The 144,179-nt window shown below is 43.6% G+C and overlaps 1 protein-coding gene and 2 long non-coding RNA genes across 4 annotated transcripts; 2 read left to right on the top strand and 1 right to left on the bottom strand.

Annotated features, from left to right (window-relative positions):
* Window positions 1-35,764: 35,764 nt before the first annotated feature.
* Window positions 35,765-113,195, top strand: LOC117186162 (DNA-directed RNA polymerase III subunit RPC1). 2 transcript variants are annotated; one of them, XM_033386385.1, is made up of 7 exons: window positions 35,765-35,911; window positions 35,963-37,821; window positions 37,893-38,038; window positions 67,431-67,848; window positions 67,911-68,346; window positions 111,717-112,752; window positions 112,819-113,195. In XM_033386385.1, exons 1-7 carry the CDS (start codon window positions 35,868-35,870, stop codon window positions 113,023-113,025), a joined length of 4,146 nt encoding a protein of 1,381 aa, XP_033242276.1. In that variant the 5' UTR covers window positions 35,765-35,867; the 3' UTR covers window positions 113,026-113,195. The 2 variants fall into 2 exon arrangements, with proteins under 2 accessions (XP_033242276.1, XP_033242277.1); XM_033386386.1 differs by having other exon boundaries at window positions 35,769-35,911; window positions 35,976-37,821.
* LOC117186163 lies at window positions 54,321-54,983 on the top strand. Its single transcript, XR_004471292.1, has 2 exons — window positions 54,321-54,740; window positions 54,824-54,983. It is a non-coding gene; the product is annotated as an uncharacterized LOC117186163 (long non-coding RNA).
* Window positions 91,230-92,275, bottom strand: LOC117186164. The gene is made up of 3 exons (XR_004471293.1): window positions 92,046-92,275; window positions 91,856-91,956; window positions 91,230-91,404 (listed from the first exon to the last, which is right to left on the bottom strand). It is a non-coding gene; the product is annotated as an uncharacterized LOC117186164 (long non-coding RNA).
* Window positions 113,196-144,179: the final 30,984 nt, after the last annotated feature.

The raw sequence follows: 144,179 nt of genomic DNA, 5'->3' as shown, positions 1-144,179 counted from the left end.
AGACCTTCTTGCGGACACCACGGAAACGGACGCTGCAGACGTACTTCGCTGCACGTTCTCCGAAGCGATGAATTCGGCTACCGAATCTGCATCGCCAGCAGCTGTCGTTGCCTTGGAGTGGCAAACGAGATTAACTGCTGCACATTTGGAGTGGTCGGAGTCATTTTTTTCGTCCGCGAACGGCTGAGTGACGTCTGGCACATGCAGATCCCGCGGAGTTACCCTTTTACGCCTCGGAGACTTATTCAGTAGTTGCAGACTGCCAAATTGAGACTCCATGGCTAGGAGCCGATCGTGCGCCCTTCCGAGTCTGGCTCATAAATATGACCATGTCAGTCTCAACCGCACGGCATGCCTCACAACGATAGTGCAAGCCATTTTGCGTGCACTACACTATCGCAGAGCCAGCAGGGAATACTCAGCTGATCATGATTTTTTGGCACACACCATATTAAAACATTTGAAAAAAATTAAAATCAAATAATATTTTAAAACAAATGGCTATCAAACCAGTGTGCCAGACTAACGCTAATAGGAGGAGAGGAGAACAGTTGCAGCAGCAGCTAATGAGAGAGAGAGAGAGCTAATGAGCAGAAAGTTACGAGAGCGAGATAGATAGAACAGTTATTGAAGTTGAGGTGATAGCAAGAGAGTGATAAAACAACAAAAGCTGCAAGACGAGAGACGAGAGCTGTAATGCAATGTAATGCGTACTCACGGCAACAACAAAAACACGACAAGCCAACGCCGAAAAAATTGAAGTTTAATAAATAATGTTTAAACACAAATCAAAGGGCATGCACTCGCGGAATAGAATAGATTTCCAGATTGTAGGCTGGTTCGGAAGTTAATTAAAGTCTATTTATGAAAACACCGGTTTTTTATGCAAAACAAAGGGAAAATATGCGGAGCGCAAAACAAAAACGCGTGTGATCTACGAAAGAGAACGAAGTTTTGAAATGATCTTAATTGTATGATCAACAAAGCTTCCTCATGGTCACATATCTTGCGGACATTAAGCTATTGTTTTCGCTTTGTACATCGACGCGCGTCATCGTTTTTATCGTCAAGGAAGCTTCAATATGCCCGCTTTAGGGTAATCAAACATGTCCAGATGGAGTTCTTCCAAGTGGAGTACAAACAGCTGACCACTGGACAAGCACTTTCTCAAAAATCCAAGTTTATTCGCTACACTTCATTTGTTGACGACCAAGGAATTCTGCGCGTAGGAGGACGCATTGGCAATTCGATGGCAACCTTTTATGTAAAACATCCCACACTTCTCCCAAAGGAATCACCAGGCGCTGTTTTACTAGCTAGACACCAGCACGTCACATCGCTACACGCTGCAGTCGAATTTATATTCCACACGTTGAGACAGAAGTATTGGATCCTTGGAGCCCGTAACATAGTCCGCAAAATTGTATTCAACTGCAAGCCAAGGTTCAAGGATTCTGGAAAACTTTGCTTCCTTGCAACCTCGCACGAACTGGCAGCAGAAGTCCAACAACATAACCGTGGACACTCTGTGGTACTAAAGGAGCCGAATCAACCGCCTAGCAAGTGGCGTCTTGGGCGAATCACCGAAGTTTATCCTGGCCAAGACGAGAGGGTTCGAGTGGTCACCGTAAAAACAGCCCAAGGAGTTCATTAGATACCTATTACCAAACTTGCTGTGCTTCCCATGTTCTGAACAGTCGTTCAGGGGGGCCGGTATGTTGAGAATTTAGCCGCGTAGTTTTAGTTCAATGTTCATGTATATTACATCTGCCCTATTCAAATGCTCTTGATTTTATTAAACCGCTTAAGTAACTATTTTTACGCGCATAGCTGTGTTGTTATTGCTTGTGTCCAAAACATAGCTGTAATTTTCTGACAAGTATAGCCAAAGCCCGCAGCTGCTCACGCATCGATGTGCACCGTTTTGCATTGGACCGTCGCATCGCATGATGCGGATCTCTTTTGGCTCGACTTCGTTTGTGGAGTGAAAGTTAGTAGAAATTTATAGATTTCTAGAATAACCAACCGCACGCATAGTTTGTACCGCCGCATCATCGACTCCCCCGCTATTCATATACATACATGTAAAATACCTTGTAATATAACCACCAATATTAAATAAATAAATAAGCTCAATATTTAAAAGATTAAACAGTCCACTAAGTCATAACCACGAAGCGACGCACCAAAGCGGATTAAACCGGAAAATATTCTGGAGATTGTTCGAAAAATGTTTAAAGTCCAGAATGAGCAGCAGAAATTACAGGACGAGCACCAGGAAACAAAGCGAGAGATACACCAGCAAACTGCGAGCAGCCAATGCCAGACTAACTTCCAAACCGAGCAATTTTTACGGGAGTCCAAAGTGTAATGTTTATATATTACATATATGTATAGCTTTATTCTAGTCAATAAAAAAGCCAATTTAAAAATTTTAAACTGTTGAAATTTCACAATTAAGACCATAATATTGTTATTTTATATTCATCAGCTGCTTTTGATGGATGATAGATGTTGGAAGGTTCCATTGATAATCGGGGTTTCACATCTGTCAAAAAATCCCACCGTTCTCCGGGATGTCTTAATATGCAGAGCCTAATACAAATGTATGTATTTGTATGCATATAGTCTTCGAATCCCACCGTTTGCTTTAGAACGACATATCGATGGACAAAAAAAACCGGGACATATCGTTCAATTAAATATTATCGAAGTGCCAACGATGGTTGTGCAGCCCTAAGTCTTATATTTAGTATGCTTGAATTCTAATTCACATTTATCAAATACATAGATACTTTCGGTGTTATCAATATGCCTAAGGAACAGTTTCGTGCATCGGCTCTGAACAAAAAAATGTAAGTGTCTCCATCTTAAATTTGAACTAGTTAAAATCACCGTTTCCCCAGTTCACATGTACAGTTTGGAATCGTGGCCGATGAGATTCAGCAGGAAGCGCTGGTAAGGATCACCTCAAAAAATCTCTATCAGGGACAACGACAACCGGTGCCTTCTGGCGTACTGGATCGTCGAATGGGCATCAGCACGAAAGATGCTGTATGTGAAACGTGCGGTCATGGTTTGATGAGTGCATCGGGCACTTTGGCTATTTAGACTTAGCGCTCCCAGTCTTCCACATAGGCCACTTCCGTGCCACAATTAATATTCTACAGATGATATGCAAGTCGTGTGCTCAGGTGATGCTAAAGTTTGAGGACCGTCTTTCATTTGAAAAAAGCTACATAATCCAAATTTCTCATATCTGGGAAAAAAGGCCTTGCATGCACAGATGTTGGCCAAAGCCAAGAAAGTCACAAAATGCCCACACTGCGGAACCGCCAACGGAGGCGTGAAGAAGGGTCCTGGGCTTCTGAAGATTCTGCATGATCCATACAAAGGGCGCAAGGTAGATGCTGTGTTTACAAGCAACATGGATGAAATGCTTCGCTCGACAGAGTTCAATCGCGACCTTAATCTTACACTCAGTAATTACAGCACGGCTGAGGAGCTCACTCCACTAATGGTGCTGGACCTTTTTGAACAGATCCCACAGAGTGATGTAGCCTTATTGGGAATGTGCTCTCGTGGTGCCCATCCAAAGCATCTAATTGTGACGCGTGTATTTGTGCCTCCTGCCTGCATTCGTCCATCGGTATTATCAGAAGTAAAGGCCGGCACAACAGAAGATGACTTGACTATGAAACAGAGCGAGATCTTACTAATTAATGATGTGATCCAGCGGCACATGGCTACCGGCGGAAAAATAGAACTTATATATGAAGACTGGGACTTTTTACAACTGCATGTGGCCCTTTACTTTCATCGCGCCATAGCTTGTGGTTTTGAATCTCCTAGATCCTTTTCTTTTTTAAATGGTATTTTAACCATACACCTACCATTCTCATCTCTTCTTGTTGTTTCCAAGAAATGCTTCTCGCAAACATCTTCTACATCATTCTTTTCACTTTCCAATTTCCAGAACCGCTCTGAGTTCCCAACTTCAATTGTTGTCGCCACAATAAATTTATCACCTTTTGATTTGGTGCAACCGGATATAATCCATCCGAATTCTGTATTTCGGCCAAGTAGTCCGTTTATTTTGACTACTCCGTCTTTTAAAATATGTGTACACATCTATCCCAATTATTACATCTACCCTACTTGGATTGTTAAAGTTAGGGTCTGCCAACACATAATCTTGCCACTTAGTTTTGTCAATATTGAATGGCTTTATAGGTAAAGCTTTCATCAGTCTCGGAAGAATAATTGCTTCAATATTTAGAGGACCTTTATCATAATCACGAGTTTTTACCGATAAAGTATGTTTGTACTTTGAAGTGCAAGAGTCTGTAGATGACACTCCACTTACCTCGGTGTTCGCTCTTTTTCGTACTAAGTTTAATGTTTGCGCAGCTTGCTCTGAAATTATGGTACATTGCGACCCACAATCAATTAGAGCTTTAAAGATTTGTATCCGAAGGCTGCTTCTGTGCTTGTACGAGACGCGTACGTGGATGATATTCCTACTGGTTGCGATAATGTCGACGATCTCATTGCACTCAAAGATGAATTAAATTTGCTATTGAGCCAAGCTCAGCTTAAACTTCGAAAATGGAGTTCAAACTGTTGGTCACTACTCAATTCGCTGCCAAAGGACATTTGTGAGTATCCGCTTGAAGCCCTAGAGAGAGATAGCCCCACTCAATATGTCAAGGTTCTTGGAATACGCTGGGACCCGGCTGTAGACGAGCTTTCCACAAGTGCTCTGACAAAACGGATTTTACTGTCTGAGCTTGCCAAGATCTACGATCCACTGGGCTTGCTTGCCCCCACAACTGTATTTCTAAAGGTTCTCTTTCAAGATAGTTGGCTGAGCTCGGTCGAATGGAACGAATCACTACCCGCGCAGCTATGCGCACGGTGGAAACAGATTGTAGCTGAAGTTCATTTACTGGAAAGCTGTCGCATACCTCGCTACCTATCCTCGCCACTTCAAGCAACGGAGCTGCATGGATTCGCCGATGCTTTGTCTCATGCATACGCCGCTGTCATCTACAGTCGCGTGAAATTCAATAATGACTATGTTGTAAGACTGATCGCCGCAAAAATCCCGTGTTGCACCCATCAAACCTATATCCAAATATCCAATATCCGAATTGAATGCAGCCCATCTTCTGTCGAAATTTATGTCTTTGGTTAAGCACTCTCTAATGATTCCTATTTCCAGTACTTCGTGTTAGTCAGACTACGAAAATTGTACACATTGGCTCTCATCACCACCACGAATTTGGAACAGTTATGTTTGTAATCGCACTGCTGAGATTCTGGAAGCTTGTTCACGTAGCTGCTGGTAGCACATTCGCATCGAGGACAATTCCGCGGACTATGCATCACGTGGACTTCTACCAAAGGATCTGGTAGAACATCAACTGTGGTGGAATGGATCACCCTTTCCAAATCAGGCCCCGAGCAGCTCTAACGCTCTCGGGCTATCTTACTTTCTCACTCGCGTCTAAGCTTGCTGCATAGGGCCCGGCAATTTGGCCCGTCAACCCTTGCATTTTTAGTCTTGAGCTTATCGTCGCAGCTATTAGATTAACATCCTCGCATCAATCGTTCGCCCAATTACCCCCAACCTCTTCACTTTCATTAAATTCAAAATTGCAACAGTTATTAAAACGCTTAATAGCTTAACATTTTGTGACCCCGACGTGATTGTGCAACAAATAATCCATCAGTGCAATCACAAACTATAATAGCATTCAAAGCTCTAAAACTAATTGCCATCTCAACCAGTGTCATCGACCTCATAAGTTATCCATACATATATACACGGCCTCCCCTGCATATTCTGTAGGCACGTAGCTGTTGGCTTGCGCATCTCTTTTCGGTCATCTTCCAGTAAGAAACGTTCTTACACCGGCCGCCTTTGTATATACGGTTGGTACATAGCTCGGCTATTGTCGTCTATTGCTCATGTTACTCTTTGCGATCATCTTCCCGCTAGAGACGTTGCTCTCCTGCTAACGCTGCCGCTACCATGGAAATTAATGCTGCTAACGAAATTCCAATGACCAGTGAGCAAAACAGGGTACCTTTTTGAAGCTAAAGTCAACGGAATTATGCGAGAAAATGAAAAGGTTAGTTACCGCCTGGCAGAATGAGTCGTCGGACTGTAACTACTACATGCTCGTGTAAAGCAAGAGAAAGTCGAGAAGTTGATCGGCAAATTTGAGATGTTTCACTGCGAGCTTGAGGAATTGGATCGAAGCGAAATTAACAGTGGATTGTGTGACATTTTGAGTCACTTGCCAGCTAGCTAAAGGCGGCGATTATGAGGAAATGGCTAAGAGTAGCGGCCGCATGCCGCTTCATTCTTACCTTGCACGTGCAGATCCTGCGATCTGCTCAGTGGTGCCCAAACCCTGGAGCGCGCGCATATGTGAATTGAACTTGTCTGAAAGCTCCCGAAGCATAACCACTGACCCAGGTTCCACAGCCTGGAGCGCCAAGATCGCATTGATGTGTGCCTGAAAGACCAATCGCCGATTATTGAATCTGTTTTCCAACAAATCTAATGCCACAGCATAATTGCCATCTGAGATTTCCAGCGACCGAACAGTCTCCAAAGCCCGAATCCCGCAGACAGGAACGCAATGCTGGAGCTTTCTATGTTTGTTAAGTCGGATGGCTGTCGATGACGGTGGCAAACATTGAATAAAAGTCCGTCCAGTTCGCATACCCGCCGCTAAACGTGGCGTGCAGAAACTTCTCCGAAAACTGGATCCAGCGAGCCAAGAGAAGTGGGTGGACGATTCAACGACCCCGCATTCGCAAACTTAATTCCGTCGTGGGAATCTATGGCCTCGTTCTTGGAGCAGCGATGCAGATCATTGGAACGATGACTTTTCTATGGCAAGCTATGCGTTGAGCAATCAGGTGGGCAGAAGTAGAAAGCATAATAATTCTAGGTCCACATTGGTTACAACGAACCAAACCGTAGCACGCTGCGCGCTATGCAACGATGGTGCTCACGAGGTCCAGCACTGTCAGAAGTTTAAAGCGCTGTCACCCACAAATCGCCATAAAGAAGCCAAGCGGCTTTCGTTGTGTATAAATTGCCTCAGAACAGGGCATCGATTACTTCAGTGCACCTCGAGCAACTGTCGTACCTGCGGGGGTAGACACCATACCCTCCTTCATTTTGGTAGCCCTGAAGATACCGCAGTCCAAGGGAAATCAGCGCCGTATACTCCATCTCAGTCTGCGCTGTCTGAGTCTACGCCGTCTGAGCATACCACTGAGCCCTCTACTTCAGCGTCTACCTCGTCTGCTCTTATTGCCCAAGATGATTTTGTTCTACTTGCCACGGCCACGGTCTTAGTCAAAAATCGTTTCGGAGTTTTAGTTCCTGCCGAGCGTTGCTGGATTCCGGCTCCCAGTTGCATCTAATAACTTCTCGTTTCGCGAATCAGCTTCAGCTTTCGAAAAATGAAATCATCGACTCCAGTTTCGGAATAGGCGACTCTAGCTTCGTCACGGATGGATTTTCGGTCAACGTTAGCCTGCACTCTCGCTCATCGGATTACTCAACTCTCATCACTGCCATTATAGCCTCTAGCATAACCGATCGACAGCCAAGCTTTGGAATTGACACTCAAAACTGAACATTCCATCTAACATACCACTAGCTGATCCGGAGCTTTATAAGCCGCAGCGCGTCGATCTGCTAATTGGCGCAAGTCTGTTTTTCGAACTCCTGTGTGTTGGTCAGGTCAAGCTACTGCCAGGATTGCCTTCAATTCAGAAAACGCGCTTGGGATGGGTCGTGTCTGGAGGTTGTTCGCGTTTAAAAGTTCCTCGTTGATGGTCTCTCGCGCTCGGGCCGTAGCTGCTGAGGATAATAATCCAGAGGATCGGCTTGAGGTGCTTCTTCGGAGGTTTTGGGAGGTAGAAAATTGCATCGAACCAATAATAAAGTCTACCAAAGAAGAGCTAGATTGTGAAGCACACTTTGTGCAGCATTTCCGTCGACTACATAAAGGCGATTATTGTGTTCGGCTGCCAGCAAAATATAATTTGGATCTCCTTGGAGAATCTTACAATCAAGCGCTTCGCAGATTCCTGACCCTTGAGAGAAAGTTAGATCGGCGCCCTGATGTTTAAATCTCAGTATGCAGCATTTATAAAGGAGTACCTTGATTTAGCCATATGTCTCAGGTTCCTTACCCAGTCAATCAGCAACTGCCGATATTTTTTGCCTCACGATTGCGTCATGAAGGAAGATAGTTCTACGATCAAGCTTCGCGTCGTTTTTGATGGATCCGCTTCAACCTCATCTGGATATTCCCTGAACGACGTTTTAATGGCTGGTCTGTAATCCAACCCAAACTGTTTCATATTCTTGCTCGATTTCGTTCATACGCCGTTGCGATTACGGAGATATCTGTAAGATGTATCGTTGTGTAAGAGTCTCGACCGAGGATAGCAACTTGCAGTGTATTCTGTGGAGAAACTCCAGGAAGAAGACTTGCGTGTGTATCAATTGGACCCCGATACTTATGGGACGAAGCCTGCCTTCTATTTATCTGTGCGAGCGATGCATCAGTTGGCAATGGACGAGCAGATGGCGTTTCCAGTTGGAGCTGAAATCCTTCGCCGTGACTTCTACGTGGATGACTTGATTTCTGGAGCCAGCTCTCAGGAAGAGGCTGTCCGAATTCGGGAGCAAACTGCTGGAATTTTGTCTAGAGTCAGTTCAGATTGAGGAAATGGTGTTCGAACTTGCCTGCTGTGCTGGATGGAGTTCCGGAAGAGGACAAGGAAACCTTTTTGAAGTTCGACGATGGCAGCCATGTAACTAAAACTTTAGGACTTGCTTGGATCCGGTTTCTGATCAACTGTTATTTTCGTTCTCGGCCCTACAATCTTCTTCGAATTCCTGCAGGCGCTCTGTTTTGTCTACGATCCTCTCGGACTATCTGTTCCCGTAATTACTTAATCCAAAATCTTTCTCCAGCGTTTGTGCCAAGAGAAGTTGTCCTGGATAAAAGCCTTCCTGTCGCACTGAACACGAGTGGCAGGAAATATACACCAGTTTTGGTCAGATTCGTCGACTTGAATTTCCTCGGCTTGTACTCTTTCCTGACTCTACGCTGGAAATTCACGGATTTTGCGATGCCAGCATCGAGGCTTATAATGCATGCATTTATGTCGTGTCAAAGGGTCAGCATTCTAGCAGTCACTTACTTTGTACATCTGTTGCTTTGTGTTACTGTTGGTGTGATTCTGCCGTTGCGCTCTCTTGGATTCGGGACGAGCCGTCAAGATTTAATATATTTGTTGCAAATAGAGTAGCAACAATTCAGGAAATGTCGGCGCTAAGAATGCACTGATGGAAATTAAAGCGCCTAGTCCTCAGCGATGACCATCAGAAGGCGCTGCTGGATTTTTGCTTGGTCGAGGCTATGGACTGGCATTTCATTCCTCCGCGCTCCCCTCATTTTGGTGGTCTATGGGAGGCTGCAGTGAAGACGGCAAGTACCACTTTTACCGTGCGATAGGCAACTCGGTTCTTTGATTGACGAGCTGCGGACGCTGTTGTGCCACATCACTGCAGTGATTAATTAAAGACCTTTAGTTTCAATTTCAGAGAGCCCTGCCGATCTAGATTTTCTAACTCCAGCACATTTCTTGAATGGTGGCCCTCCTGCTTCGTTCGCTGAGCCTGACGTCACGCAGCTAAACTTCGATCGCCTGGACGGCTGGCAGCGCGTTTCATACCTGCAGCAGCTCTTTTGTCCCGGTGGAAGGAGGAGTACATCACGTCACTGCAGCAGCGCTCAAAGTGGCGCACTGCGAAGCCCAGTTTAGCAGTCGCAGATTTGGTTCTTGTCAAGGATGAGAATCTTGCTCCCATGAAGTGGCCAATGGCGAGAGTGGTCGAGATTTTGCCTGACGAGGTGGCGTTTCCCGAGTTGCTGTGCTGAAGACGTCATCTGGAATCACAAGCGCGCCGTCAACAAGCTGTGCCTGCTGCCCCTTAAAGATGCTGTTGAAAGTCAGGCTTCCAACGGGGGGAGTATGTCGGGTCAAGCAGCTTAAATATTGTAAATTATTGCAAGTGGTGCGGCCCAAAGGAAATGCATTTTGTTGTTGTCATTTCCAATGCCGACACTGTAAAGATCCTTTGCTACCGCATATGCACATGCAGCGGAATTCTTTCGTCTCTTTATATCGCAATCTCTCGTACTCGGCTTAACAGCGGCCCGAGCAGCTCTAACGCTCTCGGCTATCCTACTCTCTCGCTCGCCTCCAAGCTTGCTGCATAGGGCCCGTCAATTTGGCCCGTCAACCCTTGCATTTCCAGTCTTGAGCTAATCGTCGCAGCTATTAGATTAACATCCTCGCATCATCCGTTCGCCCCAATCATCCCCATATGTACATACGCGATAAGTTGGTTTACATATGCAAATAAATTGTGAATTATAAACAGCCTCTCGACTTTCATTAACTTCAAATTGCAACAGTTGTTAAAAACGCTTAATAGCTTAACAATTATTATAGCCAGCATCAAGAAAACAATTTCATTTTTTCTCGCCCTGTCTCTCTCTAACACACACGTAGCATAGGTGCCTTTGCTTAGAGTAAAACATTAGCGCCTAGATCTCAGAGACTATAAAAGCTAGAGCAATCAAATTTGGTATCCACACTCCTAACATATCGGACCGAGACGAGTTTGTTTCAAAATTTCGCCACAACACTTCCGCCCCCGCAAAGGACGAAAATCTGGGGATATTCACAAATCTCAGAGACTATTAACGCTAGAGTAACCAAATTTGGTATCCGCACTCCTGTTAGATCTCACTATAAAACGTATATCTCAAAATTTCGCCCCACCTCTTCCGCCCCAACAAAGGACGAAAATCCGTAGCCAACAGGAACAGGATCATGAAGTAAACTACATTCATTTAACAAGGGACTGAAAATGCCGTTCGACCTCGTAAACCGTATGGGTACGGATGACCAGAGTAGCTTTCCTCAGAATAGGTGGTTTGGAAAATTTGGGCAAAAAGATCGGCAAATGCCTGATCACTATTTGCCGAAGTATTACATAATGATTGCGAGGATGGGTGTGCAGACATTCTACGATTACTGTTAACGAAGCAGTAAAACTGTTTAGGGTCCTGAAAAAAAACGTATCCTGCATCGAGATAGGTAGTTCTTATAGCATTGTGCATTAAGAACTGAAAAGTTTGACCGAGCTGTTACATAGCGAGAGTGAGAAGTAGGAAAACAAACAGTTCCTGGCAAGTTAAAATCCCCAAGAACTATCATATGATCTTTATCTGATAGCGAGGAAAAAACAGCGGTTCAAGCGGACAAGTGCTGCTCATAAAGATTTCCGAACAAGGAATATACGAGCAAGTAATGAATATAGTGAAAGCGGGAAAAATCAGTTTTACACACAGGTATTCCAGTGCGTGTTGAACCTGGACTGTGAAGTGTTCAGACGTGAAGTTAGAGTCCACTGCAATCAGAACTCCTCCTGCACGTCGAGACGAACGGTCCTTTCTAAAAGTTGTGTACCGACCTGCCAAAACCTCAGAACTAAGAATGTCCGGCTTTAACCAGGTTTCATTAAACACAATAACGTGGGAAGCAAATGCAACACTATCCCGGAAAAGAATGCTGAGCTTACTACGTAAGCCTCTAACATTCTGATAGGTTACTCAGAGAAGTTAGTTTTTTGGAAGGGTGGAAACAGGACGGGAAGATGAGGATGGCACATTGGGATGATTTGTAAGAGTTCTGGTGGGCCTTTTCTTCTTCTTAGCCTTCTTAGACTAAGTATCGGATATAAATTTAGTGTTGTGGTCGCAGCAGCAACTCACAACGTTTCCCCTCGTTTTTATAACATAACTTATAACGATTTCGGTCCCCGGTGTGAGATTACCATCTTAGCCTAATAGATTGCTTTCAATATACCTTTCACTCTTAGTAAATCGTAGAAAAAATGCTTGGTATGATGTTAATGCACAATTTGATCAAGGGTGACGTAGATAGCCCTGACTTGTTGAGTCGCATAAACTTTACGATTTCTATTAGATCTTTCTTGTAATTAGTATTTTGTTGTATTTTGAATGCATATTAGCTGTTTTTTTAGTTCAGGTATAATTTTCCTCGAATATTAGTCTAATATATATATTTCTTGCATGCACGCGACCGGTCCGGTAACGTAACGACATTTGGCGTCGAATTTTATTTAGTTTTTGTTATTATTATTGTTATTACTTTATCGAATCTTATGAAGTCTAGTGTAAGTCTAGGGCAAAGCGGGAGCGCAATAAAAGCTCGCTCTTGGCAAATTAGCCCCGCTTTCCCACCTAACGTAAGCTAGGATTAGAAGAAATTTTCAGAATACTTTGTTGGAAGTAAAAAAAAAAGAGATACGATTGAGAAATATATAAACAAATATATCAAAATCTAACATACATATGTGCAACATAAATTGCCAAATTGACCGCGTCGTGTGTACAAAAGAACACTGAAAACAGACTGCAAATCACCGCGTTGGTCGTGCAATACCCTGTCTGCAGCTACGTATACCGCCAAGGGAGAGCCAATTAGTGAGATCATCCAGCGACAGAAGAGGAGAGTTGAACACCTTGAATTCCAATTTAATAAGTTGTTTGTGTTATTTGTTATTTTTGAAAAAATTTAAAGACGCAAAGATTTAAAAAATCCCAATTATTGTCCTGTGCTAAAACAATTGCACCTCGCTTTCAATTCTTAGCACATACGTATGACATAGTAGAGCTAGACTTGCATGCTGTAGTTAGAGTTGAGCATATATATTAATACATGTATACATACACCTAACCATCTTGAACGCAACACATATTACTCATTTTTATACCCGATACTCAAAATGAGTATTGGGGTATATTAGATTTGTGGTAAAAGTGGATGTGTGTAACGTCCAGAAGGAATCGTTTCCGACCCCATAAAGTATATATATTCTTGATCAGCATCAATAGCCGAGTCGATTGAGCCCTGTCTGTCTGTCCGTCTGTCCGTCCGTCCGTCCGTCCCCTTCAGCGCCTAGTGCTCAAAGACTATAAGAGCTAGAGCAACGATGTTTTGTATCCAGACTTCTGTGATATGTCACTGCTACAAAAATATTTCAAAACTTCGCCCGCCCACTTCCGCCCCACAAAGGACGAAAATCTGTGGCATCCACATTTTTAAAGATACGATAAAGCCAAAAACGCAGAATCGTAGAGGATGACTATATGTTCTAGAGTGTAAAATCTCAACCAGATCGTATAATTATTATAGCCAGAATCAAGAAAACAATTTCATTCTTTCTCGCTCTGTCTCTCTCTAACACACAGGTTTCAGGGTCGGCTTTGCCAATTGCAAAATATGAGTTCAAGGATCTCAGAACCTATAAGAGCCAGAGCAACCAAATTTGGTATCCACACTCCTGTGATATCGGACCTTGACCGTTTCGTGTCCAAATTTCGCCACACCCCCTTCCGCCCCCGCAAAGGACGAAAATCTGGGGCATCCACAAATCTCAGAGACTATTAAGGCTAGAGTAACCAAATTTGGTATCCGCACTTCTGTTAGATCTCACTATAAAACGTATATCTCAGAATTTCGCCCCACCCCCTTCCGCCCCCACAAAGGACGAAAATGTGTTGCATCCACAATATTGCACATTCGAGAAAACTAAAAACGCAAAATCATAGATAATGACTATATCTATCAGATTGCTGAATCTGGATCAGATCGGATCATTTTTGTAGCCAAAAGCAAGAAATCAATTTGCAGTGGCCACGCAGCGCCCGACGTCACGCTTAGACTGATTTTCTGTCTCTCTCGCACGCACTCTTTGTCGTGTGGTTCAATATTAGCGGCGTCTGCCGCAGGAGAGCCATACTGACTTAGTATCGGGTATAACTGTAGAGTTGCGGTGTACGCAGCAACTCACAACGTTCCCCTCGTTTTAACTGCAATCGCTGTCACCCCTTCCCCTTTCTCGTTCTCGTTGTGTAAAATATATAGTTGGGTCAAAGTAAAGCACGCATACCAATACGCAGCTGCAGCGGTGAACTTTCGTTTCGCTCCTCACCGTTGCCAATCGCTGTTCTTTTCGTTTGGCGCGCTTGATCCAAGCCGAACACCAAGTGACGTGTTACCCTGTATTCGTCGGGTATATTCGTTCGGTGTCAGTAGGATCCAACTATTAATTGAGAAAAAAATCGTGTTTCGCCAATCAACACTAAATTTGGCCATCGATAGGTGCAAACCATTGCACGACCTCGTGCATTTTTTGACCTCGTTTGGGTACAACAACGAACCAGGTACGTAAGCGCTTGAGCTACTCGACGCGACACCCTACATTTGCCTGGTATATTGATTTTTGACCTCGTTTGGGTACAATTACCCATTATTTCATTGAGTGCCTCGGCATTGAATACGATTATTGGCAACGACCTTTCTCCTTCAGTTGCTTGTATTGAGAATCATTATGACCTCAAAAGCCCACAACAATATCGTCGTTTAAGAGCTAAACAAAATGCGCAGCTACCGTGTCAAAGGCATTCGTCTATTAGCGGACCGTTTAGAAGCTGGGGATATTCCGCTGGTATTGACAGAGCTCGAGTGCAGGCTTGAAACGCTAATGCGTAGCATTGAAACGGCACGCAAACCTCAGGAGGAAATCGAAGATATAGATACTGACGATGAATTTGGAGTCGAGTTGGATGAACTCTCAATTGTCACAAATGCAAAATTAATGTCTCTCATTTGCGCCTTGAAGACAGCTGATGAGACAAAAACCTGCAGTATCAGCTTATAGTGGCCCAACTGGTGCTAGACTTCCGAAGTTAGCACTGACGCAGTTCAGCGGAAACTTTTCGGACTTTAAAAACTTCATAGGTTTATTCGAGACTCTAGTTAACAGTGACGAAAGCATTCCAATTATCGAAAGTTCCACCATTTGCTTTCGTGTCTCTCCGGTGAAGCGTTGGGAAATGTTAGGGCGTTCCAAGTAACCGAGAGCAACTATGAGAAAGCCATGGCTAGCTTGAAACGGGTCTACGATAACGATTGTCTGATATTCAAAAATCACATTGATGCCCTACTTATTTAGTCTTCCCAAAATGACCCAGCAATAAGCATCGTCGTCAAGGAATAGATACCACTTCATCCATATTTGGTTCATTGTTGTCGATAGGCGATGATAAAAAGATCTCGAATGCAATGATTATTCATCTCGTCTTGAGCAAATGGGAAGAACAGCTCTATTATGAGAAGCTGCCACTTTGGGCTGACTGCGAAAATTTGCTTAATCGCAGACATCAGCATCTTTCGGCCAAAAATTCGTACAAACCAAAGAATGAGCAGTAAGCTGTGCCAAGCAAGACGCATAATTGGAGCTCATTCGCGTGTTCTACTGCGAATACCAAAAACCAACAATGCAGCTACTGTAATGCGAAAGACCTTTTGCTGACAGAGTGCAGTCCATTTGGTCGGCTGGCAGCAATACAAAGGTTCGAATTCGCAAAAACTGCATCCCTATGCATCAATTGTCTGCAACAAAGGCACTCTGTAGTGCGATGCAAAGCTAAGAAGTGTGTGGCTGCTCACACCATACCTTATTGAATAGGTACACAGTGGCGAATAAAAGTCTGGCGTTACCTTCACCCCCGAGAATTCTTCTCCTCCTCCCAATCAGAATCAACCTTCCACTTCGCATGCTCTCCTTGCGACAGCTATGGATAGAGTTATTCTGGCTAGTTCGATCGTAAGCGTCCGAACAAATAATGGTGAATATGTTTTGGCCAGAGCTCTGCTTGACTCGGGGTCGCAAACTAATTTTATAACTGAGGACTTTGCACAGCGCTTACAGATCCGTAGGGAGGAGTCGTGTATCAACTTGCTTGGTACTGGTGAATCTAATTCACAAGTCAAGAAAAAGATACACACGGTGGTGAAGTCGCGAATTACTGGTAGTGAGTTTTCGGTCGATTTCTGGATTTTAAAGTCCATTTCGGGGTATCACCCTGATCAAACACTTAACGTGAGAGAATGGAAAATCCCGAAGAACTTACCACTTGCAGACCCATATTTCTTCAAGCCACAGAAATATCTTTTATTTGTTGGGAAAATTAGAAAAGGTCCTTATTCTCCTCGACACTTAAAAAGGACACACTAAAAATGTACACTTAAGGAACTAATATTTACATCACAATCCAAAGAAAATGGTGAATTTGAGTTTTCACCAAATCTTCATTCAATTTTGCATAAATTTCAAAATGAAATAATAGCAATATTCTTTAAAGGAGATCAAGGAAAAAAATGTAATTGAAATAACTAAAATCAGGGACCGTAATCATTATAAGTTATATAATAAAAATTACTTGGACATATTTCAATTTTTTACGATTTTCTTCACAGATAATCATTATTTTTGAGTAATTTGATAAAACTTAGACCTAATCATATACATATAACATAACATATTAAAAATTAATATTTTAGACTAGTGCAATAGCACAGCCTTGCACAAGCAGCTCAAGCGCGACAACTTCGTTCGGTACATCGCAAAACTCAAACACCTGCTCGCTATTGAACGAGTTTTTGCAAACTATTAAGGTAGCTTCAGAAGACGAAACTGAGTATGGAGAGCGAGCAGACCTCATCAAGAAAGGATATGCCGAAATTGACGACTATACCCCAAAGCCAATTTGCTTGACTTCCAATATTATGGAGTATTGGGAGGAGCATCGATACCGTTTCCCTAACTTATACCAGCTGGCCAAAGTGGTGCACTCAGTTCCTGCGACTCAAGTTAGTGTTGAGAGATCATTTTCGGCACTCAAAATGATGCTCACTGATCAGAGATGCAACCTCGCGGACGAAACATTGTCGAAATTACTTTTTGTAAAATTAAATAATACTTATTAATTAAACGTATTTCCGACAACAAAACCAAAAATAAAAAAAAAATTTTAATGTATTTTCAAAAAGAAAATTTTAGCGCAGGGTGTAGCTTTGTTGGCCTTTGACAAGGATATGCAATAATATTGGCGAACGTTCTAACACACAAGCCGTAAATTCCGGTTGAGTTTTATTTTAAGCAAAAAAAAATAAAAATCATATATAAACATTATTCTTGATCAAACAAAATAAAACTCAACTATTGACTTTGTTGACGGCTTGCAGCCTAAAAACTTAAAATCAAGACTTTATAAAAAATTTAAAGAAGTTGGTTCTCCTACTTCTCACTCTCGCTATGTAACAGCTCGGTCAAACTTTTCAGTTCTTAATGCACAATGCTATAAGAACTACCTATCTCGATGCAGGATACGTTTTTCTCAGGACCCTAAACGTCCGCACACCCATCCTCGCTATCATTTTGTAATACGTCGGCAAATATTGATCAGGCAATTGCCGATCTTTTTGCCCAATTTTTCCAAACCACCTATTCTGAGGAAAGCTACTCTGGTCATCCGTACCCATACGGTTTACCGAGGTCGAACGGCATTTTCAGTCCCTTGTTAAATTAATGTTCTTTACTTCATGATTTTCGACTAGTTAAGCCGGTGTTTTCACCGGGTCCAGACGGGGTTCCAGGTTGTGTACTCAGGTACTGCGCCGAGGCTCTGTGTGGACCCTTGCTTAAACTATTCACCCTGTCCATCGATTCTTGTTGCTTCCCCCCGATCTGGAAGGAATCGTTTATAATTCCTCTCCATAAAAAAGGTAGCAAGTCTGACGAAAAAAAATCATAGAGGTATATCAAAGTAATCTGCTATTCCCAAAATGTTTGAGAAGGTTTTAACTCCGCACTTGCAACATCACTGCAAAATCATAGATAATGACTATATCTATCAGATTGCTGAATCTGGATCAGATCGGATCATTTTTGTAGCCAAAAGCAAGAAATCAATTTGCAGTGGCCACGCAGCGCCCGACGTCACGCTTAGACTGATTTTCTGTCTCTCTCGCACGCACTCTTTGTCGTGTGGTTCAATATTAGCGGCGTCTGCCGCAGGAGAGCCATACTGACTTAGTATCGGGTATAACTGTAGAGTTGCGGTGTACGCAGCAACTCACAACGTTCCCCTCGTTTTAACTGCAATCGCTGTCACCCCTTCCCCTTTCTCGTTCTCGTTGTGTAAAATATATAGTTGGGTCAAAGTAAAGCACGCATACCAATACGCAGCTGCAGCGGTGAACTTTCGTTTCGCTCCTCACCGTTGCCAATCGCTGTTCTTTTCGTTTGGCGCGCTTGATCCAAGCCGAACACCAAGTGACGTGTTACCCTGTATTCGTCGGGTATATTCGTTCGGTGTCAGTAGGATCCAACTATTAATTGAGAAAAAAATCGTGTTTCGCCAATCAACACTAAATTTGGCCATCGATAGGTGCAAACCATTGCACGACCTCGTGCATTTTTTGACCTCGTTTGGGTACAACAACGAACCAGGTACGTAAGCGCTTGAGCTACTCGACGCGACACCCTACATTTGCCTGGTATATTGATTTTTGACCTCGTTTGGGTACAATTACCCATTATTTCATTGAGTGCCTCGGCATTGAATACGATTATTGGCAACGACCTTTCTCCTTCAGTTGCTTGTATTGAGAATCATTATGACCTCAAAAGCCCACAACAATATCGTCGTTTAAGAGCTAAACAAAATGCGCAGCTACCGTGTCAAAGGCATTCGTCTATTAGCGGACCGTTTAGAAGCTGGGGATATTCCGCTGGTATTGACAGAGCTCGAGTGCAGGCTTGAAACGCTAATGCGTAGCATTGAAACGGCACGCAAACCTCAGGAGGAAATCGAAGATATAGATACTGACGATGAATTTGGAGTCGAGTTGGATGAACTCTCAATTGTCACAAATGCAAAATTAATGTCTCTCATTTGCGCCTTGAAGACAGCTGATGAGACAAAAACCTGCAGTATCAGCTTATGGTGGCCCAACTGGTGCTAGACTTCCGAAGTTAGCACTGACGCAGTTCAGCGGAAACTTTTCGGACTTTAAAAACTTCATAGGTTTATTCGAGACTCTAGTTAACAGTGACGAAAGCATTCCAATTATCGAAATTTCCAACATTTGCTTTCGTGTCTCTCCGGTGAAGCGTTGGGAAATGTTAGGGCGTTCCAAGTAACCGAGAGCAACTATGAGAAAGCCATGGCTAGCTTGAAACGGGTCTACGATAACGATTGTCTGATATTCAAAAATCACATTGATGCCCTACTTATTTAGTCTTCCCAAAATGACCCAGCAATAAGCATCGTCGTCAAGGAATAGATACCACTTCATCCATATTTGGTTCATTGTTGTCGATAGGCGATGATAAAAAGATCTCGAATGCAATGATTATTCATCTCGTCTTGAATAAATGGGAAGAACAGCTCTATTATGAGAAGCTGCCACTTTGGGCTGACTGCGAAAATTTGCTTAATCGCAGACATCAGCATCTTTCGGCCAAAAATTCGTACAAACCAAAGAATGAGCAGTAAGCTGTGCCAAGCAAGACGCATAATTGGAGCTCATTCGCGTGTTCTACTGCGAATACCAAAAACCAACAATGCAGCTACTGTAATGCGAAAGACCTTTTGCTGACAGAGTGCAGTCCATTTGGTCGGCTGGCAGCAATACAAAGGTTCGAATTCGCAAAAACTGCATCCCTATGCATCAATTGTCTGCAACAAGGGCACTCTGTAGTGCGATGCAAAGCTAAGAAGTGTGTGGCTGCTCACACCATACCTTATTGAATAGGTACACAGTGGCGAATAAAAGTCTGGCGTTACCTTCACCCCCCGAGAATTCTTCTCCTCCTCCCAATCAGAATCAACCTTCCACTTCGCATGCTCTCCTTGCGACAGCTATGGATAGAGTTATTCTGGCTAGTTCGATCGTAAGCGTCCGAACAAATAATGGTGAATATGTTTTGGCCAGAGCTCTGCTTGACTCGGGGTCGCAAACTAATTTTATAACTGAGGACTTTGCACAGCGCTTACAGATCCGTAGGGAGGAGTCGTGTATCAACTTGCTTGGTACTGGTGAATCTAATTCACAAGTCAAGAAAAAGATACACACGGTGGTGAAGTCGCGAATTACTGGTAGTGAGTTTTCGGTCGATTTCTGGATTTTAAAGTCCATTTCGGGGTATCACCCTGATCAAACACTTAACGTGAGAGAATGGAAAATCCCGAAGAACTTACCACTTGCAGACCCATATTTCTTCAAGCCACAGAAATATCTTTTATTTGTTGGGAAAATTAGAAAAGGTCCTTATTCTCCTCGACACTTAAAAAGGACACACTAAAAATGTACACTTAAGGAACTAATATTTACATCACAATCCAAAGAAAATGGTGAATTTGAGTTTTCACCAAATCTTCATTCAATTTTGCATAAATTTCAAAATTAAATAATAGCAATATTCTTTAAAGGAGATCAAGGAAAAAAATGTAATTGAAATAACTAAAATCAGGGACCGTAATCATTATAAGTTATATAATAAAAATTACTTGGACATATTTCAATTTTTTACGATTTTCTTCACAGATAATCATTATTTTTGAGTAATTTGATAAAACTTAGACCTAATCATATACATATAACATAACATATTAAAAATTAATATTTTAGACTAGTGCAATAGCACAGCCTTGCACAAGCAGCTCAAGCGCGACAACTTCGTTCGGTACATCGCAAAACTCAAACACCTGCTCGCTATTGAACGAGTTTTTGCAAACTATTAAGGTAGCTTCAGAAGACGAAACTGAGTATGGAGAGCGAGCAGACCTCATCAAGAAAGGATATGCCGAAATTGACGACTATACCCCAAAGCCAATTTGCTTGACTTCCAATATTATGGAGTATTGGGAGGAGCATCGATACCGTTTCCCTAACTTATACCAGCTGGCCAAAGTGGTGCACTCAGTTCCTGCGACTCAAGTTAGTGTTGAGAGATCATTTTCGGCACTCAAAATGATGCTCACTGATCAGAGATGCAACCTCGCGGACGAAACATTGTCGAAATTACTTTTTGTAAAATTAAATAATACTTATTAATTAAACGTATTTCCGACAACAAAACCAAAAATAAAAAAAAAATTTTAATGTATTTTCAAAAAGAAAATTTTAGCGCAGGGTGTAGCTTTGTTGGCCTTTGACAAGGATATGCAATAATATTGGCGAACGTTCTAACACACAAGCCGTAAATTCCGGTTGAGTTTTATTTTAAGCAAAAAAAATAAAAATCATATATAAACATTATTCTTGATCAAACAAAATAAAACTCAACTATTGACTTTGTTGACGGCTTGCAGCCTAAAAACTTAAAATCAAGACTTTATAAAAAATTTAAAGAAGTTGGTTCTCCTACTTCTCACTCTCGCTATGTAACAGCTCGGTCAAACTTTTCAGTTCTTAATGCACAATGCTATAAGAACTACCTATCTCGATGCAGGATACGTTTTTCTCAGGACCCTAAACGTCCGCACACCCATCCTCGCTATCATTTTGTAATACGTCGGCAAATATTGATCAGGCAATTGCCGATCTTTTTGCCCAATTTTTCCAAACCACCTATTCTGAGGAAAGCTACTCTGGTCATCCGTACCCATACGGTTTACCGAGGTCGAACGGCATTTTCAGTCCCTTGTTAAATTAATGTTCTTTACTTCATGATTTTCGACTAGTTAAGCCGGTGTTTTCACCGGGTCCAGACGGGGTTCCAGGTTGTGTACTCAGGTACTGCGCCGAGGCTCTGTGTGGACCCTTGCTTAAACTATTCACCCTGTCCATCGATTCTTGTTGCTTCCCCCCGATCTGGAAGGAATCGTTTATAATTCCTCTCCATAAAAAAGGTAGCAAGTCTGACGAAAAAAAATCATAGAGGTATATCAAAGTAATCTGCTATTCCCAAAATGTTTGAGAAGGTTTTAACTCCGCACTTCCAACATCTCTGCAAGTCACTTATATCTCCAGCTCAGCATGGATTTCTAAGGCGGCGATCAACCACCACGAACTTGTTAGAGTTTACCTCTTTCATTATTAAAGGCTTTCAAGGTAACTTACAGACGGATGTTATTTACACCGACTTTAGTAAAGCATTCGACTCTGTAAACCATTCCCTTTTAGCGCATAAACTTGACCTTATAGGGTTTCCGCCCAACCTCCTGAGATGGATTTCTAGCTATCTTTGCCTCTGGTCTCAAAGAGTCCTCTTTAAAAACTCCCTCTCTTCACCAGTAAAGGTTTCTTCGGGAGTACCACAGGGCAGCCATCTAGGCACCTTACTCTCCACACTCTTTATTAATGACTTGCCTTCGGTACTTCGGTACATACTCTCGAGTACTTATGTATGCGGATGATGTTAAACTGTGTGTCCAGTATAAGGACATTTCATTTCATTCTCGCTTGCAATCCGATCTCAATAACTTTCAGTCATGGTGTTGTGCAAACTTGTTACACCTTAATGCCTCGAAATGCCAAGTTATGACATTTCATCGTTCTAGCCCTTTGTTGGCTCCTTATACCCTATTTGGTGGTTCTCTTGAGAGAATTACCCTAGTGGATGATCTGGGTGTTATGTTAGACCGCAAGTTAAAGTTTTCCGAACATATTTCTACCATGGTAACTCTTTACTCTTTGCTCTGCAGGGCCTTAACTGGGATGTAGGTGTGAGACTCCCATCTTACTCTAGTAGACTGCTATTAGTAAGCCTCCCATCCTTCGTTAACCGTAGAAAAATGCTTGGTGTGATTTTTATGCACAACTTCATCAGGGGTGACATAGACAGCCCTGATCTGTTGAGCCGCGTAAACTTCACGATTCCTATTAGACTTACTAGAAATTTTATACCGCTGTTCCTTCCACGTTGTAGATCGAATTATTCCTTGCATGAACCGTTTAGGGTCTTATGCTCGGATTATAATTCCCTCTACCATATTATATCCACCACTAATTTCTTCCTCTTATTAAATTAATAATCCCTACACACCTTTCTAGTAATTAGTAATTTGTAGTGGTATTTGTATTTTGTATTTTGAATTCATGCCTAGTTCTCTTAGTAATTTTAGTGCTAATTTTCCTCCAATATTAGTCTAATAGCTATATTTCCTGCATGCTCGCGTAACAGCCTTCTACTGGTTTCAGACGGGCCACTTGACGGTGCAGTAATTGCATCGCCTCTTGCAAAATGCAGTCATTGCATGTCAACGTACAAATATAGCAGACTGGTAAATCTGAATCAGATCGGTTTATTATTTTAGTCAGAAGGAACAAATCAATTTGAAGCGTGTAAGCTTATCCACGTAGCGTGGTCACGCGCACATGTTCTATCTCTCTCTCACACACCTTTCGTGGTAGAATGTGTGCGCTCTCTGGCAAAATTCGGCCATTCTGACTAAGTAACTAAGTAACTACGGCCGCGACTCACAACGTTCCCCTTTGATTTTTTAGAGGTAGTGCCTCTCTTTTTCACATAACTTAAGTACTTGTGTCAATAAATAAATTCCTAATAAAATTACATACTACATTTTTTTATGTTATTTTCATATAATTAAAAAGAAATATTTTTGCAAATCGAAACACGATCTTTCCTTACCCCATTGCTAAGATTGGTAACACAAAATATAAATTAATTACTAATTTAAAAAAGTCTGAATTATATTGAATAAGTTGATTTGTTCCTTTTGTCTATAAATATGATCCGATCTGATCCAGATTCGGCAATCTGGTAGATATGGTTTATTTATGATTGTGCGTTTTTAGTTTTCTCGCATCTTCAATATTGTGAATGCCACAGATTTTCGTCCTTTGTGGGCGCGGAAGGGGGTGGGGCGAAATTCTGAAATATACGTGTAATAGTGAGATCTAACATCTAGAGATCTAGAGCGTGAATACCAAATTTGGTTGCTCTAGCCTTAATAGTCTCTGAGATCTGGGGATGTCACAGATTTTCTTCCTTTGCGGGGGCGGAAGAGGGTGTGGCGAAATGTTGAAATAAACTTGTCATGGTTCGATATCACAGGAGTGTGTATACCAAATTTGGTTGATCTAGCTTTTATAGTCTCTGAGATCTAGGAACTCACTTTTTGCAATAGGCAAAGCCGACCATGAAACCTGTGTGTCAGAGAGATGCAAAGAGAAAAAGAATGAAATTGTTTTCTTGATTCTGTCTATAATAATGATACGATCTGGTTCAGATTCTGCAGTCTACAAGATATAGTGACTCTCTACGATTCTGCGCTTTTGGTTTCTCGTATCTTTAAAATTGTGGATGCCACAGATTTTCGTCCTTTGTGGGGCGGAGTTTTGAAATATTCTTGTAACAGTGACATATCACAGAAGTCTGGATAAAAAATGTCGTTGCTCTAGATCTTATAGTCTCTGAGCACTAGGCGCTCATAGGGATATAATATCGTAATGGATCGAAGCTGGACGACAGCATCGGAGGAGGACCCAACCCAGCTAAAAATGTACAGCGACAGCCAGACTGCGATCTAATCACTAAATGCGATCTCTTCGAACTCGGCCACCGTGACAGACTGCTGCAAATCTCTTCACGAGATGGCTCAGCAATTTGCTGTTAGCCTGATATGGGTCCCGGCCCACCGGGAAATTGAGGGCAACTGTATAGCGGACGAGCTGGCCAGATCTGGTACTACAAAAGAGCAGTACAAGCAACTAACAGACGATATGTGGCAAAAAGTACCACGTTGTCGCATAACATGGCCGACCATAGATAAGAAGCGCACCTCTGAGCTCTGCAAACTAGACAGGAAAAGGTGCAGCGTAGTTATACGTTCCCTTACAGGACATTGGCTAATAGGCACCCACGCTAACAGGCTGGGCGAGGAAGACACAGTGGAACACCTTTTCTGCTCCTGCCCAGCTCTCAGCAAAAGAAGGCTACAACTCTTGGGCTCGGCCTTTCTAAACGACATTTCGGAGATGTCCAAACTATGTCCCAGGAAGATCGCGAACTTTGTGAGAGCATCTGGATGGGATAATTGCGGACAGGAAGTCTCACAACGCAGGAAGGGCTTTCCTAAGCGGTAACCTAAGCTCACAACGGGTCAAAACCGGCCTAAGTGTGACAGGCTCCGAGCGAGCCCGGCAGCCGCCTCAACCTAACCTAACCTAAGCTTGAGTCGTGCATCCATGTACTCTCTGACCCAAACGCTTAGTTTTCTTGAATTTCTTGCATTTCAATAATGTGGAATCAGTTTTTTTTTTTCCATAATTTTTGAGGATATTGTAGGCTTGGTGGGCTATATCGCTCACTTCGGCCATTCGCTAAAAAAGCATACCAGCTCGATTACCAGTCATCTTTTTTAATAGGTATACAATATTAAGAGTACATATAATGTTCCATTCCATAATACCGCCGGCCTTTCATTTTTAGTCAAATTTTGAGTTTCCTCCTCTGAACCGATGATTTGTTGAATCACTCGTTTAATTTGGAAGACAAGAAATATCTGCAGGAGAGTTTTGAAAGTGGTGAGGTGCGGCAATAGCTGTACTTCAATAAATATTCCGGCAGGGTCCGGTTTTTTACTTACTTTTGCGGATTACGTTTTCATCCAATACGTTTAGTTTTTTTTAACCGGCTCCCGGTTTAACATATTTTTGTCATCGTTTTTGACAAAAAAAAAAAACAGCTGACAGGCTGCTTTGCCTGCTTTTATTTTCTCAATTGCTTGTTTTGAACCAAAACGACGGCAGAAAGTGGGCGATTTCAGAAAATCAAAATATCTTAGATGCAACACCTGTATATTTAACATGTCTGACGAGCTGTGAGTAACAGCATGCATTTTGAAAATTTAACTTTTAATGGTCAAAAAAGCCGTCAGCCTTCGGGTGCTACAGGGGGATAAACGGATGGCGGGTTGGCTCGTTCAACTGTAAGCTCGGAATGAGGCGCAGCAACTCAGGTTAGGAATACCCGGTGCGGCTTGCGTCCCACACCCCTAGGATACACAGGGTTGCGAGCGAACCGTCACCCGCCGTAACTGTACACTTCGGTGAAAATGCGACTATACTCTCCCCGTGAGGGCGACTGGGAACAGGTCCTGGCACGGTCATGTCTCTGCCGGGATGCTGGCGAATGGTAGTCGGGCGGAGAGAAGAAAACTCTCAGTGAAATTACCCCAATCCAAGGTGACACTGGTATATGCCGAGGGATACATGGCCGAGGGGGTGCTCAGTCGATAATATGCGGACTCTGGATAGCTGCCGACATCCAGATTAAATCAGGCTTCCCGGGGCAAGCGGGATATGCCTCGGGTGACCAACCCCTTCCCGCCTACTCGTGGGAACAAAATGTCAACTACCAAAAATATCAAAGCAAAAAACACCGCAAAGGAGCTCGGTACTGCTTTTAAAGTACCGGAGGGACAAGACCATCCCTCTACATCAACGCCTAGGAAACCAGGTCCAACGAAGACGGGGAAAGAGACTCAGTCGGTCCACCGTCTTCAAGAAGCAGCCGCAGCGAGGGGGGGGGGGGGCCCGAAAAGCCAATCGGGTCCTTCCAAGTTGGGTGACTCCAAGGGCGAATTGGGTACCGGGGCGGCTGCTAAGCAGAGCGAAATCGCGACTGGTAAGCGCTCCGGGACCGAAGAACCCAAGGAAGCCCCGACAGGTAGCGTCTCTGCTCCACGGGGAGGAAAGCCGTCGTACCAGGACAGGAGACGAGAGGCTTTCATCCTGGCCAATTAGGACCCTAACTACATGACACATTTCCAGCCAGCCAAAGCCGGAAAGGGCGCAGCCAAGGCCCCCAACAAGCGGCAACGCTCAGCGGAGGATCCCGCTAGTCAGCCAGGCCAAGCTAAGCGGGTGAAGACCCACTTCACGAGCCGATCGTTTGCTGAGGTGGCGAGGGGCAACACCCTAATCGGTGTCCTGGACAAGTGGCACCTGGTGGAGAACGAGCTCCAGGACCGGTTCCTACAGGAACTGGAGGAGAACGGCGGACTACCGCCAAAGTTTAAGGACGTAGGGTGGCATCAAGGCAAGGTGAAAGCCATCGCCTGCCAAGACGCTCGCTCTGCGGCCCTGCTCTCAAAGAGGTCTATCCAGGGGCGAAACTGGAGGCCGTGAGATGGGAGGATGTCCCCAGCCGTCCGAGAGCCAGAGCATGGGTCTCGGCTAAACCTGCAGAACCTGAGAAAATCATCAGGTTACTACAGGTCTGCAACCCCACCCTTCCTACAGCCAATTGGAAGGTGGCCAAGGTAGAGGATATACAAGGACAGAGGCGCCAGATAATCCTCTTCCTTAATTAGGAGTCGCTAGAGCTCCTCGCAAAGACGGATGGTGTGGTTGACTATGGATACAAAAAGGTCACCATATCCACCTACAAGTCCGATCGCAAGGGCAGCGGAGGTCAAGCCAGACCTGGAGCTGCCGGAGATCCCGAAAGAGGGGATGTGTGAAGAGGACAACCAGGCGTCGGGTGCGGCGTCCATGATGCCGGACAACATCCTGGATGACTACGCGTTCGATGAGAGCGACCTAGCCCAGGGTCTCTAGAAACAACAATGGTGGAGGTGAGCCTCAGGAATGTCATTGACGCTCCTGCAGATAAACCTCCACCATTGTAAGGCAGCATGCGCTGCTCTACTGCTCCATCTGGCCAAGGGTGGAGCCGATATAGTCCTCATTCAAGAGCCCTGGATCCTCGGAAACAGGGTCTCTGGTCTGAGGACTTCAGACTACAAGCTATAAGTAGCTGAAACCGCAGGTAAAATTAGTACCTGCATTCTTGCAAAAAGAGAGTTGCACTTATTTTTGCTCCCGAATTTCAGCAATGAAGACCACACCGCAGTGAGCTTCGAAGACCAGGAGCTCTCACTGAGGATCTGCTCCGCATATATGGGGCATGATCAACCAGACCCCCCTCCACACGCGCCTCTCCGGGCTCTAATCGCAGACTGTTCGGCCAAGGACGCTGCCTAATGGTGGGGTGCGACGCCAACGCACATCACTGTCAGTGGGGAAGCACTGACACTAACGAAAGGGGTGAGTACCTTTTCAGTTACTTACTGACCATTCAGATGGTCTTATTAAACCGGGGTAGTGACCCCACCTTCATTATTAAAAACCGCAAGGAGGTCCGCGACCTCACGCTTGCCTCTCATGAGATACAGAGTAACACTGTATCCTGGAGTGTCCTGGAAAAACACTCCTTCTCGGACCACAGGTATGTGGAAACTCTTTTCTCTTTCTCTGTACCGAAGCCAGTTCAATTCCGGAACATCAGGCAGACAAACTGGACTCGGTACTCTGATTACCTCTGTCGTGTTCTCCCTGAGCCCCCACTTGAGGGGGAGTTTTCCAGGGAGGCCACGACTCGTCTTCTTAAGATCTTTACCGACGCCTCCAATAAGGCGCTCGATAAAGCCTGCCCCTCTGGCAAGAACAGAGGCCGGCCCTGCACTCGATCACATCGATCATCGAAGCGTCCCTTAACTTTAAGGAGTACACCTTGGTAGCCTTCCTTGAAATAGAAGAATAATATCCTTCCGACCGGCTTCACGGGCGGACTTACTGCCCCTAATTTGCAACAGTTTTCTCTCCGAGGTTTTGGGCATTGAGAAGAGCATACGCTCATGCGGCATCACAATGGACCTTCATACAGGTCGAAGGGAGCTTGTGGGGGTTTTATCGCTCCCCCAGGCTACTGCCTTAACCTAATCCAACCGTTACATCTTCGGGCTGCTCGAGATGAGGCGGACACTGAAAAGTTTTTACAATGTCGACTTTTGGCTGTTTTATAATCCACAAAGGAAGAAAGGATTTTCCCCAAAGGTACAAACAAATTTGAAATTAATGATGTGGTGTATCGCATTCAAACTCTTTATCGTATCAACCGAAGAGCAAAAACTAAAATCGATACATATCGAGAGACTAGCACCTTACTATGAAAAAGACTTGGAACTTGTTGGGGACGAACAAGATTAGGCGGAGGGCAGTGTAACGAATTGATATTAAGTAGGCTGACTATTTTTGTAAAGCCGGATACATTGGAATTAGTCTGTCTTGGCTAGAAGTTGTTTGGAACAACGCACAATCCTTTAGAAAATAATGTCTCCCTGTTTAAGTAGAAACTAACTTTCTGTGTCCGTTCTCAATCTGGAATACGAACTATCTTTTTTGGAAAAATATTTCCAAGGAAACAGTATTAAGGAAAACTGTCTTAATAATTATTGGAGTTGCCCGTATACTCCTTGTCCCGTCGTACTGCCGTGTACAGGCATAAACTTTTGTTACAAGTATGCGCCACAGATCCTTAATGGGATTTAAGTCCGGACTCATTGCCGGCCACTTCTTCAACGGTTTATTGTGGGTCTCATTGAATCCTGGGAAACATGAATTGGCGCATTATCCTGCTGCATGTTGACTATCTACCAGACCTCGAAAATAACGCGTGACAATTTCGGCGTGTCTGATAAAAACTTCTCATTTACGGACACATTGAGAAAGACCCGATCAAATCTGTTTTTGCTCAACTCGCTCTTCGCTCAAGCAAAGACCGATTTTTTCACTTCTCTTCTGTTCCTGTTTTTCACTGAGCATCTTGTCGCGATCGAACGAAAAAAGTGTCTTTTGCGTATGCATGCGTGCTTGTACGTGTGGTGCCTATGGCAACGATCACTTGACTTTGTGAACTGTATACGGTTGGACTATTGGAGCTTAAAATGAATCGTGAAAAGCAAAACAAAAATGTTCGTTTGTGTTATAAATTTAATTCTTGGACGTTGACATGCAATGACTGCATCTATCAAGAGGCGATGCAGTTACTGCACCGTCACCAGGCAAAACGCAGCCCTCCTCCCGCCCAACCGACCGAGCGGCGCTGCCGCATGACGAACGGTGCGTAGTCGAACCGAACGCGAACATGCAAGAAAGATAACTATTAGACTAACATTCGAGGAAAATTATCACTAAACTTACTAAGAAACTAAGCATGCAATCAAAATACAAATACCACTACAATTACTAATTACTAAAAAGGTGTGTAAGGATTAGTAATTTAATAAGAGGAAGAGAATTAGTGGTGGATATAATATGGTAGAGGGAATTATAATCCGAGCATAAGACCCTAAACGGTTCATGCAAGGAATAATTCGATCTACAAAGTGGAAGGAACAACGGTATAAAATTTCTAGTTTGTCTAATAGGAATCGTGAAGTTTATGCGGCCCAACAGATCAGGGCTGTCTATGTCACCCCTGATCAAGTTGTGCATAAATATCACACCAAGCATTTTTCTACGGTTAACTAAGGATGGGAGGTTTACTAATAGCAGTCTACTAGAGTAAGATGGGAGTCTTACACCCGCATCCCAGTTAAGGCCCCGCAGAGCAAAGAATAAAAAGTTTTTCTGTACTGATTCTATATGGTCCTGGTGTACTTTGTACTGAGGGCACCATACACAGGAGCCGTATTCTAAGATCTGACAAACAAGCGAGGTATAGAGAGTCTTTGTTATATAGGGGTCGTCAAATTCCTTTGACCACCTCTTTATAAACCCAAGCACGCCCATGGCCTTATTTACCATGGTAGAAATGTGTTCGGAAAACTTTAACTTGGGGTCTAACATAACCCCAAGATCATCCACTAGGGTAATTCTCTCAAGAGAACCACCAAATAGGGTATAAGGAGCCAACAAAGGGCTAGAACGATGAAATGTCATAACTTGGCATTTCGAGGCATTAAGGTGTAACAAGTTTGCACAACACCATGACTGAAAGTTATTGAGATCGGATTGCAAGCGAGAATGAAATGAAATGTCCTTATACTGGACACACAGTTTAACATCATCCGCATACATAAGTACTCGAGAGTATGTACCGAAGTACCGAAGGCAAGTCATTAATAAAGAGTGTGGAGAGTAAGGTGCCTAGATGGCTGCCCTGTGGTACTCCCGAAGAAACCTTGACTGGTGAAGAGAGGGAGTTTTTAAAGAGGACTCTTTGAGACCAGAGGCAAAGATAGCTAGAAATCCATCTCAGGAGGTTGGGCGGAAACCCTATAAGGTCAAGTTTATGCGCTAAAAGGGAATGGTTTACAGAGTCGAATGCTTTACTAAAGTCGGTGTAAATAACATCCGTCTGTAAGTTACCTTGAAAGCCTTTAATAATGAAAGAGGTAAACTCTAACAAGTTCGTGGTGGTTGATCGCCGCCTTATAAATCCATGCTGAGTTTGAGATATAAGTGACTTGCAAAGATGTTGCAAGTGCGGAGTTAATACCTTCTCAAACATTTTGGGAATAGCGGATAACTTTGTTAAACCTCACTAACTTTTTGCGTCAGACTTGTTACCTTTTTTATGGAGAGGAATTATAAAGGATTCCTTCCAGATCGGGGGGACGCAAGAAGAATCGATGGACAGGGTGAATAGTTTAAGCAAGGGTCCACACAGAGCCTCGGCGCAGTATCTGAGTACACAACCTGGAACCCCGTCTGGACCCGGTGAAAACACCGGCTTAACTAGTCGAAGATCATGATGTAGAGAACATTCATTTAACAAGGGACTGAAAATGCCGTTCGACCTCGGTAAACCGTATGGGTACGGATGACCAGAGTAGCTTTCCTCAGAATAGGTGGTTTGGAAAAATTGGGCAAAAAGATCGGCAATTGCCTGATCAATATTTGCCGACGTATTACAAAATGATAGCGAGGATGGGTGTGCGGACGTTTAGGGTCCTGAGAAAAACGTATCCTGCATCGAGATAGGTAGTTCTTATAGCATTGTGCGTTAAGAACTGAAAAGTTTGACCGAGCTGTTACATAGCGAGAGTGAGTGAACCAACTTCTAAAATTTTTTTATAAAGTCTTGATTTTAAGTTTTTTAGGCTAGATAACTCTTTGGTAAACCAAGGGGATTTTCCAGATCTAATCGGACAAGAATCAAAAAATGTGCCAAGAGCATTAAAAAAAATGTTTGTTCCTTTTATGACATCAGTGCACAAGTACAAAGCGGACCAATCAAAATCCCTAATGAGTTTATTAAGCTTCGTAAACTCGGCTTTACGAAAGCAACGGACACGTTCAGGTGGCCTACTCGACCGATCCAATACAGTTGGTCCTATATCTAGCGACACTTCGAAAGTAGGATGGTAGGCGTCTTCAGGTATAGTGAGCGGAAGGGCTTGGGTTAACAACACTAAGGTCGGATCCGATACAAAGCACAGATCAAGCAATCGACCCAAGGAATTTTTTTACATGGTTGACTTGAGACAGGGACAGGTCAAGCAAGCCGTCAACAAAGTCATGTCGTGACATGGGCACTAGGTTACCAGACTCGTTTACCGAAGACCAAACAGTTCCTGGCAAGTTGAAGTCACCAAGATCTATCATATGATCTTTATCTGCAATCAGAACCCCTCCTGCACGTTGAGACGAACGATCCTTTCTAAAAGTTGTGTACCGACCTGCCAAAACCTCGGAACTAAGAATGTCCGGCTTTAACCAGGTTTCATTAAACACAATAACGTGGGAAGCAAATGCAACACTATCCCGGAAAAGAATGCTGAGCTTACTACGCAAGCCTCTTACATTCTGATAGGTTACTAAAAGAGAAGTTAGTTTTTTGGAAAGGTGGAAGCAAGACGGGAAGTTGAGGAAGAGGAAGTTGAGGTTGAGGGTGGCACACTGGAAAGATTTGTAAGGGATATGGGGGGCCTATTCTTCATCTTAGCCTTAAACTCCTTCACCACCAAATGCTCCGGCCAAAATTTGGCGGAGCAAATGGTGTCAAATTGAGTTGGGGAGATGCTTATCTTAAACGAGGCTATCTCCCTGGCATAAGAGAAGTTAAATTTCTCTACCTTTAAACCCACGGCTTTTATTTTGCTTTGAATAAAAGTAATTACATCATTAGATGTGTGGTCAGGAGCCAGCCGTGAAACAAAAGCTTGTCGTTTTGGTTGGACTCCCACCAGTGGTTTAGGCACCACAGGCCTAGTACCTGTGGTGGCAATATCCGGATGTCCAGACCTTCTTGCGGACACCACGGAAACGGACGCTGCAGACGTACTTCGCTGCACGTTCTCCGAAGCGATGAATTCGGCTACCGAATCTGCATCGCCAGCAGCTGTCGTTGCCTTGGAGTGGCAAACGAGATTAACTGCTGCACATTTGGAGTGGTCGGAGTCATTTTTTTCGTCCGCGAACGGCTGAGTGACGTCTGGCACATGCAGATCCCGCGGAGTTACCCTTTTACGCCTCGGAGACTTATTCAGTAGTTGCAGACTGCCAAATTGAGACTCCATGGCTAGGAGCCGATCGTGCGCCCTTCCGAGTCTGGCTCATAAATATGACCATGTCAGTCTCAACCGCACGGCATGCCTCACAACGATAGTGCAAGCCATTTTGCGTGCACTACACTATCGCAGAGCCAGCAGGGAATACTCAGCTGATCATGATTTTTTGGCACACACCATATTAAAACATTTGAAAAAAATTAAAATCAAATAATATTTTAAAACAAATGGCTATCAAACCAGTGTGCCAGACTAACGCTAATAGGAGGAGAGGAGAACAGTTGCAGCAGCAGCTAATGAGAGAGAGAGAGAGCTAATGAGCAGAAAGTTACGAGAGCGAGATAGATAGAACAGTTATTGAAGTTGAGGTGATAGCAAGAGAGTGATAAAACAACAAAAGCTGCAAGACGAGAGACGAGAGCTGTAATGCAATGTAATGCGTACTCACGGCAACAACAAAAACACGACAAGCCAACGCCGAAAAAATTGAAGTTTAATAAATAATGTTTAAACACAAATCAAAGGGCATGCACTCGCGGAATAGAATAGATTTCCAGATTGTAGGCTGGTTCGGAAGTTAATTAAAGTCTATTTATGAAAACACCGGTTTTTTATGCAAAACAAAGGGAAAATATGCGGAGCGCAAAACAAAAACGCGTGTGATCTACGAAAGAGAACGAAGTTTTGAAATGATCTTAATTGTATGATCAACAAAGCTTCCTCATGGTCACATATCTTGCGGACATTAAGCTATTGTTTTCGCTTTGTACATCGACGCGCGTCATCGTTTTTATCGTCAAGGAAGCTTCAATATGCCCGCTTTAGGGTAATCAAACATGTCCAGATGGAGTTCTTCCAAGTGGAGTACAAACAGCTGACCACTGGACAAGCACTTTCTCAAAAATCCAAGTTTATTCGCTACACTTCATTTGTTGACGACCAAGGAATTCTGCGCGTAGGAGGACGCATTGGCAATTCGATGGCAACCTTTTATGTAAAACATCCCACACTTCTCCCAAAGGAATCACCAGGCGCTGTTTTACTAGCTAGACACCAGCACGTCACATCGCTACACGCTGCAGTCGAATTTATATTCCACACGTTGAGACAGAAGTATTGGATCCTTGGAGCCCGTAACATAGTCCGCAAAATTGTATTCAACTGCAAGCCAAGGTTCAAGGATTCTGGAAAACTTTGCTTCCTTGCAACCTCGCACGAACTGGCAGCAGAAGTCCAACAACATAACCGTGGACACTCTGTGGTACTAAAGGAGCCGAATCAACCGCCTAGCAAGTGGCGTCTTGGGCGAATCACCGAAGTTTATCCTGGCCAAGACGAGAGGGTTCGAGTGGTCACCGTAAAAACAGCCCAAGGAGTTCATTAGATACCTATTACCAAACTTGCTGTGCTTCCCATGTTCTGAACAGTCGTTCAGGGGGGCCGGTATGTTGAGAATTTAGCCGCGTAGTTTTAGTTCAATGTTCATGTATATTACATCTGCCCTATTCAAATGCTCTTGATTTTATTAAACCGCTTAAGTAACTATTTTTACGCGCATAGCTGTGTTGTTATTGCTTGTGTCCAAAACATAGCTGTAATTTTCTGACAAGTATAGCCAAAGCCCGCAGCTGCTCACGCATCGATGTGCACCGTTTTGCATTGGACCGTCGCATCGCATGATGCGGATCTCTTTTGGCTCGACTTCGTTTGTGGAGTGAAAGTTAGTAGAAATTTATAGATTTCTAGAATAACCAACCGCACGCATAGTTTGTACCGCCGCATCATCGACTCCCCCGCTATTCATATACATACATGTAAAATACCTTGTAATATAACCACCAATATTAAATAAATAAATAAGCTCAATATTTAAAAGATTAAACAGTCCACTAAGTCATAACCACGAAGCGACGCACCAAAGCGGATTAAACCGGAAAATATTCTGGAGATTGTTCGAAAAATGTTTAAAGTCCAGAATGAGCAGCAGAAATTACAGGACGAGCACCAGGAAACAAAGCGAGAGATACACCAGCAAACTGCGAGCAGCCAATGCCAGACTAACTTCCAAACCGAGCAATTTTTACGGGAGTCCAAAGTGTAATGTTTATATATTACATATATGTATAGCTTTATTCTAGTCAATAAAAAAGCCAATTTAAAAATTTTAAACTGTTGAAATTTCACAATTAAGACCATAATATTGTTATTTTATATTCATCAGCTGCTTTTGATGGATGATAGATGTTGGAAGGTTCCATTGATAATCGGGGTTTCACATCTGTCAAAAAATCCCACCGTTCTCCGGGATGTTCTTAATATGCAGAGCCTAATACAAATGTATGTATTTGTATGCTTATAGTCTTCGGAATCCCACCGTTTGCTTTAGAACGACATATCGATGGACAAAAAAAACCGGGACATATCGTTCAATTAAATATTATCGATAGTGCCAACGATGGTTGTGCAGCCCTAAGTCTTATATTTAGTATGCTTGAATTGTAATTCACATTTATCAAATACATAGATACTTTCGGTGTTATCAATATGCCTAAGGAACAGTTTCGTGCATCGGCTCTGAACAAAAAAATGTAAGTGTCTCCATCTTAAATTTGAACTAGTTAAAATCACCGTTTCCCCAGTTCACATGTACAGTTTGGAATCAGTGGGGCCGATGAGATTCAGCAGGAAGCGCTGGTAAGGATCACCTCAAAAAATCTCTATCAGGGACAACGACAACCGGTGCCTTCTGGCGTACTGGATCGTAGAATGGGCATCAGCACGAAAGATGCTGTATGTGAAACGTGCGGTCATGGTTTGAATGAGTGCATCGGGCACTTTGGCTATTTAGACTTAGCGCTCCCAGTCTTCCACATAGGCCACTTCCGTGCCACAATTAATATTCTACAGATGATATGCAAGTCGTGTGCTCAGGTGATGCTAAAGTTTGAGGACCGTCTTTCATTTGAAAAAAAGCTACATAATCCAAATTTCTCATATCTGGGAAAAAAGGCCTTGCATGCACAGATGTTGGCCAAGGCCAAGAAAGTCACAAAATGCCCACACTGCGGAACCGCCAACGGAGGCGTGAAGAAGGGTCCTGGGCTTCTGAAGATTCTGCATGATCCATACAAAGGGCGCAAGGTAGATGCTGTGTTTACAAGCAACATGGATGAAATGCTTCGCTCGACAGAGTTCAATCGCGACCTTAATCTTACACTCAGTAATTACAGCACGGCTGAGGAGCTCACTCCACTAATGGTGCTGGACCTTTTTGAACAGATCCCACAGAGTGATGTAGCCTTATTGGGAATGTGCTCTCGTGGTGCCCATCCAAAGCATCTAATTGTGACGCGTGTATTTGTGCCTCCTGCCTGCATTCGTCCATCGGTATTATCAGAAGTAAAGGCCGGCACAACAGAAGATGACTTGACTATGAAACAGAGCGAGATCTTACTAATTAATGATGTGATCCAACGGCACATGGCTACCGGCGGAAAAATAGAACTTATATATGAAGACTGGGACTTTTTACAACTGCATGTGGCCCTTTACTTTCATAGCGAGATCAGTGGAATTCCGATCAACATGGCACCGAAGAAAACTACACGAGGCATTGTTCAGCGTTTGAAGGGAAAACAGGGACGATTCCGATGCAACCTATCTGGAAAACGTGTAGACTTCAGCGGCCGTACCGTCATTTCGCCGGACCCCAACTTGATGATTAATCAGGTTGGGGTGCCAGTGCGTGTTGCTAAGATTCTTACCTACCCGGAACGAGTAAATCTCGCAAACATTCGTCATATGAAGCATCTTGTACGCAATGGACCTGGCACGCACCCAGGGGCCAACTACGTCCAACAGCGGGGTTCTAGTTTCAAAAAGTACCTCGCATATGGCAATCGTGAGAAGGTTGCACAGGAGCTTAAATGTGGGGATATTGTGGAGAGGCATCTTTGCGATAATGATATCGTTCTATTTAATCGCCAACCTTCGCTCCACAAGATGTCCATTATGTGTCATCGCGCCAAAGTACAACCCCAACGGACGTTTCGTTTTAATGAGTGCGCCTGTACACCATACAACGCCGACTTCGACGGTGATGAGATGAATCTTCACTTGCCACAGACTGAGGAGGCCAGAGCCGAGGCATTAATCCTTATGGGTAATCAGTCAAACTTGGTTACGCCAAAAAATGGCGAGATTTTGATTGCTGCCACGCAGGACTTTATAACTGGTGGATACCTGCTTACACAAAAAGAGGTTTTTCTTACCAAGGAAGAGGCGATGCAGTTAGCTGCCTGCTTTTTAGACAATGAAGACTCGACCATGAACATTCAGATACCAGCACCTGCTCTTCTTAAGCCGCGCCGACTCTGGACTGGAAAACAAATATTCAGCTTGCTAATGCGCCCAAACAGCGACTCCCATATTCGTCTCAATATGGTGAACAAGGGCCGAAACTATACAAAAAACATGGATCTATGTATCAACGACTCTTGTATGTGGCATTTTATTATACTTAACAAATGAATTTACAACTAAACTCGACTTTCTGTGCAATAATTGTAGGGATTCACATCCGGAATTCTGAGCTAATGTGTGGTGTAATGGATAAGGCCACAATGGGCTCGGGTACAAAGCAATGTATCTTTTATTTACTGCTGAGGGACTTTGGTGAAGCGCACGCTACCAAAGCAATGTGGCGATTGGCCAGGGTTTGTATTTTAACACAAAATGCCCACTAACTTTTTTTTAACTGTTACGCAGTATTGGTTTATATTCCTTAATATTTATGTTGTGTATGTATGGACATTTAAGATTAAGATTTTATACCCGATACTTAAAGAAAGTATAGGAGTATATTAGATTTGTGGGGAAAATGGATGTGTGTAATGCTCAGAAGGAAACGTTTCTGACTTCATAAAGTATATATATTCTTGATCAGCATCAATAGCCGAGTCAATAGAGCCATGTCTGTCTGTGCATCCGTCCGTCTTGTTTGACGCCTAGTTCTCAGAGACTATTAGAGCTAGATTACCGAAATTTTGTATCCAGACTCCTATGATATCACACTGAATGTATTTGTTTCAAAATTTTGGCACGACCTTTTCCGCCTCCACAAAGGACGAAAATCTGTGGCATCCACAATTTTGAAGATACAAGAAAACTAAATATGCTGAATCGTAGAGAATGAAATTATATCTAGCAGAATGCCAAATCTGGATCAGATCTGATTATTATTATAGCCAGAAGGAACAGATCTATTTGCAGAGGCTAGGCAACTCCATCCACGCGTTAGCTTATTCCCTGTCTCGTTCGCACACACTCTTGGTCGTGAATGTGTGCGTCTTCTGGCGCAGGGTACCGGGTATATCGGGTGACTGAGTATCGAGTATAAATGTAGAGTCGCGGCCGTAGCTACGACTCACAATGTTCCCACTGCTTTGATTTCTGTAAAGGATATACTTGCAGCTATCAATAAGCTTTGAAAGCATTGTAACTTTTTTTACGCCATTTTTATATATTTTTTAACGCACAGAACTAATCTCAATATAAGTATATACATATGTACATATGTATGTTCTTGATCACATTGTACTATATAGGTCGATATAGCCATGTCTGACTGTCTGCAACCTAGTCCCTCAGTTTTAAAGTATCGCAATAAACAAAACTGCGCAATAACTATTATCAGCAGAAATCTTTTGTCAACGTCGGGTTCTTGATCTGACCTTTTTAAAAAATCTGTTAAATAACGAACAATTTCTTTTTTATTCTATTTCAACGAAATTTTGTATATAAGTTTTCTTTGATGAATATGCAAATCATTTGTCAGAATCGGCCGGATTAGTCCACTAAATCATAAGTACTATAGCTGTCGAAAAACATATATGAAAACATTTTTTTATTAAGCTAATTTAACCAAATTTGATAAAAAATAAGAGCATTTTATCATTAGACTAAATCGAAACGTTCGGTCAAAAAAGCAGTCTGGAGAAGTTAAGCTGACCGAGACCGTGGCACAATGTGTGAAATAACCAAACTAGCAGGTTTATATATGAGGTATTTTATATAACATACATCGGTTTTTACTGAAACGCGGAAAGCGTCGCCTACTTTATACCCGGTAATCAGTCAGTATATGCAATATATGTCGAACCGTTTGGTAGATTATTATACCCGATACTCAAAAAGATTAAAGGGGCATATTAGATTTGTGGTGAAATTGAATGAGTGTATTTTGTGTCCAGACATCTGTTATCTGTCACTGTTACAAGTGCATTTCAAGACTTCGCCCCGCCCCCTTTCGCTCCCACAAAAATCGAATATCTGTGGCATCCATGATTTTAAAGATACGAGAAAACCAAATACGCAATATCGTAGAGAATGACTATCTTCTAGACTGCAGAATATTACAGCCAGAATGAAGAATGAAGAAAACAATCTTATTCTCTCTCGTTCTGTATCTCTCTAACACACACGTTTCATGGTCGGCTTTGCCTATCGCTTAAAATTAGCGCCTACATCTCAGAGACTATAAGAGCTAGAGCAACCAATTTTGGTATCCACACTTTTGTTAGATTTCACTGTTACAAATGCATTTCAAATTTTCGCCCCACTCCCTTTCGCCCCCACAAAGGGCGAAAATCTGTGGCATCCACAATTTTGAACAAACACACAGTCAGAGGGAATGACCATATCTACCAGATTGCCGAATTAGATTAGATCGGATCATTATTATAACCAAAAGGAAAAAATCAATTTGCAGTGACTACGCAGCGCCAGACGACACATTCTGACTGATTTTCTGTGTCTCTCACACGCACTTTTTGTCGTGTCGTTCAATGTTTGCGAAGTCAGGCGGAGAAGAGCCATTCTGACTAAGTATCGGGTATAAATGTAGAATTGCGGTCGCAGCAGCAACTCACATCGTTCCCCCTAGATATATATTAAATTTGATCTGTTTTCGTTTTTTTTTTAATTTTTTGTGTTTTTACATTTTTTACACAAAAAGAGAGATAGAGAAGGAACGGCTCATCGCTCAACGGTTCAAACGAGTTCCAAAATCTAAGAATTCGAAATACTGAACGGTTTAATTAATCATTAATTTTTAATTTGAAAGCTTAATACTTCCGAGACGGTAAGCTGAAGTTACAAATGTGTTTGGGTCAGATTTCGGATCAGAAAAAGTCGATTTGGTTTGAAGCGTAAATATGGTGTTGCATAGTGTTATAACTAATAATTATAGCAAGAAGGATTACATTAAATTGCAGTGGCTACGCTACTCCTTTCACGGGCCTACTCTTTCTATCCTTTGTCTGGCGGAGAGGAGCGAAATATAAAGGTTGATGTTGAAGTGAGTAGAGCGAGACACAGATATAGCGTAATACAAAATGGTGGCGGAAAAATAAAAACATAGAATATTTTATAATAATAATTTAATTATAAGGTCATTAGGTGAAAAGAGGATAAACAAACGGAGTGCAAAAATTAACATTACAACATAACTAGCACTCGTGGTTCCTTTCTTTTTCTCTATGACAAGTGCTAGCAAAATTGGGATAATCAAGAGATCCCTCCGCCTCACTGCATTAATTAACAAATCAGTTGGTCAACGATACCAAATGTAAGAGAGAGAGAGAATGTGGCTGTCATCCGCTTCGATACAAATTCCGGCGCTTACGTATATTTACATATAAAATATATTGTAGAGGTTACATAAATCATAATCACATGTGTATGTATATATGTATATCTATATGTATATGTATACCGGGTAAATTGGCAATATTTTCCCCAATTTCCTGCAATTGGCGGTTATATTGCTTAAACTCAAGGCTTTTCCCAGCATAAAACCAATGAAATAATACAGCAGTCAAATGGAGTCAGATCTGGAAGGGGTAGAGACCGATTCATCCAGCAAAAAAAGACATGCTTTTGAAAAACTTGAAAAAATTAGTTTTTCATATAGCGAATTCCCAAAACCAAAACTGAAGTATTTTTTATTATTCTTTAAACAAATTAAATTTAGTATTATACTAAACTTAATAATAGTTGATTTCTTTTTTTTTTTTTGTGAGTAGTTGTGAGGTTTTTTATTTCACAATTCGAGAAATCGCTATGATCCCAGCTTTGTAAAGCAGATTTTATCGAGAGACTATCGGAGCATATTACATATAGTATGGCGGCAGGCTGAGCACTTCAAATGCTACGGGCGTGAAAATGGAGTTATATAACTCCAGATCTTCCAGCGACAATAGTATTTACGGTGTCAACAACGGCGATAGTGGTGGCATCAGCTGTTTTTGATCCGTCTCTTTAGAGCCAGATTCCTGATCCGAGCTTGTCCTTTTCGCATAAACAGCGGGCTAGAAACTATGAACTGTAGTAGGTCTTGCTCTTGGCTGAGGTAAGTTAATGTTGATGTTTGGCTTCTTGCGGGGCCAGTATGAAAGTGATTTGATGGAGCGATGTGAATTAGACGATGGCAAGTCGAGCTATGTGCTGTAACTGGCGCAATACCTGAGGTTCGACAGACATTTGTATTTCCTGTTTTTTTTTTAAGATAGAAAAAAATTGTTTTTTTTTGGAATGAACTGCATGGTTGACTTCAATACGGTCCGAATACTGGTCAGTCCTGATTCTTCCAGAATGCAGGCCACGGCAGAGGTGGGAAATGCGCTAAGTGCGCAGCGAACCGCACCGTGAGATTGAATTTTGTTGATGTGGGATCTTACGCACCATCCGAAGATTGGAAGGCCATAATCGATTTGTGAGAGTATTAGGGCACGCGAAATATTTATAAGTGTGTTTATTTGGATGCTAGTGTATTTAGAAGATAGGAAATTGATCATGTTAAAGCGGCGTTAGAGCTGTTTTCTAAGGTTAATGAAATGTTGTTTAAAGAGAAGCTTTGAGTCGAAGGTTATACCTAAGATTTTTAATTAGTCTACTATTCTAATGAATTGATTCTTAAAGTCAATATCAGCGATGTTACATCGGTGTTTGCGGCAAATGTGTAGTTTAACTTTTTCTATAGCATATAGATTTGATACAAGGATATTCTTATGTCTAGTCAAAATGCTTTTAAGTTCTTCGAAAGCCGTGAGAAACTCCGTTGAAAAGATTGTAGGTGTTTGCAGCGATATTTTTACCCGAACTCTGATAGTGCGATTGATCATAAAAGGGTTTATACGGTTATACGAGTAAAGCCTAGGACCAACGCCCCAGCTCTCGAGGCAACAAAGCACCACATGTAACCCCTTACAATCGAAGGCTCTTTCGTGATTTTTTGACGAGAGAGCATTGGACACGAAGTGTCGGCGCGCCTTAATCAAAGACTATAAGAGCTAGAGCAACGACATTTTGTATCCAGACTCCTGTGATATCTCACTGTAACAACTGTATTTCAAAACTTGTCCCAGCCCCCCTCCGCCTTTACAAAAGACGAAAATCTGTGGCATCCAATTTTAAAGATACGAGAAAACAAAACAAACAAAATCGTAGAGATTGATCATATCTTCTAGACTGTCGTATCTGGATCAGATCGGACTATCATTATAGCAAGAAAAAACAAATCAATTGCAGTGGCTACGCTGAAAAATTGCTGTCCACAGAGTACGTTGACCAGACTTGTCCAAAATCCTCTGAAATACGGTGGGAAGAGGGCAAAAGTCCTGAAGCTCTTTTAATATATTTTAGAGGCGTAGGTGGAACACCCGTTAATCGTTTAATGTCAGTGAAAAACATTTTTTGTATGAGATAATGGAGAGATTCGGGAAGTGTTATCGAGACAATTTCGTTTCAAATTTTTTGCACTTGTTTTCGAAAAGTTCCCAGTTAAAATGATCGGTCTTATACTTTGGAACCGGTGGTGAGTTATCGGTGCTTAATTGAGTGGAGAGTTGGATAGAAATAGGGAAGTGGTGACTACCATGGGGTTCACCCAGCACCTAGACCAGCTACAGTTATTAGCAATTTTTATACCCGATACTCAAAATGAGTATTGGGGTATATTAGATTTGTGGTAAAAGTGGATGTGTGTAACGTCCAGAAGGAATCGTTTCCGACCCCATAAAGTATATATATTCTTGATCAGCATCAATAGCCGAGTCGATTGAGCCATGTCTGTCTGTCCGTCTGTCCGTCTGTCCGTCCGTCCGTCCGTCCGTCTGTCCGTCTGTCCGTCCCCTTCAGCGCCTAGTGCTCAAAGACTATAAGAGCTAGAGCAACGATGTTTTGTATCCAGGCTTCTGTGATATGTCACTGCTACAAAAATATTTCACAACTTCGCCCCGCCCACTTCCGCCCCCACAAAGGACGAAAATCTGTGGCATCCACATTTTTAAAGATACGATAAAGCCAAAAACGCAGAATCGTAGAGGATGACTATATGTTCTAGAGTGTAAAATCTCAACCAGATCGTATAATTATTATAGCCAGAATCAAGAAAACAATTTCATTCTTTCTCGCTCTGTCTCTCTCTAACACACAGGTTTTATGGTCGGCTTTGCCAATTGCAAAATATGAGTTCATGGATCTCAGAACCTATAAGAGCCATAGCAACCAAATTTGGTATCCAAACTCCTGTGATATCGGACCTTGACCGTTTCGTGTCCAAATTTCGCCACACCCCATTCCGCCCCCGCAAAGGACGAAAATCTGGGGCATCCACAAATCTCAGAGACTATTAAAGCTAGAGTAACCAAATTTGGTATCCGCACTTCTGTTAGATCTCACTATAAAACGTATATCTCAGAATTTCGCCCCACCCCCTTCCGCCCCCACAAAGGACGAAAATCTGTTGCATCCACAATATTGCAGATTCGAGAAAACTAAAAACGCAGAATCATAGATAATGACCATATCTATCAGACTGCTGAATCTGGATCAGATCGGATCATTTTTATACCCAAAAGGAACAAATCAATTTGCACTGGCTACGCAGCGCCCGACGTCACGCTCAGACTGATTTTCTGTCTCTCTCGCACGCACTCTTTGTTCTGTCGTTTAATATTAGCGGCGTCTGCCGGAGGAGAGCCATACTGACTAAGTATCGGGTATAACTGTAGAGTTGCGGTGTCCGCAGCAACTCACAACGTTCCCCCTCGTTAGTTATATCATTGAGATATCCACATGAGTAAAGGTGTTGTGTGTTGAGATATGAGAGTGGCAGAGCCGTCGTTAAGGACAACAAAGTATTTTCAGCTACTACACGGTCAAGACCAAGACGAATTAAAGTCACCTTGCAGTAGAGGCGGTCCATTAACTTGGTTTAAAATGTTGGTAGTTTATCTACTAGTAAAACTTTGTCTGGTCGAGTTATATGTATTTATGATGTTGATCAAACTATCGAGGTTATGCTGTGGTAAGGAATCATCAGTTTTTTTTTCTGTTGATTCATGAGAGTCTATTTTCGTTAAATGTATTTTTGTTCAAGAAGGAAGCGTTTCCGACCCCAAAAGTAAGTATATTCTTGATCAGCATCAAAAGCCGAGTCGATTGAGCCATGTCTGTCTGTCCGTCCCTATAAGCGACTAGTGCTTAGAGACTATAAGAGCTAGAGCAACGAAATTTTGTATCCAGGCTTCTGTGATATGTCACTATTACAAGTGTATTTCAAAACTCTGCCGAATCTGAATCAGATCGGATCATTATTATAACCAAAAGACACAAATCAATTTGCAGTGGCTACGCAGCGCGCGACGACACGTTCTAACTGATTTTCTGTCTCTCTCGCACGCACTCTTTGTCGTGTCCTTCAATGTTTGCGAAGTCAGGCGGAGGAGAGCCATACTGACTAGGTATCGGGTTTCAATTTAGAGTTGCGGTCGCAGCAGCAACTCACAACGTTCCCCACGCTTTGATTTTGTTGTTCAAAATCGAGTGCTTCTAACTTAAGAGCGCGAGTTTTTACGATGCGCTTTGAAATTGAGTTTTAGAAGCTTTCGTGGTTTGAGGCTTTGAAGTTTTTAAAGAGAGGTTGGCGGCAGACGGTGCTGTATGAGGCATCGGAGAATCAGCAATGACTGGCTCTCGGAGAGATTCTTGCTTATCGCAATTTGATGTTGAATTTTTTTTTTGTTAGCCGTAGAGGGCGGACTGTGCAGTTCAGATCAAAGTTGCGCTCTACGTAGAAAATAGATATATGTAAGTGCAATCATGTTTTGAGAGGCGTAGTGTTAGCATCTTTTCAGTAGAAGTGAATGAATATTAAAAAAATTGAATTTTTAGTTAAAAGTGCAGCGTGGTACAAAATTGTCTGAGGAAGAACAGGGAAGGATCAAAAGAATGAAATTAGCCGGCATGAAAACTGGTCGAATAGCTTCGCTAATGAATCGACATCAAAATATTATTTCAAAATTTTTAATAAATCCAGACGGCTACCGCATAAATCGTCGGCTTGGCCCAGTATCAGACATAAGAAAATAGACAGAACGGCAATTTGCAACTGAAGAATTAATGAGCTTCAACAAAATCAAGGCAAAACACGGATTACCAATCCCCAGGCAACTTGTGACCCGCTGGTCACTGACGAAACAGAAAAAGACCTTGCAGACACGGTCTCTCACTGAGCAGAACACTTTTTGTCTCTTCGCTTCTGTTATGTGTTTCGTGTTTTCGGTTGAGCCCGACACACGATCGTGTCTCAGAATAACAACTTAGAAAGACACTTTTGATCAAGCGTTCACAGAAAAAGTGTCTTTAGCAGAGCCTAAAAAGTGTCTGTGTAAAGTGTTTCTAGTTTTTTTTTCGTGTTTATGTTTATTTATTCATGTTTTTCGTATCATTTGTGTTATTGTATTGTAATATGTATACTTATTTGCAATTTTTCTTCATACTGAAGAGACATGGATATGGATGTACATATGTATATATATATTTTTTATTAATAAGAATTTAGCTTAATATTTTCCGAACTTTAAGAGCAACGTTTTTCATTCAAAATATAATGAAGCGCTGAAAAGGCTCTTTCGACCAATACCTGAGTGGCCGTTGTAGCCAGCACCACCTGTGCGAGCGAATTCAAGTGTGGTGATCTTAGCTTCTTGTCGGTAAAAACTGCAATATATCGGCATTTAATGGTAAACGGCCATTGCTCATAGCAAAGTTCTCCACATCAGTAAAAGTTTTGGAAAGTTGTTCAGGAACAGGCTCTTTTTATACCCGATACTCAAAATGAGTATAGGGGTATATTATTTTTGTTGTAAAAGTGGATGTGTGTAACGTCTAGAAGGAAGCGTTTCCGACCCCATAAAGTATATATTTTCTTAATCAGCATCAATAGCCGAGTCGATTGAGCCATGTCTGTGTCCGTCCGTCCGTCCTTATAAGCGCCTACTGCTCAAAGACTATAAGAGCTAGAGCAACGACGTTTTGTATCCAGACTTCTGAGATATGTCACTGTTACAATTGTGTTTCAAAACTTCGCCCCGCCCACTTCCGCCCCCACAAAGGACGTAAATCTGTGGCATCCACAATTTTAAAGATACGAGAAAACAGAAAACGCAGAATCGTTGAGAATGACCATATCTTCTAAACTGCAGAATCTGAATTGGTTCGTATCATTATTATAGCCAGAATGAAGAAAACAATTTCATTTTGTCTCGCCCTGTCTCTCTCTAACACACACGTATCATAGCCGGCTTTTCTTATCGCAAAACATTAGCGCCTAGATCTCAGAGACTATAAGAGCTAGAGCAACAACATTTTTTATCCACATTCCTATGATATCGAACCTGCACAAGTATATTTCAAAACTTCGCCCCGCCCCCTTCCTGACCTGACTGTAGAGCTCTCACTGTTACAAAACTATTTGTAATTTTTCACTGCAGAACTCACTGCTACAAGTGTATTTATTTTTGGTCACTGTAGAGAGCCCACTGCTACAAGTGTGTCTCAAAATTTCGCCCACCCCCTTCCGCCACCACAAAAGACGAAAATCTGTGGCAACCACAATTTTGAAGACAGGAGAAAAATAAAAACGCACAATTATAGAGAATGACCATATCTACCAGATTGCCGAATCTTTCCGAATCCGAATCAGCGCCCGTCGACACGTTCTGACTAATTTTCTGTCTCTCTCGCACGCACTCTTTGTCTTTTAATGTAGCCATACTGACTATGTATCGGCTATAAATGTAGAGAACTCACAACGTTCCCCCTCGTTGGGTTTGGAACCGTGTCTGAGCACCATCCAAATATTCGGAAAACAGCGACTTTTCCTCTGCAGCACTAGTATCACTGGTGGGTGATGATTCTTTTTCGAGATCATTGATATTCATCTCATTTTTTGTCATATTTTGATTTGTGGCGTAAACCTTAAATATTTAAAGGAAAATTAGTTTAAATATTTTTGACTTTAGTACATTTGTGAGTTTTTGACAAGGGCAATTTTATTTGTCAAAAACAATTACTCAAAGCTACTAACAATAACCATCAATGAACAGGACTAGCACTTCAACCACATTGCCTTACTTGCTTTAATTCAAAAATACGATATACTATTTTTTTTTTTAATTTTGTTTGGCCAACAATTTTTGTTGGTCAGTTAATATTATGTTTACTCTTGGATCCATGTAAATTGCAGCTAATAATGCTTCATTTTCGAGAAACTTACATTCTAGTTTTGTAATCTGTTCCAATATAATATATATAATTTCATATAATTTTCACTTTTTTCGCGCTTCAGTTTGAGCTCCATCAATATTATAAAGAACTCACTGTACACTAATTGCTTTGGCTGCAGTTTTAGGGTAGCTTTATATGTGTCTTTGAACGCATCAATATAAAGTTCAATCCAATCCCAGTCAATGTCGTAGCTCACAATAGACTCCACGGTAAGGAACTCCTTTAATTTAAATAATTTGTCCAACATTACGTGTGTGGAATTCCATCTAGTGATAACGTCTAGCGAGGAATGTTTTATTTTTTGGGCTCGCTTAAGATACTCCTGTGCAATATAAATAGTGCTTAGCTTGTATATGTTACATACTAAAAGAAAAAAGGTGATATCTTCACTTACCTATAGGTTCCTTTATGCAGCGCTTTGCACACTTTGCGGCAACTATTAATCTTATTGCTGATTTCGATCTGCTTGTTAACGTCAAACACGCATAATTGAAGCGTGTTTGCAGCACACCGAACGATGTGCATATTTTCCAGTTCTATGGTATCAAGTTTTTCCATAAAATCGTCCCCGTAAGGGGATTCTTCCGTAGCATCATCATTTAAAATGTCAATGGCTTTGATCATATTTCTACTATTATCCGATGTAATGCTGTACGTAAAATTATTTTTCTTGACGTTGAAGATAATTAAAATTTGATGTCTGTAATTTAATTCTTACCTGAAGACTTGATCAAGCTCTATACCGTAATCTTGTAGGACCCCCATAATTTTTTTTTTATTTACAGCCCGGTGTGTGAATGTAGTAGCTGTATCATCCGTAAAGTCTTTACGACGATCTCACTCCTACACAGCGTTGTAAATTTACACCAAGAATTGCTTTGTACATTCTAGTGGCAACATCTATTTTAAGTGATATTAGTTTTCCCTTTGTAATACTTTTTATGTTGTCTTTGATAGACTGCTCTCTATTTTTCATATAATTTATTACATTACGTGACGTTATAGGACTCATTGAGAGCGCATCATATATTGGGTTTATAATTTCGCGGAACCCTTCGCTATCCAAAAGCAAAAATGGCCTTCGGTCTGTGGTTACAATCTTTATAACTGAAGAAACTAATGCCTCTTCACTTGTTTCGTATGTTATTTTTAGATTTTTAGGTTTTGGTTACTCTTCAATGTTGTTGCTGTCCAAATCTTCATACGAATCTTCAGCATTTTTTGTCGTCAAATGCCGCCTTAAATTTGTTATGTGTCTGCCGGTCAGTTCCACACCACATAAGTTGCAAGTTGATTTGTTATTATTATTATTATTATTATTATTATTGCTATTATTATTATTCCAGGTCTAGAAGGATCAGGGGTGACATAGACAGCCCTGATCTGTTGGGCCGCATAAACTTCACGATTCCTATAGGTTAGGTTAGGTTGACCCGGACGGCCCTCAGAGGGGGCCCCACATAGGCCAGTATGGCCCTTAATTGTCCGGATAGGGGGGGGTATGAACCGTCGCGGCAGTGTTTAGTGGGTTTTGAAGTCCTCGAGGATCGAGGTATTTTTCGCATAGGCCAGTAGTTGCTGTGGCGTCCTCTTGGAGGCATCTTCCAGTGATGCCAGCACTGGGGCGCCCAGGTATCTCCTCCTTGCCCTTAAGAGAGCTGGACAGTTGCAGATGAGATGTTCTAGGGTTTCGGTTGCCCCAGGTTCGTCACATTTCCTACAACTGTCTCTGTTTGTGATTCCTAGCTTTGTCGCATGCGCCGCAGCCAGGCAGTGTCCCATTAATATTCCCACTAATAATCTGCAGTCCTTCCGTGGTAGGTGCAGCAGGTAGTGGCTGAGTTTGTCATTGCGTTCCTTGCACATGATTTTCGAGGTTCTGCAGGCGGTGGTACTCCTCCACCTACATTCGGTTTGTGATCCGGCCTGCTTTTCTAGATCGCTTTGCAGCGTTCTGAGGGAGACAGGCACGTTCTCGGTTCTCGTATTCGCCAGCCCGACGCCTTCCTTAGCTAGTACGTCCGCCGTCTCGTTCCCTTCGATGCCCTGGTGGCTGGGAATCCAGTAGATCCGCACTGACTTTGTCGTGCTTAGGGTATCTAGTGCCTCCCTGCTCGCCAAGACATTTCTGGAACTGACTGCGGACGACTGCATGGATCTTATCGCCGCTTGGCTGTCGACGAATAGGTTGACCGCATCGTGTGCTCTTTCAGTGAGAAGAGCGACTTCTGCTGCTTTCCTGATGGCAAAAACCTCTGCCTGGAATATGCTACAATGGTCCGGTAGCTTATATGACAGCCTTATCTCAGGGTCTGTACAGTATAGGCCCGCTCCTACTCCTCCGTCCATCTTGGAGCCGTCCGTATATATATTGAGGTGCTCCGTTTGGTCTCTTCCGATTTTCCAGTCTTCAGGTCCCAAGGATGCAGTTGTTTTTACGTCGAGGCATGTTTGGGGGGTCATGTAATCAGTTGATCTGTTCATTTCCCTTCCAATTGAACTATGCCCGTATTCTTGTGGCGACATATTTCCTGAAGCGATGAGGCGTTGTGCTGCCTTTCCTGCAGTCAGACGGGCGTGGATGTCTAGGGGTTCGATTCCAAGTAGGGTTTCGAGTGCTTTTGTTGGGGTTGACCTCAGCGCCCCTGTAATACAGAGCAAAGCCTGTCGCTGAGTCCTTTCCATAAGCTTATGATACGTTTTCTTTCCAGTAGCTTGCCACCACACTAAGACTCCATACAGCAGAGTTGGTCGCACCACCGAGATGTAAATCCAATGCATCAGATGCTGCTGAGCATCTTCTTGGATGCATAAAGCGCAATGGTGGCCTTCTTCACCCTTTCCAATACATTGGGTTTCCATGCCAGTTTACTATCCAGTACTGTGCCCAGGTATTTGACTTGTGTTTTTGGGGTTAGCCTAGTTTGATTGATCTTCGGGGGGTCCATATCGGTACCTTGTACCTCTTGGTAAAGAGGATGAGGTCCGTCTTGTCCGCGTTGATACTGAGTCCTACTTCTTCCGCCCACTCGCGTATCTCCCTGAGTGTTCGTTGCATTAGTGAGCTGAGGGTCGATGGGCAAACACCCGTAATAAGTATGCTTATGTCGTCCGCATAAGCTGTTATTATTGGGGCCTTCCTTTCGTATCTCTTGATGAGGTCGTCGACCACCAGATTCCACAGGAGGGGCGACAGGACTCCACCCTGGGGTGTGCCTCTGTGTGCCTCTTTCACCATGGAAGCGGTGCCCCACTCTGATTGCACCCGTCTGCAACCTAGGAGGTTCCTTATCCACAGGTTGATTGTTGGGTGTGTATTAGTTGCTACCAGGCAATTTGTTATTGCTTCCGTAGCCACGTTGTTGAATGCTCCGGAGATGTCTACGAATACTCCCAGTGCATACTTTTTATTGTGAAGGGCTTTCTCAATGGTAGCTACTACCGAATGTAGTGCGGTCTCCACCGATTTCCCTTTAGTATAGGCATGCTGGTTGGTTGACATCAGTCCCCCTACCTCATTCCTGATGTGTAAGTCCAGCAGCTTTTCTAGCGTTTTTAATATAAAGGAGGTAAGGCTTATCGGTCTATAGTCCTTGGGACTCGCATGGCTGCACTTTCCTGCCTTTGGGAGGAAGACAACTCTCGAGGTTCTCCATTGGATAGGGATATAGCCAGTACTTATACAAGCTGTGAATATTGCGGAGAGCCATGGGGTAATCGCCTCTTTGGTCACCTGCATCATGGCTGGGAATATCCCGTCAAGTCCTGGTGCTTTTGTGCCCGCAAAGGAGTCTATTGCCCAGTGGATTCGCTTGGTGGTTAACAAATCTGTTGGGGGGTGTTGTTCCTCGGTTGCTAGGTCCTGGTGCTCTTTGGCATCAGCGACCTCGGTGCAACCAGGGAAATGTTCCTCCATTAGTGCTGTTAGGGCTTCGTCACTGCCCTCTGTCCACTGTCCGTCATCTAGCTTTAATTGGCTTTGTATGGTAGGCTGCTTAGAGAGCAGCTTCCGTAGCCGTGCGGTTTCTGGTACTTTCTCGATGTTGGAGCAGAAGGTCCTCCACGAGTTCCGTTGTGCTTTACGTATTTCCTTCTTGTAGCTCCTGAGTAGGAGTCTGTATTCCTCATAGACGATCCCTTCGTTCGCTTGTTTGGCGATCTTAAAGAATTCCTTGAGGTTGTCCCTTTGAAGAGAGAGATCCTGGCTCCACCAGAGTTGCTTGGACCTCTTCTTCGTCCTCGAGGGTTTGCACGATGTGTGGTAGGCGTCCAGCAACGCGTTGGATAGGGTCTCTAGAGACTTCTCTATGTCCTCCGCGGATTTCACTGTGCCCGGACTCGCGAGCTTCGAAGTAACTGTCTTTTTAAACTTTTCCCAGTTTGTATTCCGGGGGTTTCTATAGACTATTACCTTCGAAGAATGTTTGAAGTCGCACTTAAACTGAATGTACTTGTGATCTGAGAAGGAGGGTCTATCAAGGACCCTCCAGCTAGATACCGTAGTACTGTTTCCCGTTGCTAGTGTTAGGTCTAGCACGTTGGATGAAGTCGGACCCACGAAGGTGTGCTCCTCCCCGACGTTTGCTATATATAGATTAGTATAAAGTCTAAGAGTGACTCACCTCTATCATTGATGTCGGTGCTTCCCCAGACATTGTGGTGGGCATTGGCATCCGTCCCGATGACGAGTTGATAGTTTTTGGTGCCGGCTTCTGTCACCAGGCTCCTGAGTTCGTCGGGTGGTGCGGGTCTGTCGTGAGCCATGTAGCAGGAAGCCACCAGAAGGCGCTTTTCCTCGCTTTCCAGCATCACAACCGTCAGGTCATCCGTGCTGTAATGAGACATAAGGTAAGCATGGATTCCCTTTCGTACGAGTACGACGGTTCTGTTCCTGCTTACCGATGTTGCGTAGAACAGGTTGTGATTTGAGGACTTTAGTCCGGCCACTGAATTGCCTGTCGCAATCCAGGGCTCCTGGACTAGAGCTATGTCGGCGAGCCCTTGCTCCATGGTGATGAGGAGCTCCGCCGACGCTACCTTGCTTTTATGCAAGTTTAGCTGCAGCACACTCAGCATGGGTGGCTGGCTCACTTGCATCCGACGGGTTGACTACTAACGTCAGGTCACCGTCTTCCTCGTCTTCGTCCTCAAGCGCAAGACCCTGGACGGCCTCCAGGCCCATGCTCTGGCTCTCGGACGGCTGGGGACATCCTCCTATCTCACGGCCTCCAGTTTCGCCCCTGGATAGACCTCTTTAAGAGCAGCCACCGCCTTCATGTAGAGGGCCGCAGAGCGAGCGTCTTGGCAGGCGATGGCTTTCACCTTGCCTTGATGCCACCCTACGTCCTTACACTTTGGCGGTAGTCCGCCGTTCTCCTCCAGTTCCTGTAGGAACCGGTCCTGGAGCTCGTTCTCCACCAGGTGCCACTTGTCCAGGACACCGATTAGGGTGTTGCCCCTCGCCACCTCAGCAAACGATCGGCTCGTGAGGTGGGTCTTCACCCGCTTAGCTTGGCCTGGCTAACTAGCGGGATCCTCCGCTGAGCGTTGCCGCTTGTTGGGGGCCTTGGCTGCGCCCTTTCCGGCTTTGGCTGGCTGGAAATGTGTCATGTAGTTAGGGTCCTAATTGGCCAGGATGAAAGCCGCTCGTCTCCTGTCCTGGTACGACGGCTTTCCTCCCCGTGGAGCAGAGACGCTACCTGTCGGGGCTTCCTTGGGTTCTTCGGTCCCGGAGCGCTTACCAGTCGCGATTTCGCTCTGCTTAGCAGCCGCCCCGGTACCCAATTCGCCCTTGGAGTCACCCAACTTGGAAGGACCCGATTGGCTTTTCGGGCCCCCCCCCCCCCCCCCCCTCGCTGCGGCTGCTACTTGAAGACGGTGGACCGACTGAGTCTCTTTCCCCGTCTTCGTTGTACCTGGTTTCCTAGGCGTTGATGTAGAGGGATGGTCTTGTCCCTCCGGTACTTTAAAAGCAGTACCGAGCTCCTTTGCGGTGTTTTTTGCTTTGATATTTTTGGTAGTTGACATTTTGTTCCCACGAGTAGGCGGGAAGGGGTTGGTCACCCGAGGCATATCCCGCTTGCCCCGGGAAGCCTGATTTAATCTGGAGGTCGGCAGCTATCCAGAGTCCGCATATTATCGACTGAGCACCCCCTCGGCCATGTATCCCTCGGCATATACCAGTGTCACCTTGGATTGGGGTAATTTCACTGAGAGTTTTCTTCTCTCCGCCTGACTACCATTCGCCAGCATCCCGGCAGAGACATGACCGTGCCAGGACCTGTTCCCAGTCGCCCTCACGGGGAGAGTATAGTCGCATTTTCACCGAAGTGTACAGTTACGGCGGGTGACGGTTCGCTCGCAACCCTGTGTATCCTAGGGGTGTGGGACGCAAGCCGCACCGGGTATTCCTAACCTGAGTTGCTGCGCCTCATTCCGAGCTTACAGTTGAACGAGCCAACCCGCCATCCGTTTATCCCCCTGTAGCACCCGAAGGCTGACGGCTTTTTTGACCATTAAAAGTTAAATTTTCAAAATGCATGCTGTTACTCACAGCTCGTCAGACATGTTAAATATACAGGTGTTGCATCTAAGATATTTTGATTTTCTGAAATCGCCCACTTTCTGCCGTCGTTTTGGTTCAAAACAAGCAATTGAGAAAATAAAAGCAGGCAAAGCAGCCTGTCAGCTGTTTTTTTTTTTGTCAAAAACGATGACAAAAATATGTTAAACCGGGAGCCGGTTAAAAAAAACTAAACGTATTGGATGAAAACGTAATCCGCAAAAGTAAGTAAAAAACGGAGCCTGCCGGAATATTTATTGAAGTACAGCTGTTGCCGCACCTCACCACTTTCAAAACTCTCCTGCAGATATTTCTTGTCTTCCAAATTAAACGAGTGATACAACAAATCATCGGTTCAGAGGAGGAAACTCAAAATTGGACTAAAAATGAAAGGCCGGCGGTATTATGGAATGGAACATTATATGTACTCTTAATATTGTATACCTATTAAAAAAGATGACTGGTAATCGAGCTGGTATGCTTTTTTAGCGAATGGCCGAAGTGAGCGATATAGCCCACCAAGCCTACAATATCCTCAAAAATTATGGAAAAAAAAAAAACTGATTCCACATTATTGAAATGCAAGAAATTCAAGAAAACTAAGCGTTTGGGTCAGAGAGTACATGGATGCACGACTCAAGCTTAAGTTCGGTTAGGTTGAGGCGGCTGCCGGGCTCGCTCGGAGCCTGTCACACTTAGGCCGGTTTTGACCCGTTGTGAGCTTAGGTTACCGCTTAGGAAAGCCCTTCCTGCGTTGTGAGACTTCCTGTCCGCAATTATCCCATCCAGATGCTCTCACAAAGCTCGCGATCTTCCTGGGACATAGTTTGGACATCTCCGAAATGTCGTTTAGAAAGGCCAAGCCCAAGAGTTGTAGCCTTCTTTTGCTGAGAGCTGGGCAGGAGCAGAAAAGGTGTTCCACTGTGTCTTCCTCGCCCAGCCTGTTAGCGTGGGTGCCTATAAGCCAATGTCCTGTAAGGGAACGTATAACTACGCTGATTAGATCGCAGTCTGGCTGTCGCTGTACATTTTTAGCTGGGTTGGGTCCTCCTCCGATGCTGTCGTCCAGCTTCGATCCATCCGTGAAGATGTTTACGGCCCCATCTGGGCATGGGAGTCCCTCGTCCATTCGTCTCTGTGAGGGATGATTGTGTTGAAGGGAGTAACTGTGTACTCTCTTGGAACTTGGTAGTCCGTTTTAGTGGGGACGATATTATATCCCTATGAGCGCCTAGTGCTCAGAGACTATAAGATCTAGAGCAACGACATTTTTTATCCAGACTTCTGTGATATGTCACTGTTACAAGAATATTTCAAAACTCCGCCCCACAAAGGACGAAAATCTGTGGCATCCACAATTTTAAAGATACGAGAAACCAAAAGCGCAGAATCGTAGAGAGTGACTATATCTTGTAGACTGCAGAATCTGAACCAGATCGTATCATTATTATAGACAGAATCAAGAAAACAATTTCATTCTTTTTCTCTTTGCCTCTCTCTGACACACAGGTTTCATGGTCGGCTTTGCCTATTGCAAAAAGTGATTTCCTAGATCTCAGAGACTATAAAAGCTAGATCAACCAAATTTGGTATACACACTCCTGTGATATCGAACCATGACAAGTTTATTTCAACATTTCGCCACACCCTCTTCCGCCCCCGCAAAGGAAGAAAATCTGTGACATCCCCAGATCTCAGAGACTATTAAGGCTAGAGCAACCAAATTTGGTATTCACGCTCTAGATCTCTAGATGTTAGATCTCACTATTACACGTATATTTCAGAATTTCGCCCCACCCCCTTCCGCGCCCACTAAGGACGAAAATCTGTGGCATTCACAATATTGAAGATGCGAGAAAACTAAAAACGCACAATCATAAATAAACCATTTCTACCAGATTGCCGAATCTGGATCAGATCGGATCATATTTATAGCCAAAAGGAACAAATCAATTTGCCATGGCTACGCAGCGCCCGACGACATGTTCAGACACGTTTTCTGTCTCTCCCGCTCAATGTAGCCATACTGACTACATATGTATCGGGTATAAATGTAGAGTTGCGGTCGCAGCAGCAACTCACAATGTTCCCCTTCGTTTTTATTTTTTGTTGTCGCTTAAGCAATCGAAAAAAAGTCAATACCAATTAGTTTTTAAAATTTTTTTTACATTTTCTTTTTAAATCACACCGTTGTAACGCTTTTCTGGTAATTTTAACCCAACAGAAGAACAAATTAAATTAAAATAGAAAAGCATCTTACAACCAAAACTAATTTTTTTTCCAATGATTCATTTTTTTCTTGTAACTAATAACTAATTCAATATAATTCAGACTTTTTTAAATTAGTAATTAATTTATATTTTGTGTTACCAATCTTAGCAATGGGGTAAGGAAAGATCGTGTTTCGATTTGCAAAAATATTTCTTTTTAATTATATGAAAATAACATAAAAAAATGTAGTATGTAATTTTATTAGGAATTTATTTATTGACACAAGTACTTAAGCTATGTAAAAAAGAGAGGCACTACCTCTATAAAATCAAAGGGGAACGTTGTGAGTCGCGGCCGTAGCTGCATATATACATTTATACCCGATACTTAGTCAGAATGGCCGCCTTTTGCCAGAGAGCGCACACATTCTACCACGAAAGGTGTGTGAGAGAGAGATAGAACATGTGCGCGTGGCCACGCTACGTGGATAAGCTTACACGCTTCAAATTGATTTGTTCCTTCTGACTAAAATAATAAACCGATCTAATTCAGATTTACCAGTCTGCTATATTTGTACGTTGACATGCAATGACTGCATTTTGCAAGAGGCGATGCAATTACTGCACCGTCAAGTGGCCCGTCTGAAACCAGTAGAAGGCTGTTACGCGAGCATGCAGGAAATATAGCTATTAGACTAATATTGGAGGAAAATTAGCACTAAAATTACTAAGAGAACTAGGCATGCATTCAAAATACAAAATACAAATACCACTACAAATTACTAATTACTAGAAAGGTGTGTAGGGATTATTAATTTAAAAAGAGGAAGAGAATTAGTGGTGGATATAATATGGTAGAGGGAATTATAATCCGAGCATAAGACCCTAAACGGTTCATGCAAGGAATAATTCGATCTACAACGTGGAAGGAACAGCGGTATAAAATTTCTAGTAAGTCTAATAGGAATCGTGAAGTTTACGCGGTTCAACAGATCAGGGCTGTCTATGTCACCCCTGATGAAGTTGTGCATAAAAATCACACAAAGCATTTTTCTACGGTTAACTAAGGATGGGAGGTTTACTAATAGCAGTCTACTAGAGTAAGATGGGAGTCTCACACCTACATCCCAGTTAAGGCCCTGCAGAGCAAAGAGTAAAGAGTTACCATGGTAGAAATATGTTCGGAAAACTTTAACTTGGGGTTTAACATAACACCCAGATCATCCACTAGGGTAATTCTCTCAAGAGAACCACCAAATAGGGTATAAGGAGCCAACAAAGGGCTAGAACGATGAAATGTCATAACTTGGCATTTCGAGGCATTAAGGTGTAACAAGTTTGCACAACACCATGACTGAAAGTTATTGAGATCGGATCGGAAGCGAGAATGAAATGAAATGTCCTTGTACTGGACACAGAGCTTAACATCATCCGCATACATATGTAAGTACTCGAGAGTATGTTAATACTGAAGGCAAGTCATTAATAAAGAGTGTGGAGAGTAAGGTGCCTAGATGGCTGCCCTGTGGTACTCCCGAAGAAACCTTTACTGGTGAAGAGAGGGAGTTTTTAAAGAGGACTCTTTGAGACCAGAGGCAAAGATAGCTAGAAATCCATCTCAGGAGGTTGGGCGGAAACCCTATAAGGTCAAGTTTATGCGCTAAAAGGGAATGGTTTACAGAGTCGAATGCTAAAGTCGGTGTGAATAACATCCGCCTGTAAATTACCTTGAAAGCCTTTAATAATGAAAGAGGTAAACTCTAACAAGTTCGTGGTGGTTGATCGCCGCCTTAGAAATCCATGCTGAGCTGGAGATATAAGTGACTTGCAGAGATGCTGCAAGTGCGGAGTTAAAACCTTCTCAAACATTTTGGGAATAGCAGATTACTTTGATATACCTCTATGATTTTTTTTCGTCAGACTTGCTACCTTTTTTATGGAGAGGAATTATAAACGATTCCTTCCAGATCGGGGGGAAGCAACAAGAATCGATGGACAGGGTGAATAGTTTAAGCAAGGGTCCACACAGAGCCTCGGCGCAGTACCTGAGTACACAACCTGGAACCCCGTCTGGACCCGGTGAAAACACCGGATCAACTAGGCGAAGATCATGAAGTAAAGAACATTCATTTAACAAGGGATTTAAAATGCAGTTCGACCTCGGTAAACCGTATGGCTACGGATGACCAGGATGTGTGTGCGGACGTTCTACGATTACTGTTTACGAAGCAGTAAAACTGTTTAGGGTCCTGAGAAAAACGTATCCTGCATCGAGATAGGTAGTTCTTATAGCATTGTGCATTAAGAACTGAAAAGTTTGACCGAGCTGTTACATAGCGAGAGTGAGAAGTAGGAGAACCAACTTCTTTAAATTTTTTATAAAGTCTTGATTTTAAGTTTTTAGGCTGCAAGCCGTCAACAAAGTTGAGTTTTATTTTGTTTGATCAAGAATAATGTTTATATATGATTTTTATTTTTTTTTGCTTAAAATAAAACTCAACCGGAATTTACGGCTTGTGTGTTAGAATGTTCGCCAATATTATTGCATATCCTTGTCAAAGGCCAACAAAGCTACACCCTGCGCTAAAATTTTCTTTTTGAAAATACATTAAAATTTTTTTTTTATTTTTGGTTTTGTTGTCGGAAATACGTTTAATTAATAAGTATTATTTAATTTTACAAAAAGTAATTTCGACAATGTTTCGTCCGCGAGGTTGCATCTCTGATCAGTGAGCATCATTTTGAGTGCCGAAAATGATCTCTCAACACTAACTTGAGTCGCAGGAACTGAGTGCACCACTTTGGCCAGCTGGTATAAGTTAGGGAAACGGTATCGATGCTCCTCCCAATACTCCATAATATTGGAAGTCAAGCAAATTGGCTTTGGGGTATAGTCGTCAATTTCGGCATATCCTTTCTTGATGAGGTCTGCTCGCTCTCCATACTCAGTTTCGTCTTCTGAAGCTACCTTAATAGTTTGCAAAAACTCGTTCAATAGCGAGCAGGTGTTTGAGTTTTGCGATGTACCGAACGAAGTTGTCGCGCTTGAGCTGCTTGTGCAAGGCTGTGCTATTGCACTAGTCTAAAATATTAATTTTTAATATGTTATGTTATATGTATATGATTAGGTCTAAGTTTTATCAAATTACTCAAAAATAATGATTATCTGTGAAGAAAATCGTAAAAAATTGAAATATGTCCAAGTAATTTTTATTATATAACTTATAATGATTACGGTCCCTGATTTTAGTTATTTCAATTACATTTTTTTCCTTGATCTCCTTTAAAGAATATTGCTATTATTTCATTTTGAAATTTATGCAAAATTGAATGAAGATTTGGTGAAAACTCAAATTCACCATTTTCTTTGGATTGTGATGTAAATATTAGTTCCTTAAGTGTACATTTTTAGTGTGTCCTTTTTAAGTGTCGAGGAGAATAAGGACCTTTTCTAATTTTCCCAACAAATAAAAGATATTTCTGTGGCTTGAAGAAATATGGGTCTGCAAGTGGTAAGTTCTTCGGGATTTTCCATTCTCTCACGTTAAGTGTTTGATCAGGGTGATACCCCGAAATGGACTTTAAAATCCAGAAATCGACCGAAAACTCACTACCAGTAACTCGCGACTTCACCACCGTGTGTATCTTTTTCTTGACTTGTGAATTAGATTCACCAGTACCAAGCAAGTTGATACACGACTCCTCCCTACGGATCTGTAAGCGCTGTGCAAAGTCCTCAGTTATAAAATTAGTTTGCGACCCCGAGTCAAGCAGAGCTCTGGCCAAAACATATTCATCATTATTTGTTCGGACGCTTACGATCGAACTAGCCAGAATAACTCTATCCATAGCTGTCGCAAGGAGAGCATGCGAAGTGGAAGGTTGATTCTGATTGGGAGGAGGAGAAGAATTCTCGGGGGGTGAAGGTAACGCCAGACTTTTATTCGCCACTGTGTACCTATTCAATAAGGTATGGTGTGAGCAGCCACACACTTCTTAGCTTTGCATCGCACTACAGAGTGCCTTTGTTGCAGACAATTGATGCATAGGGATGCAGTTTTTGCGAATTCGAACCTTTGTATTGCTGCCAGCCGACCAAATGGACTGCACTCTGTCAGCAAAAGGTCTTTCGCATTACAGTAGCTGCATTGTTGGTTTTTGGTATTCGCAGTAGAACACGCGAATGAGCTCCAATTATGCGTCTTGCTTGGCACAGCTTACTGCTCATTCTTTGGTTTGTACGAATTTTTGGCCGAAAGATGCTGATGTCTGCGATTAAGCAAATTTTCGCAGTCAGCCCAAAGTGGCAGCTTCTCATAATAGAGCTGTTCTTCCCATTTGCTCAAGACGAGATGAATAATCATTGCATTCGAGATCTTTTTATCATCGCCTATCGACAACAATGAACCAAATATGGATGAAGTGGTATCTATTCCTTGACGACGATGCTTATTGCTGGTTCATTTTGGGAAGACTAAATAAGTAGGGCATCAATGTGATTTTTGAATATCAGACAATCGTTATCGTAGACCCGTTTCAAGCTAGCCATGGCTTTCTCATAGTTGCTCTCGGTTACTTGGAACGCCCTAACATTTCCCAACGCTTCACCGGAGAGACACGAAAGCAAATGGTTGAACTTTTCGATAATTGGAATGCTTTCGTCACTGTTAACTAGAGTCTCAAATAAACCTATGAAGTTTTTAAAGTCCGAAAAGTTTCCGCTGAACTGCGTCAGTGCTAACTTCGGAAGTCTAGCACCAGTTGGGCCACCATAAGCTGATACTGCAGGTTTTTGTCTCATCAGCTGTCTTCAAGGCGCAAATGAGAGACATTAATTTTGCATTTGTGACAATTGAGAGTTCATCCAACTCGACTCCAAATTCATCGTCAGTATCTATATCTTCGATTTCCTCCTGAGGTTTGCGTGCCGTTTCAATGCTACGCATTAGCGTTTCAAGCCTGCACTCGAGCTCTGTTGTGGGCTTTTGAGGTCATAATGATTCTCAATACAAGCAACTGAAGGAGAAAGGTCGTTTCCAATAATCGTATTCAATGCCGAGGCACTCAATGAAATAATGGGTAATTGTACCCAAACGAGGTCAAAAATCAATATACCCGGCAAATGTAGGGTGTCGCGTCGCGTAGCTCAAGCACGTACCTGGTTCGTTGTTGTACCCAAACGAGGTCAAAAAATGCACGAGGTCGTGCAATGGTTTGCACCTATCGATGGCCAAATTTAGTGTTGATTGGCGAAACACGATTTTTTTCTCAATTAATAGTTGGATCCTACTGACACCGAACGAATATACCCGACGAATACAGGGTAACACGTCACTTGGTGTTCGGCTTGGATCAAGCGCGCCAAACGAAAAGAACAGCGATTGGCAACGGTGAGGAGCGAAACGAAAGTTCACCGCTGCAGCTGCGTATTAGTATGCGTGCTTTACTTTGACCCAACTATATATTTTACACAACGAGAACGAGAAAGGGGAAGGGGTGACAGCGATTGCAGTTAACAATGAGTAATATGTGTTGCGTTCAAGATGGTTAGGTGTATGTATACATGTATTAATATATATGCTCAACTCTAACTACAGCATGCAAGTCTAGCTCTACTATGTCATACGTATGTGCTAAGAATTGAAAGCGAGGTGCAATTGTTTCAGCACAGGACAATAATTGGGATTTTTTAAATCTTTGCGTCTTTAGATTTTTGCAAAAATAACAAATAACACAAACAACTTATTAGATTGGAATTCAAGGTGTTCTACTCTCCTCTTCTGTCGCTGGATGATCCCACTAATTGGCTCTCCCTTGGCGGTATACGTAGCTGCAGACAGGGTATTGCACGACCAACGCGGTGATTTGCAGTCTGTTTTCAGTGTTCTTTTGTACACACGACGCGGTCAATTTGGCAATTTATGTTGCACATATGTATGTTAGATTTTGATATATTTGTTTATATATTTCTCAATCGTATCTCTTTTTTTTTACTTCCAACAAAGTATTCTGAAAATTTCTTCTAATCCTAGCTTACGTACGGTGGGAAAGCGGGGCTAATTTGCCAAGAGCGAGCTTTTATTGCGCTCCCGCTTTGCCCTAGACTTACACTAGACTTCATAAGATTCGATAAAGTAATAACAATAATAATAACAAAAACTAAATAAAATTCGACGCCAAATGTCGTTACGTTACCGGACCGGTCGCGTGCATGCAAGAAATATATATATTAGACTAATATTCGAGGAAAATTATACCTGATCTAAAAAAACAGCTAATATGCATTCAAAATACAACAAAATACTAATTACAAGAAAGATCTAATAGAAATCGTAAAGTTTATGCGACTCAACAAGTCAGGGCTATCTACGTCACCCTTGATCAAATTGTGCATTAAAATCATACCAAGCATTTTTCTACGATTTACTAAGAGTGAAAGGTATATTGAAAGCAATCTATTAGGCTAAGATGGTAATCTCACACCGGGGACCGAAATCGTTATAAGTTATGTTATAAAAACGAGGGGAAACGTTGTGAGTTGCTGCTGCGACCACAACACTAAATTTATATCCGATACTTAGTCTAAGAAGGCTAAGAAGAAGAAAAGGCCCACCAGAACTCTTACAAATCATCCCAATGTGCCATCCTCAGCTTCCCGTCCTGTTTCCACCCTTCCAAAAAACTAACTTCTCTGAGTAACCTATCAGAATGTTAGAGGCTTACGTAGTAAGCTCAGCATTCTTTTCCGGGATAGTGTTGCATTTGCTTCCCACGTTATTGTGTTTACTGAAACCTGGTTAAAGCCGGACATTCTTAGTTCTGAGGTTTTGGCAGGTCGGTACACAACTTTTAGAAAGGACCGTTCGTCTCGACGTGCAGGAGGAGTTCTGATTGCAGTGGACTCTAACTTCACGTCTGAACACTTCACAGTCTAGGTTCAACACGCACTGGAATACCTGTGTGTAAAACTGATTTTTCCCGCTTTCACTATATTCATTACTTGCTCGTATATTCCTTGTTCGGAAATCTTTATGAGCAGCACTTGTCCGCTTGAACCGCTGTTTTTTCCTCGCTATCAGATAAAGATCATATGATAGTTCTTGGGGACTTCAACTTGCCAGGAACTGTTTGTTTTCCTACTTCTCACTCTCGCTATGTAACAGCTCGGTCAAACTTTTCAGTTCTTAATGCACAATGCTATAAGAACTACCTATCTCGATGCAGGATACGTTTTTTTCAGGACCCTAAACAGTTTTACTGCTTCGTTAACAGTAATCGTAGAATGTCTGCACACCCATCCTCGCAATCATTTTGTAATACTTCGGCAAATAGTGATCAGGCAATTGCCGATCTTTTTGCCCAAATTTTCCAAACCACCTATTCTGAGGAAAGCTACTCTGGTCATCCGTACCCATACGGTTTACCGAGGTCGAACGGCATTTTCAGTCCCTTGTTAAATGAATTTTCTTTACTTCATGATCTTCGACTAGATAAGCCGGTGTTTTCACCGGGTCCAGACGGGGTTCCAGGTTGTGTACTCAGGTATTGCGCCGAGGCACTGTGTGGACCCTTGCTTAAACACTTCTCACTCTCCATTGATTCTTCTTCTGCTCCCCATCGATCTGGAAGGAATCGTTTATAGTTCCTCTCCATAAAAAAGGTAGCAAGTCTGATGCAAAAAATTATAGGGGTATATAGAAATTACCTCTTTTATTGCCTCAGCCTCTGCTTGGAAAACACTACAATGATCCGAGAGCCTGAAGCAGTAACTGATGTTTAGCTCGTTACAGTAGACGCCAACGCCCACGCGGCCGTCTAGTTTGAACCATCAGTATAGATGTGGTCCTGACTCGCCCTGACTCTCAGCAGGATTCCCAAGTGCCCAACCGCACTCGCTTTCCACAGTTTGGCTTCTCTCATTCTGAGGGCGGAAAGTGTTGCCACCTTCTTTCCCATGAAATCTACGGGGAGGAGGTCCAGCACGATATCGAGGGCTTCACCTGGGGTAGTGCGTAGCGAGCGAGTTATGCATAGCTCTGCCAAGCGTTGAACTCTACTGAGTTTGTTGAGACAAGTTATTTTGTCTAAGGCTGGCCACCGTACTACCACTCCATAGGGCATGATTGCTCGTATGATGGCGGTGTATAGCCACCGAACTATATACGGGGTCCTTCCCCATTTTAATCCGATTGCTTTCGTGTATGCATAGAGGGCCACTGTGAACTTCTTTACTCCATCCTCTACACTCAGTTTCCAATCGAGTTTTCTGTCGAAGATAAGGCCAAGATACTTGGCATTGGTACAAAGGCTAGCGCTTCCCCACAGAGTTTTGGGGGAGTCAGTACCAAAATTTTGTACCTCTTAGTGAAAATCACAAGTTCCGTTTTAGAAGAGTTGACACCTAGCCCGCATTTGTCTGCACATTTTGACATCTTCATTAGAGTACTTGTCATGCACTCACACAACGTCTGCGGAAATTTACCGGAGAATGCTATGGCAACGTCGTCCGCATACACCACCACGCGGCAACCACACCCATCTATCTCTCGCAGCAGTACGTTTTCTACAATGTCAATAACAACGGAAATTTGACATTGTAGAAAACGTACGTAACGCTCGCAGTTTGTGCAGACTTATGTTCGCTACCAGCCATCATGCCTTCCCACGAGCATTTCGGGGTCTCCTTAGACAGCGCATTTCTATAGGAAATTCTCAGGAGTTCTACCGGGGACAATCAAGTTGTATATTCGCTGCTTTAAGCCTCGAGTGCAGAGTCGAAAGATGTGCAATTTGTCTCTGATATCACGACTTACTCCTTTTTATTGGCATTCAAAGGGTTCGTTGGTGGCCGAACATGTGTGCAATGCATGAAATGCGAAAACGCGACAAAATTCGTCGGAGCGAGTCGCCACTTCAACAAACTGAGGAGAAGGATGGAGGCAAAGGCGGACGCAACACGCGAATTCACGTCAAGATGTGGTGCTAAACACGCGCCCGCTAGAACCACTAACTCCAGACAAAGCGATGGAAACGCCTTGACTACCGGGCACCTGCTGACATGCCCTATGCTAATTTGCAGGGCGTATGATACGCCAACTATTCAAATGCATTTCAGTTAAATTCAATGGCATATGAAATACCTTAACATCTAGTGTAATATAGTTAAGGTCGAAGATGAAGCGCAATAAAGAATCTCTCTAGCTCATGGCGAATTCGTCGCGCTTCGTAGATACAAAATATAATTTAATCGTTAAATTGAATTAATCCCGTATTTTATATATTTGGAAAAACCCTTCCGAAATTTCAAACACAAAAAAGGTGAATTTTCGTGATCACACTGATATACACACATATTTGCACGGTGGCTGTTACAATTTTGAGTGCTCACGAAACAGAACAAATAGTTAAAAGTGTAATGATGGAATGTTGTAGTTCGGTTAAGTAAAATGATAGATTAATACAATTTTGCTCATGGTGAAAAGAGTTTTCGCTATCTGTATCTTTAAGATTAAGCTTGAAATGTGTAGCTTTGTTTCGTGGAATAGAACTATGTTACTAAACATTTTATTTGTATACTAGGTGACCCGGAACACGTTGCTTTGCTAGTCGAAGAAATAAATTTTATGTAAATGCTAAATGAAATTGTTGTCATCTGCTTTGTTTTCTTGGATTTGTTCACCTGAAATTCGTACTCTTATATCTCGCATGGTTCTAGACTTGATCGTTTGTCAACTCGAATTGGCCCCTCTGCGTCTTATTGGCATTGCTCAAATATATTAAATTCTCGGGTTGCAATGTTTGTTATTGAACTGCGGAAATTTTATGTGCTTTCGACTATAAGTTATTTTTAGATGTTTTCGCTTCCGAGATGAAACGAATAATGATTTCATACACAATATTCAAACCCAAGAACAAAATTTTTGTTTCGACCTACTAGGATTTCATATTTGTATGAAAAAGTTGTATTCAATTTAATAACATTTTCTTTGAATTTCGTGACGCCACATTTACATTAAATGCTATTGGCTCAGATTGTCGAAATTACCTTGGTAATCGTAGTAACAACTTTCTGGGTTTTACAGGTGCTGCAGTTCCAGATGGCGATGTGCGCTTTCCACGATGCTATGCCTTAAAACTAATCAATCTGAATCAAACTTTGTCAAAACATAGGGGCGTGTAAAAAAATTATTTATACCTAATCTTGACCCGATCAGACCACACCTTCGGGTACCTCAAAAAAAAAGGACATAGGTGTTTGGGAAGTACCCGAAAGAGTGGTCTGATCGGGATGAAAAATAGATGTAGGCCGATGCGCAGACTTAACCGATAAGCACACAAAATTTCACGATAATCGGTCGAGACATTTCGGAGGAGATCAGCAACAAAATTTGTGACACGAGAAATGTATATATTAGATTGACCCAACTCGAAAAAAAATCGAACATATTAATTCAATATATGAAATACCTAAGATAACAGAATGAATGTGAACCATATCGCCTTATTCAGAAGATGCAGAATCAAAATTAAAATGCAGAGTTAACAAAATAAGATATTCTACAGATGGCAAAAGCTACTTATAGAATAAACTCAACGAAATTCTTGTTTCATCCTTATTCATTCCTTCCTCCTGAAATTTGATTTAGAGATATCTTAGAACCTTCCATGTCGCATGTTTTAAATAAAACCTTAAATATTTTGCAGATCACCTCTTACTTTATACAGAACCTTGGGTTCTCCTTCGGCATAAGTGACGTGACGCCTAGCCAAAAACTTCTACACCACAAGGAGATATTGTTGGAGCGCGGCTACGCAAAGTGCAATGACTATATTGAACATCTCAAGTCGGGAACACTACAGTGCCAACCTGGATGTACACCCAAGGAGACCTTGGAATCGGTGATGTTGCGTGAGCTCTCAGGCATTCGCGAGCAAGCAGCTAAAACTTGTTTCGCCGAGCTGCACCCCACCAATAGCGCTCTTATAATGGCTCTGAGTGGCTCTAAAGGCTCAAACATCAACATATCTCAAATGATCGCCTGCGTAGGACAGCAAGCTATTAGTGGTAAACGAGTTCCCAACGGCTTCGAGAATCGTGCTTTGCCCCACTTTGACAGGCACTGTAAGTAGACACATGTAAAAACAAGCAATAAAATTAATTGAACAGACTTTTTCCGATTTCAGCTGCTATACCCGCGGCTAGGGGCTTTGTTCAGAACAGCTTCTATTCTGGCCTAACACCCACGGAATTTTTTTTTCATACCATGGCCGGACGCGAAGGTTTGGTTGACACGGCGGTGAAGACTGCGGAGACAGGATATCTGCAGAGACGTTTGGTCAAGTGCCTTGAGGATCTGGTTGTGCACTACGATGGCACTGTTCGCAACGCTGTAAGCGAGATGGTAGATACCATCTACGGTGGTGATGGACTTGACCCTGTTTCAATGGAAACTCGAAACAAGCCAGTCGATCTGATTCATCAATACAACAATCTACGGGCCCAAATACCACATCGCGTGCAAAACGCTCTTCCGGCCGCCGAGATTCCGGTCGTCTTAGAATCGCTTTTGCAAAATTCCGAGTTTACTGACGCTCGCGCCGATTTTAAGATGGATATCATGTAAGTAGTAAAGAAGGAAATGGTTTTTCCCCAAAAGTGTGTTCTTTTCCCAAGAACGAAAGACAAGGTTGAAGGTTCCGAGGTCATTTGTATGTCGATATAGACGTCTCTGACAGTGTTAATGAACATCTAAAAAGGGTCCACAGAAACCAAATAAGTAAGGTTTATATTGCCGATTTTTATGCCATCGACTTTTTTTGCTGTCCCGTTTTGTTCAATAACCTGTGGCCATTTTACTGATAGTTTCATATGCTCTGGTACTACAGCTGAACAGCTCAACCTAGTGATTTGTTCAGCACTATTTTGAACACCAAAAAAGCGTGGTCTTGCCGCCAGAGTTTCTAGCGACTCCTTTTCCAAGTATTATCTGGTAAAAAAAACTTTTTTGGCAAAGTGAATATGATCACTCACTACCTTCAATTGTTGGCAGTCGACAGCCGAGTTCAGTGTTTGTTCAATCAGCCAGGCTTCGTTTTTCACTTTTAGAAAAGTATTCCGATTTACTTTTGAAATCACATAAATTAGGGCTCTCGTTTTCACAATCAGCACAATTTCTTACTTTTCAAAAAATTTTCCTCGACGAAATGAAAACAAAACGACTTTTTATACCCGATACTCAAAATGAGTATTGGGGTATATTAGATTTGTGGTAAAAGTGGATGTGTGTAACGTCCAGAAGGAATCGTTTCCGACCCCATAAAGTATATATATTCTTGATCAGCATCAATAGCCGAGTCGATTGAGCCCTGTCTGTCTGTCCGTCCGTCCGTCTGTCCGTCTGTCCGTCCCCTTCAGCGCCTAGTGCTCAAAGACTATAAGAGCGAGAGCAACGATGTTTTGGATCCAGACTTCTGTGATATGTCACTGCTACAAAAATATTTCAAAACTTCGCCCCGCCCACTTCCGCCCCCACAAAGGACGAAAATCTGTGGCATCCACAATTTTAAAGATGAGAAAACCAAAAACGTAGAATTGTAGAGAATGACCATATCTTTAAGACTGCGGAATCTGAATTGGATCGTATTATTATTATAGCCAGCATCAAGAAAACAATTTCATTTTTTCTCGCCCTGTCTCTCTCTAACACACACGTAGCATAGGCGGCTTTGCTTAGAGTAAAACATTAGCGCCAAGATCTCAGAGACTACAAAAGCTAGAGCAACCAAATTTGGTATCCACACTCCTAATATATCGGACCGAGACGAGTTTGTTTCAAAATTTCGCCACACCCCCTTCCGCCCCCGCAAAGGACGAAAATCTGGGGATATTCAAAAATCTCAGAGACTATTAAGGCTAGAGTAACCAAATTTGGTATCCGCACTCCTGTTAGATCTTACTATAAAACGTGTATCTCAAAATTTCGCCCCACCCCCTTCCGCCCCCACAAAGGACGAAAATCTGTTGCATCCACAATATTGCACGTTCGAGAAAACTAAAAACGCAGAATCATAGATAATGACCATATCTATCTGATTGCTGAATCTGGATCAGATCAGATCATTTTTATAGCCAATAGGAACAAATCAATTTGCAGTGGCTACGCAGCCCCCGACGTCACGCTCAGACTGATTTTCTGTCTCTCTCGCACGCACTCTTTGTCGTGTCGTTTAATATTAGCGGCGTCTGCCGGAGGAGAGCCATACTGACTTAGTATCGGGTATAACCGTAGAGTTGCGGTGTCCGCAGCAACTCACAACCGTCCCCCTCGTTATTTTTGCTGCATTAAAAAATCTTGACACCCATATCAGGGTAATTTAACTTATGCATTCTTTATAATTAATTTTTACTTAACCCAACCTCAAATTTGGCTCGTTTTGGTGAGGCAGTCCGATTTGGTTATCGGAACGTTGGCAAGAAATAAATGTTTGCGCATAACAGCACAAATGTGCGGGTAACAGCAAAAACTGTGCTCGTACCATACGCGTATCAGAACAGCGGGGTAAGGACAATCACATTTAATGCAAAATTTTTTTCCAACAAACTAATTTGTTGACCATGGTTGGGATTAGGTTAATGCGGTAGCTGGGAGGGGGAGATAAAAACCCCCGCCCCCCTAGCTCACTTAGACCTATAAGAGGTCCATTGTGTCGCCGCATGGGCATCTGCCCCTTCTCTTTGCCTAAAACGTGAGAGTAGACTACTGCAGGTTAAGGGCAGTCCCATCCGGAGGCTTGGACAATGAATTTGGACAAGGTCCCTGGTTTGATTTCGGACAGGTCCGAAATGTCCGTGAGGAAAGCGGCCTCGAGAATACGAAGACGACGATTTCCAATGGCCGGGCAGTGGCAGAATAAGTGAGGACTGATTCCTCCTCTTCCTCGTCGCTCTGCGATCTCGTGCAGAGACCTGCGGCAGTCATTTACAGTCGCTGAGTTCGACGATATTGAGCCTAGAGCTTTAAGAGCTGTATGGCTGTCCGAGAAGACGCACACTAAGTGCGTATCTAGAAGTAGTTTTGAGACGATAGAAATGGCCTCCTTGATGGCTACAACCTCCGCTTGGAGGTTGGAGGGAGCCTGAAGCAATGACTGATGTTCAGCTCGCTGCCTCCCACGCTGCCGTCTAACTTTGAGCCATCACTGTAGAAGTGGACCGCATTTACAGGTCCTGGTTCGCCCATCTCCCAGTCCTCCCTAGGTGATACCTGAAAAGGCGTCGAGAGGTGATCACTAGGGATACACTAATCTGTCCTCTCTGGTAATTGCGGGAGTCTCATCAGGATTCCCGAGTGCCTAACCACGAATGCTGTTCACAGTTTGGCTTCTCTCATTCTAAGGGCAGAAGGTGTTGCCACCTTCTTACCCATGAGATCTACAGGGAGGAGTCTCAGCGCGGTATCCAGGGCTTCCCATGGATTAGTGCGTAGCCCGCCTGTTATGCATAGCTCTGCCATGCGTTGAACTCTACTGTGTCTGTTGAGACAATTTCTTTTGTCTAGGGCTGGCCACCATACTACCACTCCATAGAGCATAATTGGTCGTATGATGGCGGTGTATAGCCACCGAACTATGTACGGGGTCCTTCCCCATTTTAATCCGATTGCTTTCGTGTATGCATAGAGGGCCACTGTGGCCTTCTTTACTCTATCCTCTATGCTCAGTTTCAAATCGAGCTTTCTGTCGAGGATTAGGCCAAGATACTTGGCATTGTTGCTAAAAGCTAGTGCCTCCCCACAGAGTTTTGGGGGTGTCAGTGCCGGAACTTTGTACCTAGTGAAAAGCACAAGTTCCGTTTTAGACGGCTTAACTCCTAGCCCGCATTTGTGTGCCCATCTGCCCATTTCGTGAGAGTACTTGTCATGCACTGACACAACGTGAGTCTCATCTCAGATCGATCAGGCTCACCGTCCCCAGATCCGACAGTGCGCCCGTGATGGCGGTCGGAAGGATATAATTAAAGGCGCCTTCTATGTCGAGGAAGGCTATCAAGGTGTACTCCTTAAAGTTAAGGGACGCTTCGATGATCGATGTGATCGAGTGTACGGCCGTTTCGGTGGATCTGCACTTCCGATAGGCATGCTGGGAGTCTGAGATCAGACTAGGCGGAATATACGCCGTGAGATGCAGCCCCAGGAGCCGTTCCATCGCCTTCAGAAGGAAAAACGATAGACTAATGGGTCTGAAATATTGGCTGCGCCCTTTCCGGCTTTGGCTGGCTGGAAATGTGTCATGTAGTTAGGGTCCTAATTGGCCAGGATGAAAGCCGCTCGTCTCCTGTCCTGGTACGACGACTTTCCTCCCCGTGGAGCAGAGACGCCACCTGTCGGGGCTTCCTTGGGTTCTTCGGTCCCGGAGCGCTTACCAGTCGCGATTTCGCTCTGCTTAGCAGCCACCCCGGTACCCAATTCGCCCTTGGAGTCACCCAACTTGGAAGGACACGATTGGCTTTTCGGGCCCCCCCGCCCCCCCCTCGCTGCGGCTGCTGCTTCAAGACGGTGGACCGACTGAGTCTCTTTCCCCGTCTTCGTTGGACCTGGTTTCCTAGGCGTTGATGTAGAGGGATGGTCTTGTCCCTCCGGTACTTTAAAAGCAGTACCGAGCTTCTTTGCGGTGTTTTTTGCTTTGATATTTGTGGAGATAATGTTTTTTATCCCCAATCGGCCGACTAATTATTTCGAATTAAATAAAACTCGGCGCAGAAATAAAATTACGATATGTTCTTTAATGCGTGACATCCAAATTGCAAGTGTGGCTTGCCTGCCCTTTACATTGCCGCTCCGATCGCTAAGCGCAGCTTCGCTCGGCCGACGTCGGTAGGCAGACGCAAAGCGGAGATAGCGAAGAGCGAGCTGGCAGAGAGCGTTTAGCAGGGCAAGCAAGCGCAGAGCTTTAACAAACAAATGAGTGACATAGACATAAGTAACAAACAAAATAAGCGGCTGAGGGCCAAGAATTAGGTGCTATTTGGCAAGCAGCTAATCGGCTGGGTTCTGCTCCGAACATTCACCCCCCGTTGGAAGGCAAAGGCTTTCAACAGATCCATCCTGAAGGGGCAGAACCGCTATTTTTCCAACGGCCCTCTTGAAAAGGCCTTTTTGAGTGCGGATGACGGCTACTCTGATGGTTCCATCTTTTCCTGGGATGACGCTCTCAATGCGGCCAAGCGGCCACCTTAATGGTGGCAGCGTTTCCTCCTTGATCATGACGAGCGCTCCTAGCTTGATGTTTGGAGACGATGACCGCCACTTGCTCCGCTCCTGAAGAATCGAAAGATACGCCGTGCTCCATTTTCTCCAAAACGCCTGCTTCATTTGACACAGCCGCTGCCATCGACTAAGTAGGTTGACCCGGAGATGCGCCACATCTGGCTCGTCGAATGCAGCTTTCGGGGCTCCATTGAGAAAGTGGTTTGGCGTGAGCACATCTAGATCATCGGGACTTTCTGTAATTGCATAAAGCGGACGGGAATTTAACAAAGCAGAGATTTCACAAGCCAAGGTCTGAATTTCATCAAGAGTAAAAATGTAGGTCCCGACGATGCGATGAAAATGATATTTAGCTGCTTTAACAGCCGCCTCCCACAAACCCCCAAAATGAGGTGAGCGAGGGGGGATGAATTTCCAGTCGATTCCACTAGAAACGCAGAGATGTGACACAGCCGACGTATGAGGATCGCTGAGGAACATTTGCCGAAGCTCCAAAAGCTCATTTTTTGCTCCTACAAAATTTGTAGCGTTGTCTGACCAGATGATTCGAGGTTTGGGACGTAGACTTATAAAACGCCTTAATGCTGCCAGAAAGGATTCTGTAGATAGATCCCGAACGATTTCCAAATGAGTTGCTTTGGTGCTAAAGCATACGAAGACAGCGATGTAACATTTGATAGGAGGCCTGCTTCTGACTTCCGACTTGTGATAAAAGGGTCCGCAAAAATCAACGCCCGTTGTGTGGAATGCTGGATTAGTCCTTACGCGATCCGCAGGCAAGTTTCCCATGATATGTTCCCTCAGCACTGGCTTCAAACGAAAGCATCTAACACATTTGCGAATGATTCCCGCAACATATTTGCGTCCGCCAATAGGCCAGAATTTTTGCCGAAGCAGTCCGAGCAATCCTTGAGCTCCTGCGTGGAGAAACCTTTCGTGAAAGAAGATAATAATAGAGACAGTGACAGGATGTCCCTTAGGAAGCAGGATCGGGTGCTTCGCGTCGTAGTCCAATTCGGCATTTTGGAGGCGGCCTCCAACACGCAGCAATCCAAAGCTATCCAGAAATGGATTCAGTGAGGCCATCGTGCTTTTTGGGGGTAGGGCCTGTTTGCTGGCGAGGGCCCTTATCTCTTCCGAAAATTGTTGCTGCTGTATTGCCCTTATGAGCAAATGCGTACCATTTTTGATGTCGATTACGGTAAGTTGACCCTTCGACCGCGCTATGCCTTTGTCCTTGAGAATGTAGAATCGATATATGTAAGCAAAGACGCGCTGCATGGATCCGAATGAGTTTTGAAATTTGCAATCGTACGATACATCCCTTTCGTTTGAAACAACCAATGCTGCATGACGACGTTCTGGTACATCGGTCGGCAATTGCAAGCCTGCAGGCCACTCTGAGCTCTCAAGACGCAAGAATGGTGGTCCAGAGATCCAAAGGCTGCTATCCATTAGTTCAGCGGGCGTGGCTCCACGTGATATGATGTCGGCAGGATTCAACTTTGTGGGCACGTGATGCCAAGTCATTCCAGCGGTGAGCTCCTGAATCCGCTGAACTCGATTAGAAACAAATATATTAAAATTCAATGGTGATTCTCGAATCCAGGCAAGGGCTATGGACGAATCCGACCAGCAATGTATTTGGCATGGAGCTGATAATCCCTTAACTATGGTGGACACTAGTTCGGCTAATACGAGGGCAGCGGACAGCTCAAGCTTGGGGATAGTCATACTTTTCAAGGGCGCGACTCTGGATTTAGAGCATAAGAGATGACTTTGCACAATGCCAAGAGCTTCCGAACGCATGTATACACAGGCGCCATATGCTGCTTGGCTCGCATCACAAAACGCGTGCATTTCTAATCTGGCTTGCTGCCGAAGCACGTAACGTGGAAACTTAAAGTTTTTAACCATCGACAACTGCGAAGTCAGCTCAATCCAAGTCGTATGTAGATCCTGGGGCAGGCTTTCGTCCCAATTCAATTTTAGGCTTTCGTTCCATAGCGACTGCATAAATATTTTAGCTTTTGGGATGATGGGAGAGATGAGCCCTAGAGGATCGTAGAACCTAGCTAGTGTAGACAGGACCGAACGCTTCGATATTGGGCCTGCAGCGGTTCCGACGTGAGCGAAGCTAAACAGAAGATTGTCCGTGGTGGGATCCCAAACTAGACCAAGCGCCTTGGTTACTTCAGTCCCGTCATGAAAGGTAAGGAACTTTTCGCGATCCGCCTCCGATACGCCTTCCAAAGCAGCGGGTTCATTGGAACACCATTTACGTATGGGAAAACATCCTTTCGAAAGTAGCTCCTTTACCTGCTGACGAATTTTGATGACAGAATCAATGCTGTCCCCTCCAGATATGAGATCATCGACATAGAAATCTCTTCGAACAACATCAGCGCCAAGCGGAAAACGCAACTCTTCATCATTTGCCAATTGATGCATAGCACGAATTGCTAAGAAAGCGGCAGGTTTGGTTCCGTAAGTAACAGTCTCCAACTTGAACACCTGAATCTCCTCCTTCGGGTCATTGCGCCATAGGATGCACTGCACGTGCGTATCGGGATGGGAAACGCGTACACAGCGGTACATTTTGCAGATATCGCCACACAAGGCGACTTTAAAAAAGCGGAAACGAAGCAGAGTTATCAGAATTTTAGGTTGGATGGTGGGTCCAGCCATAAGCGCATCATTCAGTGATACTCCAGACGCTGTTTTGGCAGATCCATCGAACACTACGCGTAATTTGGTGGTTGTACTATCCTGCTTGTGGACGCAATGGTGAGGCAAGAAGTACTGCGGGAGGTCTGACTGCCGCGAAGCTGGCGACATGTGTCCTAAATCACGATACTCCTGAAGAAACTCCATATATTTTGCCTTAAGCTGTGCATTTTTTGCTAGCTTCCTCTCCAAATTGAGAAATCTACGTAGCGCCTGCTGATACGATTCTCCTAATTCCTCTAGACTGAATTTGGTTGGCAAACGCACGGAGTAAGCTCCGGACTCTAGGCGAATGCAGTTTGTGACGAAATGCTGTTCGCAATGAACATCTTCCTCCGAAATTGATGAGGGCGAATAATCTCCATCGACTTCCCAAAACCGCCTTACAATATCGCACAAATTAGTCTCGCAAGCGGAGATGACAGGGGGATCTTCAACGGCTGCTAGCGCCGCACGGGCTTTCTCAGAGTTTTTAATACTTCCTGACACTATCCAGCCAAGTTTCGTCTTCTGCAATGTTGGCAATTGGTCTGACAGTCGAATCTGTCCAACGCACATTAATTCGAAAAACAAACCAGCACCTATCAACAGATCGACACGCTGGGGCTTGGCGAAATTAGGATCAGCTAGTTTTAGGTTATTTGGCATTGGCCAATCCTTTGCGTCTAGGCCGAAGTTAGGCTGCATTCCTGTGATTGAGGCAGTGATAATTGCAGAGAGGAAACCGCGATAGCTTTCGTCTTGAGATTGCAGGACGATGTCCACAGCCTTGCTGGATGGTAGAATTGACTCTCCAATACCGGCGATTTTAGCGTGAGACGGGTGAGGATCTAACTGCAGCTGATTGGCGAGTCTCGATGTTATAAAGTTAACCTGAGAAGCGGAATCTAAAATGGCACGACATGGAATAAGCGATCCAAAACGGCCCCTGACATATACGATTGCAGTAGCTAGCAGCACGTTTTGGCTAGGCAGAGATTTTTGACTCGAGGGGGGAGGGCTAATATATTTGCTTGCTACTAGGGCACTTGCAGGATCATGCTGGGTCGATTCCGTGCTCGGCGACGGCAACTCAGCGTCAGCGCCCGACTGCATGTGGAGCAGTGTGTGATGCTTGGCTTGGCAATTTCTACATGCCCCTGACTTGCAGCGTTGCAATGAATGGCCTTTGTTGAGGCAGTTTAGACATAAATGGCGCTTCTTCACCTCCTTGTATCGAGAAAAAACAGGGAGATCTATAAATGCCTGGCATCGGGATATGTAGTGCTCGGAGGATTTGCAATACTTGCATGTTGAGCTATTATGATCGTTAATGGAGGTGATTAGGGTGCTAGGTTTACTTTCTCCCACCTGCTGGCTAGGAATTGTTACCATAGCCGATCCCAAATTTTCCAGCATCCGACATCTTGCTTCCAAGAATGAGGCCATGCTTGACCACCGAGGCAATCCTGACGTCGGCAAGTTCTCTTCCCATTTCTCCTTGGTCTTGTGGTCCAATTTCGTGCCTATGATGAAGATCAGCAACCCATCGGAAATCTCCTGCGGGGTCGCCAAGGTCTGAAGTGCACGCAAGTGCGAATTGATTTTATCGCTGAGCGCGCGCAAGCCGATAGCCGAGCCCTTCTCCACCCCTTGCAGCCCGAAAATAGCCTTGACGTGTGCCTGAAAATGTAACAGTTTATTATCGAATCGCAACATTAGTAAATTCAACGCCTTGTCGTAATTCTCCTCAGAAAGTTCCAAGGAACGAATCGTATCCAGCGCAGCACCATCTAGACATCCACGAAGATATTGGAATTTTTCGATGATTGGTATACGATGGTCTTTGTGCACCATTGTCGAGAACATCGAGTGGAATTCTGGCCAATCCATGTAGTTCCCACCGAATCGCGGAAGCTGCAACTCGGGCATTCGAGAACGGCCTATACTATTATAGGCGAACAACGACGAATTCCCCTCGAGAGTATGCCGAGCCGTTGAATTGGCAACATTTACCGTGCGAGCAGCCATCAACTCCCGCGACAGCCTGGACCTAACCTTGACATAAACATTCGAAAAGTCCAGCCGGGCATCATGGGCTAACTGCAGGAAATCCAGCCTTTCAAGGCTCGTTTGAGCGGCATCGAAATCCGCATTCATTCGCTCGATTTGCTCTAAGCGAGCTTGAAGTTCTGCCTCATCTAACTCGGCAAGCTCTTCCTTGGTAAGAAAGCGATCCATGGCCTTTAGTTGGCGCGCGATGGACTCGGCCTTGTGCTTGTAGAAATCTACATCACTCGGCATTGCTGCGTTCGCGACATTGGTAGGCTCAGGTGCTGCCATGTTGAGGTTTTAAAAGAGTCTCTCAGCACGACCGAAAAAGACACCCTGTATACGTATAAACGTGGGAACCGAAAGCAAAGGGATTACAGCTAATGCCTTTAGCTGTGCGGCTGTGCGAGCTGTCCGATTCCGCTTTGTACTCCGCTTGTGTGTATTAGTGAGTTCGCTGCACTGCCTACCGCACTGCACTGACCGAATTGTCGCGACAGAGAAATTAATAGCCAGCAATGCGTGTATGTAGGTGTATGTAAGTGTGTTTTAGCACCGAATTGTGCTTAACCGCCGAAGATTTGCTAGGGCTAACGAATGTCGATCGCGAATGATTATTAATTGACACTGCAACTCAGAGATCACGTCGGGGTCACCAAATTTTATGTGGAGATAATGTTTTTTATCCCCAATCGGCCGACTAATTATTTCGAATTAAATAAAACTCGGCGCAGAAATAAAATTACGATATGTTCTTTAATGCGTGACATCCAAATTGCAAGTGTGGCTTGCCTGCCCTTTACATTGCCGCTCCGATCGCTAAGCGCAGCTTCGCTCGGCCGACGTCGGTAGGCAGACGCAAAGCGGAGATAGCGAAGAGCGAGCTGGCAGAGAGCGTTTAGCAGGGCAAGCAAGCGCAGAGCTTTAACAAACAAATGAGTGACATAGACATAAGTAACAAACAAAATAAGCGGCTGAGGGCCAAGAATTAGGTGCTATTTGGCAAGCAGCTAATCGGCTGGGTTCTGCTCCGAACAATATTTTTGGTAGTTGACATTTTGTTATCACGAGTAGGCGGGAAGGGGTTGGTCACCCGAGGCATATCCCGCTTGCCCCGGGAAGCCTGATTTAATCTGGAGGTCGGCAGCTATCCAGAGTCCGCATATTATCGACTGAGCACCCCCTCGGCCATGTATCCCTCGGCATATACCAGTGTCACCTTGGATTGGGGTAATTTCACTGAGAGTTTTCTTCTCTCCGCCCGACTACCATTCGCCAGCATCCCGGCAGAGACATGACCGTGCCAGGACCTGTTCCCAGTCGCCCTCACGGGGAGAGTATAGTCGCATTTTCACCGAAGTGTACAGTTACGGCGGGTGACGGTTCGCTCGCAACCCTGTGTATCCTAGGGGTGTGGGACGCAAGCCGCACCGGGTATTCCTAACCTGAGTTGCTGCGCCTCATTCCGAGCTTACAGTTGAACGAGCCAACCCGCCATCCGTTTATCCCCCTGTAGCACCCGAAGGCTGACGGCTTTTTTGACCATTAAAAGTTAAATTTTCAAAATGCATGCTGTTACTCACAGCTCGTCAGACATGTTAAATATACAGGTGTTGCATCTAAGATATTTTGATTTTCTGAAATCGCCCACTTTCTGCCGTCGTTTTGGTTCAAAACAAGCAATTGAGAAAATAAAAGCAGGCAAAGCAGCCTGTCAGCTGTTTTTTTTTTTTGTCAAAAACGATGACAAAAATATGTTAAACCGGGAGCCGGTTAAAAAAAACTAAACGTATTGGATGAAAACGTAATCCGCAAAAGTAAGTAAAAAACCGGACCCTGCCGGAATATTTATTGAAGTACAGCTATTGCCGCACCTCACCACTTTCAAAACTCTCCTGCAGATATTTCTTGTCTTCCAAATTAAACGAGTGATTCAACAAATCATCGGTTCAGAGGAGGAAACTCAAAATTTGACTAAAAATGAAAGGCCGGCGGTATTATGGAATGGAACATTATATGTACTCTTAATATTGTATACCTATTAAAAAAGATGACTGGTAATCGAGCTGGTATGCTTTTTTAGCGAATGGCCGAAGTGAGCGATATAGCCCACCAAGCCTACAATATCCTCAAAAATTATGGAAAAAAAAAAACTGATTCCACATTATTGAAATGCAAGAAATTCAAGAAAACTAAGCGTTTGGGTCAGAGAGTACATGGATGCACGACTCAAGCTTAGGTTAGGTTAGGTTGAGGCGGCTGCCGGGCTCGCTCGGAGCCTGTCACACTTAGGCCGGTTTTGACCCGTTGTGAGCTTAGGTTACCGCTTAGGAAAGCCCTTCCTGCGTTGTGAGACTTCCTGTCCGCAATTATCCCATCCAGATGCTCTCACAAAGTTCGCGATCTTCCTGGGACATAGTTTGGACATCTCCGAAATGTCGTTTAGAAAGGCCAAGCCCAAGAGTTGTAGCCTTCTTTTGCTGAGAGCTGGGCAGGAGCAGAAAAGGTGTTCCACTGTGTCTTCCTCGCCCAGCCTGTTAGCGTGGGTGCCTATTAGCCAATGTCCTGTAAGGGAACGTATAACTACGCTGCACCTTTTCCTGTCTAGTTTGCAGAGCTCAGAGGTGCGCTTCTTATCTATGGTCGGCCATGTTATGCGACAACGTGGTACTTTTTGCCACATATCGTCTGTTAGTTGCTTGTACTGCTCTTTTGTAGTACCAGATCTGGCCAGCTCGTCCGCTATACAGTTGCCCTCAATTTCCCGGTGGGCCGGGACCCATATCAGGCTAACAGCAAATTGCTGAGCCATCTCGTGAAGAGATTTGCAGCAGTCTGTCACGGTGGCCGAGTTCGAAGAGATCGCATTTAGTGATTAGATCGCAGTCTGGCTGTCGCTGTACATTTTTAGCTGGGTTGGGTCCTCCTCCGATGCTGTCGTCCAGCTTCGATCCATCCGTGAAGATGTTTACGGCCCCATCTGGGCATGGGAGTCCCTCGTCCATTCGTCTCTGTGAGGGATGATTGTGTTGAAGGGAGTAACTGTGTACTCTCTTGGAACTTGGTAGTCCGTTTTAGTGGGGACGATATTATATCCCTATGAGCGCCTAGTGCTCAGAGACTATAAGATCTAGAGCAACGACATTTTTTATCCAGACTTCTGTGATATGTCACTGTTACAAGAATATTTCAAAACTCCGCCCCACAAAGGACGAAAATCTGTGGCATCCACAATTTTAAAGATACGAGAAACCAAAAGCGCAGAATCGTAGAGAGTGACTATATCTTGTAGACTGCAGAATCTGAACCAGATCGTATCATTATTATAGACAGAATCAAGAAAACAATTTCATTCTTTTTCTCTTTGCCTCTCTCTGACACACAGGTTTCATGGTCGGCTTTGCCTATTGCAAAAAGTGAGTTCCTAGATCTCAGAGACTATAAAAGCTAGATCAACCAAATTTGGTATACACACTCCTGTGATATCGAACCATGACAAGTTTATTTCAACATTTCGCCACACCCTCTTCCGCCCCCGAAAAGGAAGAAAATCTGTGACATCCCCAGATCTCAGAGACTATTAAGGCTAGAGCAACCAAATTTGGTATTCACGCTCTAGATCTCTAGATGTTAGATCTAACTATTACACGTATATTTCAGAATTTCGCCCCACCCCCTTCCGCGCCCACAAAGGACGAAAATCTGTGGCAACGACAACGTTGAAGATATGAGAAATTAAAGACGCACAATCATAAAGAATAACTATATATATCAGATTGCCGAATCTGAATCATATCGGATCATTTTTATAGCCAAAAGGAACAAATCAATTTGCAGTGGCTACGCCGCGCACGACGACACGATCAAACTGATTTTCTGTTTCTCTCGCACGTAATCTTTGTCGTTCAATATCAGCGCCGTCTGCCGGAGGAGAGCCATACTGACTAAGTATCGGGTATAAATGTAGAGCTGCGGTCGCATCAGCAACTTACAACGTTCCCCCTCTTTAAGTGATATTTCACTGATTTTACCCCAACTTCCCAAATACCTCCGAAGTGTGGTCCTGCCGGGGGAATGAAGTGCCACTCGATCTGTTCTCTTTCTAATATTGGCACCACTTTTTGTTGTTCTTAAAGGCTCTTTGGTATTCCTCGTCTAATTTGCGCGAAGCACCCACAAAGTTGGTTCCATTATCGAAAAATATTTTTGCACATTTTCCTCTTCTTGAGAGAATTCTTCATCTAGAAATGCATCTGAAGTAAGATTGCTGACTACTTCCAAATGAATAGCCTTTGTCGCCATGCACACGAATACGGCAATATATCCCTTATAGGATTTCTGACCCCGGTTTTTAGAGCATCGGATATGGTAAGGCCCGGCGAAGTCTACCCTTGTATTTGTAAATGGGTGCGACATTGTAGCTCTGTGTTTCGGCAGATTTCCCATAATTTGTTCTGCAATATTCTGTCAGTTAAGTTCTGTTAAGTTTTTTCTTTAATCAATTTCTTAGCCCAAATATCCAAAACTTTCGCTGGATATAGTTTCGCATCAGAGGAATTCCACCGTGCAATGTTTCTTTATGTGCATTCTTGATAATTAAAGACGTCAAGTGACACTTATTTAAAATCAAGGGATGTTTAACTTCAATTTCCGAGTTGGCGTTCTGCAATCTACCTCCAACTCGTAACAATCAATCTTTGTCTAAGAACGGATTTAAGCTCAATAGTTTATTTTTTGTTTCAATTTCCTTTTTATAAATTAGGCTAGCTATTTCGGAACTGAATTGGGTAGCTAGTTGTTGTTTCACTATTAATACTTTGGCCCTCTTAATCTCCTTCGCAGTCAAAAATTGAGGAGATTCTTTCTTTTTGGTTTTGATTTGAATAAACCTCAATACACATCCAATTACTCTTTCTAGTTTATGCATACACGAATATTTTTATAATAATTCATAAAAATTTTTATTTTTTTCTTCAATTTCTTATTTTGGCCAATGTTCCTTAGATTTCGCCAACCATTGAGGCCCTTCCCACCAAATCTTAAAATCTTTTAGCTTATCTGCACTAATGCCTCTTGATGCTACATCTGCCGGATTGTCTTCAGTTCTAGGATGTCCCCATTTAATTTCTTTAATTTTTCTCACTTTGTCAGTTCGACACCTGAGAAACTTGTCTTTATTGTCTCCATTCTTTATCAAGGCTAGAGTAATCATAGAATCACTCTACATTACTTCCAACCGCTATTTTCACCGGTTGAATTAATTTTGCCAGGAGATGTGCTGCAGAAAGTTCTAATTTTGGTATACTTTTCCGATTCTTCTTCGGGTTAACTTTGCTCTTGCTGGCTATTATAATTGTAGAACTATCTACCTTGGCATACACTACGGCAGCATAAGCCTTTTCGTAAGCATCGGCAAACCCATGAATTTGCATCGACTTATTGTGCTGAAAATTTAGCCATCTTGGTATCCGAATTCTCTCTAACTCTGTTAAACTATCTTTAAACGAATTCCATTCCCGAGTATCCTGCTCTGATAATTCTTCATCCCAATTTTTGTCTGCTAGCCAAATTTTTTGAATAAACAATTTTCCGACAAGTGAACCTAAACTCGTCTTTAACCGGTTCCCATTGTAGTCCTAATGTTTTGACGGATTCATTCTCCTCAATGGTTAATACTTTATTTTCTTGGTCATTTATAACGACTTCTATAATTTCTGGGATATTTGTTATCCACTTTCATAAGTTAAACCCAACCTTATTAAACTCCCGGGTAACTTCCTTTACATGCTTTTTAGCATCCAGTATCGAGTCGGCACCTGTCATCAGGTCGTCCATATAAAAATCGTTCTTTATGATTTCCTTAATTGCTTGATTTTTACAATTATCTGCTATTGCAAAAAGCACCCTGGTTGCTAAGTAGGGTGCTGAAACTGTACCGTACGTAACGGTTGGGAGTTTATACTCTTTTAACTTTTCGTTTGGATTATCTCTCCAAATTATATGCAAATATTGTTGATCTTCTTTATCAACATTAATTTGCCGGCTTTTCAATGTCCGCAGATATTACAAATGGCCATTTACGCCATTTCGCCATAATATCGAAAATATCTTTTTTGACTCTTGGTCCAACGCACATGATATCATTTAAACTTTTATTGGTTGTGGTTTTTGCTGAAGCATCGAAAACTACCCTCAGCTTTGTCGTTAGACTAGAATCTCTTATTACTTCTTGATGGGGCAATTAATATTTCCCATCATCTTTGGACTCTACCATATGTCCTAAATTTGTATATTCATGCACAAACTTTATGTAATTTTCTTTTAATTTTGTATTATTGCTGAGCTTTCTTTCTAAACTGTGAAATCGCACCATGGCTTGTGGTTTTGAATCTCGTAGATCCTTTTCTTTTTTAAATGGTATTTTAACCATATACCTACCAGTCTCATCTCTTCTTGTTGTTTCCAAGAAATGCTTCTCGAAAACATCTTTTTCTACGTAATTCTTTTCACTTTCCAGTTCCCAGAACCGCTCTAAGTCCCCAACTTCAATTGTGGTCGCCACAATAAATTGATCACCTTTTGATTTGGTGCAACCGGATATAATCCATCCGAATTCTGTGTTTTGACCAAGTATTCCGTCTATTTTTACTACTCCGTCTTTTAAAATATGGGTACTGAGGAACTCAATTTTCCCCTTTCTGATTCTACACTCTCCCAGTTTAGCCTGATCAAACCTCTTCATGGTTTGCTCTAAATACGGCTTCAGGTTCTCCACTATTATGTCGATTCCCTCAGATATTTTTTCCATGCTATTGTTAATTTTTGGGCTCTATGTTTTCCTTCAAAATTCCAGTCTCCACTGGTTGTAACATTTCTATTTCCACCTTCCCTTTCGTTAGGGTTTCATTATTTTTGGACTCTACATACTTTTTATATATGCCCTCTATATTTTTAATGATTTTTTGATTTTTTTTAATACTGCTGTCTCTTATAGTAGTCATGATCGACTACTCCATATGCAAACAGTGCAGAATTATTGCCTGTAACTTTGTGTTTAAGGTCTTCTAACCTTTGGACTACATCGCTGGTCAAATAACCAGCTTCAATCTTCTTTATTTATTTTGCTATCGCGGCTTGAGCCTCTAATAGCTTTATTATTTGCTCCGATAACATCTTGCTTTAATTTTTTACTTAAAAACTTTACTTTAAAAACAAACTAAGATATGAGACTTAGCTGATGAATTCTGCTTCTGCTGTTCTTGTTACTGCTGCCGCTGAAGTTGCTGTCGCTGCTGCTGGTGTTGCCTCTGTTTAAGTCGCTGCTGCTTTTGTCGATGCTGCTGATGTCGCTGCAGCTATTGTCACTGCTGCTGATGTCGATGCTACTGGTGTCGATGCTGCTGATGTCGTTGCAGCTATTGTCGCTGCTGCTGGGATCACTGCAGCTATTGTCGCTGGCAAGTGGGCACACACAAACCAATTTATTTATCTATTTTTTCGTGTGTCAGTTCTTTTGCCACTTGTATTTTTTTCAGTTGCTGGCCATTAAGAATTTTCGGATGTTTCGGATCATATATTTTTTTTCTTTTCGATGTTTCGTCCTCGAAAACGCCACCGTCGCGAAAAAAATTGTTCTTTTCACTTACAATATATATACATATGTCGTTATCTATTAAAAATACAGCCTGTCCAGCTCGTATTTTTCCAAATTATTAATTGAAACTTCCGTTTCATTCATTTTTTTTATTCTCTGTTCCTTCTTACTGGAGGGAATTCCGAATTTTTTATTTTGCTACCTTTAGCTGTCAGTGAACTAGTCACTTGTTCAGTCTCAATGGAGCTGGTTTAACTCCGTGCTCTTACCACAAGGGGGAAACAACGGAGAGTCTCAAAGGACCAAAATGTTAAGACCTCAAAAGAAAAGTCTAGACATTTGCGAGTTGAGTTGTAAATTCAAAATAAATTTTATTCTTAAAATCAGAGCCTTATATGTGATTTGACAATGAGTTAGGAGGTACAATTTTTATACCCGATACTCAAAATGAGTATTGGGGTATATTAGATTTGTGGTAAAAGTGGATGTGTGTAACGTCCAGAAGGAATCGTTTCCGACCCCATAAAGTATATATATTCTTGATCAGCATCAATAGCCGAGTCGATTGAGCCATGTCTGTCTGTCCGTCTGTCCGTCCGTCCGTCTGTCCGTCCCCTTCAGCGCCTAGTGCTCAAAGACTATAAGAGCGAGAGCAACGATGTTTTGGATTCAGACTTCTGTGATATGTCACTGCTACAAGAATATTTCAAAACTTTGCCCCGCCCACTTCCGCCCCCACAAAGGGCGAAAATCTGTGGCATCCACAATTTCGACGATACGAGAAAACTAAAAACGCAGAATCGTAGAAGATGACTATATCTTCTAGAGTGCATCTGAACCAGATCGTATAATTATTATAGCCAGAATCAAGAAAACAATTTCATTCTTTCTCGCCCTGTCTCTCTCTAACACACACGTAGCATAGGCGGCTTTGCTTAGAGTAAAACATTAGCGCCTAGATCTCAGAGACTACAAAAGCTAGAGCAACCAAATTTGGTATCCACACTCCTAATATATCGGACCGAGACGAGTTTGTTTCAAAATTTTGCCACACCCCCTTCCGCCCCCGCAAAGGATGAAAATCTGGGGATATTCACAAATCTCAGAGACTATTAAGGCTAGAGTAACCAAATTTGGTATCCGCACTCCTGTTAGATCTCACTATAAAACGTATATCTCAAAATTCGCCCCACCCCCTTCCGCCCCCACAAAGGACGAAAATCTGTTGCATCCACAATATTGAGGATACGGGAAAACTAAAAACGCAGAATCATAGATAATGATCATATATATCAGATTGCTGAATCTGGATCAGATCAGATCATTTTTATAGCCAAAAGGAACAAATCAATTTGCACTGGCTACGCAGCACCCGACGTCACGCTCAGACTGATTTTCTGTCTCTCTCGCACGCACTCCTTGTCGTGTCGTTTAATATTAGCGGCGTCTGCCGGAGGAGAGCCATACTGACTTAGTATCGGGTATAACTGTAGAGTTGCGGTCTCCGCAGCAACTCACAACGTTCCCCCTCGTTTTTTCTATAATTATCGTTAGACCTATGCAAAGGATACATTTTGATGCGGGTGTCTATTTGAGTACATGCTTACATTAGTGTTATTTTAGGACTGCATTGCTTGAGTGTGTTCTCCACTTGTACACTATCCATCTACCTCACGCTAACAGCGTTTTGTCTAATTATCTTCGAAGAAAGCGTTGTTATGGAAGGTTTGTCATCTAAGGACATATCGTTCTCTGCAGGTCCAGTTCAAGCACCAAGTTGTATTTTAAAACACTGTGCCCAGTCCCTTTGCCAACCCTTGACCTTTTTAACAACCTCTCTTTTGAACAGTCTTGTCTCCCAGTAATTTGGAATGAGTCATACATCGTTCTGCTTTAAAAGGTTCAAGATCAATCAATGAAAATTATCGTGGCATCGCAAAGCTTTCCACCATCCTGAAGCTTCTTGAGTTCCTGGTCACCCGGCAACTGCAACATCTCTGCTGCACCTTTTTTCAGACATCGATCAACATCGACTAACCCAGACATGCAAAAGTTAAACGAGTGCTTTAATAATAAAACTAGATAATATTCACCAAACAGCCCAAATACCTGCACCAAATTCTTAGATTTACTTATTCTGTCAGAAGAAATAATATTATCACCATTCGACATAAAACTTTCGATTCCGAAAGGCTTTACTTCGTCAATGTCATTCGCACTTCGATACAGCTTCCGCATTACATGAAAAAGATAAATAACCGTTCACAGTTCAAAACGCAATTAAAAGCCCACCTTATAGTAGATAATCACGTCAACCCAAGCAACTTCCTGGTCGCCACTTACGCTGACGATACTGCTATTCTTTCGTCATCCACCTGCTACAGAGCCGTTGCTGAACAACTTCAAATCTACCTCGAATCCGTGGAAAAATGGGCAAAAAAATGGAACATCACAATTAACGAAACAAAGTCAGTTAACGTAAATTTTACTCTAAGAAGCAAGCACCCACCAGACCTAACCTTTAACGGAAATATAATTCCGCGCAAGAGCAGTCACTGCTACCTCGGTGTCCACTTCGATAAAAGCCTAACTTGGGGACCGCATATCAGAGCTACAGTCATCAAATGTCAAAACAAACTCAAAAAGTTGCACTGGCTCATGAACTCAAAAAGTAAGCTTCCCCTACGCAATAAAGTCATATTGTACAAGGCAACTATAATCCCTATATGGACATATGCCATTCAAGTCTGGGGATGTGCAGCGAAGACGCATCTGAATAAAATCAGAGTCATGCAAGCGAAGGCTCTAAGGGCGATGACAGGTGCCCCGTGGTTAAACCCCGAGATCAAATAAACCATCATAGCAGTCGATACAACGATAGGCTCATTAACCATCCAAATGAAACAGCTAGAGGATTACTGCACCCCCAAATCCCACGCAGACTCAAACGTCTCCACCCATTGAACATAAAAAATAGAAAAATTTGCTGAATAACACATCATTAAAATGTATATATAAACCTAATCATTAAACTCTTATAATATGTAGTAAGCCAATGTAAATATTACTAATATTAGATCATAGTTTAAGTAAAGCTGATTTCTAATAAAATAAAATAAAAAAAAAAAAAAAATAGTAGATAATAGGTTAGGTTGACCCGGACGGCCCTCAGCGGGGCCCCACATAGGCCAGTATGGCCCTTAGTTGTCCGGATAGGGGGGTATGAACCGTCGCGGCAGTGTTTAGGGGATTTTGAAGTCCTCGAGAATCGAGGTATTTTTCGCATAGGCCAGTAGTTGCTGTGGCGTCCTCTTGGAGGCATCTTCCAGTGATGCCAGCACTGGCGCGCCCAGGTACTTCCTCCTTGCCCTTACGAGAGCAGGACAGTTGCAGATGAGATGTTCCATGGTTTCGGTTGCCCCAGGTTCGTCACATTTCCTACAACTGTCTCTGTTTGTGATGCCTAGCCTTGTTGCATGCGCCGCAGCCAGACAATGGCGCGTTAATATTCCTACTAATAATCTGCAGTCCTTCCGTGGTAGGTGCAGCAGGTAGTGGCTGAGTTTATCATTGCGGTCCTTGCACATGATTTTCTAGGTTCTGCAGGCGGTGGTACTCCTCTACCTACTTTCGTTTTGTGATCCGGCCTGCTTTTCTAGATCGCTTTGCAGCGTTCTGAGGGAGACAGGCACGTTCTCGGTTCTCGTATTCGCCAGCTCGAAGCCTTCCTTAGTTAGTACCTCCGCCGTCTCGTTTCCTTCGATGCCCTGGTGGCTGGGAACCCGGTAGATCCGCACTGACTTTGTCGTGCTTAGGGTATCTGGTGCCTCCCTGCTCCCCAAGACACTTCTGGAACTGACCGCGGACGACTGCATGGATCTTATCGCCGCTTGGCTGTCGACGAATAGGGTGACCGCATCGTGTGATCTTTCAGTGAGAAGAGCGACCTCTGCTGCTTTCCTGATGGCAAAAACCTCTGCCTGGAATGCTGCAATGGTCCGGTAACTTATATGACAGCCTTATCTCAGGGTCTGTACAGTATATTCCCGCTCCTACTCCTCCGTCCATCTTGGAGCCGTCCGTATATATATTGAGGTGCTCAGTTTGGTCTCTTCCGATTTTTCAGTCTTCAGGTCCCAAAGATGCGGTTGTTTTTACGTCGAGGCATGTTTGGGGGGTCATGTAATCAGTTGATCTGGTCATTTCCCTTCCAATTGAACTATGCCCGTATCCTTGTGGCGACATATTTCCTGAAGCGATGAGGCGTTGTGCTGCCTTTCCTGCAGTCAGACGAGCGTGGATGTCTAGTAGGGTTTCGAGTGCTTTTGTTGGGGTTGACCTCAGCGCCCCTGTAATACAGAGCAGAGCCTGTCGCTGAGTCCTTTCCATAAGCTTATGATACGTTTTCTTTCCAGTAGCTTGCCACCACACTAAGACTCCATACAGCAGAGTTGTTTATTTGGAGGATCACACATTGGCCCCCCTCGTTGGGTAGTGGGCTACCAATGTGTAGGATCCTCCAATCGGTCGTTGGCTCGTCCGCGTTTTGCCGCTGAAGGAGCTTCAGCGCTCGGTCCCCCTGGATTGTGATGGGGCAGAGTACCTTCGCCTTAAGCTTGGACGGGATAAGCTCCCGGTCCACAACCTCCAGCTTGGCCCCCTCCCACATCGCCTCCAGTTGGCAGACCGTACGCGTCAGCAACCTTAGGGTTGGATCGTCGTTGCACTTTAGGATCTTAACCCCATTTAGCCACCCAGCACCATCGACCGTGGGCATTGGGGCCGCGGGATTTTCCTCCATATGTGCAAACAGTGCGTCGACGAGACGCGCGTGCACCAGCTTCCACTGTGCCGCTGACATCTTGCCGTTTTCCTCGCTACGGTCGATGAGTGCCACGATCAGATGTCGTTTGGTCACATCGCTGACCTTCGCTTTCGGTTTCGTTGGTGCTTTCGGTGGAGGGGCTGCACTCTTGGGCCCGCGTTGCCGCTTGTTCGTGGGACTTCTTTAATGGCACTCTCAGTCGACCGTTGCCTGTTGGTGGCCATCATCTCCTCCACCTTATTGGCATATTTGCCATTCGACGCCCTCATCTGTAGCATCTGAGCGTATTGTAGCCGGCCCTCCTCTACTCGCTGCTCGGCCCAGGCTAGCTTGACCTTCTCCTCCTGGGAGATGTCTGCTTTACCTTGCAGCCGGCTTTTGATGTTGAGGGCCGCTTTGTATTGTGCTTTGGTCTTCATCCCCTCCTTGGAACGCTTCGGCCCTTCCCTACGCAGGGAGCTGGTGCCTGGCTCCGGCGAGCGGAGAAGGCTCTCTTCCTCCGTCCTGCTCAGATCCGTGTCTGTGTCGTCTACGGCATCTATGCGGCTCAACTTGCAGGCTGCGGAGTGAGTTCTTTTTGTTTTTGTTGTTGTGGCAGTAGCTTTACAACTGACCTGGCCTGCTCCCGCCAAGTCTGAGGTGTGACCGCTGGCGACAAGCAGAGAGGATTGCTCCTCCCCGTGCCCGCCGGTGATAGCAGTCACGCTTCCCACCGACGTTTGGGTTGACATCCCAGCCCGTGCTTGATCCTTCTTCGCCTCCATAGTTGGCCCGAGGGTCCATACTGGTTAATATTTTTCGGGGGGACCACCCCCTAGCGTTTTAGGCCTGACCGCCAGGCACCTCTAGCCATGGCCCTGGTTCGGTTCCCCAGACTTTGAATCGGGAAGACGCCGGACCATAGCCTTAGCTAGACACTGCATTACCCCGGACAGAGCAAGCGACAGTGCATTACCCTTGTGCGGGGTAATGCAGTGTCCATTGCCCAGCCGGCACCCTCGTGGAGGGTTCAGCTATAGGATTTTCGCCAGCCGTAATATTAAAAGGGACACAGTATTTTTTTTTTTTTTTTTTCAATCATCTTTTTTAATTTTTATAGTAAAAATAAATTGGGTTAGTCAATTAACTTTAATTTGCTTTTGCCCCTTCGACATTCTGTCCTGTGCGTATTGGAAGAATTTTTTCGTTATCCAGTCAAAATCGCCGTCTTCCATCGAAAATCTTCCTTAAATCCCGCTGGAAAAAAATTAATCATGTTTATCATATTACTATATACCCAGGAAACCAAACGCAAATGATATCGCATACGAGTTAAATGCGAGACTTAACCCGACAAAACGCTCGCATTCGGACCCGCATTTGATAAAAATATGATACTTGTGTTTGTTGTTTGTTCAGTTTGTGGCAGTGAAAGTATCATTAATGAAAACTCGCAAATGAATCGTTTGCAAACCTTTTGCGATATCGTTTGGGAGTCGTTTTTGATATAAAATAATATAAAAAACAAATATTTTTTTCGAGCCCGTAGCAGTTTCAAAAAAGACTCAGAAATGATATTGCAAAAGTCTCACAAGAAATGGTTTTTGCAAGAGTTTTTCGGACCCGTTCCCATTTTGTTCCGCAATAAAATATTTTTTAATTTTTAATATGAAATTAATTTAATATGAATATTGAAATATACCTATACCTATTCTAATCTTGCCTTCCGTTCCTGCGCATTCTGCAAATATTTTTGAGTTTTGTGGTCGAAATCATGATCCTCAAGCGCAAACTTGTGTTTAAATGCATCTGTAAACAATATAAAATATATTAAAAATTGTGGAAAATAGTAAAACTTAATTATTTGTGCTAAAGTGGCTAGAAGTCCTCTTACACACTTTTTGGAGTCTGTCCCACGCCAGGAGAAAAACTTCGCCACCTTCGCCTATAATGCAGTTTAACCTTAAAATCTCCAGTAGCTCTTTGAACATGTCGAGCCTCTCCGATATATGTTCGGCTTTTTCTTTTGTATGAAATTTTATTGGTTTGATTACCTATTAGTAGAAATTTCTATTTAATGTGTAAAATATTTTAGAGATTATTAACTTTGCACTGTACACTTCGACGAAAAAATTTGAAATGCCGGCGCGAGGAACGCACGCTTCATATATTCATGTAGCAAAAGAAACACACGAATGGTTTCTAGACCAGTAATCTGTCGATATATCATCTATCGACTCGACATAGCCAAAGGCTCACTGCCGAACTCACGTGAAGGCTTTCTACTTTTTTCTTTTTTTTTGTCTTTGGACCGGCATAGCAGTCTCAGCGCACTTTTCTATTGTAAAACTCCAATTTGCGAGCTCGTTAGCGAGAGTTTTACGATACAAAAACGCATCGCTCGTATACAAGCTCGCTTGCCAGCTCGTTTGGGATCCATATCGCTTGTACACAAGCTCGTTTGCGAACATTTTGCGGAATTCTCGAAAAAGGCACGTTTGTTGGGATGGTTGGCTATTATACCCCATACTCAAAATGAGTATTGGGGTATATTAGATTTGTGGTGAAAATGGATTTGTGTAACGTCCAGAAGGAATCGTTTCCGACCCCATAAAGAATATATGTATCTATATTCTTGATCAGCATCAATAGCCGAGTCCATTGAGCCCTGTCTGTCTGTCCGTCTGTCCGTCCCTATCAGCGCCTAGTGCTCAAAGACTATAAAAGCTAGAGAAACGACGTTTGATATCCGGACTTCTGTGATGTGTCACTGTTACAAGTATATTTCAAAACTTTTTCCCGCCCACTTCAGCCCCCACAAAGAGCCGAATCGTAGAGGATGACTATATCTTCTAGAATGCAAAATCTGAACCAGATCGTGTAATTCTTATAGCCAGAATCAAGAAAACTAGGCTAGAGTAACCAACTTTGGTATAAACACTCCTGTTAGATCTCAATATAAAACGTATATTTCAAAATTTCGCCCCACCTCTTCCGCCCCAACAAAGGACGAAAATCCGTAGCCAACAGGAACAAATTAATTTGCAGTGGCTACGCAGCGCCCGACGACATGTTCAGACACGTTTTCTGTCTCTCCCGCACGCACACATTGTCGCTCAATGTAGCCATACTGACTATGTATCGGGTATAAATGTACAGTTGCGGTCGCCGCAACAACTCACATCGTTCCCCCTCGTTTTTTTGTTGTGTGTGTTAAACCATTTACACTTGACCCATCCTTTAGAAACAGTTTGAACAATAAACCAATCCACTATGATCCAGAAGTTTTTTTTTTGGCATAAAATCTAGTTATACCCGATACTCAAAATGAGTATTGGGGTATATTAGATTTGTGGTAAAAGTGGATGTGTGTAACGTCCAGAAGGAATCGTTTCCGACCCCATAAAGTATATATATTCTTGATCAGCATCAATAGCCGAGTCGATTGAGCCCTGTCTGTCTGTCCGTCCGTCCGCCTGTCCGTCTGTCCGTCCCCTTCAGCGCCTAGTGCTCAAAGACTATAAGAGCTAGAGCAACGATGTTTTGGATCCAGACTTCTGTGATATGTCACTGCTACAAAAATATTTCAAAACTTCGCCCCGCCCACTTCCGCCCCCAAAAAGGACGAAAATCTGTGGCATCCACAATTTTAAAGATATGAGAAAACCAAAAACGTAGAATTGTAGAGAATGACCATATCTTTAAGACTGCGGAATCTGAATTGGATCGTATTATTATTATAGCCAGCATCAAGAAAACAATTTCATTTTTTCTCGCCCTGTCTCTCTCTAACACACACGTAGCATAGGCGGCTTTGCTTCGAGTAAAACATTAGCGCCTAGATCTCAGAGACTACAAAAGCTAGAGCAACCAAATTTGGTATCCACACTCCTAATATATCGGACCGAGACGAGTTTGTTTCAAAATTTTGCCACACCCCCTTCCGCCCCCGCAAAGGACGAAAATCTGGGGATATTCAAAAATCTCAGAGACTATTAAGGCTAGAGTAACCAAATTTGGTATCCGCACTCCTGTTAGATCTTACTATAAAACGTGTACCTCAAAATTTCGCCCCACCCCCTTCCGCCCACACAAAGGACGAAAATCTGTTGCATCCACAATATTGCACATTCGAGAAAACTAAAAACGCAGAATCATAGATAATGACCATATCTATCAGATTGCTGAATCTGAATCAGATCAAATCATTTTTATAGCCAATAGGAACAAATCAATTTGCAGTGGCTACGCAGCGCCCGACGTCACGCTCAGACTGATTTTCTGCCTCTCTCGCACGCACTCTGTCGTGTCGTTTAATATTAGCGGCGTCTGCCGGAGGAGAGCCATACTGACTTAGTATCGGGTATAACCGTAGAGTTGCGGTGTCCGCAGCAACTCACAACGTTCCCCCTCGTTTTTAATCTAGAGCCTTGAATTTTGCACAGATATTTGGAGTATTTTTATAAAATTTCGATTTTTTTGTTAAGATTCGACAACGCCATCACCATCCTTCCCCAGCATGTATAAGAAGATTCGTGTTATTATTATCATTTACAAGATCAGACACCATCCCTTTCAATCTTGTCCCTGAATTTTATAATGTAATGTTGGACGTCCCATTTGTTTTGGTGTCTTACACTTTTCATCAAGCCATTATTTTAGAAGCCATCCATTTAGCATGAATTTTAATGAAGGATTCAAAATTACAGATTTTTTTTATCTATTTCTGTTTTTTTTTGTCATTTTTCAAATGATTGTTATTAATTTTACTATAAATCCAATGTGAGACAGATTTTTTTTTCGATTGTTGTTGCCCCGAATATCGATGAGATCGCTATGCAAAAACTCGAAGTTGCCTGAACATTAGGAAATTTAAAGAAAAAGAGGCCAAAACTTTCCAGTCAATTACAACATATGTAATTAGTTTTTTTTCAGCATAACTCAGTTCATTTCTTATCTTCTACGAAATACATATAAATTGAACATTACACAACACGTTAGTTTTGGGACTACACATAAAATAGCTATATACATTAGATACTACATTTAATTTTCCATTCTTAGCCGAACTTAATTGAGCAAATTTACTCGAGCGTCACGTAAAAATGTAAAGAAGTAATTTGGCGCCAATTTCTCACAATCATCAGATAGATTTCTCACTTTTAAAAGCTCGCAAAATGAGAAGCTTAATCATTTTTTTTTTAAATTGTAATATGTATGATTTTTAAGGGTGATACAAATTTCGACTTTATGCCAAACAAAACGATTTCTGGACCATAGTGCATTCTACAGCGATATTTTTCAATTCAGAAAAGTCGTAAAAAAGCTGAAAAAAGGATTCCATTAAATTCACATAGATATCTTCAGTTGGGTTTTTCCACAGTTCAGAAAAAAATCAAAACATTTTTTGAAAACTTTTTTTTTATTTCAATAAACATATTTATAAATGAATCATATTAAGACGAGGTGGAACGTTGTGAGTTGCTGCGGACACCGCAACTCTACAGTTATACCCGATACTAAGTCAGTATGGCTCTCCTGCGGCAGACGCCGCTAATATTGAACCACACGACAAAGAGTGCGTGCGAGAGAGACAGAAAATCAGTCTGAGCGTGACGTCGGGCGCTGCGTGGCCACTGCAAATTGATTTGTTCCTATTGGCTATAAAAATGATCTGATCTGATCCAGATTCAGCAATCTGATAGATATGGTCATTATCTATGATTCTGCGTTTTTAGTTTTCTCGAATGTGTAATATTGTGGATGCAACAGATTTTCGTCCTTTGTGTGGGCGGAAGGGGGTGGGGCGAAATTCTGAGATAAATGTTTTATAGTGAGATCTAACAGAAGTGCGGATACCAAATTTGGTTACTCTAGCCTTTATAGTCTCTGAGATTTGTGGATGCCCCAGATTTTCGTTCTTTGCGGGGGCGGAAGGGGGTGTGGCGAAATTTGGACACGAAACGGTCAAGGTCCGATATCACAGGAGTGTGGATACCAAATTTGGTTGCTCTGGCTCTTATAGGTTCTGAGATCCTTGATCTCATATTTTGCAATTGACAAAACCGACCATGAAACCTGTGTGTTAGAGAGAGACAGAGCGAGAAAGAATGAAATTGTTTTCTTGATTCTGGCTATAATCATTATACGATCTGGTTCAGATTTTGCACTGTAGAAGATATGGTCATCCTCTCCGATTCTGCGTTTTTGGTTTTATCGTATCTTTAAAAATGTGGATGCCACAGATTTTCGTCCTTTGTGGGGGCGGAAGTGGGCGGGGCGAAGTTTTGAAATATTTTTGTAGCAGTGACATATCACAGAAGTCTGGATCCAAAACATCATTGCTCTAGCTCTTATAGTCTTTGAGCACTAGGCGCTGAAGGGGACGGACGGACGGACGGACGGACGGACGTACGGACGGACGGACAGACGGACAGACAGACAGGGCTCAATCGACTCGGCTATTGATGCTGATCAAGAATATATATACTTTATGGGGTCGGAAACGATTCCTTCTGGACGTTACACACATCCACTTTTACCACAAATCTAATATACCCCAATACTCATTTTGAGTATCGGGTATAAAAAAGAAACGAGGGGGAACGTTGTGAGTTGCTGCGGACACCGCAACTCTACAGTTATACCCGATACTTAGTCAGTGTGGCTTTACTCCGGCAGACGCCGCTAATATTAAACGACACGACAAAGAATGCGTGCGAGAGAGACAGAAAATCAGTCTGAGCGTTACGTCGGGCGCTGGGTAGCCACTGCAAATAGATTTGTTCCTTTTGGCTATAAAAATGATCCGATCTGATCCAGATTCAGCAACCGGATAGATATGGTTATTCTCTATGATTGTGCGTTTTTAGTTTTTGTCGAATCTGCAATATTGTGGATGCAACAGATTTTCGTCCTTTGTGGGGGCGGAAGGGGGTGGGGCGAAATTTGGAGATATACGTTTTATAGTGAGATCTAACAGAAGTGCGGATACCAAATTTGGTTACTCTAGCCTTAATAGTCTCTGAGATTTGTGGATGCCCCAGATTTTCGTTCTTTGCGGGGGCGGAAGGGGGTGTGGCGAAATTTGGACACGAAACGGTCAAGGTCCGATATCACAGGAGTGTGGATACCAAATTTGGTTGCTCTGGCTCTTATAGGTTCTGAGATCCTTGAACTCATATTTTGCAATTGACAAAACCGACCATGAAACCTGTGTGTTAGAGAGAGACAGAGCGAGAAAGAATGAAATTGTTTTCTTGATTCTGGCTATAATCATTATACGATCTGGTTCAGATTTTGCACTGTAGAAGATATGGTCATCCTCTCCGATTCTGCGTTTTTGGTTTTATCGTATCTCACATTGGATTTATAGTAAAATTAATAACAATCATTTGAAAAATGACAAAAAAAAACAGAAATAGATAAAAAAAATCTGTAATTTTGAATCCTTCATTAAAATTCATGCTAAATGGATGGCTTCTAAAATAATGGCTTGATGAAAAGTGTAAGACACCAAAACAAATGGGACGTCCAACATTACATTATAAAATTCAGGGACAAGATTGAAAGGGATGGTGTCTGATCTTGTAAATGATAATAATAACACGAATCTTCTTATACATGCTGGGGAAGGATGGTGATGGCGTTGTCGAATCTTAACAAAAAAATCGAAATTTTATAAAAATACTCCAAATATCTGTGCAAAATTCAAGGCTCTAGATTAAAAACGAGGGGGAACGTTGTGAGTTGCTGCGGACACCGCAACTCTACGGTTATACCCGATACTAAGTCAGTATGGCTCTCCTCCGGCAGACGCCGCTAATATTAAACGACACGACAGAGTGCGTGCGAGAGAGGCAGAAAATCAGTCTGAGCGTGACGTCGGGCGCTGCGTAGCCACTGCAAATTGATTTGTTCCTATTGGCTATAAAAATGATCTGATCTGATCCAGATTCAGCAATCTGATAGATATGGTCATTATCTATGATTCTGCGTTTTTAGTTTTCTCGAATGTGTAATATTGTGGATGCAACAGATTTTCGTCCTTTGTGGGGGCGGAAGGGGGTGGGGCGAAATTCTGAGATAAATGTTTTATAGTGAGATCTAACAGAAGTGCGGATACCAAATTTGGTTACTCTAGCCTTTATAGTCTCTGAGATTTGTGGATGCCCCAGATTTTCGTTCTTTGCGGGGGCGGAAGGGGGTGTGGCGAAATTTGGACACGAAACGGTCAAGGTCCGATATCACAGGAGTGTGGATACCAAATTTGGTTGCTCTGGCTCTTATAGGTTCTGAGATCCTTGATCTCATATTTTGCAATTGACAAAACCGACCATGAAACCTGTGTGTTAGAGAGAGACAGAGCGAGAAAGAATGAAATTGTTTTCTTGATTCTGGCTATAATCATTATACGATCTGGTTCAGATTTTGCACTGTAGAAGATATGGTCATCCTCTCCGATTCTGCGTTTTTGGTTTTATCGTATCTTTAAAAATGTGGATGCCACAGATTTTCGTCCTTTGTGGGGGCGGAAGTGGGCGGGGCGAAGTTTTGAAATATTTTTGTAGCAGTGACATATCACAGAAGTCTGGATCCAAAACATCATTGCTCTAGCTCTTATAGTCTTTGAGCACTAGGCGCTGAAGGGGACGGACGGACGGACGGACGGACGGACGGACGGACGGACGGACAGACGGACAGACAGACAGGGCTCAATCGACTCGGCTATTGATGCTGATCAAGAATATATATACTTTATGGGGTCGGAAACGATTCCTTCTGGACGTTACACACATCCACTTTTACCACAAATCTAATATACCCCAATACTCATTTTGAGTATCGGGTATAAAAAAGAAACGAGGGGGAACGTTGTGAGTTGCTGCGGACACCGCAACTCTACAGTTATACCCGATACTTAGTCAGTGTGGCTTTACTCCGGCAGACGCCGCTAATATTAAACGACACGACAAAGAATGCGTGCGAGAGAGACAGAAAATCAGTCTGAGCGTGACGTCGGGCGCTGGGTAGCCACTGCAAATAGATTTGTTCCTTTTGGCTATAAAAATGATCCGATCTGATCCAGATTCAGCAACCGGATAGATATGGTTATTCTCTATGATTGTGCGTTTTTAGTTTTTGTCGAATCTGCAATATTGTGGATGCAACAGATTTTCGTCCTTTGTGGGGGCGGAAGGGGGTGGGGCGAAATACTGAGATATACGTTTTATAGTGAGATCTAACAGAAGTGCGGATACCAAATTTGGTTACTCTAGCCTTAATAGTCTCTGAGATTTGTGGATGCCCCAGATTTTCGTTCTTTGCGGGGGCGGAAGGGGGTGTGGCGAAATTTGGACACGAAACGGTCAAGGTCCGATATCACAGGAGTGTGGATACCAAATTTGGTTGCTCTGGCTCTTATAGGTTCTGAGATCCTTGAACTCATATTTTGCAATTGACAAAACCGACCATGAAACCTGTGTGTTAGAGAGAGACAGAGCGAGAAAGAATGAAATTGTTTTCTTGATTCTGGCTATAATCATTATACGATCTGGTTCAGATTTTGCACTGTAGAAGATATGGTCATCCTCTCCGATTCTGCGTTTTTGGTTTTATCGTATCTTTAAAAATGTGGATGCCACAGATTTTCGTCCTTTGTGGGGGCGGAAGTGGGCGGGGCGAAGTTTTGAAATATTTTTGTAGCAGTGACATATCACAGAAGTCTGGATCCAAAACATCATTGCTCTAGCTCTTATAGTCTTTGAGCACTAGGCGCTGAAGGGGACGGACGGACGGACGGACGGACGGACGGACGGACGGACAGACGGACAGACAGACAGGGCTCAATCGACTCGGCTATTGATGCTGATCAAGAATATATATACTTTATGGGGTCGGAAACGATTCCTTCTGGACGTTACACACATCCACTTTTACCACAAATCTAATATACCCCAATACTCATTTTGAGTATCGGGTATAAAAAAGAAACGAGGGGGAACGTTGTGAGTTGCTGCGGACACCGCAACTCTACAGTTATACCCGATACTTAGTCAGTGTGGCTTTACTCCGGCAGACGCCGCTAATATTAAACGACACGACAAAGAATGCGTGCGAGAGAGACAGAAAATCAGTCTGAGCCTGACGTCGGGCGCTGCGTAGCCACTGCAAATTGATTTCTTGCTTTTGGCTACAAAAATGATCCGATCTGATCCAGATTCAGCAATCTGATAGATATGGTCATTATCTATGATTCTGCGTTTTTAGTGTTCTCGAATGTGCAATATTGTGGATGCAACAGATTTTCGTCCTTTGTGGTGGCGGAAGGGGGTGGGGCGAAATACTGAGATATACGTTTTATAGTGAGATCTAACAGAAGTGCGGATACCAAATTTGGTTACTCTAGCCTTAATAGTCTCTGAGATTTGTGGATGCCCCAGATTTTCGTCCTTTGCGGGGGCGGAAGGGGGTGTGGCGAAATTTGGACACGAAACGGTCAAGGTCCGATATCACAGGAGAGTGGATACCAAATTTGGTTGCTCTGGCTCTTATAGGTTCTGAGATCCTGGAACTCATATTTTGCAATTGGCAAAACCGACCATGAAACCTGTGTGTTAGACAGAGACAGAGCGAGAAAGAATGAAATTGTTTTCTTGATTCTGGCTATAATAATTATACGATCTGGTTCAGATTTTACACTCTAGAACATATAGTCATCTTCTACGATTCTGCATTTTCAGTTTTCTCGTATCTTTGAATTTGTGGATGCCACAGATTTTCGCACTTTGTGGGGGCGGAAGTAGGCGGGGCAAATTTTTGAAATATACTTGTAGCAGTGACATATTACAGAAGACGCCGCTAATATTGAACGACACGACAAAGAATGCGTGCGAGAGAGACAGAAAATCAGTCTGAGCGTGACGTCGGGCGCTGCGTAGCCACTGCAAATTGATTTCTTGCTTTTGGCTACAAAAATGATCCGATCTGATCCAGATTCAGCAATCTGATAGATATGGTCATTATCTATGACTGTGTGTTTTTAGTTTTCTCATAGCGTCAAAATTTTGGATACCACAGATTTTGGTCCTTTCGGGAGTGGGCCGAAAATTTGAATTGCATCCATCTAACAGAAGTGTGGATACCAAAATTGGTTGCTCTAGCTCTTATAGTCTCAGATTTAGGCGGTCATTTTAAGCGAGAGGCAAAGCCGACCATGAAACGTGTGTTGTGAGGACCCATACTGGGAGCCTCACATCGTTACAAGAATTAGTTGATTAATAAGACAATCTGAAAATATAGCACATCGAAAATGGAGCGAGATTTATAGCCGTCAAGATTACATTCTATGTTAGTAAATAAGCTAGTTCATTCTCGCATAGCCGAAATCCCGCCAAACGGCCAGCTCACACGGAATAGCCGCAAAGGGAACAGCGAGGAGAGAGAACCATGATCAGCCGGCAACAGAGCGGATCTCTTTCGAGAAAGTCCCGTTGGCCCGAAATCGAGCGCCAGGCGTGGTGAGAGCGTCGAGCGACCGTGGCGAGAGCGAGAGTCGATTTTTGGAAGCGAGCGAAGACAGAACGCCGCGGACAGTGTGTAAGGAAACAAAAGTGTTGAACGGCCGCAGGAACACAGGCGCCGGATGCGCGGGTGAGTTGGCTGATGGCCGATGGCCAAGGTAGTGGAAGGAGTAGAAGGGAGTGCAAAGGAAACCAGAACAATAAACTTCGATCGTATAATTAAGAATTCTCTTGCTTTTATTTACTTTGTCCGGTCGGACCGCCGACCGCGGTCATCTCTAAAATACCACAGATATTCGACTTTTGTGGGAGCGGAGGGGGCCTGGGCTTAGTATTGAAATACACTTGTAACAGTGACAGATAACAGATGTCTGGATATACAATTTCGTTACTCTAGCTCTAGTCTCTGAGCACTATGCGCTCATTCAGAAGGACAGACAGACGGACGGACAGGCAGACATGGCTCTATCGACTCGGCTATTGATGCCTGATCAAGAATATATGTATATACTTTATGGGGTCGGAAGCGCTTCCTTTTGGACGTACACACATCCATTTTCATCCAATCAAATCGATATACCCATATCTCTCTATCCGTCTTGTTTGACGCCTAGTTCTCAGAGATAATAGGACCTAGAGCAGCAAAATTGTTGTGTGTAGGCTCATGTAATATTAAACTGAATTAAGTGTATTTAAAAATTTCTCCATGTGCCTTTTCCCCCACAAAGGACGAAAGTCTGTGGCATCCACAATATTGAAGATTCAAGAAAACTAAAAACGCACAATCAGACTCAGGCTCAGACTGATTTTCTGTCTCTCTCACACGAACTCTTTGTCGTGTCGCTTAATATTAGTGGCGTCTGCCGGGGAGAACCATACTGACTAAGTATCGGGTATAAATGTAGAGTTGCGGTCTCCACAGCAACGCACAACGTTCAACCTCGTTATACCCGATACTCAAAATGAGTATTGGGGTATATTAGATTTGTGGTGAAAATTGATGTGTGTAACGTCCAGAAGGAATCGTTTCCGCCCCATAAAGTATATATATTCTTGATCAGCATCAATAGCCGAGTCGATTGAGCCCTGTCTGTCTGTCCGTCTGTCCGTCCCTATCAGCGCCTAGTGCTCAAAGACTATAAAAGCTAGAGCTAGAGCAGACGTTTTATATCCGGACTTCTGTGATATGTACTGCTACAAGTATATTTCAAAACTTTGCCCCGCCCCCACAAAAGGCGAAAATCTGTGGCATCCACAAATTCAAAGATACGAGAAAACAGAAAACGCAGAATCGTAGAGGATGACCATATCTCGCTCTGTCTCTCTCCAACACACAGGTTTCATGGTCGGTTTTGCCAATTGCAAAATATGAGTTCAAGGATCTCAGAACCTATAAGAGCCAGAGCAACCAAATTTGGTATCCACTCTCCTGTGATATCGGACCTTGACCGTTTCGTGTCAAAATTTCACCACACCCCCTTCCGCCCCCGCGGAACAAATTAATTTGCAGTGGCTACGCAGCGCCCGACGACATGTTCAGACACGTTTTCTGTCTCTCCCGCACGCACACATTGTCGCTCAATGTAGCCATACTGACTATGTATCGGGTATAAATGTACAGTTGCGGTCGCCGCAACAACTCACATCGTTCCCCCTCGTTTTTTTGTTGTGTGTGTTAAACCATTTACATTTGACCCATCCTTTAGAAACAGTTTGAACAATAAACCAATCCAATATGATCCAGAAGTTTTTTTTTTGTTATAAAATCTAGTTTTTAATCTAGAGCCTTGAATTTTGCACAGATATTTGGAGTATTTTTATAAAATTTCGATTTTTTTGTTAAGATTCGACAACGCCATCACCATCCTTCCACAGCATGTATAAGAAGATTCGTGTTATTATTATCATTTACAAGATCAGACACCAATTCTCTTTCAATCTTGTCCCTGAATTTTATAATGTAATGTTGGACGTCCCATTTGTTTTGGTGTCTTACAATTTTCATCAAGCCATTATTTTAGAAGCCATCCATTTAGCATGCGCGGTCATAAATCGTTCCATCATTTTGCTGCACCTTAGAAGATTTCTTTTAATGAAGGATTCAAAATTACAAATTTTTTTATCTATTTCTGTCTTTTTTTTTTTGTCATTTTTCAAATGATTGTTATTAATTTTACTATAACTCCAATGTGAGAAAGATTTTTTTTTTCGATTGTTGTTGCCCCGAATATCGATGATATCGCTATGCAAAAACTCGAAGTTGCCTGAACATTAGGAAATTTAAAGAAAAAGAGGCCAAAACTTTGCTCAGAGACGATAAAAGCTAGAGCCACGACATTTTGTATTCAGACTTCTGTGATATGTCAATGCTACAAGTGTATTTCAAAACTTCACCCCACCCCTTCCGCCCCACAGATGCCGAAAATCTGTGGCATCCACAATTTTGAACATAAGAGAAAATTAAAAATCACAATTATAGCGAATGACCATATCTACCAGATTGCCGGATTTGGATCAGTTCGGATCATTATTATAACCAAAAGGAAGATATCAATTTTTAGGGGCTACGCAGCGCCCCACGACATGTTTTGACTGACTGATTTGACTGACTGACTGATTTTCTGTCTCTCTCGCACGCATTTTTTGTCGTGGCGTTCAATGTTAGCGCCGTCTGGTGGAGGAGAGCCATACTGACTTAGTATCGGGTATAAATTTAGAGTTGCGGTCGCAGCAGTAAATCACAACGTTCCCCGTCGTTCTTGTTTCGATTTGAAATGCTATGGAGACAGGGCCACTGTGCAAGGCGACGGAACTTGTTCTTGCGATCACGATCGGTGTAGATGTAACGAGCCGCTCGGACTGCTAAAAGTTCTGATCCGCCAAATTTATATTGGGGGCATGTTGCGGCGATTTATGTCGACGGTACAGTTGGGTTGATTGCTCGTAATGGTGGGAGCAACTAATGCTGAAATAGTCGTGGCATGGCATTTTAAAAAACTGTGCCCAGTCCCTTTGCAAACCCTTGACCTTTTTCTTCAACCTCTCTTTGGAACAGTCTTGTCTCCGAGTAATTTGGAATGAGTCCTACATCATTCCGCTTCACGGAAAAGGCTCAAGATCAAATATTGAAAACTATCGTGGTATCGCAATGCTTTCCGCCATCCCGAAGCTTCTTGAGTTCCTGGTCACCCGGCAACTGCAACATCTTTGTTGCAGCTTGATATCTCCGTCGCAACACGGTTTTTTCAGACATCTTTCAATATCGACTAACCTTCTTGAGTTTTCAAACTTAATCCACTGTGGTTTTCAAAGTGGTTTGCAGACGGATGTAGTTTTTACGGACTTCAGCAAGGCATTCGATTCTGTGAACCATGCTCTTCTTATTCTGCTTATTCACAAGCTCTCTTTATTAGGGTTCCCAACGAATCTTCTAGATTAGATTTTGTCCTATCTCTCTAACCGTTCTTAACGTGTTTTGCTTTCTTATGTGTTGTAACAAATATTGTTAATGTTACTTCAGGTGTGCCACAGGGAAGTCATCTGGGCCCGCTTCTGTTTATTTTATTTGTGAATGACCTTCCTCAAGTTATAACATACTCTACTACAATAATGTATGCTAATGATGTTAAAATCTGTCTGCCTTACTCTGATTGATATTTGCACACACGCCTGCAACTGGATCTTAGTGAACTACTATTGTGGTGTTCAACTAATCTTCTTTTCTGAACCTTTCTAAATGCAAACTTATGACATTTTACCGTCGCGCTCCACATTTTGTCAAATATGTTCTAGGAAATTATGTTCTAGAGCGAATTTCGAGTTCAAATGACCTCGGAGTCCTTTTTGATCATAAGATGTGTTTTAACAGCCATATAGCTGCAACAGTAAATAAAGCTAAGGGTGTTTAAGCGTTCATCAAGCGTTGGTCAAAAGAGTTTGACGACCCGTACGTTACGAAACAACTGTATATCTCGTTGGTACGTCCGATATTGGAGTATTGTTCTTGTGTGTGGAGCGCGCAGTATAAAGAGCAGAAGGTTGTTATTGAATCCGTGCAAAAGCAATTTTCTATTTTTGCCCTTCGTAACATTAACTGGGACTCGGGTAGAATATTGCCGCCCTACCGGTCTAAGCTAAATCTTATTGACCTGCCGTCGTTGCACCTTCGTAACATTAACTGGGACTCCGGTAGAACATTGCCACCCTACCGGTCTAGGCTAAATCTTATTGACCTGCCGTCGTTGCACCATCGCAGAATATGCAATGGCGTTATGTTCGTGCACAAGCTTCTTCTCGGGATTGTTGACTCCCAAACTCTCTTGGGTCAGATTGACTTGGCCGTCCCATCTAGACCTACCCGCACTTTTAGGCCAATCCGTTTACCCATATGTAGGTCAAATTATGCCGAACATGAACCTTTTAGGGTTATATGCCATAATTATAACTCCCTCTGTCCTTCCTTATCCCCTAAACTGTCCCTTAGACTAATTGCATGCAATATTTATAATCACTTAAATTCAACTAACTTTTAACTTATCTTTTTTCCGCCTTCTGTAATTAAGTACCATTATTAACAGATATTTGTTAATTTAATAAATAAATAAATAGCTTGGCGCGTGTGATAAGATGCACCTGCGATCCAGAATCGAGCAGGGCACGGCCAGGAATCAATGTACCAGAGCAACACAACGTCCCGTTTGTGACGTGGCTGACGATGCTGCAGTACGTTCAACGTCAGAGCGTATTGCAGGCAATCGTGGAGTCGATATTGAATTTGAGAGTTGAGGCAGAATGAATTGAGAATCGTTGGACGGAGACTAGAAATGAATTAGCATGTGATATTAAGCACCATATAGTCGACAGGATTGAGAACGACTTGCACTTTAAATACTGCGCTGAATACATAGCCGCCGCCGAATTCCGGAAAATTCAACTCCGGCAGGCGATGCCGACCTTGCACTATAACCGTAGTTAGGGCTTCTCCAATAGGGCTTCTTAAAATAATTACAACAACAAAGTGCTGCCATGCGCAGGCGCAGGTACAATAATTTCTTCTTGTGTTGTTCACGCGTGTCCCACAAGTCCTTGTTCGTCGGCATTTAGCATTGATACCACAAGTGATGCGCATCGTTTTTCAGGCTACAAAAAATACTTCGGATGAATCTATCCTTCGACAAGGCCAGACAATTTTTTGATTTGCGTTTTTTTTGTAACACTATGAAATATCTTTTTCTGGACGTCCCACCCTTTTTGAAGATGATCTTTCCATCAAAAGTAGTGGCATATATACCCATTCTTCGTAACTTTTTCCAAAAATACCTTCCACAGTTTTTCCACTAAAATAATTTCGTAGCTTTTTGCCAATCTTGAACTGCTGCTCCTGAGTATACTTAACTTTGTTTAAAACAGTACCAAATACATAGTTATCCGTGGCGACAAACTTTATGTAAATCGCTTTGTCATGCCATATTAAACGAGGGGGACCGCTGCTGCTGCGACCGCAACTCTACATTTATACCCGATACATATGTAGTCAGTATGGCTCTCCTCCGCCAGACGGCGCTAACATTGAACGACACGACAAAGAGTGCGTGCGAGAGAGACCGAAAATCTGTCAGAACGTGTCGTCGGGCGCTGCGTAATCACTGCAAATTTATTTTTTCCTTTTGGTTATAATAATGATCCGATCTAATCCAATTCGGCAATCTGGTAGATATGGTCATTCTCTATGACTGTGTGTTTTTAGTTTTCTCATATCGTCAAAATTTTGGATACCACAGATTTTGGTCCTTTCGGGAGTGGGCCGAAAATTTGAATTGCATCCATCTAACAGAAGTGTGGATACCAAAATTGGTTGCTCTAGCTCTTATAGTCTCAGATTTAGGCGGTCATTTTAAGCGAGAGGCAAAGCCGACCATGAAACGTGTGTTGTGAGGACCCATACTGGGAGCCTCACATCGTTACAAGAATTAGTTGATTAATAAGACAATCTGAAAATATAGCACATCGAAAATGGAGCGAGATTTATAGCCGTCAAGATTACATTCTATGTTAGTAAATAAGCTAGTTCATTCTCGCATAGCCGAAATCCCGCCAAACGGCCAGCTCACACGGAATAGCCGCAAAGGGAACAGCGAGGAGAGAGAACCATGCTCAGCCGGCAACAGAGCGGATCTCTTTCGAGAAAGTCCCGTTGGCCCGAAAACGAGCGCCAGGCGTGGTGAGAGCGTCGAGCGACCGTGGCGAGAGTCGATTTTTGGAAGCGAGCGAAGACAGAACGCCGCGGACAGTGTGTAAGGAAACAAAAGTGTTGAACGGTCGCAGGAACACAAGCGCCGGATGCGCGGGTGAGCTGGCCGATGGCCGATGGCCAAGGTAGTGGAAGGAGTAGAGGGAGTGCAAAGGAAACCAGAACAATAAACTTCGATCGTATAATTAAGAATTCTCTTGCTTTTATTTACTTTCTCCGGTCGGACCGCCGACCGCGGTCATCTCTAAAATACCACAGATATTCGACTTTTGTGGGAGCGGAGGGGGCCTGGGCTTAGTATTGAAATACACTTGTAACAGTGACAGATAACAGATGTCTGGATATACAATTTCGTTACTCTAGCTCTAGTCTCTGAGCACTATGCGCTCATTCAGAAGGACAGACAGACGGACGGACAGGCAGACATGGCTCTATCGACTCGGCTATTGATGCCTGATCAAGAATATATGTATATACTTTATGGGGTCGGAAGCGCTTCCTTTTGGACGTACACACATCCATTTTCATCCAATCAAATCGATATACCCATATCTCTCTACCCGTCTTGTTTGACGCCTAGTTCTCAGAGACAATAGGACCTAGAGCAGCAAAATTGTTGTGTGTAGGCTCATGTAATATTACACTGAATTAAGTGTATTTAAAAATTTCTCCATGTGCCTTTCCCCCCACAAAGGACGAAAGTCTGTGGCATCCACAATATTGAAGATTCAAGAAAACTAAAAACGCACAATCAGACTCAGGCTCAGACTGATTTTCTGTCTCTCTCACACGAACTCTTTGTCGTGTCGTTTAATATTAGTGGCGTCTGCCGGGGAGAACCATACCGACTAAGTATCGGGTATAAATGTAGAGTTGCGGTCTCCACAGCAACGCACAACGTTCAACCTCGTTATACCCGATACTCAAAATGAGTATTGGGGTATATTAGATTTGTGGTGAAAATTGATGTGTGTAACGTCCAGAAGGAATCGTTTCCGCCCCATAAAGTATATATATTCTTGATCAGCATCAATAGCCGAGTCGATTGAGCCCTGTCTGTCTGTCCGTCTGTCCGTCCCTATCAGCGCCTAGTGCTCAAAGACTATAAAAGCTAGAGCTAGAGCAGACGTTTTATATCCGGACTTCTGTGATATGTACTGCTACAAGTATATTTCAAAACTTTGCCCCGCCCCCACAAAAGGCGAAAATCTGTGGCATCCACAAATTCAAAGATACGAGAAAACAGAAAACGCAGAATCGTAGAGGATGACCATATCTCGCTCTGTCTCTCTCCAACACACAGGTTTCATGGTCGGTTTTGCCAATTGCAAAATATGAGTTCAAGGATCTCAGAACCTATAAGAGCAAGAGCAACCAAATTTTGTATCCACTCTCCTGTGATATCGGACCTTGGCCGTTTCGTGTCAAAATTTCGCCACACCCCCTTCCGCCCCCGAAAAGGGCGAAAATCTGGGGCATCCACAAATCTCACAGACTATTAAGGCTAGAGTAACCAAATTTGGTATCCGCACTTCTGTTAGATCTCACTATAAAACGTATATCTCCAAATTTCGCCCCACCCCCTTCCGCCCTCACAAAGGACGAAAATCTGTTGCATCCACAATATTGCAGATTCGAGAACACTAAAAACGCAGAATCATAGATAATGACCATATCTATCAGATTGCTGAATCTGGATCAGATCGGATCATTTTTATAGCCAAAAGGAACAAATCTATTTGCAGTGGCTACGCAGCGCCCGACGTCACGCTCAGACTGATTTTCTGTCTCTCTCGCACGCACTCTTTGTCGTGTCGTTTAATATTAGCGGCGTCTGCCGGAGGAAAGCCATACTGAAAGTATCGGGTATAAATGTAGAGTTGCGGTGTCCGCAGCAACTCACAACGTTCCCCCTCGTTTTTTATTTATTTCTTTTGTTCGGAGCAGAACCCACAAAGGACGAAAGTCTGTGGCAGAAAAACGCAGAATGGGATTACTATTATAGCCAGAAGGAACAAAAAGGTTTGCAATATGTCTACGCGCTTACTTATTTTGTGTCTATCTCTCACACACTCTTCGTCGTGCAATGTGTGCGCCCAATGGCGGAGGGGAGTCATACTGACTGAGTACTGTAAGGAATGTGCCGAAACGAAACTGCACACTTTGTTTTTCTTATAACTTCGATGTTTTCGTTCCGATTTCAATTTTAATTTTTTTTAATTTTAGAGAAAAACATTAACTTTCAATTTTGTTAATAAATTTAAAAAAATGTCTAGCCTCTTATTTTTGATCGAACTTTTTGCTTAACACCGCTCATTAAGTTCTGCACACACTCTTTGGTAATCCTACGGGTCGCACGCATCCAGTTTTTTTTCATATCTTCCATGTTTTCGGAGAGACTACCATCCTTCTTTAAATTTCTTTTAACTAATGCCCAATATCGCTCAATTGGCGGGAGCTCTGGGCAATTTGGTGGGCTCTACTCTTTTGACACGAAATTGATGCCTTTTGAGTCAAGTAGCGCTAAAGTTGAGCGGGCATAGTGCGCGGACGCCAGATCTGGCCAAAATATTCTTGACACATTGTGTTTTTCATAAAAAGGTATAAGACGCTTTTTCAAACACTCCTTCATGTACACATCGGCGTTGATTGTCCCTTTTGTGAAAAAAGCACTGGTTCTTAGGCCACAGGTGCAAATGGCCTGCCATATTAGCACTTTCTCCCAAAATTTATCGACTTGAATTGTTGACACCGACTCGTCAACAGTTCCACCTTTAACTTTTGTATAAAACTGAGGGCCGGGTAAAGTTTTCGAGTCCAATTTGACATAAGTTTCGTCGTCCATAATAACGCATTGAGCAAGCGATCATAAAGCTTTCGCACTCTCGTTTTGCCGACTTCTACTTGTCGCAGACTTTTTTTCGGAACTTTTTGTTTTTTGTATGTCTTTAAATTATGGCGTTGCTTTATTCTTTGAACCATACTCATACTTGTTCGCGCTTTTTTTGCCAATTCTCGAACGGACATCGTGTTATGTTTGTGGATTAAGGCTAATACTTTTTCATCAATATTTTGATCCCTTGGACCCTTTTTTCTCCCAGTTTTTGGTAAATATTTTAAAGAACATGTCTCTCCAAACTTAATTATAATATTTTTAACACTATTAACACTAACTTTGTAGCGTTTAGCTAATTGTCTGTAAGACACACCTTTTTCTGTGCAATAATTGTGCACAATTTTTTTGCGAACTTCCTCTTCAATTCGAGGCATCGTTGAAACTGATAAGCGAATAGTGAAAAAGGAACATGCAAACAACGCAGAATTTCTCAAGCTTTCTAACGGTGCATCGAACGGCATGATCGAAAGCTCGCACTGCGAGAAATTGACGATTGTAAGTGTGCAGTTTCTTTTCGGCACATTCCTTATTGTATTCTTGATTTCTGGATTCTTGCTTATTCCTACGCAATAACGCGACCCTAGTGGAAATAGACTATTACTTAATTCTATCTCTTCTTCCCTTTCAAATCGATCTCAACTAGTTTGTAATATAATAATGGAAGACATTTTGGACCTCAGTTGTTTGTTTTTTGACTAAAAAGTCGTCCCCAGGTCATATATTCGTAGACCATTTCGATGTATGCAGATGATGCCAAACATTTTATTTCTTACTCAGTCCCCGATCTCAACCCAACGACTCCATTCTGAATAAAATGAAAAAATTTACGATATTATTTCAGGACATATATCCATATTATCCTATAACAACTGTCTCTTCTTATATTTATTGTACAATACAGGAAGCATCTAAGTACTGTGTCTAAGCGTATTGGACAAGTTCAACAACAGTATAGAGAATATGGCAATCTATGTCATCAGATCGAATGTATCACTGCCGAACAGCTGCTAGAATTTGTACGTCGTATCAATGATCGATATAATCGCGCCGTAAGCGAACCCGGTACAGCAGTAGGAGCTATTGCTGCTCAGAGCATTGGAGAGCCGGGCACCCAAATGACGCTAAAAACTTTTCATTTTGCGGGTGTAGCTTCGATGAACATTACTCAGGGTGTGCCTCGTATTGTGGAGATAATCAATGCAACGAAAACCATTTCAACGCCAATAATAACTGCTGAGCTTCAAGAAAACAGTAGCATGGAATATGCGAGGCATGTGAAGTCTCGCATTGAGAAAACCACGTTGGGCGAGCTGTCTTCCTTTGTCGAGGTCGTATGTGGACCTTATAGTTGTCACTTAGCCATGGGAATTGACATGTCGCGCATTAAAGTGCTAGGACTTCACATCAACCTAGAGACAATTGTGGCTTGTATACTTAAGTCTCGAATGCGACTTAAACCTGCACAAGTGGAGATTGCCGCCCGGACATCGCGAATTATTGTTCGTGTTGAATCCTCGCGAACCTCTACAATAAACGCTGAGTTAGCGCGACTGGCACTCAGTCTCCAGAACGTTGTCGTTGCGGGTTTGCCGAACATTGCGCGTGCCGTCATTGCAGTAGATGATACTCGACAACCGGCCATATATAAACTTTGTATTGAAGGGTATGGGCTTCGCGAGGTCATTTCTACTTACGGCGTAGTCGGCGAACGCACTCGCAGTAACAATATCTGTGAAATATTCCAGACACTGGGCATTGAAGCAGCTCGGACCATTATCATGAGCGAGATCACTGAAGTTATGGAGGGACATGGTATGAGTGTCGACTGGCGGCACATTATGCTTTTAGCCAGCCAAATGACAGCCCGCGGTGAGGTATTGGGCATCACGCGACACGGCCTTGCTAAAATGCGAGAGAGCGTTTTTAATTTGGCATCGGTAAGTGCAAATTAAATTAATTTTATTTAAATATGCTCCAAATATCGGTTTTTAATCTATCTGTAGTTTGAGAAGACTGCAGATCACTTGTTTGATGCAGCGTATTACGGCCAAACGGACACTATTAATGGCGTATCGGAGCGCATTATACTTGGTATGCCGGCAGGCATAGGTACAGGTATCTTTAAGCTGCTACATCATCACGAAGACAAGCAAATTCCGAGTATTGGCCAAACAATTTGCATTGGTTTGAATCTTCTACCGTTCACGTAGGAGACACATTTGTTTAAACATATATAACATAATGGTGTTTAAAATTGCTAAATAAATTTGAATGCTGTCAATTACTGTGAATGCACTAGAACTAACTAGAATGCATCCGTCTTTGCTGATAAGCTCACCCAGCCAATAAAACTCTGGTGTCAAACCCACTTTTTCTGATAGACTTGGTGTTTCACAAATGCATAAAAAACTTTATTTTTTATTTAAAATTTTGTATTAATTGGATACTTCCAAAAATCAAAAATTAATTTTACCCATTTTTGATTTTAATTTTTTTATTAATGACATTTTGTTGAATGTTTTTATCAGAGGTCTTGGTTTTAAAGAACTTTTCAATTCTAAAAAACCAAGCAATGCAGCTATAACTTGGCTTGCAAAACTTTGCAGTTGCATTATATTTTGTTGGTTATTATTTTATGTAGTTATTTTTTTTTTAAATTTGGGTTTTTAATTTTTTGGAAAATTTTAAAAGTTATACACGTATGGATATCGATGTAATATCTTTAATATTGTTTTTATATATGTATATATATATGGGTTATTTAGTATTGGCTTCTTACAGGTTAGATTACAATGTGTTTTAAATAAATAGCGGGGGGGTCTATGATGCGGCGGTACAGCGAACTATGCGTGCGGTTGGTTTCAACCAGAATTTTCCATTAACTCCAATCCGCGAGAAAAGGTCCAGCAAAAGGGAATCGAAAGATCACGCGATGCGACGGTCCCAATGCAGAAATGGATCGCATCGCTGCATGAGTGTGCAGTTGCGGGTTTGTCTATGCGTGTGATAGCGTGAAAGTTATGTTTCGGACATGAGCATAACAACACACCCAAGCGCGTAGAACAAGGTGCTTAAGCGGGAAAATACAATGATGAGCATATGATTGGGGAACGGTAAAGTATGAATGAGTATAAATTAAAGAATACTCAAATAAGCGGTATATTTCTTAATATAAAAAAACCAAGTTAAGGTAGAGATTAAAGTTATTTTCTTAACAATGGATATGAGCTTTTCCATGGAAAAGTCCACCAAGGCCAAAAAATTAAAAGTCAAAACAAATACATTTTCATAAACTTTTGTCTCGATATTATTTTCTAAAAATATTAAAACCCAGCTAATTTAACCAATTGACATATAATTTCATTAACTTTGATCAAAAAACCTATTTAAATTAGCAAATTTTCCCCTTTTTGCCATTTGTATAGTCATGTTTTCCTTTACAATTTTCTCCTTAAAGAAAGATGATTTTTAATACAAGTTTTTTCTTTCTAAAATATTTAACTATCTAAAAAAATCCCAGAAAAATTGCTGTCCCGAGTGACAGAGGTTTAAATTGAAGTTAAAAAACTTAAAATCATGTTTGCGTGAAATTGTAACCATTTTAAAGGGACATCAATGAAAAATGTTTTTCAGAAATTCTCATCAATATTTTGGACGTTGACATGCAATGACTGCACTGCGATGCAATTACTGCACTATCAAGTGGCCCGTGTGATATTAGCAGAACGCTGTTACGCGCGGATCCCAGGAAAAACGCAGCCCTTCTCCCGCCCAACCGACCGAGGGGCGCTGCCGCGAACATGCAGGAAAAATAGCTATTACTCTAATATGCGATGAAAATTAGAAATAAACATTACTAGGAGAACTAAGCATGCATTCAAAATACAAAAACCACTACACATCCCAGTTAACGCCGCGCAGAGCAAAGAGTAAAAAGTTTTTCTGGACTGATTCTATACGGTCGAGGTGTACTTTGTACTGAGGGCACCATACACAGGAGATCGGACGAACCATCGAGGTATAGAGAGTCTTTGTTATAAAGGGGTCGTCAAATTCCTTTGACCACGTCTTTATAAACCCAAGCGCGCCCAAGGCCTTATTTACCACGGTAGAAATGGGTTCAGAAAACTTTAGCTTGGCGTCTAATTTAACACCAAGATCATATAAGCACCAGAGTACACAGTCTGGAACCCCGTCTGGATCCGGTGAAAACACCAGCTTAGCTAATCAAAAATTATGAAGCAGAAAACAAAAGACTGAAAGTGCCATTCGACCTTGGTATGGGTACGGTTGCTCAGAGTAACTTTACTGAGAATAGTTAGTTTGGAAAAATTTGGCAAAAATATCGGTGATTGCCTAATCAATTTGCGCCGACGTATTAAGAAATGATAGCGAGGATGGCTGTGCGGACGTTCTAAGCTTACGTTTACAATGGTCTAAAACTGTTTAGGGTTCTGAGAAAAACGTATCCTGCATCGAGATAGATTATTAATTATAGCATTATATTTTTTATTTATTTAATTAACAATTACCTGCTAGAAATGGTACTTATGTAGTTACAAAAGGAGGAAAAGAGGAAAAAAGAGAAGTTTAAAGTTTGTTAAATTTAGGTGATTATAAATATTACATGCTATTAGCTTAAGGGATAGTTCAGGGGATAAGGTATGACAGAGGGAGTTAAAGTTATGGCATATAACCCTAAAAGGTTCATATTGGTCATAATGAGACCTACATATGGGTAAGCGGATAGGCCTAAAAGTACGGGTAGGTCTCGATGGAACGTCAAAGTCAATCTGACCCAAGAGAGTTTGGGAGTCAACAATCCCGAGAAGAAGCTTGTGCACGAACATAACGCCATTGCATATTCTGCGATGGTGCAACGACGGCAGGTCAATAAGATTTAGCCTAGACCGGTAGGGTGGCAATATTCTACCGGAGTCCCAGTTAATGTTACGAAGGTGCAACGACGGCAGGTCAATTAGATTTAGTCTAGACCGGTGGGGTGGCCAGATTCTACCAGAGTCCCAGTTTAAATTACGAAGGGCAAAAATTAAAAATTTCTTTTGCACTGATTCAATAACACCCAGTGCGGGCTCCACACACAAGAACAATACTCCAATATCGGACGTACCAACGAGATATACAGATGTTTCGTAACGTACGGGTCGTCAAACTCTTTTGACCAACGCTTGATGAACGCTTAAACACCCTTAGCTTTATTTACTGTTGCAGCTATATGGCTGTTAAAACACATCTTATGATCAAAAGGACTCCGAGGTCATTTGAACTCGAAATTCGCTCTAGAACATAATTTCCTAGAACATATTTGACAAAATGTGGAGCGCGACGGTAAAATGTCATAAGTTTGCATTTAGAAAGGTTCAGAAAAGAAGATTAGTTGAACACCACAATAGTAGTTCACTAAGATCCAGTTGCAGGCGTGTGTGCAAATATCAATCAGAGTAAGGCAGACAGATTTTAACATCATTAGCATACATTATTGTAGTAGAGTATGTTATAACTTGAGGAAGGTCATTCACAAATAAAATAAACAGAAGCGGGCCCAGATGACTTCCCTGTGGCACACCTGAAGTAACATTAACAATATTTGTTACAACACATAAGAAAGCAAAACACGTTAAGAACGGTTAGAGAGATAGGACAAAATCTAATCTAGAAGATTCGTTGGGAACCCTAATAAAGAGAGCTTGTGAATAAGCAGAATAAGAAGAGCATGGTTCACAGAATCGAATGCCTTGCTGAAGTCCGTAAAAACTACATCCGTCTGCAAACCACTTTGAAAACCACAGTGGATTAAGTTTGAAAACTCAAGAAGGTTAGTCGATATTGAAAGATGTCTGAAAAAACCGTGTTGCGACGGAGATATCAAGCTGCAACAAAGATGTTGCAGTTGCCGGGTGACCAGGAACTCAAGAAGCTTCGGGATGGCGGAAAGCATTGCGATACCACGATAGTTTTCAATATTTGATCTTGAGCCTTTTCCGTGAAGCGGAATGATGTAGGACTCATTCCAAATTACTCGGAGACAAGACTGTTCCAAAGAGAGGTTGAAGAAAAAGGTCAAGGGTTTGCAAAGGGACTGGGCACAGTTTTTTAAAATGCCATGCCACGACTATTTCAGCATTAGTTGCTCCCACCATTACGAGCAATCAACCCAACTGTACCGTCGACATAAATCGCCGCAACATGCCCCCAATATAAATTTGGCGGATCAGAACTTTTAGCAGTCCGAGCCAGTTGACATTCTAATTGGAGCGGCTCGTTACATCTACACCGATCGTGATCGCAAGAACAAGTTCCGTCGCCTTGCACAGTGGCCCTGTCTCCATAGCATTTCAAATCGAAACAAGAACGACGGGGAACGTTGTGATTTACTGCTGCGACCGCAACTCTAAATTTATACCCGATACTAAGTCAGTATGGCTCTCCTCCGCCAGACGGCGCTAACATTGAACGCCACGACAAAAAATGCGTGCGAGAGAGACAGAAAATCAGTCAGTCAGTCAAATCAGTCAGTCAAAACATGTCGTGGGGCGCTGCGTAGCCCCTAAAAATTGATATCTTCCTTTTGGTTATAATAATGATCCGAACTGATCCAAATCCGGCAATCTGGTAGATATGGTCATTCGCTATAATTGTGATTTTTAATTTTCTCTTATGTTCAAAATTGTGGATGCCACAGATTTTCGCCATTTGTGGGGCGGAAGGGGGTGGGGTGAAGTTTTTAAATACACTTGTAGCAGTGACATATCACAGAAGTCTGGATACAAAATGTCGTGGCTCTAGCTTTTATCGTCTCTGAGCACTAGGCGCTCATAGGGACGGACAGACAGACATGGCTCTATCGACTCGGCTATTGATGATGATCAAGAATATACATACTTTATGGGGTCGGAAACGCTTCCTTCTGAACTTTACACACATCCATTTTCACCACAAATCTAATAGGGATATAGGGATGTATAGGGATATCCTTATAAAAATTTTTAGTATCGGGTATAACAAATAAAGAATCGAAATCTTTTTGTTGTTGTGATTATTTGAATCAATCGAGTTACGCCTCGAAAAAAGATCAGTGGCTCCACAGATATTATAAATACTCCATTGGTTTCTTCTGATCCTTTGACATCTTCATTGTAAAATGCGTCTTAAATTTCTTCTTGAAAAAATTATTATTATGGACGAGGATATTAAGAGCTTTCTTTGCATCTGAATAATACTTTTATACCCGATACTCAAAATGAGTATTGGGGTATATTAGATTTGTGGTGAAAGTGGATGTGTGTTACATCCAGAAGGAATCGTTTCCGACCCCATAAAGTATATATATTCTAGATCAGCATCAATAGCCGAGTCGATTGAGCCCTGTTTGTCTGTCCGTCTGACCGTCCGTCCGTCTGTCCGTCTGTCCGTTCTATCAGCGCCTAGTGCTCAAAGACTATAAGAGATAGAGCAACGACGTTTTATATCCGGACTTCTGTGATATGTCACTGCTACAAGTAAATTTCAAAAATTTGCCCCGCCCACTTCCGCCCCCACAAAGGGCAAAATCTGTGGCATCCACAAATTCAAAGATACGAGAAAACTGAAAACGCAGAATCGTAGAAGATAACTATATGTTCTAGAGTGTAAAATCTGAACCAGATCGTATAATTATTATAGCCAGAATCAAGAAAACAATTTCATTCATTCTCGCTCTGTCTCTCTCTAACACACAGGTTTCATAGTCGGTTTTGTCCATTGCAAAATATGAGTTCAAGGATCTCAGAACCTATAAGAGCCAGAGCAACCAAATTTGGTATCCACACTCCTGTGATATCGGACCTTGACCGTTTCGTGTCCAAATTTCGCCACACCCCCTTCCGCCCCCGCAAAGAACGAAAATCTGGGGCATCCACAAATCTCAGAGACTATTAAGGCTAGAGTAACCAAATTTGGTATCCGCACTTCTGTTAGATCTCACTATAAAACATTTATCTCAGAATTTCGCCCCACCCCCTTCCGCCCCCACAAAGGACGAAAATCTGTTGCATCCACAATATTACACATTCGAGAAAACTAAAAACGCAGAATCATAGATAATGACCATATCTATCAGATTGCTGAATCTGGATCAGATCAGATCATTTTTATAGCCAATAGGAACAAATCAATTTGCAGTGGCCACGCAGCGCCCGACGTCACGCTCAGACTGATTTTCTGTCTCTCTCGCACGCACTCTTTGTCGTGTGGTTCAATATTAGCGGCGTCTGCCGCAGGAGAGCCATACTGACTTAGTATCGGGTATAACTGTAGAGTTGCGGTGTCCGCAGCAACTCACAACGTTCCACCTCGTCTTAACATGATTCATTTATAAATATGTTTATTGAAATAAAAAAAAAGTTTTCAAAAAATGTTTTGATTTTTTTCTGAAGTGTGGAAAAACCCAACTGAAGATATCTATGTGAATTTAATGGAATCCTTTTTTCAGCTTTTTTACGACTTTTCTGAATTGAAAAATATCGCTGTAGAATGCACTATGGTCCAGAAATCGTTTTGTTTGGCATAAAGTCGAAATTTGTATCACCCTTAAAAATCATACATATTACAATTTAAAAAAAAAATTATTATTCTTCTCATTTTGCGAGCTTTTAAAAGTGAGAAATCTATCTGATGATTGTGAGAAAAAAATTGGCGCCAAATTACTTCTTTACATTTTTACGTGACGCTCGAGTAAATTTGCTCAATTAAGTTCGGCTAAGAATGGAAAATTAAATGTAGTATCTAATGTATATAGCTATTTTATGTGTAGTCCCAAAACTAAAGTGTTGTGTAATGTTCAATTTATATGTATTTCGTAGAAGATAAGAAATGAACTGAGTTATGCTGAAAAAAAACTAATTACATATGTTGTAATTGACTGGAAAGTTTTGGCCTCTTTTTCTTAAAATTTCCTAATGTTCAGGCAACTTCGAGTTTTTGCATAGCGATCTCATCGATATTCGGGGCAACAACAATCGAAAAAAAAATCTGTCTCACATTGGATTTATAGTAAAATTAATAACAATCAGTTGAAAAATGACAAAAAAAAACAGAAATAGATAAAAAAAATCTGTAATTTTGAATCCTTCATTAAAATTCATGCTAAATGGATGGCTTCTAAAATAATGGCTTGATGAAAAGTGTAAGACACCAAAACAAATGGGACGTCCAACATTACATTATAAAATTCAGGGACAAGATTGAAAGGGATGGTGTCTGATCTTGTAAATGATAATAATAACACGAATCTTCTTATACATGCTGGGGAAGGATGGTGATGGCGTTGTCGAATCTAAACAAAAAAATCGAAATTTTATAAAAATACTCCAAATTGTAGTGGTCGATTGTCGGGCGGATAGGAAAGCATATTTGTGTTCTTCGCCTGAAAGTATGCCCGATGGTATTTGTACAATTTATATATTTATGTATATTAGGTTAGGTTAACCCGGACGGCCCTCTGCGGGGCCACGCATAGGCCAATATGTTTTTTTTTTTTTTTTTTTGGACGTTGACATGCAATGACTGCATCTTTCAAGAGGCGATGCAGTTACTGCACCGTCAAGTGGCCCGTGTGACACCAGCAGAAGGCTGTTACGCGCGGATCGCAGGCAAAACGCAGCCCTCCTCCCGTCCAACCGACCGAGGGGCGCTGCCGCATGACGCGCGGTGCGTAGCCGAACCAAACGCGAACATGCAAGAAAGATAGCTATTAGACTAACATTCGAGGAAAATTAGTACTAAACTTACTAAGAAACTAAGCATGCAATCAAAATACAAATACCACTACAGTTACTAATTAATAGAAAGGTGTGTAAGGATTAATAATTTAATAAGAGGAAGAGAATTAGTGGTGGATATAATATGGTAGAGGGAATTATAATCCGAGCATAAGACCCTAAACGGTTCATGCAAGGAATAATTCGATCTACAAAGTGGAAGGAACAACGGTATAAAATTTCTAGTCAGTCTAATAGGAATCGTGAAGTTTATGCGGCTCAACAGATCAGGGCTGTCTATGTCACCCCTGGTGTCCTGGTGTACTTTGTACTGAGGGCACCATACACAGGAACCGTATTCTAAGATCGGACGAACAAGCGAGGTATAGAGAGTCTTTGTTATATAGGGGTCGTCAAATTCCTTTGACCACCTCTTTATAAACCCAAGCACGCCCATGGCCTTATTTATCATGGTAGAAATGTGTTCGGAAAACTTTAACTTGGGGTCTAACATAACACCCAGATCATCCACCAGGGTAATTCTCTCAAGAGAACCACCAAATAGGGTGTAGGGAGCCAACAAAGGGCTAGAACGATGAAATGTCATAACTTTGCATTTCGAGGCATTAAGGTGTAACAAGTTTGCACAACACCATGACTGAAAGTTATTGAGATCGGATTGCAAGCGAGAATGAAATGAAATGTCCTTGTACTGGACACAGAGTTTAACATCATCCGCATACATAAGTACTCGAGAGTATGTTAATACTGAAGGTAAGTCATTAATAAAGAGTGTGAAGAGTAAGGGGCCTAGATGGCTTGTGGTACTCCCGAAGAAACCTTTACTGGTAAAGAGAGGGAGTTTTTGAAGAGGACTCTTTGAGACCTAGAACAAAGATAGCTAGAAATCCATCTCAGGAGGTTGGGCGGAAACCCTAAAAGGTCAAGTTTATGCGCTAAAAGGGAATGGTTTACAGAGTCGAATGCTTTACTAAAGTCGGTGTAAATAACATCCGTCTGTAAGTTACATTGAAAGCCTTTAATAATGAAAGAGGTAAACTCTAACAAGTTCGTGGTGGTTGATCGCCGCCTTATAAATCCATGCTGAGTTGGAGATATAAGTGACTTGCAGAGATGTTGCAAGTGCGGAGTTAAAACCTTCTCAAACATTTTAGGAATAGCGGATAACTTTGCTATACCTCTATAATTTTTTGCATCAGACTTGCTACCTTTTTTATGGAGAGGAATTATAAACGATTCCTTCCAGATCGGGGGGAAGCAAGAAGAATCAATGGACAGGGTGAATAGTTTAAGCAAAGGTCCACACAGAGCCTCGGCGCAGTACCTGAGTACCTGGAACCCCGTCTGGACCCGGTGAAAACACCGGCTTAACTAGTCGAAGATCATGAAGTAGGGAACATTCATTTGACAAGGGACTGAAAATGCCTTTCGACCTCGGTAAACCGTATGGGTACGGATGACCAGAGTAGCTTTCCTCAGAATAGGTGGTTTGGAAGAATTGGGCAAAAAGATCGGCAATTGCCTGATCATTATTTGCCGACGTATTACAAAATGATAGCGAGGATGGGTGTGCGGACGTTCTACGCTTACTGTTTACGAAGCTGTAAAACTGTTTAGGGTCCTGAGAAAAACGTATCCTGCATCGAGATAGGTAGTTCTTATAGCATTGAGCATTAAGAACTGAAAAGTTTGACCGAGCTAATACATAGCGAGAGTGAGAAGTAGGAGAACCCACTTCTTGAAATTTTTTATAAAGTCTTGATTTTAAGTTTTTTAGACTGGATAACTCTTTGGTAAACCAAGGGGGTTTTTCAGATCTAGTCGGACAAGAAAGCGGGACACAAGAATCGAAAAATGTGCCAAGAGAATTGTAAAAAATGTTTGTGCCTTTTATGATATCAGTGCACAAGTACAAAGCGGACCAATCAAAATCCCTAATGAGGTTATTAAGCTTCGCAAACTCGGCTTTACGAAAACAGCGGACACGTTCGGGCAGCCTACTCGACCGATCCAATGGCCCTTAGTTATCCGGATGGGGGTGTGTATGAACCGTCGCGGGAGTGTTAATGTGGTTTTAAAAAGTCCCCGAGAATCGAGGTGTTTTTAGCATAGGCCAGCAGTTCCTGTGGCGTCCTTTTGGAGGCATCTTCCAGTGATGCCAACACTGGGGCGCCCAGGTATCTCCTCCTTGCCCTTGAGAGAGCCGGACAGTTGCAGATGAGATGTTTCAGGGTTTCGATAGCCCCAGGTTCCTCACATTTCCTAAAACTGTCTCTGTTGGTGATGCCTAGCTTTGCTGCATGTGCAGCAGCCAGACAGTGACCTGTTGGTATCCCCACTAGCAATCTACAGTCCTTTCGTGGTAGGTGCAGTAGGTAGTGGCTAAGTTTCTCGCTGCGCTCCTTGCACATTATCTTCGAGGTTCTGCAGGTGGTGGTACTCTTCCACCTGCTATCAGTCTGTGCTCTAGCCTGCTTCTCTAGATCGCCTTGCAGCGTTCTGAGGGAGACAGGCACGTTCTCGGTTCTCCTATTCTCCAGCCCGACGCCTTCCTTAGCTAGTACGTCCGCCGCTTCGTTTTCTTCAATGCCCTGGTGGCTGGGAACCCAATAGATCCGCACTGTCTTTGTCGTGCTTAGGATGTCTAATGCCTCCCTGCTCGCCAAGACAATTCTGGAACTGACCGCGGACGACTGCATGGATCTTATGGCCGCTTGGCTGTCGACGAATAGGTTGACCGCATCGTGTGCTCGTTCTGTTAGGAGAGCGACCTCCGCTGCCTTCCCGATGGCAAAAACTTCTGCCTGGAATATGCTGCATTGGTCCGGTAGCTTATACGACAGCCTTATCTCAGGGTCTGTACAGTATAGGCCCGCTCCTACTCCTCCTTCCATCTTGGAGCCGTCTGTGTATATGTTGAGGTGCTCAGTTTGGTCCCTTCCAATTTTCCAGTCTTCAGGTCCCAAAGATGTGGTTGTTTTGACGTCAAGGCAAGTTTGGGGGGTCATGTAATCAGTTGATCTGGTCATGTCCCTGCCAATTGAACTGTGCCCGTATCCTTGTATGGATAGGTTTCCTGATGCTATAAGGCGTTGTGCTGCCTTTCCCGCAATCAGGCGAGCGTGAATGTCCAGGGGGTCGATTCCGAGTATAGTTTCGAGTGCTTTTGTTGGGGTTGACCTCAGCGCCCCTGTAATACAGAGCAGAGCCTGTCGCTGAGTCTTTTCCATAAGCTTATGGTATGTCTTCTTTTCAATAGCCTGCCACCACACTAAGGCTCCATACAGCAGAGTTGGTCGCACCACCGAGATGTAGATCCAGTGCATTAGAGCAGGTGACAGGCCCCATGTGCTGCTGAGCATCTTCTTGGATGCATAAAGCGCAATGGTAGCCTTCTTCACCCTTTCCACTACATTGGGCCTCCATGCCAGCTTGCTGTCCAGTACTGTGCCTAGGTATTTCACCTGTGATTTTGGAGTCAGCCTAGTTTGGTCAATTTTCGGGGGGGTCCATATCGGTACCTTGTACCTCTTGGTAAAGAGGATGAGGTCCGTCTTGTCCGCGTTGATACTGAGTCCTACCTCTTCCGCCCACTCACGTATCTCCCTGAGTGTACGTTCCATTATGGAGCTGAGGGTCGATGGACATACACCCGTAATAAGTATGCTTATGTCATCTGCATAGGCTGTTATTTTTAGGACCTTCCTTTCAAATCTCTTAATGAGGTCGTCGACCACCAAATTCCACAGTAGTGGCGATAGGACTCCACCTTGAGGTGTGCCTCTGTGTGCCCCCTTTACCATGGAAGCGGTGCCCCACTCCGATTGCACCCGTCTACAACTTAGGAGGTTTTGATTGCAGGGTGTATGTTATTCGCTTCTAGGCGACTTGTTATTGCGGTTGTTGCCACGTTGTTGAATGCTCCTGAGATGTCCACAAATGCTCCCAAAGCATACTTTTTGTTGTGAAGGGCGCTCTCGATGGTGGCTACTAGCGAGTGTAGTGTCGTCTCCACTGATTTCCCCTTGGTGTAGGCGTGTTGGTTTATTGACATCAGTCCCCCTACCTCATTCCTGATGTGTAAATCCAACAGCTTTTCTAGTGTATTTAGTAGAAAGGAGGTAAGGCTTATCGGTCTGTAATCCTTGGGACTCACGTGGCTGCACTTTCCTGCCATAGGGAGGAAGACAGCCCTCGAGGTTCTCCATTGGATGGGGATATAGCCTGTACTTAGGCATGCTGAGTATATTGAGAAGAGCCATGGGGTAATAACCTCTTTGGTCAACTGCATCATGGCTGGGAATATCCCGTCCAGTCCTGGTGCTTTTATGGCCGCGAAGGAGTCTATGGCCCAGTGGATTCTCTTAGTGGTTAACAGACCTATTGGGGGGTGCTGTTCCTCAGTTGCTAGGTCCTGATGCTCCTTGGCGTCAGTGACCTCGGTGCATCCAGGGAAGTGCGCCTCCACTAGTGCTGTTAGGGCTTCTTTACTGCCCTCTGTCCACTGTCCGTTGTCTAGTTTTAGTTGGCTCTGTACTGTGGGCTGCTTTGAGAGCAGCTTCCGGAGCCTAGCGGTTTCGGGCACTTTCTCAATGTTGGAGCAGAAGTTTCTCCACGAGTTCCTTTGTGCCTTACGTATTTCCTTCTTGTAGCTCCTAAGTAGGATTTTATATTCCTCATTGACAATCTCTTCGTTCGCTTGTTTGGCGATCTTGAAGAATTCCTTGAGGTTGTTCCTTTGGAGAGAGAGATCTCGGTTCCACCAGCGTGGCTTGGACCTCCTCTTCGTTTTCGAGGGTTTGCACGATGCATGGTAGGCGTTCAGTAACTCGTTGGATAGGGTCTTTAGGGACTTCTCTATATCCTCCGCGGATTTCACTGAGCCCGGATTCGCGAGCTTCGAAGTAACTGTCTTTTTAAACTTTACCCAGTTTGTGTTCCGGGGGTTTCTAAAGACTGTTATCTTCGAAGAGTGTTTGAATTCGCACTTGAACTGAATGTACTTATGGTCTGAAAAGGATGGTCTTTTGAGGACTCTCCAGTCAGATACCAAGGTACTCTTTCCCGTGACAAGAGTTAGGTCTAGCACGTTTGACGAGGTGGGACCCACGAAGGTGTGTTCCTCCCCCACGTTTGCTACATCTAAGTTAGTGGATAAGATAAAGTCTAGAAGTGACTCACCTCTATCGTTGGTGTCAGGGCTTCCCCACACGTTGTGATGGGCGTTGGCGTCTGCACCGATGAGGAGTTGGAGATTTTTGGAGCCGGCTTCTGTCACCAGACTCCTAAGTTCTTCCGGCGGGGCGGGCCTGTCGTGTGCCATGTAGCAGGAAGCTGCCATTAGGCGCTTTTCCTCGCTCTCCAGCATCACCACCGTCAGGTCATCCGTGCTGTAATGAGACATAAGATGAGCATGGATTCCCTTCCGTACGAGTACGGCGGTTCTGTTCCTGCTTACCGATGTTGAGTAGAGAAGGCTGTAATTTGAGGACTTTAGTCCGGCCACAGAGTTGCCTGACGCGATCCACGGCTCCTGGACTAAAGCTATGTCGGCGGGCCCTTGCTCCATGGCAATGAGGAGCTCCGCCGACGCTACCTTGCTTTTATGGAGATTGAGTTGCAGCACCCTTAGCGTCATGGGTGGCTAACTCAACCTCGCACGACGGGTTGACTATGATTGTCAGGTCACCGTCACCTTCTTCCTCCTCCTCCGAGTCGTCCAGCGCAAGACCCTGGGCGGCCTCCACTATGGTCTCCAGACCTAGGTCCTTCTCGACCTCGCCTGCCTGGAGGGTGTGCGCATCTTTATCCTCGGGGTGGCGCTTTTTCAGCCGTAGGTATACGCTACCTACGCCCCACGCCATCTTCCCGAACTTGGGATACAGGATGTCCTCCGCCACCTTGCTGATCTGGAGGATCACGTGCTGGCCCCCCTCGTTGGGTAGTGGGCTACCGGCATGCAGAACCTTCCAATCAGCAGTTGGCACGTCCGGATTTTGCCTCTGCAGCAGCTTCAGTGCTCGCTCCCCCTGGACAGCAATGGGGAAGAGCACCTTCGCCTTTGGTATGGACGGGATCAGCTCCCTGTCTACCACCTCCAGCTTGGCCCCCTCCCACAGAGCTTCCAGTAGGGGCACCTTCTGCACCAGCCACTGCCGCGTTGGGTCGTCATTGCACTTGAGGATTTTGACCCCGTTCAGCCATCCCGCTCCATCGAACGTGGGCATGGGAGCGCTAGGGTCCTCCTCCATTCGCGAGAACAGTGCCTCGACGAGCTGCGCGTGGACTAACTTCCACTGCGCCGCCGTCATCTTCCCGTTCTCATCGCTGCGATCGATCAAGGCCACAATGAGATGTCTCTTGGACACCTCGCTCATGGCCTTCTGCCTCGGCTTCCTCGTCTTCGGCTGGGGGGTGGCCACCTTGGGCCCGCGTTGCCGCTTGCTCGCCGGAGTGTCTTTGGCAGCACTCTCGATCGAGCGTTGCCTCTTGGTGGCCAACATCTCCTCCACCTTGTTGGCGAATCCACCGTTTGTTGCCTTCATCTGCGGCAGTCGCGCGTAGTATTCGCGGCCCTCCTGTACCCGTTGCTCAGCCCAGGCTAGCTTGGACTTCTCCTCTTGGGAGATATCCGCCTTGCCCTGGAGCCGGCTCAGTAACTTGAGGGCCGCCTTATACTGAGCTTTTGCCTTCATCCCCTCCCTGGAACGCTTCGGCCCTTCCCTACGCAGGGAGCTGGTACCTGGTTCCGGCGAGCGGAGAAGGCTTTCCTCTTCGGTCTTGCTTAGGGATAGCACGCTCTCCAGGTCCGAGTCTGCATCGACAACGGCACCCGCGCGGCTCACCCTGCAACGCGTCGTTTTTGTGGCAGTAGTATTACAACTGACATGACCTGCTCCCGCCATGCCCGAGGTGTGACCGCTGGCGACACGCAGAGAGGATTGCTCCTCCCCGTGCCCGCCGGTGGTAGCAGTCACGCTTTCCACCGACGTTTGGGTTGACATCCCAACCCGTGTTTTTATGTATGTATTTATGTATATTATATATATAAATATATTTATATATATTATATTATTTATACAAGTATATATCACACCTCACCGAGATACTTATTAATTATTAAGTTTAGTCCCCATAGTTAGTGTATAGTTAGGTTGGCTTAATTTCTTGTTGTGGTGTTACATGTTAAATGTTCCTGGTCGTGTGGGGGCTAGCGCCACCTAGGGTTGATATTAAGAATATGCTTAAAAACGAACAAAAATCTCCCCACCATGTCCATAACCATTCAAGGTGAATGGCGAAGGATCGTGCAAAGGCAGATCCGGAGAAAAAAATTTTTGTTGGTCAGTAGATCCGGCCAAATCTTTCTTTCTCCTCGTGGCCGTACAAGCATTCAGTTGCGCGGTGAGAAAAAAAATAATAAAAATAAAATTAAACCGCCGTAAATAACCGTGGTGTGAAACCAAAGTGCACTCGATCGGGAAAAAAGAACCCAAGAAAGCAGATTGGGCTCTAATCGAAAACGTGAGTACCGGCCTTCGACAGTGCTAGGAGCCTCGAAGTTAGATTTTCCGACTTTTTCTGTAGTTTCCGCTTGGAGGTGAGTGAGCAGCCCCAACACAAAAAAAAAAACACCTGGAGAAAGAAGGAATTAGCATCTCAACCCCATCCCCCTATTTTCGCAGTGCCAGTTCCAACCGGGTAAATATGTGCATGGAGTAACTGTTAGAAAAAGTAGCCTGATCAGTATTTTCAAATTCCACATTAGAATCGGCACTTAGTTTGGGAACTATCCAAAAGCTGCAGCCCGAGCTTTAAGCCCCCGCACTACGAACCAGCTGATCCACCAAGTCGCGGGCAGTGAACTTTGGCTGCGCGAGACGAGGACAGTCGTCTTAACGGGCTTAGTGCGGCGAATTGGCGTAACCGTTTCGCCTTCAAAACCGGGCCAAGAAACGGAAACCGGTGCTTGCAGTCAGCGTAGGACCGAAGCCGCTTAAATGTTCCTACCGGGCGGGAAAAAATAGTGCACCACGTGTGTACATAACCTCCCGGCGACCCCTAGTGGTATCGCCTCTCTTGTTCTTCTCGTGATTCGGCTTAGCTGTTCCAAACGTTTATTTAAAGTGCAGTGGAGGCCAGTGTTTGTCTTATGTGCACGTTAGTGTCATTATGTAGGCTGAATGAAAACTGTAAGAGATGTGCTCACATACATATGTATACACCGCCCACTGAAAGCCACTGAGGCCAGTAAGATCCCACCGTGACTCGCATTCCCTCGAACCTCGCAGTCCGTTGATATGTCTGTTTTTGTGTAGTTGGATATACTTAGTGTTAATTGTAGACAGAAAAAAAAAACAGAAAAAAAAACCCACCAACACATGGAAAGTTTGAAAAGGCATTTGATAAAAGTTTAAAAGTTTGAGCTTAAAAGCGTCCGCTCGGCCGGGTCCCATCCGCGAGCTTATGCCATGCAGCACGCGCTGTACGATTTTGTTTTTGGTTTGCAGGTAAAAGTTTAATGCACCCACACACAGCCACACGCCCAGCTACGAAAGATCTTTCGCCGCGGGAACACAAACAAAAACTGAGTGAGCTTTATAATATACCAACAACATTACATTTTATTGCCTCCCAAAATTCCGCGAGCGTGGCAAAAGCTTCGTTCTTTTTTGCTAGAGCTGTTTGTCGGTCGTTGACCTCACACTTTTAAGGTAGTCACAGCTGATTGGCCTTCTGCCTTTACAATACGCTTGGTGAAACGAATAGTATGTCCAACTACTCCCTGAAGCCGATGTGCTGGGACAAGTGTACCTATATTGCGCTATAGTATTATCTTTCTATTTAAGGAAAAATCATTAGTTTATATCGCACTATAAAATATCGTATATGCACTTATAACTATTTACACTTATCGTATTTATTTATCTAAATATTCCCTAGTAATAATAGCTATATCTCTTGTGACGCTTTTCGTTCCTCCTTTTGTCCCTTTAGCCTTGTCTTGGAGTTCTCGGTTAGTGTTTCTTTTTTTCTTGTAACATGAGGGTATCTGAATATAGTTTCTAATAAAATGATTTTTAAGATGAATATGTGCTAGACGTTACCGCATTTGGGGGAACCATGCCGCTCGTGAGCGAAATAGGATGACCAATACCGGACACTCCAGGGATCCTGATATTATTATTGGCTCTTTCAGGATCACGGTAGGGTGGGCGTGGCACGACTCCGTGCCAGCAAAACAGAGATGTCCGCCGCGGTGGTAGATCCCTACTCCTTCTCTGCACTATCTTTGCCCCACTATACTTTCCGTACCCCTAACTATCCTTTCCTTGTCTGTCCCCTCCCATTCCCAAAAAGAGTACGCGAATTTTAATAAAATAATACCAGCAGGAGCGAAGCAACCTAACTGGAGGGTTACCCCAAAGAACCCATCCCCATTTCCGACCAGAGACCAGCCGTGGAAGCGAGCGCGTACTCCTTCTCAGTTAGCCGACCACCAGCTTCATCGTGCGAAGATTCTCTTTGTTACTCGTTACAGTAATAATTATTTTATTTGGCGCCCAACGTGGGGCCGAAAGGCCTGAAGGTCAGGGTTGACGTAATTGTAAACGTTACAAAGCGGAGTTACATTAACTTATATGGTTGTGTGTGACCCCAGCCAAACTTGACCCCGAAGCAGAAAAATTGTTGAGAAAGTCCATAACACCTGCGAGCAGTGCATAGTCATGCACTGGCTTAAGACTTTTGTTCACTGTTTCCCACCCCCCTTCCTTAAAGCCTTCCTTTTGTCCTGGAATTGGATCCTGTGATGGTGGATGCTTATTAGTTTCCGATAACGTTTAGCCCGCATCGGAGTATGATCCATAACCCTTGTTCGATGGTAAGCTGCTCTGGAATCGATAATAGCTTAACCATAGCTTTATTGCCGAGCAGTATATGCCATAGCAGTGAAATCTAGATGGATTCACTGGTATGTGGAAGTTGGCTGGACACAGGGTTATTAGTGGAGTAAATCTACGACCTGCCGCTACACAGAAACGTATTAGTGAATACATTCGCCCGTATCCCTTGGAAATTGACAGGTACCTTGGGTAGCTTTGGTTCAGTTGTCGCCGGAGTCAGCTAGAAGAATCAAAATTTTTTTTTGTTGCCGCTCAACTCGAATCGGAGTTATTAGGGTGCCTCCGTCTTTTGTTTCTCTCTCTACTTTCTAGTGATTGGTCTATTCGTGCGCCGATTTATACAGCAGGTTATCGCCGGCCGAACGTGGTACCCCTGGTGCTGGTGCGTTTCTTCGTGCTACGCATCCGGCCCGGAGCGATAATGGCTGCGGAAAAGGTATAGGTCGTAGCACGCAGAGACTATTACAAACTCCCCGTAACCGCTTCGGTAATGTTTCCTCGATGGGCGGCTGACGAACACCGTCGTGATCCTGGTATGGGCACGCGTGCAAGAACGCCGTCCGTCCCTATGTTTAGGCGTTCGCCGCAGACAGGAAGTGGCCTAGAGCTACTACTTGGGTCACGATTGCCGAAGATACCTTTTCTTTATTTCCCCCTTTTTCGCTCTACCACACTTAGTTATTGGCAACCTTTCGGAGGGAAAGGGTTGCATGGTTTCCCCCAAAATCTCTCTATCAAAGATCGTTTTTTTTGCTTTCCCCGTTATTATTGTTTTTTTTGTTAATATTTGTCTGAACTAGATTTATAGGAACGTGCTTAAAGCTAGTTAATATATAGGATAACTTTACAATGCCGGTAGACCGAAGCCCGGATTATAGGATTCAGCCAAAAGAGAGCGAAACCGTTTGCTGTGTATGCACGCAAGAAGTCGAATACCCAGGCCAACTATTAGCTACCAGCTGTAACCATTATTTCCATCACACCTGCTTTAGTGCACGTTCAGGAAATAAGAAAGTCTGTCCAGTGTGCAGAACTGCGCTGAGCAAATCGACCCTTAATTTGGCAGAAGAACTAGAAGCAGCTCAAGCCTCAGGCAACCAACCAGGGGCAGTTTCAGTGACCAGATCCCGTTCGAAAACACTTAAATCACAGCAAAACCAATTATCCGCAGCCAATATGCAGAGTGGGGTCCGATGTGTTAGCCAACCCGAAGGGCCTAGTGTGTCCGGTCCAATGGCCGCACCAGATCGTCCTAGAGGCCAACCGCCAAATTCTGCGGCAGCAGTGGTGTCAGCTTCAGCAGCTCGAACGGGTCTGCCAGCCACGGATGGTAGCTTGCAACAGACCATTGCGGACGCAGTGACAGCCGCACTAGCACAGCACACTCAAATGCTAGCTAACGCGATTGAAGCGGGGTTTAAAAGATTGTCGCTCCAGAATGCAGCTCCAGTTCCAACGGAAAGGCTACACCCAGTCCATAGGCAGTCCTCTCCCGTTAGGTCAAATCAATCCTTTGAGCAACTCTTTAGGTTATCCGCCAGGGAAAACGCAGCATTACCAAACTCAGCGTCCGAGCGACCGACTAACTTGTCAGCCCCACCCGAGTCGCAGCAATCACATCAGTTGCGCGCGGATCGGATTAGTCAGATAATCGCGAATTGTTATCTCGCTACGCGAGCAACCTGTTCGAAGGAAGCGCAGGTGAATGGTACTGGAGGTATCATAAAAGCGTACCAAGAGTGCGCTGGATTGATCTCTGTATTGCTCTGAGATCGCAGTTTTCGGACGGCAGAACAGATTTAGAAATCAGAACCGCGATCACCCAGAGGAAGCAGAAAGTCAACGAACCGTTTGACAGTTTTTATGAGGCCATAGTGGCGCTTGCAGACAAGCTCGTGCAGCCGATGACCGAGCAGTCCTTGTTAGAGGTGTTGCGAGCAAATCTGCTCAATGAGATACAACATGAGATTTTATATGTGCCCATACCGAACATTGTGCAGTTGCGACAAGTGGTCCGCAAGCGTGAAAGGTTCATCGAAAATACTGCTAAGCCAATCCCGGCTACTCGACGATTTGTTCCTCGCAATCAGGTGAACGAAATGTCCATCCAGACAGAAGGTCTGGCAGAAGCCGATTCGGAAGAAGCTGACGCTTTTGATATCGACGCGATGACGCTTTCTTGCTGGAATTGCATAAACAAGGCCACCGATATCAAGAGTGCGAAGCAGAGCGTAAAGTATTCTGCTATGGATGTGGTAAGCGGGACACATATAAACCATCGTGCCGAAAATGTAGCTCGTCAAAAAACGAGTTGGCTCGTGCACCGATATCGAGTGCACGCAAATTAGTGTCGAAGGCGACGAATACGGAGTAACCGGGGCTACGTCAAGCTCACTCCCCCTACCTCCTGACATGATAACGACCACTATGATACCAGTACAGGACGACGATCAGGAAACGACCCCTGCGCCTAGCAAAACTCGAGACCGTAAGCGTAGGAAGCTGTTCCGCACGCAGAGTAAAAATGCGCGCAGAGCATTATTAGCCTCTGTTATTAGTAATATCACTGACCTACGACCCTACGCCAATGTCACTCTGTTTGGCAAGACGATAAGTGGATTAATGGACACAGGCGCCTCAATCAGCTGCCTTGGGGGTAAATTTGCAGAAGAGTTAGCTCGAACAAACCCTGAGGTCAAGCCGATGAAGTCAGCCGTGCGAACCGCAGATGGGAAAAAGCAAGTTATTCTAGGTAGGATCTCCACACTCATTTGCTTTCGTGGAAATTCCAAACGAAGATGCCTTTATCTTGTACCATCGTTATCGCAGGAGTTATATCTAGGAATAGACTTTTGGAGAAGCTTTAATCTACTGCCGTTCTTCTTAATGAGCAAAGCGAATAATAACAGTTTGGCGGCTATAAACTTTGACAACCCGATGCAAATACCTTTGTCGGAATTACAGCAGAAGGAACTAGTAGCGATAGTACAGATGTTCCCTTCGTTTGCCGAAAAAGGATTAGGAAAGACAAACTGGCTTACACATGACATAGAAATTTCAGAGACTCGGCCCATAAAACAACGCCACTACGCAGTGTCGCCTGCAGTCGAAAAATGTATATACGAAGAGTTGGACCGAATGTTAGGCTTGGGGTGATTGAAGAATCAGATAGCCCGTGGTCTTCCCCGGTAGTAATTGTGCGTAAGCCAGGTAAGGTTCGCCTTTGCCTTGATAGCCGGAAAGTTAACGGAGTAACAGTCAAAAATGCTTACCCTATGCCCCTCATTGATGGCATTTTAAGTAGACTTCCAAAAGCGCAGTTCATTTCAAGCATCGATCTTAAAGATGCTTACTGGCAGATTCCGCTTACTCCAAGGGCTCGGGAGAAGACGGCTTTTGCTGTGCCTGGGAGGCCGCTGTATCAATTCACGGTGATGCCGTTTGGTTTATGCAATGCCCCACAGACCATGTCCAAACTGATGGATAAAGTTATCCCACCATCTTTGCGAAATGAGATTTTCATTTATTTCGACGACTTATTGGTGATTTCGGAGTCCTTCGAGAAGCACATGTCCGTGTTGAAAGCGCTGGCCGACCGACTGTCTCAAGCTGGACTGACGATAAACGTAGAGAAGAGCAAATTTTGCCTGAAGGAAGTGAAATACCTGGGCCACGTGTTAGGTTATGGGATGATACAAACGGATCCCGAAAAAGTTGCTGCTATTCGGGAGTTTCCAGTGCCTCGATCGGTGAAGCAAGTGCGACGATTTTTGGGAGCCACTGGATGGTACCATAAATTTATTAAAAACTATGCCGGAATTGCTGCCCCAATATCAGATACACTAAAGCAACGTCGATCGTTTGTATGGACCAACGAAGCGCAAAGGGCGTTTGAAAGTTTAAAAGACCAAATGTGCGAGGCACCAGTCCTACATAGCCCCGACTTTACCATTCCATTTGCAATTCATTGCGATGCCAGCCACACCGGAGTTGGCGGCGTGTTAGTGCAAACGGATAGCGATGGTAATGACATCCCAATCGCATTCATGTCTCGCAAGCTGAATCAGTGTCAGCGAAACTATTCAGTCACGGAGAAAGAGTGTTTGGCAGCCATAATGTGTGTGAAGAAGTTTCGAGCTTATGTGGAAGGACACGAGTTCTCCATCCATACCGACCATGCATCATTGAAGTGGCTAATGTCACAATCGGACCTAAGTTCTAGGTTGGCAAGATGGGCTCTCAAATTGCAGGGGTTCAACTTCAAAATTTTCCACCGCAAAGGTAGCCAAAGTGTTGTCCCAGATGCTCTGTCGCGGGTGCACACCGAAGATCTATCGGCATTCAGCTGCGATGGATTGGTAGACCTGCAGTCTGATTGCTTCAAGTCGGCAGAATATTTGGAGCTGATTCGAAAAATTAAAGGCAACCAGACACAGATGCCAGACATTAAGGTGATCGATAATCTCATATATCGGCGAGCAGAACACGCGGCTGCTGATCAGATCGCTGACGACCTGTGTTGGAAGCTGTGGGTTCCAACGGAGCTGGTGTCTGATGTACTAAAACAGAGTCACGAACAGTCGCTAGCAGCTCATAGCGGCATTAATAAAACGTTGGAGAGAGTTCGACGTTATTATTATTGGCCAAGTTTAGTAACCGATGTGAGAGCGTTCATAAACAGCTGTTCGGTCTGCAAGTGCACCAATTACCCGAATCGTTCGTTACGACCCCCATTAGCTCCAGTGAAGGAAACTCAACGAGTGTTTCAGAAGTTGTTTGTGGATTTCCTGGGTCCGTATCCACGAAGCAAATCCGGAAATATCGGTATCTTCGTTGTTTTGGACCATCTTTCAAAATATCCGTTTTTAAAACCCGTAAAGAAATTTACAGCGGAGGCGATAACTCGATTCATGGAAGAGGACCTATTCCATTGCTTCGGGGTACCCGAAGTGGTTGTGTCCGACAATGGAGTACAATTTAAGTCCCATCACTTCAATTCGCTGTTGAAAAAGTACAATGTGCAGCATTTTTATACGGCTGTGTACGCACCTCAAGCCAACGCATCGGAACGCGTTAACAGATCCGTTATTGCCGCCATTAAAGCTTACATCAAGCCAGATCAAACTAATTGGGATGAGCAGCTTAGTTCTATTAGTTGTGCCTTACGATCTAGTCTGCATTCAGCCCTAAACGACAGCCCCTATCGGGTTGCATTTGGACAGCACATGATCACCAATGGAGACACCTATCAGCTCTTACGAAATTTGCAGGTTTTAGAAGATCGTACCGTGAGTTTTGGTCGGGAAGATTCGTTTGACGTGATTCGAAAAACAGCCCAACGAACAATACAAAAACAACACCAACGAAACGAACAGCAGTACAACCTTCGAAGTCGTGAAGTGGCGTTCAAAGTTGGCCAGGAGGTCTACAGACGCAACTTTCAGCAGAGCAATTTCGTTAAAGGTTTCAGCGCAAAACTAGCTCCTACTTTTGTAAAAGCTAGAATAAAACGTAGGCTTGGTCACAGTTATTACGAGTTGGAAGATCCCAAACAAGGTAGTATCGGAAAATACCACGCTAAAGACATAAAGCAGTGACCATCCTAATACAGGTTAACGGTTTTCCTCCAAGCGTCTATCACCCTTTGATGTGATTAACACCAAAGTGTGATCTTGGCCGGGGGGATTTGTAGTGGTCGCTTGTCGGGCGGATAGGAAAGCATATTTGTGTTCTTCGCCTGAAAGTATGCCCGATGGTATTTGTACAATTTATATGTTTATGTATATTATATATATAAATATATTTATATATATTATATTATTTATACAAGTATATATCACCCCTCACCGAGATACTTATTAATTATTAAGTTTAGTCCCCATAGTTAGTGTATAGTTAGGTTGGCTTAATTTCTTGTTGTGGTGTTACATGTTAAATGTTCCTGGTCGTGTGGGGGCTAGCGCCACCTAGGGTTGATATTAAGAATATGCTTAAAAACGAACAAAAATCTCCCCACCATGTCCATAACCATTCAAGGTGAATGGCGAAGGATCGTGCAAAGGCAGATCCGGAGAAAAAAATTTTTGTTGGTCAGTAGATCCGCCCAAATCTTTCTTTCTCCTCGTGGCCGTACAAGCATTCAGTTGCGCGGTGAGAAAAAAAATAATAAAAATAAAATTAAACCGCCGTAAATAACCGTGGTGTGAAACCAAAGTGCACTCGATCGGGAAAAAAGAACCCAAGAAAGCAGATTGGGCTCTAATCGAAAACGTGAGTACCGGCCTTCGACAGTGCTAGGAGCCTCGAAGTTAGATTTTCCGACTTTTTCTGTAGTTTCCGCTTGGAGGTGAGCAGCCCCAACACAAAAAAAAAACACCTGGAGAAAGAAGGAATTAGCATCTCAACCCCATCCCCCTATTTTCGCAGTGCCAGTTCCAACCGGGTAAATATGTGCATGGAGTAACTGTTAGAAAAAGTAGCCTGATCAGTATTTTCAAATTCCACATTAGAATCGGCACTTAGTTTGGGAATTATCCAAAAGCTGCAGCCCGAGCTTTAAGCCCCCGCACTACGAACCAGCTGATCCACCAAGTCGCGGGCAGTGAACTTTGGCTGCGCGAGACGAGGACAGCCGTCTTAACGGGCTTAGTGCGGCGAATTGGCGTAACCGTTTCGCCTTCAAAACCGGGCCAAGAAACGGAAACCGGTGCTTGCAGTCAGCGTAGGACCGAAGCCGCTTAAATGTTCCTACCGGGCGGGAAAAAATAGTGCACCACGTGTGTACATAACCTCCCGGCGACCCCTAGTGGTATCGCCTCTCTTGTTCTTCTCGTGATTCGGCTTAGCTGTTCCAAACGTTTATTTAAAGTGCAGTGGAGGCCAGTGTTTGTCTTATGTGCACGTTAGTGTCATTATGTAGGCTGAATGAAAACTGTAAGAGATGTGCTCACATACATATGTATACACCGCCCACTGAAAGCCACTGAGGCCAGTAAGATCCCACCGTGACTCGCATTCCCTCGAACCTCGCAGTCCGTTGATATGTCTGTTTTTGTGTAGTTGGATATACTTAGTGTTAATTGTAGACAGAAAAAAAAAAAACAGAAAAAAAAAACCCACCAACACATGGAAAGTTTGAAAAGGCATTTGATAAAAGTTTAAAAGTTTGAGCTTAAAAGCGTCCGCTCGGCCGGGTCCCATCCGCGAGCTTATGCCATGCAGCACGCGCTGTACGATTTTGTTTTTGGTTTGCAGGTAAAAGTTTAATGCACCCACACACAGCCACACGCCCAGCTACGAAAGATCTTTCGCCGCGGGAACACAAACAAAAACTGAGTGAGCTTTATAATATACCAACAACATTACATTTTATTGCCTCCCAAAATTCCGCGAGCGTGGCAAGGTAAGGTAGTCACAGCTGATTGGCCTTCTGCCTTTACAATACGCTTGGTGAAACGAATAGTATGTCCAACTACTCCCTGAAGCCGATGTGCTGGGACATGTGTACCTATATTGCGCTATAGTATTATCTTTCTATTTAAGGAAAAATCATTAGTTTATATCGCACTATAAAATATCGTATATGCACTTATAACTATTTACACTTATCGTATTTATTTATCTAAATATTCCCTAGTAATAATAGCTATATCTCTTGTGACGCTTTTCGTTCCTCCTTTTGTCCCTTTAGCCTTGTCTTGGAGTTCTCGGTTAGTGTTTCCTTTTTTCTTGTAACATGAGGGTATCTGAATATAGTTTCTAATAAAATGATTGTTAAGATGAATATGTGCTAGACGTTACCGCATTTGGGGGAACCATGCCGCTCGTGAGCGAAATAGGATGACCAATACCGGACACTCCAGGGATCCTGATATTATTATTGGCTCTTTCAGGATCACGGTAGGGTGGGCGTGGCACGACTCCGTGCCAGCAAAACAGAGATGTCCGCCGCGGTGGTAGATCCCTACTCCTTCTCTGCACTATCTTTGCCCCACTATACTTTCCGTACCCCTAACTATCCTTTCCTTGTCTGTCCCCCTCCCATTCCCAAAAAGAGTACGCGAATTTTAATAAAATAATACCAGCAGGAGCGAAGCAACCTAACTGGAGGGTTACCCCAAAGAACCCATCCCCATTTCCGACCAGAGACCAGCCGTGGAAGCGAGCGCGTACTCCTTCTCAGTTAGCCGACCACCAGCTTCATCGTGCGAAGATTCTCTTCGTTACTCGTTACAAAATATCTGTGCAAAATTCAAGGCTCTAGATTAAAAACTAGATTTTATAACAAAAAAAAAACTTCTGGATCATAGTGGATTGGTTTATTGTTCAAACTGTTTCTAAATGATGGGTCAAATGTAAATGGTTTAACACACACAACAAAAAAACGAGGGGGAACGATGTGAGTTGTTGCGGCGACCGCAACTGTACATTTATACCCGATACATAGTCAGTATGGCTACATTGAGCGACAATGTGTGCGTGCGGGAGAGACAGAAAACGTGTCTGAACATGTCGTCGGGCGCTGCGTAGCCACTGCAAATTAATTTGTTCCTGTTGGCTACGGATTTTCGTCCTTTGTTGGGGCGGAAGAGGTGGGGCGAAATTTTGAAATATACGTTTTATATTGAGATCTAACAGGGGTGTTTATACCAAAGTTGGTTACTCTAGCCTAGTTTTCTTGATTCTGGCTATAAGAATTACACGATCTGGTTCAGATTTTGCATTCTAGAAGATATAGTCATCCTCTACGATTCGGCCCTTTGTGGTGGCTGAAGTGGGCGGGAAAAAGTTTTGAAATATACTTGTAACAGTGACACATCACAGAAGTCCGGATATCAAACGTCGTTTCTCTAGCTTTTATAGTCTTTGAGCACTAGGCGCTGATAGGGACGGACAGACGGACAGACAGACAGGGCTCAATGGACTCGGCTATTGATGCTGATCAAGAATATAGATACATATATTCTTTATGGGGTCGGAAACGATTCCTTCTGGACGTTACACAAATCCATTTTCACCACAAATCTAATATACCCCAATACTCATTTTGAGTATGGGGTATAATAGCCAACCATCCCAACAAACGTGCCTTTTGCGAGAATTCCGCAAAATGTTCGCAAACGAGCTTGTGTACAAGCGATATGGATCCCAAACGAGCTGGCAAGCGAGCTTGTATACGAGCGATGCGTTTTTGTATCGTAAAACTCTCGCTAACGAGCTCGCAAATTGGAGTTTTACAATAGAAAAGTGCGCTGAGACTGCTATGCCGGTCCAAAGACAAAAAAAAAGAAAAAAGTAGAAAGCCTTTACGTGAGTTCGGCAGTGAGCCTTTGGCTATGTCGAGTCGATAGATGATATATCGACAGATTACTGGTAGAAACCATTCGTGTGTTTCTTTTGCTTCATGAATATATGAAGCGTGCGTTCCTCGCGCCGGCATTTCAAATTTTTTCGTCGAAGTTTACAGTGCAAAGTTAATAGTCTCTAAAATATTTTACACATTAAATAGAAATTTATGAATTTATGAACCGTCGCGGCATTGTTTAGTGGGTTTTGAAGTCCTCGAGGATCGAGGTATTTTTCGCATAGGCCAGTAGTTGCTGTGGCGTCCTCTTGGAGGCATCTTCCAGTGATGCCAGCACTGGGGCGCCCAGGTATCTCCTCCTTGCCCTTAAGAGAGCAGGACAGTTGCAGATGAGATGTTCTAGGGTTTCGGTTGCCCCAGGTTCGTCACATTTCCTACAACTGTCTCTGTTTGTGATTCCTAGCTTTGTCGCATGCGCCGCAGCCAGGCAGTGTCCCGTTAATATTCCCACTAATAATCTGCAGTCTTTCCGTGGTAGGTGCAGCAGGTAGTGGCTGAGTTTGTCATTGCGTTCCTTGCACATGATTTTCGAGGTTCTGCAGGCGGTGGTACTCCTCCACCTACTTTCGGTTTGTGATCCGGCCTGCTTTTCTAGATCGCTTTGCAGCGTTCTGAGGGAGACAGGCACGTTCTCGGTTCTCGTATTCGCCAGCCCGACGCCTTCCTTAGCTAGTACGTCCGCCGTCTCGTTTCCTTCGATGCCCTGGTGGCTGGGAACCCGGTAGATCCGCACTGACTTTGTCGTGCTTAGGGTATCTAGTGCCTCCCTGCTCGCCAAGACAATTCTGGAACTGACCGCGGACGACTGCATGGATCTTATCGCCGCTTGGCTGTCGACGAATAGGTTGACCGCATCGTGTGCTCTTTCAGTGAGAAGAGCGACCTCTGCTGCTTTCCTGATGGCAAAAACCTCTGCCTGGAATATGCTACAATGGTCCGGTAACTTATATGACAGCCTTATCTCAGGGTCTGTACAGTATAGGCCCGCTCCTACTCCTCCGTCCATCTTGAAGCCGTCCGTATATATATTGAGGTGCTCCGTTTGGTCTCTTCCGATTTTCCAGTCTTCAGGTCCCAAAGAAGCAGTTGTTTTTACGTCGAGGCATGTTTGGGGGGTCATGTAATCAGTTGATCTGTTCATTTCCCTTCCAATTGAACTATGCCCGTATTCTTGTGGCGACATATTTCCTGAAGCGATGAGGCGTTGTGCTGCCTTTCCTGCAGTCAGACGGGCGTGGATGTCTAGGGGTTCGATTCCAAGTAGGGTTTCGAGTGCTTTTGTTGGGGTTGACCTCAGCGCCCCTGTAATACAGAGCAAAGCCTGTCGCTGAGTCCTTTCCATAAGCTTATGATACGTTTTCTTTCCAGTAGCTTGCCACCACACTAAGACTGCATACAGCAGAGTTGGTCGCACCCCCGAGATGTAAATCCAATGCATCAGAGCCGGAGACAGGCCCCATGTGCTGCTGAGCATCTTCTTGGATGCATAAAGCGCAATGGTGGCCTTCTTCACCCTTTCCTATACATTGGGTTTCCATGCCAGTTTACTATCCAGTACTGTGCCCAGGTATTTGTCTTGTGTTTTTGGGGTTAGCCTAGTTTGATTGATCTTCGGTGGGGTCCATATCGGTACCTTGTACCTCTTGGTAAAGAGGATGAGGTCCGTCTTGTCCGCGTTGATACTGAGTCCTACTTCTTCCGCCCACTCGCGTATCTCCCTGAGTGTTCGTTCCATTAGTGAGCTGAGGGTCGATGGGCAAACACACGTAATAAGTATGCTTATATCGTCCGCATAAGCTGTTATTATTGGGGCCTTCCTTTCGTATCTCTTGATGAGGTCGTCGACCACCAGATTCCACAGGAGGGGCGACAGGACTCCACCCTGGGGTGTGCCTCTGTGCGCCTCTTTCACCATGGAAGCGGTGCCCCACTCTGATTGCACCCGTCTGCAACCTAGGAGATTCCTTATCCACAGGTTGATTGCTGGGTGTGTATTAGTTGCTACCAGGCAATTTGTTATTGCTTCCGTAGCCACGTTGTTGAATGCTCCGGAGATGTCCACGAATACTCCCAGTGCATACTTTTTATTGTGAAGGGCTTTCTTAATGGTAGCTACTACCGAATGTAGTGCGGTCTCCACCGATTTCCCTTTAGTATAGGCATGCTGGTTGGTTGACATCAGTCCCCCTACCTCATTCCTGATGTGTAAGTCCAGCAGCTTTTCTAGTGTTTTTAATATAAAGGAGGTAAGGCTTATCGGTCTATAGTCCTTGGGACTCGCATGGCTGCACTTTCCTGCCTTTGGGAGGAAGACAACTCTCGAGGTTCTCTATTGGATAGGGATATAGCCAGTACTTATACAAGCTGTGAATATTGCGGAGAGCCATGGGGTAATCGCCTCTTTGGTCACCTGCATCATGGCTGGGAATATCCCGTCAAGTCCTGGTGCTTTTGTGCCCGCAAAGGAGTCTATTGCCCAGTGGATTCGCTTGGTGGTTAACAGATCTGTTGGGGGGTGTTGTTCCTCGGTTGCTAGGTCCTGGTGCTCTTTGGCATCAGCGACCTCGGTGCAACCAGGGAAATGTTCCTCCATTAGTGCTGTTAGGGCTTCGTCACTGCCCTCTGTCCACTGTCCGTCATCTAGCTTTAATTGGCTTTGTATGGTAGGCTGCTTAGAGAGCAGCTTCCGTAGCCGTGCAGTTTCTGGTACTTTCTCGATGTTGGAGCAGAAGGTCCTCCACGAGTTCCGTTGTGATGTGCGTATTTCCTTCTTGTAGCTCCTGAGTAGGAGTCTCTATTCCTCATAGACGATCCCGTCGTTCGCTTGTTTGGCGATCTTAAAGAATTCCTTGAGGTTGTCCCTTTGAAGAGAGAGATCCCGGCTCCACCAGAGTGGCTTGGACCTCTTCTTCGTCCTCGAGGGTTTGCACGATGTGTGGTAGGCGTCCAGTAACGCGTTGGATAGGGTCTCTAGAGACTTCTCTATGTCCTCCGCGGATTTCACTGTGCCCGGACTCGCGAGCTTCGAAGTAACTGTCTTTTTAAACTTTTCCTAGTTTGTATTCCGGGGGTTTCTATAGACTATTACCTTCGAAGAATGTTTGAAATCGCACTTAAACTGAATGTACTTGTGATCTGAGAAGGAGGGTCTTTCAAGGACCCTCCAGCTAGATACGGTAGTACTGTTTCCCATTGCATGAGACATAAGGTAAGCATGGATTCCCTTTCGTACGAGTACGACGGTTCTGTTCCTGCTTACCGATGTTGTGTAGAACAGGTTGTGATTTGAGGACTTTAGTCCGGCCACTGAATTGCCTGTCGCAATCCAGGGCTCCTGGACTAGAGCTATGTCGGCGAGCCCTTGCTCCATGGCGATGAGGAGCTCCGCCGACGCTAACTTGCTTTTATGCAAGTTTAGCTGCAGCACACTCAGCATGGGTGGCTGGCTCACTTGCATCCGACAGGTTGACTACTAACGTCAGGTTACCGTCTTCCTCGTCTTCGTCCTCAAGCGCAAGACCCTGGGCGGCCTCCACGATGGACTCGAGACCTAAGTCCTTTTCCACCTCGCCTACCTGCAGGGTATGCGCGTCCTTGTCCTCAGGGTGGCGCTTTTTGAGGCGCAGGTAGACGCTACCCATGCCCAACGCCATTGGATCACACATTGGCCCCCCTCGTTGGGTAGTGGGCTACCAATGTGTAGGATCCTCCAATCGGTCGTTGGCACGTCCGCGTTTTGCCGCTGAAGGAGCTTCAGCGCTCGGTCTCCCTGGATTGTGATGGGGAAGAGTACCTTCGCCTTAGGCTTGGATGGGATAAGCTCCCGGTCCACAACCTCCAGCTTGGCCCCCTCCCACATCGCCTCCAGCTGGCAGACCGTACGCGTCAGCCACCTTAGGGTTGGATCGTCGTTGCACTTTAGGATCTTAACCCCATTTAGCCACCCAGCACCATCGAACGTGGGCATAGGGGCCGCGGGGTCTTCTTCCATGTGTGCAAACAGTGCGTCGACGAGACGCGCGTGCACAAGCTTCCACTGTGCCGCTGACATCTTGCCGTTTTCCTCGCTCCGGTCGATGAGTGCCACGATCAAATGTCGTTTGGTCACATCGCTGACCTTCGCGTTCGATTTCGATGGCTTCTTGGCCACTTTCGGTGGAGGGGCTGCACTCTTGGGCCCGCGTTGCCGCTTGCTCGCCGGAGTGTCTTTAATGGCACTCTCAGTCGAGCGTTGCCTCTTGGTGGCCATCATCTCCTCCACCTTATTGGCATATTCGCCATTCGACGCCCTCATCTGTGGCATCTGGGCGTAATGT

The sequence above is a fragment of the Drosophila miranda genome, chromosome XR (genome assembly GCF_003369915.1).
Source record: "Drosophila miranda strain MSH22 chromosome XR, D.miranda_PacBio2.1, whole genome shotgun sequence".
NCBI classification, from domain to species: domain Eukaryota; kingdom Metazoa; phylum Arthropoda; class Insecta; order Diptera; family Drosophilidae; genus Drosophila; species Drosophila miranda.
Note: the sequence above shows the minus strand (reverse complement) of the source record. Positions and strands in the feature narration are given on the sequence as shown.

What these genes read in the sequence shown, in the direction of transcription:
- LOC117186162 (XM_033386385.1), top strand. Translation starts at nt 35,868, where the DNA reads ATGCCTAAGGAACAGTTTCGTGCATCGGCTCTGAACAAAAAAAT. An exon ending in TCTATGTATCAACGACTCTT is followed by an intron (nt 37,822 to 37,892) that starts GTATGTGGCATT and finishes CAATAATTGTAG; the next exon opens with GGATTCACATCCGGAATTCT. An exon ending in GCGTTTTTAATTTGGCATCG is followed by an intron (nt 112,753 to 112,818) that starts GTAAGTGCAAAT and finishes ATCTATCTGTAG; the next exon opens with TTTGAGAAGACTGCAGATCA.